The following is a 144,179-nucleotide window of genomic DNA, read 5'->3' on the forward strand; positions in this document are numbered from 1 at the left end:
CACTATTTTTTAGAGTTTTTTTGTTTTTTGTTTTTACTTTTTTATATACATTTATAAATAAATATTTAGAGCATATTTAATTATATAAATATTTTCTAAGCTTTTAATTGATTAATTAATATTTTTATGTGGATAAATCAGAATAATTATTACATTTTTACATTAAATTACTCTAGTAGAACTAATAATTGGAACTTAATTTGTAAGTGTTAATAATTTAATTATAACAATATTGTATATTTACATCTTTACAAAAATATAATATAGAAAATTTAATCTTTTTAATAATTTTATTTTAGATTTTAATTTAAAAAATAAAAAATAAAGTAGGTCAGCATACCAAGGAGCAAGTTGGCTTGCCAATTTGGCAGGTTAGACAGGTCAAACCAAAATGAATTAACGGGTTGAAATTTCCAACCTTACTCGTCTCGTTTTGGCAGGCTAATCCGCAAGCCACAACCCATTTTGACACCTGTAAGACCCATTAAAAATCTGTTTTATTATTTTGTCTACCCTAAAGTAGAAGGGCTTCCCCTTGTATTTGGGCCTAGGGCTGGCCCAAGTAATATAACCAAACCCTAAGCTGGCCTAACACCCTTACTCTCATTATTCCACAGAACCAGTCGTCATCCCCTTACCCTCGCAAGACGCTCTGCTAGGGTTCACTTCCCCATCTCGAACAAGTCCGTTCAAGCTCAGTTTCTGGTTTTCTGCCCCATGTAAGTAATTCCCAATCTCATACTTTTACTGCGTTAGAACTTTTTTCCCGTATTCCTTCGTTTAGGGTTCCATAATAACATTGTTCCGTTATTCCGCCAGTTCTGCAAGTCCATCACTCGAGCTGCTGTGCTCCGAGGTCCCGTGTCGAAGTTCTATTAGCCCTTTTCCAGGTACGGGGAGTTAGGGTTTCGGGTTATGTTGTTTGTGACTTCTTATTGAGCTTGCATGTTGTATGTATGGATAAATCATTGTTTTGGTGCGTGGAGTGCTTGGTATGTTGGGTTGTATTTGGAAAACACATTTGTTACAGGTGAATCAGGGTGAGAGCTGTTAATCTCGCCCAGGCGAGTCGGGCTCGCCTAAGCGAGTCTGACGAAGGCTCGCCCAAACCCTTTTTCGTGAGAGGTCGCCCAAGCGACCCGCTCAATTTTTGAGTGAGCGAACATCTCGCCCAGGCGAGAGGGGTCTCGCCTAAGTGAGATCCCACGTTGTTCTCTTGATGCTTTTTCGAGCCCTCGCCTAGGCGAAGGGGGCTCGCTTGAGCGAGCACGTCTCGCCTGAGCGAGACCCTTCAGCCTGAGCAAGGTGCTGGGCGAGGCAATGCGAGATGAAATTGTTTTCTTGGCTTTGTATGGAAAATGCCTGCTTGATTTTAAGTATTGTGCTGAACATGCAAGATGAATGAGTATGAATGAGTGGTGCAAGTCATGAATTGTGAATAATGGGTTGATATGAGTTTAACATGATATTTTAATGAAATGGTTGATATCAAAGAGGCATGACAATGAGATGAGTTGGATATCCTTTATGCGTGAATGGTTTAAGACGAGTTGAAATGGGTTGGGCCTGGAACATGAAAGGCGTTGGCTTCAAAGGTTGGTACGATTAATGTATATCTATGTATGGTGAATATTCTTTGGCTGTATGAATATGGTTGATCCGTGTCAGTGCATAATTCCTTGGGGTCTCTAGGTGAGACTTTCAGGGTCGCGCTTCAGTGGTCGGGACGTAATTCCATGACCCCTGTTAGTGGGTGTCCATGGTGGTGCCTCATCTGTATAACTAGGTAAGGATTCAAGGTAAGGATTGCATCCTGACACTCTAAAGAGTCAGTTAGTCTCACTTAGAGCGGACTAACCCCTGTGGTGAGAGTAGCAGAAGGCTTGAAATTCATTAAGGGCTAACCTTGTGGTGAGGGCAATTGATTCATCGAAACACTTGTAACACATAGCTCGGGGTGAGCAGCTCGGGGGTGAGCAGAGGTATCCACCACAGGTGCAAGCGTCCACTGAATCCAACCAAGTTATATGTATCCGGATGAGTCGAGTCATCGTAGTGTATTGTTTGGAAGGTCGTAACATGCTTGTGTGATGTATGTATGATGGACTGTGAATATGCATCTGACTTCATTGATGAACTGTGAATATGCATCTGACTTCATTGATGAACTGATTTTATGCTCTAGCTTACCCTACTTTTGTTGTTGTGTGTTCCTGCTGTGTGGTACTCTCTTTTGCGATGATCATCAACTTGTTGGTGTGAGCAGAGACGAGGAACACCTGTGGACAACAGGGATGTGGTAATTCCGCTGCATAGTCTGCGTGGATTGGGCTTTTGTTTCTTTTGGGCTTCTCTTTAGGGCTATGGCCCATGTATTCGTTGTACTTGGATTTGTATACTTTTAGTCAAACTGTTATCCTGTTTCTGTTGGCATCATGGTGTGCCTAGTTTTGTAGGGGTGGTGTTAAGAACCCCAAGACTGCGTTGTTATACTATTTTATGTGTGACGTTTTTTTTAATTACATGTATTAATTAAATGGGACGTTACAATACCTCTTACCTCACGTAACTCACAACATTACCTTGACTCAAAGGAAAAAAGATTAAGTTACTCTATTTTAAATTTTAATATCTGGAATGTATAAAGTGTTCTTCAAGAATTTCTTATATGAAGGATGAGATTAAAGATACAGAAAAGAAAAAAAATTATTTTTTAAAAGATAAATATTTTTATAAAATAAAACTCAATCAATAAAAATTTTATTTATATTTTAACATAATAAATAATCAAGTATCACATTCAAAAATTTCTATTGATCTTTTTTATTTTCTTGGTCCTTACAGAAGTAGTAGAATAGTACTAACATATATATTTATCGATCAGTAATGAAAATAATCACTGAAATTATTAGAAATTGAAAAAGTTGTTTAAAAATGTAATAATTTTTAGGATTATTATGACACAAATTTAGATAATTATTTACAAAATTAATTTTAAAGAGTATAGTGACAGTGATTTATATTTTTGGTGACGAAAAGACCCTTTTACCCTTAAATGAAATTGTGAAATGAAAATGATTGTTGCGGTAAAGTATAAGTAATGGCAGAGAAAGGGAAATTGCAGAAAAAGAGAGAAGAGCATGGAAAATGACGACGTTGAAATGCTCGGTTCTGAAAGCAACGAAGCTGTATGCAATGATTTCATTCCATTTGCTTTTGTGTCATCTCTGCATCAATTTCCCTTTCCATTAACATTGCTTCACGCATCAATGCCGATTGCATTGCAGGGCTTGGAGCTGGATGACATGAAGAAGCGCTTGAAGGAAATGGAAGACGAAGCTTCTGCTTTGCGGGAGATGCAGGCCAAGGTCGAGAAGGAAATGGGATCTGTACAAGGTACCTCCTTTCGTTTTTTTTTTTTTTTGCTACTTTTTTTTTAATTCTGTAGATTTTTATTTGTTTTAAATATTCAACTTTTTTTTTTATGTTATTTGTGAAATTATATGTATTTGATATAAGTTGGGTAGAATTGGCTGTGTTCTATGTGGGAATTAGCTCTAGTTTGTTTATTTGTTTGTTTTGCATTGTTGATATAGATCATAATATTTCCAATTAGTTGATTTTAGTTAACTACCTTGAAAAATTAGGATTCAGTGTGTTGCTTAGTGATGTGTAGTGCGACATCCAATTGATTCCTTTGTGGAAGACCGAAGAGTTCACTTTACAGGTTGAGAAAAGCTCTCTAACTTGGTAATGAATGGCAAGATGTTTTGTTACACTCGAGATAATTGTGTTATAGACTGATGCTAGCTAAAAATTTGTCAAGTTTTGTTTTCAAATATGGATTATTTCTGGGTTAATGCATGGATTATTTGATTTCGGGCGATACTTGGTGATGCTTGAGGTGCACTAGTGCTCAAAGCTTCTGCATTTTCCATTAAGGGAATGCATAGCAGAATGCAATTCATCTTGTGAATGAGAGGCCTAAGTGACAGCCGAGAGTCTCCCCACGTGTCTCTTTTTTTTGACTCTTTTTCTTAACCTGAAAAGAAAATTTTGTGGATGTTATTTGTTTTGATTTTACCTTTGTCTTTTTCGTTCTGATTTATCTTCTTCTCCTTGCACATGGTGTGACCACTGTATTTTCTTAGTGTGCAAGACATTTCATTACAATCGATTCTTGGACTCTTGTTTCTGTTATTGATTCTTATCTCCAAATAGCTCCTGCTACTGCTGCTTCGAGTCAGAACAATAAAGAGGAAGTAGATTCTCGATCAGTCTTTGTCGGCAATGTGAGCTGTCTCTTCTTTTGTTTACGTTAAAATTTTATGTTTTGCTTATTTAATTCATTAATTGCCGTGTTTACTAATATGGGCCCGTCTATACTACTGAGATTAACTTATTTATTTTGTCTGTAGTTATTAATTCATAACAAGCCAATGTGTATAAATGTGTTGGCTGCTTTTGGAAACCAAATGGATTGTGATTCCAAGAGTCACATGACTTTATGTTGTGTTTAAATTAATTGTTGAGGGTCTTGATTTAATCTCGTTACTCTTAATCCTGAGGCTCTATACAGTCTAGACTCTAGCAGTCCATCATTATACATAACTAGGAAACCGATTGAACCTTAATGTTATGAAAAACATATTTCATGGTTTGATATTACACACATGTTACATGTGTGTATGTTATTTCATGGTTTGATATTACACACATGTTTACATGTGTATGTGTCTGCATGTGAAAGTGACAATGTTGGAATAATTGAATGTGATAGAATAGAACTCCAACATCCATAAGTGGTCTCTCTTTTTTCTGACAGTGAGAATATATTCCCAGCAGCAAGATCAAAATGTCTTTTATCCTAACAGCCATATTGGACAACATTTGGCATGTTTCTTGCCGTTGTTTACGATTTTTTTTTTAAGGTTTTGCTTTAGTTCAGCATACTGTTTTTTAAGTTAGAGCTTTTGTTGTTTGTGTCTGCATCAGTCATAAACGAGTGATTTTGAGTAATCCTTGACATGCGGAATTGAAGCAATGCGATGTAGAGGAGATTTTTACTTGTAGACAAAGATAAGGAGGGAAAAATTAAAGCAAGGGCACTGGAAAGTTGTTGATTAGATATAGATATATGTCCATTAAAAGACGGAAGAATAATCGGTATTACTGTTTGATTATTTTGATAAGAGTTGACTAATTTTAGGCTTCTTTTTTGCAATGATTTTCCATTCAAATCAATGGTAATCATCTGGATGCGTACCATGACAGTATCCATGTTAGTTTAATAACTCAACCAGATTGCAGATCTAGGATAACAAGATTATGTTGGATGAGTAGACAATTGATGCCATAAAGCCTCTCTTATAGAAATTATGATTTTGGAACCTTACAAATTTTGTTGTATCATGACTTATTCTCAACGTCAACATTAATTACAATTTTTACTGGATATGGCTCCTCTTAAATGTAATATTTTAGTTTTCCCGTGTCTCTTGTTCGAAGCTCTTGAAGGGCATCGGACCAAACCTTAGCAAAAAGTCTTCTCTTTCACCCATTATGCTATGATATGTTACCTATAGCTTCTTACTCAAATCCATACCTGCCCTACCCACCTGACCTTTTTCGTTTGGCATGCCTTTCCATCACTGTTGCTAAGCAACTTCAAGCCCCGAAATATTTCTCACCTTTAACCAGTCCTGTTGGAGGAATAAATGTTCATCCCACTTTACTGTGTAACCTTATTTGAAATTAACATTGGGAGGGCTATTTTTTTTTTTCATACACAAATAAAATGATATTGATAGCTTTTCTGAGTCCATTGTTTTACTCCATCTGATCAAATGTCCATTGCCATTTATGTGGTCTTTTATGCGTTTTTCTTTGTCCAATTCAGCTGACCTTTATTCCTCGTGTATCTGAGCAAAGTTGTTCACTTTTGTTGCTCGTGTATAATGCAAATGCCTCACTGCTAATTGAAAGACTAATGCATAATCTTCACCTACTTAAGTCTTGGAAATTTTGAATTTGTAAATTGCTACTAATTTGAACTTTTAGATGGTGAGAACTTTTTTCGGTGTTGAATGTGTTTTTGATATTTCAAAGTTTTATTGTGTTTTCAAATGGTGGCGCCCTAATTGACATATGCCCGACTCCAATCGCAGGTTATGCATTCATCTGCAAGTTTTCTGGTTTAGTAGTGCTGCAATTGGAAGTATGTAATAAAAATATATAATATTTAGCTGGAGAGAAAATCATGTGAGAAATTTACAAAATTAAGATTTGAAAACAAATTATGCAACAAAAAAAGGGAGGGATTGACAAAATTTAAGAAGCTAAAGCATTAATTGTTGTGGAAAGTAATATTCAAGGAGTTGTACTATGATGGACATACCGATTTGGCTCCTCTAAGATGAGGAGATGCACTTTAGATGATAAATTGCCTTGTACCTGTTGATTAAAAAACCAATGGTTTATAATTATGATAAAATTAAATACATTTTTAACAAAATCTTACATTAATTATAATCTCAATCTGTGATTTTTTTAATTAGTCATTATTATTATACTGTATCTTCAATGTCGAATCCCCCTCACTTTAGAGGAGTCAAATCCAAAACATCATATTTTGATAGTGAAGAGGAAGGTAGGAAAAAGAAAAGGAAAATACATGTAAGCTGATTATAATTTAGGGTGAATGAAAATACAGGCCCATTAGCATAGAAACTTTCAGAGTTTTGGTGATGGGATGGACAGAAGAATGGATTAGATTGCAGATCGAGAACGTGGATTCCTACTGGTGGGAAGAGGAATTTGTAGTTAAAGGACAGTTCGTGGTATCTCCCATTTTGATTGCAAAGCCAACGGATGCTTTTGGCGGTGCCTAGTGCTCAAAAGTATAATAGGTATTTTTTTCCCATGGTGAGGGGTCCTTGACATTCTCTGTTTTCTTCCTTGGGATCAAGAGGGAATTTTTAATCAATTTTATTTTTTACTGATATAACTAATTCACCACAAAACTTGAAAGAAAAAAAGGGTGGAAGGGGTATAGAAGCGAAAAAGGGTTCATGAAACATACGCATTCATTTTGCAGTTCCGTGAATTAAAATCAAAATTTGGATGTTTCGTAGTTTATAAATTGCATACTATCCTGGGATATTATGAAGAAAGGAGTTGGAGTGGATGGCTGACATCAAATTACAAACCATTTAAATAGGCAATGGGTTTATTATATTGCATGGTTTTGTTATAATTAATTTCTAGAACTTTCCATATTAGCATAATGTTTTTGTTGCAATTGACAAAACTTTCCATGGACAACCAATAGCAAATTGATTGGCTTTCCGTGTGACTTTGTCATCAATTAATCTCTCAGGATTGATATTTTCCGCAGGTGGACTATTCATGTACTCCAGAAGAAGTGCAGCAGCATTTCCAGTCATGTGGAACCGTAAACCGAGTCACCATCCGAACTGATAAGTTTGGCCAACCAAAGGGATATGCTTACGTAGAGTTTCTTGAAGTGCAGGCTGTTCAAGAAGCTCTTTCGCTGAATGAATCTGAACTACACGGGCGTCAATTGAAGGTTAGAACAATATAGTCTTGTTTAAATAATATCTGCATTTTCGTTTTTAACCTCCATTTTGCTGTGGACGTTTTGCAGGTTACTGCTAAGAGGACCAATATACCAGGGATGAAGCAATATCGTCCTCGCCGGCCTAATCCTTACCAGGGGTTTCGAGGCAGAGCCCCGTATGCACCTCCTTTTGCTTATGCTCCTTTTGGATATGGGTATGTTGTGTTCATTTCTTTCCTTTCTTTCCATGGCCATTTCATCTTATACCTCAAAAACATATAACCACGCCACAAATGTTTAGCAATCTAAGTTTTCTATTTTTGCCCTAAATAGTAGACGTGTGACACTCATCTTTTTATTGCAGAAAAGTTCCAAGGTTTAGAATGGGAATGCGCTATAGTCCCTACTATTAATTATGCTGAATCAGAACTTTTGTCTAATGGATGGAAGGACATAACCTACTCCTTCTAGTGTCATGGCTGATGCAGGCCATTCAGCATGAGGGAACGAACGGTACGGCCACCGATTTAGCAGCAAACCTTGTAAGCTTACGATGTAGTATTCTGCAATTTTTTATATTTGACATATATATTCAAAGGTTCTTTGTAAAAGTATCTGTTAAAAAATGTTAATGTATGGGATTTTCAGTTGGTTTTTTTCTTCTCTCAAATTTGTACGTATAGGTGCATCTCTCCATTGTTAATGTAGGCCTCAGTTTTCTTCTCGAAAATCCAAGCAATGGTTGTTCCTAGTTATTATTGTTGTTCTAGACTAGCCTGTGTCGTGATTGTCAAAAGTCAAAACCTATGATAATTCATAGTCGGCTATGGGAAAACGTTGCTATGATAATCCATAGCAATAGCCAGAGACTTTATTTGGTCCACACACTACTTGCATTTTTGTGTACGAGATTATTTTAGTTAATTCGGTTTTCCTAGTAATTAAGAAAATTGGTTAATTTATTTAGTAAGTCTTTTTCAAAAATACCTTAAAAGTTATCGAATTTGTTTTATTCCTTTTACCTAATTTTCCATGTTAATATGTGGAGAGAAATAGCGATGAAAATTATTTTAGTACTTTGTGGCTAATCATGTTTTCTAATATCTTCTCATGAGAGGAAATTCATCTTAATAGCTTAAAACATTTATTGATTATGGATTAAGTTATAAAATAATTACGACCAATTTGATATGAAAAAATACAAGAAACCATTTTGAAAAGGTCATATAAAAAGACATAAATAAATTTTTGAAAAGATTTCAGTAGAAAGTTCCACTGATTCTTCACGCAAGAGAAAGACTGTCCATGCAATTTCTCTGCACATAGTATCAGAAGAAGCTGCAAGGTTTACACTTTAGATTGTTGTAAATGCCTTCTTAAATGTAGTCAACTAACAATTTGAGTGCATCAGACATACCATGCTTATTATAGGTGTTCATTCAATTATATCCTTCACATGTACGCATAACACTGCAGTGAGCAACTTTGTCACGAAAAAGCATTGAAAAATGTGGAAGAACCGAGTCAGGAATACGATGTGTAGAGGCATAGGCCAATTCCGATTATGGTAGTTATTTTTTTATAGCAGAGGGTAAAACCAAATAACCAGGTATCTGTATAAAGTGTAAATTTTATTATTGATTTTTCTTGCATGAATACACTAACACACTGATGAGTTGTTGAATGAGAAACTGGTTGGGAAACAGAAAGAGACGTAGCATGTAACTCCACCCATCAGAGTGTTCTGCCCAAGGTCCTGCTTATTTCTCAGAGGAAGACCATCAATCTTTCACCCTTGGGTTATCAAAATCAAAATAATATAGCAAAAGCTACCTCACCCCAATCTTCACATTGAGAAGGGTACAGGGCAATGCTTATCAGAAACATAATTGCAGAGAAAGAGGACCCACCAAAACCATCCAAAACAATGACATCCCTGTAGCCTTTTACACCTTGCGAGATTCACTTCACCTTACCAACATCATCATGACCGATACCTCGCCATAATGGTCTCCCAGGCCCCCAACACCACCACCTTTATTCTCATTTACCATAAACAAACAAAAACACCAACCCTCCTCCACCACCGCTTCATTCCTCAACCACCCTTACCTTACTTTACCCAAACATATCAATAATTCATAAAAAAGAAAACCCACTTTCGATTCCTTTTCTTAAAATTACACAAAACAAACCCATCAACCTAACTTCTCATATATTAAATATATCTATATCACATTAATCATATCCCTTTTTTAATCTTATTCTTCTTCGTTATTCATAATTTACTATTTATACAACATTCCACTTCCTCTATAGTCTTTAGTACCACAATTTACACGTAACACTAAACGACAAAAGCAGGCTCAGAATTTAGAAACACACCCCGTCCGATCCCACTCCGTTATCCATTATCCATTATCCATCCCCTGCTTCCGCACCCATCCCCCAATATCTACACCATCACACGCCACGTGGCACTCTCACACGAGGGTCTTGCATGTCAGACTCTGAGGGTCCCACATCGCTGGCACCAGGTACCTCCTCCCATTCACACCATGCGCATTGTAGCTCGCCCCGGTTACCTTATCCACCAGGACCTTACCCGGATATCCCGGGTACGACCCGCTCCCGAAAACCCCCGGGCACGCCGAAACAGCCTCCAACGGCGCCGTCGGGGGACCCTGGAAGTAACCGTTATTGAAAGGGTTCGTGACAGTCCCGGCAAGAAGGGTCGCCAAGTTAATAATCATTCCGTCAACTCCGACGTCGCCGTTAGGCGCAACCAATGGCGGCGTTTGGGGTCCGTAAATCGGCTGATGGAAGGGCCACGCGCATTGCCCGGGGCACTGCGTTTCGGAGTTTCCAACCCATATATAAGCGGTGCGGGCAGCGTTTTTCACGTTTCGGGTAGAGCCGTGGGTCCCACAGCGACTCATGCAGAAACCCTCGACGGCGACGTCTTTCGCCGTTAACACGACCGTTATCGAGTTAAGTTGATTAAACTTCGAGGCGAGCGCGAGAAGGTGTTGCCCCTTGAGGCTCTTCCCGAGCGTGTAAGCCGGGTGCAGAATCTGGTTGCCTACGACCAGCGCAGAGGATCCCCCCTTGTAGTTCTCCGTAGTTTTCCACCACGTGGCAGTGGAAGGAGGCGCCGCGTTGGGCGCGCTGCTGAGCGAGTTTATGAAGTCGACGATTATGGAGCGTTGGATCGGTGTGAAAGTGCCGTACCAGATGAGGTTGACGGTGATGCGGCCCTTGAGCAGCTGACCGTTGTGGTACTTGAGCACAAGTGGCTGCTCCTGTACAAGCTCCCCTACAGTTAGCAAGGGAAGGAGGAGCAGCGCGAGCACCGCAGAGAAGGTGAGGGCAGTTTTGTAATTAGAGGCCATGTTGTGGATTAGAATTTAGAAGGAAAGTGTGATTTGAAGAGAGAGTTTGAAATAAGTTGACGATGGAGAGACGTATTTATATACCTGGTGAGCGGGGACAGCTGTGACCACCGAGGTGTCAACATCCTCATCCTCCACGTGTCAATTTTTCATTCGCTGCTTCTTTCACAGCCTGTCCAAGTTTCATCTTCATCATGTTTTTTACCATTCTACCACCGTTTCACGCTTCTACCCATGTAAATATAACTTTTCCTTATTTTTTCAAATATTATTAAAATTATTTATCGCAACACTGATTTGACTACTCTAATTTTTTATTTGGCAATCCCTAGAAGGCTTTAGCATGCGTTTCAGCACATATTTGAAGCTGGCTATTTGGGCCCCATGTGGAATTTGACTGGCAATGTGGGCCGTAGGATTTGAATGGACGGTGAGATTGGAGTGTTATAATTGGAGTGGGTTAACGTGTGTGATGCAATCTGCATCGAGTTTGATGAGATTGACGTCAGATGCAGAGTTCCAGGAAGAAAGAGTGTTTCAGTGGATTTAATATATCCGCGCATGCAACTCTGTTCACGGTGCTTCACATATTTTATTACACAAATCCGTGTATGTAAAACTAGCATTTATGTTGTGGCCAACTAATCTCTGTGCTGCCAAAATTAAAATTAATCTAAACATAAAGCTCATTAAAAATTGATGAATCCTTTTAATTTGTAAGCTCTACTTACTAAATGGTAGAAACTGAATTAATTAGATAAATTTTATTTGGGATTATAGTAAATTAAATAAAAAATATTTTTTTTATTCCTTTAAAAAATTTTATTGTTTGAATAGATGGATCTCATTCAGCCATTGAAATATTGAACTTTATATATATATATATATATATATATATATATATATATATATATATATATATATATTATATTTAAAAAAAATGTAAAGAAAATGTTAAACGAGTATTTTGAAAAATTAAATTTGAGACATTTATTTTGAAAAGTTAGTTGAATTAATTACAATCAATTAAATATTAAAGGATGATTTCATAAGATTGTTGAAAAATAATGAATAAATCATTAGTTATTTATAGGGAAACGAATGAATTATCCATACTTTTATAACTTCGTGATAAATGAATTTACTTGGGGTGAAAACTTGATGAATCTATTTAGCTTTGTAAGCTCTATTTAGCGGTGAAAACGAATTAATGAGATTAATATATTTTAGATTATAATGAAATGGATAAAAAAAATATTATTTTAAAAGTTTAATTAAATGTTCCGTCCATCTTGATCTAAAAAGATTTAACCATTCGTTAACATTTTTATGATATATTTCGGTGAAATAAAAGTATATTGTTAAAATAGTTTTCGAAAAATAAACTTTGTAAAACAAATTTAAAATATATTTCTAAAATTTTTTAAAAACTTTTAAATTTAAGAAACATTTAACTATAAAAAAGTTAGTCAAATTAATTTTGATACGTTAAAAATTGACAAAAAAATATTATTGGATCTTGAGAAAAGATAGACAAATATTGACAATTTAAAAGAAATTGATAGATTTAATTTATGTTTTTTTTAATGGAGGAATTATCTATAGATTGAGTAGGTAATGATTGATAAATTAGATAGGTTTGCAAACCATACTTTCTCAAGTAAGAATATAGGTTCTCATGTTTCCTCTTTGAGTATTACGTTTGCAAGTGGTTCATCATTTGTTAGGTCTTCCATTCAGAAAAATATTGTAATTTTAAACTATTATTTCTAAAAATATTTCTAAAATACAATTTTTTGTAACAAGAGTAATTCAATAACTTAAGAAAATAATAAAAAAATCAATACAACAATTTTTTTAATGTTATAAACAATTTTGAAAAAGCCAATTTAACAAACAAGTTTTTCTTTTTAATTTCTAAAACAGTTTATAGTATAAGATTACCAAAATATTTTTTTCTTAGTTCTTTTAAAAATTGATTTGCAAAATACTATTTAGGAACTTAAAAGTAAAAATAAATCTAATAGGTTCTTTATATATCTATATTCTATTATTAATTAGAAATTATTTATGTCATTTTACATATATATATATATATATATATATATATATATATATATATATATATATATATTGAACTTTGTATTGTTTCTTATTATGTAGCCTTCAAAATCATCTCACGTTACTTCTCTCCTTTCTCTTTCTTTCTTAACCTAAGCAATAATGAAGAAAGATGAAAAGTTGAGATAATAATAGGTTGTGAAGGTGAGTGATGTTGACTTTGAAAGGGTATGAGCTTAGGAATTTAGGGTTACGAAACTCATTAGATGATACTAAATAGGTCAGCTTATTCAATGATATTCATACCTGCCAACTTTTACCACTAAACTAGGACCATAAAATTATGCATAGGAGCATTTCACGTGATACACTCAGAATCTTAAATTCCAGACTTGTATATTGAAACTTTGGAATAAGAATAATAGTTATATTAATTAAATGATTTTTTATTGATTATTATTTTTATTTAATTTAATTTATCTCATGAATGTATTTTTAATTAAGTTAAAAAAAAATTGTTTTATTGTGTAGTTTTAAGCACAACACCACGAACTTGAATAATAAGAAAAATGAATTTTTAAACCTTTATTATTTTTACTAAATATTATGTCTCCATATAACTTGTTTGATTGTTATTTTAGTATTGAATTAGTATCGAAACTATGTTATTTTTTTAAAGATGATAAGGTGATAGAGATCTATTTTTATTATTATTTAAGTTCGTGATGCTGTGATTTGAGACTACAAAATCAAGTCGTTACATCATTTCATATGATTACAAAGTTAAATAATAAAGTTTCAATAGAAGAATATAAAACATTTGGTTACTCAATTAAACGAAAATTTGTTAAAAGTATGGGTGGATCGGATTGGATAAGTCGGCCCACCAACTCTATTGAATGATATGAGTCAGGTCAAAACTTTTGAACTCGTTGGTACATAGTGGTTCAACCGACCTAGCTCGCCAACCTGTAAGGTCACGGGCGAGAGAAGGTGGGCTAACCTGCTTGCTTGTAACACATTTGAAAGGTCTTTTAAAATAAGTTTTGGAAGAATATTGTATACAATCTCTTAATCTTGAACATAACATACAATGGATTGAAAAATATTTTTGGATTGAAACACATTTGAATACAAAGGCATTCTAAACACAACCTGGATTGAAACACATTTGAATGCAAAGGCATCTAAAAGTTTCACGAGTTAAAACACATCCAAGTACAAAGACGTCTAAAAGTGCATGAGGTTGAAATATATATGAGTACAAAAGTGTCTAAAAGTGCATTAGGTTGAAATATATGGGAGTACAAAGGTGTCTAAAAGTTGTTCGGGTTGAAATATACCTGAATACTAAGCGTCTAAAAGCGTCCCGTGTAATATCTTGGTTGGATATTACTAATTTTAAATAATATAAAATAAAAGAAATAATAAATTCACATTTATTTAAATGTCTTTCCCAAAAACGCAGGAAATTAAAATCCTTCTTAATCGTCATTCATAATAAATATAATTTATTTTCAAGTGTTTACATTTCCAAAACTGGGAAATCAAAATCTGAGTTACAAAGTAAATCAAGAAAACAATAAAATCAAATCCTCAAGCATCCCCGCTCCGGCTCTATGCCTCACCAACACCGCCTACAAGTAACAACCCTTGTCTGCTCAACAAAACCTGGCAAGAGCACAACCATTACCTTTACTTGACCATGGACCTAGGATATACATGCTTCCACAAACCTGGCCGCTTGTGGTCTTGCCTCTACAAACCTCTTCGTTCGTAGTCCAACTCTACGGACCTCCCTATCCGTAGTCCAACACACGTGATCCAACAGCTACGAACCTTCCCGCTCGCAGCATTCCTCAAGGGTGAACACGGAACATACGAACCTCCCCCTCCTATGCTCACACGAGAGCATCATAATATGAATCTCCTCGCTCATATTATCACGTGTTCACCACCAACCATGAACCTACTTGCTCATGACATAATTAAGGATCTCCTGGTCCAAACCCAACATCACAAACACGCAAAACACAAGCCAACAGAACACATTACTCTCTACGCTATCGCCTGGCGCTACCTAAGTGCTGCCAAGAGACATTCCAGCGCACACCGCTTGGTGGAGTCCTCTCGCCGCTAGGCGTCACACACAAATAAAGACATTGTCTTAGTGGCTATCACCTAGCAGTTCACTTCTCACCGTCAGGCGCCACATGCTACAGGAACTTCCCTGGTACTCCTATCGCCTGGCGGCCACCACTATGCCATCAAACGCTATACCAGTAATGACCTGTTGTTGCTTTAGCACCCCAAAATAGGTTACATTCAATCCTACTCTTACAATTATGCATGTCCACAATCAAGATTATGTATATATATATATATATGTATATATGTATATATGTATATATATACATGTATATATATACATGTATATATATACATGTATATATATGTATACATATATATATATGTATATATGTATATATGTATACATATATATACATGTATATATATACATGTATATATATATATATATATATATATATATATATATATATATATATATATATATATATATATATTTCCATAAATCACATGTCTCAAATGTACAGTCTTAACTTAGATAACTTTAACATACTTGTACACAAATATCACATATTAAGCATGTATTTCACCAACCATCACTCATATTCATGGAACCACTTTAAATAGTAGACACTCATGCTCCTTAAAAACATCACAGTCCAATCCAACACACACATTATTTTCCCCTTCTCATTTTCCCAACCTTTTGGATGCTTACAATTCACATACACCACATAAGATACAATCAAAGCTACATAATTATTTCGCATGCCCCCACAATTCCATTACATTTAAAGTATGATTATCATCTTCTCATACTTGCCCAAAACCCTTCATGATCATGTCACATTCGATCATAGTGATATCATCAATAATGGCCTTTTTCACACACTTATACCATCATACATTCGAGCTAACATATATAGATTTATATATTCAACATGGCTCATCAAGCATTACCAAAAACATACTCATGAATCACACATCTATATACATTCACCAATCAAGGTCATACCAGCACTTAAGCACACTTAATCATCAATTAATGATCACTCTTAGGAAATTCAAACAACCAATCATGAGTGACATATATCTCTAGCTCTAGACATCCAATTCAAATCTCCACCTTTCAAAGTGAAGAACATTATGTTATAAATCACCTGTCAAAATTTCATCTAAATCGGACGGTTAACGAATCGGAAAATGCAATTTTATGAAAACTGCGCAAACTAGAAAAATGTAGTCGCCTAGTGACTAGATCCTACCGCCCAACGAAATAAGACCAGAGATCTGGCGCCTAGCGGTAGGAAACCACCGCTCGATAGTCCCTGCTGTGCGAAAAATATGAAAAAAAAAATGTAATTGCACAGTGTTCGTGTCACTTGGCGGAGTTACCCTTGCCGCCAGAAGGTTCATCACAAAAAACCCAGAAATGGGTCCAGCTCTCATGCATCGCTTGGTGGGTCTTTAAAGCCGTCAAGCAATTTTTGAAAAATTTCCAGAAACTTGAAAATAGTGCACGAAAATGAATGAAAAAGGAACCCCACATACATCAAGCCATAATGAAACACTATAGTAAATTTAAAACAATCAACACAACTCCCCTAATTTGGTCTCCTTGCTCAAATAGGAAGTTCTTGAGTTAGCTTTTTGATCCACAAACCTCCCTTTTGCTCACCCGTAATTCAGTCCTCCTCTTACTCACTAAGGCATTGTGATTTACTTTCAAATTCTCTCCTCCCAATATGCATCAATGATAGCCCCAACAAAACCACTATTTCACCCTTAATTGGCCTCTTAACCATGCCTTGATTAACCTTAATGACATTAAAATTAGTTTAATGGTTACTCAATAATTGTTCTATGGTGGTTTTCCACCCCCTTTGGCAAAAAGAACCTTATTCATGTAAGTTAAGGTTCAAACACATAACCATTCAATCACAAAGCAAGGGCACGACCAATTCATATTTCATTATAATTCCTGTAAATCTAGGATTATATTATCACTTATCATGGTGAAGTATTTTATTAAAAGTAGTAAACAATTAATTAACACTCAATTGACATACACAAGGCTCAAACACAAGTTCTCTCCACATTCTTAACTATTCTCAATCACTTGAGCTAGTACTTTTTCACGTCACAAACCCCAACATTAAATGCCATAAAGGTTTCCACTTTCCACATTTATTAAATAATCATTTATTTAATTATTTAAATTTCTCGAGTCTTACACCCCGAGTTCAAATATATTTGAGAACAAAGACCTAAAAGCACCCCAAGTTGAAATATATTTGAATATTATATATATATATATATATATATATATATATATATATATATATATATATATATATATATATATATATATATATATATATATATATATATATATATATATATATATATATATAAGCACAAAGGATTGAAATATATTTGAGAACCACTTTAAAAACATTTAACCATAATGTATAAGCTCAAATGAAAAATCTGCCGAGAAACATTTAAGAGAATTTACACGTAAGGCATAATTATTAACTCGGAGGCCACACATCTACAAGTTATGCATTTGATATCTAATTATAAAAAGAAATGTGTACTTTTTTCCTTATAGTTCAAATTATTTTACCTTAGATGGATTTTTTTTCTTAATAAGATGTTAACGAACCATATGTTTGGGCATTTATCCATAATGCATATTTATTAATCTCAAATTCAACATATTTGAAAGCTATTTGAATTAAATTCATTTATAAAGTTCAATGAATGATAAAACTTGATCATCCATCATTTCGGTACACCTACACATGATGAATGATAAAACTCGTTCATCCATCAATTTTGTCCACGTCCACCTTACTTATGACTTTCGAGTTATGAGAGCTTATGCACATACTCTTAATATATTATAAAATATTTCTAAGATATTTGTAGTTAATATCTTATAATATAATAAGTTATTATCAAATTTTATTATATCTCCAAGATATTATACAAGATATTATAGTTAATTTTTTTTAATCTTTCATGTAAAGACATGTAACCAACGATGATGAAGAATATCAATCACTTACTTGAAAAAAAAATCAAACAGTATAAATTCAATATATATATATATATATATATATATAATAAAAAATTAGAATAAAAACACAATTAAATATATCAAAACTTAATGAGTAACTTAAAACTTGATTAATTTTTTCTTTATCTTTAAAGGCTTGAAAATGTGGAAGAATATGTTGGGAGGGCATGTCACAAGCAAATAAATGGAGCTTTTGAAAATGTAGTGGTAGCATTGAAGGAAACAAACAAAAATTCCATTACATCTGTACTGCATGCATGAATAAGAAAATTTAATGCATCCGAAGAGATGATGACGACACCAAGGGAAGGAAATAAAGTATCAATGTGTATCACACACATTAGGAAATACCTACTCCTATATATGTATCATTAATGCATTCTTATTTATTTGTGTACTACCAAACAATTAATTTCCAAAAGATATACATTAATATACAATTAAACGATTTTAAGTTAATTTTTAAATTTAAATAAATTAAAAAAGTCTCCAAAAATGTTATAAAAAAAATTAAGTAAAAAACATATTACATGAATTATTGAATCTTATCTAAGTTCATAAATTTAATTATTTATTAGTATTATATTTCTTAAATATATGTCAATATATTTTGGTTAACATTAATGATTCCGTAGAAGAAATTTGATAGGCATAATATCATGTGTTTGAACTATTATTAGGTCAATATATTAACAATGTCTCACGGATCCAGATTAAAGACATTGTTACCCTATATTTTATGAGAGACACAGACAATCATATTTAATCTTTTATTAGAGACAGAAGAGGGTGATATTTAAGGAAAGTATGCAGTACAATATTATAATAAATAAAATGTTTTTCATGAATATATATATATAGGTTTAATAGTATTTTGATTTTATATATTTATATGTAATTTTAACATGGATACAAGCTTGGTTTTGAAATTAATAATTAACTTTACACATGGAAACACGATTTTAAGAGGGTTTGTTTGAGGTGTTTAGTTTTTGAGATCTTGACAGAAGAGTAAACTCGATTTTAAAGCAAAGAGGAGGAAAGGTAAGGAAGGGGATTTGAATTTGAAGTGAGGGGTTTCTCACTTTTTGTTGTGAAAAGAGAGAAAAGGAACAGTGGGAAGTTTGGCGCAGAAAAAGGGGAAAGAAGAGTGAGAGAGAAGGAAAAGAAGAGTCACGTGTTGCGTGAGTGGACAAAAGGAACACACGGAAACGGCGCTTCATTTTAATGTTGTTTTGTAATGGATGAGATGTGGATAAGACAAACAGCCACGTGTCATTGACATCCTAGTCTTAGTACTAATTCACCCGCAAAATGTCTGCTCCAACTGGACAGGTTCATTTAACAAAAAAATAAGTGCATGAATGGAACAGTTACCACCTCCAACTCCTCCTATTTATGTTATATCTCCTTCACTCTTCTCAACTCATTTCAATTTCCATTTCTTATTTATCATAATCAATACCTTTACGCATACTTTGAAACTAGACATGGAAACAACACCCTCACGCTCCTCTCAATAAATAAACAGTAGAGGGTGTTTTCCGATGAGTACATCTGTCAAGAAAAAAAGTAATTTTTTTTAAATAAATATAAAAGTTATTAGAAATTTTTTATCGATTTTTAAATATTCAAATCTAGGTCTTAAGATTTTATGATATTCGGAAATAAACCATACAAATAAGGTAAATTAGTCTATGTAAATTCTTGCGATTCATACCGTGTTACGAAAAATGATTATAAAATAGAAAATTATATTTTAACTTCTAGTTTTTTATTTTTGTACGTGATTTAGTTGAAATCATTCATCAATTTATTATTATTATTATTTTTTAAAAATTTATAGTTTATATTAAATTACTTTAGACATTAATAGATGAAAATTGAAAAATAGAAATGATAATATTATTGTACTTGTAAAATTTCCCCTTCACTGACAGAGCTTCGTTTCCATTTTTATGATCACCTCACGTTTTGTTTACTTTTGTCGTGGTTTTGGAATTGTGTTGTGAAGCTTTTGGATTTGAATGTGGTTTTCCTTGTCTGGTCACATTTAAAAAAAATTAATTTTAATAGTAAAAAGCATAAATTTGAAATCAGTGGTACTTGCATAATTTGAAGGTATGACACTGACAATGAATAGAAATAAAACGAAAAAAAATTTAGTTAGCAATAGTGGTGCACTGTGTGCCACATGTTGTACGTCATGGTTTGGTTTGGCCACTTAACATCAAGACCGACACCACCCGTTGAATGGCTAAGTATGAAGCCCAATCAACCAAGAACTCGTCCAATTAATCATTCATCTAAGATATGTTTCAATAATGAAATTTTCATTCTGATACAGTTTGAGCTTTTTAAGTTCAATTTTAATTATTTCACAGTGATGCTAACTTTACTCTCTGGAGAAGAAAACAAGATAGGGTGCGATGCGACAGAGGCCATCCATCCCCATAAAGCTCCGCAACTACTTATGATCCGCTTAAATCTTCATTAATCTTAGATTTATTTAATCGCTGGGCGTGGTTTGATGAGGCGGTGGATTGCGGCGTGGCGTGCAATGTGAGATGGGTGTAGGTGATTGTGAGTCACAGCCTAGGGCTGGTGCATTAATGAAAGGGGTCTACAATACGTGTGCATGCCCTATGATTGGAAGAGAGTGAGAGGCTCCAACATTTAATAAAAATGAAACCCACCAACACCAAATTGAGCACACCTATTGTGACCTTAGGATCTTATTATTACAATAATGCAAGGAATGGGCACCTCCAGCTGTCTTACAATTGGAGCAATTTTGAAGTACAATTTTATGGCCTTCTTCTACGTCTGGTCATACATTCACATTTAAATTGTGACCAATTCAGACTTTGGGGGGACCATGGCATCAAAAAAGGGTCAACCCAGTTAAAAAAATCTTTTGGGGTCACCTACCCAATACCCCTCCAACCTTCCAATTCTTTATTTTTCACCCACTTTTTTCAGAATATTAGACCAACTTCTTTAGGTGTGTTGCTAGTAAGGCCAAAAAACAACTTGCCAAAACAACTTATCTTCTTCATCATTTTCAGATCTTCTTTCCACCTTTTCTACTTTCCCATCCTTTCTTTTTCCTTCTTCGAAGAGCACCGAATCGTGCTTCACAAAGAAAAAAAAAGTTTGTTTCTTTTCAATCCAACGTAGTTGAGGTCAGAAAAATTTTGTTTTGAACCCTAATATTTGGAAATCACATTAAGCCTAATCTAATTCACGTTGCTGTGGAAATTAGGAACCCCTTTTGGATGATGAATTTATAGAAGGGATTAAGTATGTTTTTCGTACAAAATTTTTGAGGCAAAATTAGAATTTGTGTCTATTTGAAACTTTGATATAATTTGGTTTTCAAACTTTCAAAATGAATGTATATAATTTTTTTAATCCAATTACGTTAAATCTTCTTTGATGTATTAAATGCATTTTATGTTAGTATTTGAGTTTTTTTATCCAATTACGTTAAATCTATTTTGATGTATTAGATGTGTTTTATGTTAGTATTTAAATTGTTTATACGGTTTAATATATTTTTGTCTTATTGTCGGTTGCAAAACAAGTTTAATATGTCAAAAGGATTTAACGTAATTAAATTAAAAAGATTATATTTATTTATTTTTAAAATTCAATATTAAAATATATTAAAATTTTGAAAAAAATAAATTATAATTTTAGGTCAACGAATAAAAATATATTTAATTCTTTAAAAAAAAATTTAATTAAAAGATGTCAAAACAATTGAATTACATAAACTAGTTGAAGCTCAACAAAGTCATACAAGATTTTTTTTAATATGTATATATGTAATTCTGAGGTAAAGGTCTCTATTTTACTACAATGTTAACAAATTAAGCATTGTGTTTTTTTAAATATACACAATAATTTTATAACGAGATTAAAAGAATAAAAAAATGTAATTAATTTTTGAGTGGTCATCAAAATTATTGAAACACTCGTTGCACAGATGGAAGAGTTAACGTACACGGGGAGTTCTGGAAAGTTTATTCAGACATGGCTTTATATGTTATATTCTCCTTTTTAAAATTCTTTTATATATCTTCTTAAGAAATTAGTTTATTTCCTTTCAATACTGGAATGGTTTCTTTCTCTCCATCATCGTTTTCTTTCGTTTCACTTTTTTCTAGAAAAGTGGTTATTTTATAATAAGTAAATTAATTATATTCTACTTTGATGTTTAAAATTACTTTACACCTCAACTAAATATATTTAAGTCGAATACAAACCATAATTCAAGAGAATAAAGTTCTCTTAATGTCTATTCTTATTAAACTAATTAAAATAATACTTAAAAATTAAAGAGCTAAATTTCTTATTACTTAAACTAATAAGTATGAAATGAAATAAATTTTACCTATACTACTAATTAACTAATTGACAACTAGGATACGTGTGTTTGTTTGATATTTAATATACTTAGTACTCTTGAAGGTTAATTATAAAATTTGATTAGGGTTTTAAAACTAATAAATCAAGAGGTATTATCTTGTTATTTAATTAATGGGGTCGTCTAGGATGATGCTCACTCTCTGCACATTCATTAAAAAGCATTCTATTCTAATTTCAATTCTGTTATTGTCATCCAATTGATTTAATTTAAAATAAAAGTCAATAATATCCAAAAACAAATTATTTTAATTGGATTATATTTATTTTCATTATATATATATATATATATATATATATATATATATATATATATATATATATATATATATATATATATATATAGATCAAATATGCATTTAAATTACAAATTATCTGTATATTCTCTTAAATAAATACATAATAGATAACAATTTTTCTAGTTGATAAATTTGATTTTTTATAGTTCATAGAACTTCGAGAAACATCAATATGTAGCTACTTATTGAATACTCTTTAATGCACAAGAAGTTCGATTCAAATTGCATCGAATCTATTCTCAGGAGAGAATTTAAAACTTGATAAAGGAAATGGTCCTTCTTTCACTTTGATGCTTTGATGTTTGTTTAATCATCGTTTTTAGTTCAGTTGTCACGGTTTATATTGATTGCCTTTGCCACCCATATTTTCACAATTTCTTTATTTTTATTTTGCTTTTGATATATTCTTTTTAATGATTTGTTTTATCTATAACAAAATATATAATGGGATTCCTCTAACGAGTCAATAAAATTATTTTTAAATTTATACTTAAATATGACTGTTTTTTATATAAATTATATAATATATTTGAATCAATGAAATTTTATTTTTTAAATATGTTAGAAATGTATAAGTCATGAGAGAAAGAAGAAAGGATGCGTAGAAAAAGTGCACAAGAAAAGTTTGGGTAAAAACCAACTCAAGAGAGTTTGCTTCTAGATTTATTAGAATCTTTGTTTAATATATAGAGTAAAAAACAAAATAAAATAGAATATTTGATAATAATAAAAGAGAATCAAATATATGATATCTCTATCAATATAAATAAAAGCAGGAGATATATAATATCTTTATCACCCCTCCTCAAGGTGGGCATGAAGATTGTAAAGACCCAACTTTGAAGTAGCAACCCGGAAAGCAAAAGGATGTAAGGACTTAGTAAACATATAAGCAAGTTGACTTCTAGAAGGAACATGGAGAAGGTGAATAAGACCATCAACAAGTTTTTGTCGAATAATGTGGCAATCAATTTCTATGTGCTTGGTTCTCTCATGAAAAGTTGGATTCTTGGCAATGTAAATAGCATAATTGTTGTCACAAAAGGCAGTGTAGGGAGTGGGAACAGAAAAATGCAAATCCTGAAAAAGGTATTGAATCCATTGTAGTTCACATGCCAGGGATGCCAAGGCGCGACACTCAGCCTCAAAAGACGACCGTGAAATAGTGGTTTGTTTCTTAGACTTCCAAGCAACCAAAGAGGTGCCTAAGAAAACACAATATCCAGAAACAGAGCGTCGGGTAGTGGCACATGTGGCCCAATCAGAATCAGAAAATGCCTGAATTTTAAAAGAGGTGTTGGATTTATACAAAAGCCATATCCAGGAGCATTTTTCAAGTACCGAATGATCCGTAAAGCCTGCTGCATAAGTGGTTCACGCGGAGAAGAAACAAATTGGATAAGTTGTTGGACAGCAAAACTAATATCAGGCTTGGTGTTAGTCAAGTAAAGTAATCGTCCAATCAGACGTCGAAAGGAAGAAGGATCTGGTAGAAGAGCTCCCTCGTCGGCATGAAGTTTGATAGAAGGATCAGATGGTGTTGGTGCAGGTTTACATTCAAGTATCCCTGTCTCTGGAATGAGGTCCAAACAATATTTCCTTTTATTCAAAACTAATCCATCAAGAGAACGAAAAACTTTAAGGCCCAAAAAATACTTGATAGGGCCAAGATCTTTAATATGAAATCTAGAATGAAGATGAGCTTTTACAACATTAATTTCAACAATGTTATTGCCAGTGAGAACCACATCATCGACATAAACCAATAAAGCAGTAATATCAAAAGCAGATTTCTTCACAAAGAGAGAGTGATCAGCAGAGCTTTGTGTGTAACCAAGAAGAAGTAGCTCTGAAGTTAATTTTTGATTCCAATTACGACTAGCTTGTTTCAAACCATATAGAGACTTGTTAAGCTTACAAACAAGATTTGGCTGGGGAAGTGAAAGACTAGGTGGAGGCTTCATATAGATATCTTCATGTAAGTCTCCATGGAGGAAAGCATTGTCAACATCCAATTGATGAATAAACCAATCACTACCAGAGGCCAAGGCTAAAAGGATGCGGACAATAGTAAAGTTTAACAACAGGAGAGAAAGTTTCAAAATAATCAATCCCCTCAGTTTGAGTAAAACCCTTAGCCACCAATCGTGCTTTAAACCTATCGACTATGCCATCTGGTTTATGTTTGAGTTTGTAAACCCAGCGACAACCAATTGGCTTGATGTCAGCAGGAGGAGGAACTAAAGTCCAAGTCTGGTTTCTGTTAAGAGAATGTAACTCAACATCCATAGCCTATTCCCAACAGTCATGTTGAGCAGCTTCTTTAAAGGAGAAATGTTCAGCTTCGGCAGAAATATTATGACAAAAAGCAGTATGGTCAGAAGAACAATTATCATAAGAAACAAAAGAATGCATTGGATAAGGTGTGGAAAAAGTAGAGCATGAAGTGGAAGCAACACCACGATAATATTGATCTAAGTATCGAGGCCTGTTTTTCACTCTATGAGATGTTCTAAGACCAAGATCAGTAACTTCAGCATTATTAGAAACAATACTAGTAACAAGATCCATAGTAAGGTCAGTGGCATGTGAAACAGGTAAAGCTGGAAAATCATACATGCTAATATCACAATTATGAGAATCATCAATTGAAGCAATAGAGTTATCAGAAGGCAAAGAGAATGAGTAAGGAAAAATATTTTCATGAAAGATAACATTTCTAGTCACAAAAATAGACTTGGAGTAAAGATCATACAAAACATATCCCTTTGTTCCAAATTTATAACCAAGGAAAACACATTTTAAGCTTTGAGAATCCAATTTAGTTCTTCCAGTATTTGCAGAACTAGCGTAAGCTAGACAACCAAAAACTTTTAGATTAGAAAAATCGGGTTTAGTAGAATAGACCAATTCATAAGGAGATTGATTACTGAGAAAAGGAGTGAGTAACCTATTAATTAGATGAACAACCAATTTAAGGGAATAGGATCAGAAAATGTTGGGTATTTTTGCTTGAAAAAGAAGAGCACGACACACATTAAGAAGATGTTGATACTTCCTCTCAACAATCTCGTTTTGTTGAGGAGTTGCAACACAAGAAGTTTCATGAAAAATACCCTTGCTATTATAAAAATCATTAAGAAGATACTTTTTGCCATAAAGTCTTGAAGAAGAGATCTGACTTCTGTTTTATTTTTAAGAAAAAGAATCCAAGTAAATCTGCTATAATCATAAACTATAGTAAAAAAATACTTGTATCCATCAATGGAAGAGACAGAAATCGGGCCCTAAATATCAACTTGGATAAGTTCAAAAAATTGAAGAGATTTACTCGTGCTGGAAGAATATTTCAGACGTTTTTGTTTCGCAAAAGCACAAGCATCACACGCAATAATAGAAGGAGAAAAAATATCAGAATGATCAGAAACAAGAAGCTGTAAAATTTTATCAGATGGATGACCAAGTTTCATATGCCACAAGTTACAAGGACTAGCATTATTAATGAGAGTAGAATGTGGTAAAGAAATATTTGTGTTAGATATACTCAAGTTACGTTTGTCTTGAGAACTATCTAAGAGATAAAACATGCCTTGATGTTTCCTAGCTGTTCCAATTGTCTGGAAGGTATCTGTCTGCACAATAAGACAAGTATTTTGGGAGAAAACCATAAGACAATTAGTAGAATTAAGCAATTTTGGAATAGAGATGAGTTGAGCAGAAAATTCAGGGACAAAAAGAGTGTTGTGAAGGATAAGATTGCCCAAGACAATGGTACTCGAGAATTTAGCCATGACAAAGTTTTGGTTGGGTAATTGTATAGAAGTAGGAGAAATAAGTTTGAGATTTTGAAATAAAGATTTAAAAGGACAAATATGGTCAGTAGCATCACTATCTAAAATCCAAGAAGAAAAGGGAAAAACAAAACCTGTGGGTTTGGTAGTACATTGATGAACAACAATAGCTGTGGAAGAAGAATCATGGGAGACTGCTGAATCAAGGCGAGAAGAGCTTCATACTGCTCTCTAGAGAAACCAAACTTAGCTTTAGCTTTGTCATCCTTCCCGGCACGAAGATCAACAATAGAGGAGACGATATCAACCATACTAGCATGAGCAGAGGGCTTCAAAGGAGGAGGTTGGACTTTAGTGTGTAGGTTAGAGCCTCGAGGCATACCATGTTTAATCCAACAAGAATTAGAGGTATGATTGGTTCGGTGACAATGGTCACAATATCTAGGATTGCAGCCACTAGACCGAGGAAAGCAGCCTTATCCACGATTGCTAGAGAAACCACCGTGAAAATTTTTACCATGAGTATTGGCCATGGTAGGAAATCAACAACAAAGGAAAAAAAATGCGGAAGGCGATTTAAATCTGATATCATGTTAGAAGTGGGCTTTAAGCCTAACTCAACCCCACAAAACCAGTTTGTAAGGTGAGGTTTGCACCTCACTTATATACTATGAAATTGCATTATCTCTAGTCGATGTGGGACTTCCAACACACCCCCTCACGCCGAGGTATATTCATCTCGTGCGTGGGACAAGAAATTAGTGGGTGATCCGTTAGCGACCCGATATCGGGTGGAACAGAATGTCCAAGAAAGTTCGTTAGGATAGGCTTTAACTTGACTCTGATACCATGTTAGAAATGTATAAGCCATGAGAGAAAGAAGAAAGGATGCGTACAAAAAATGCACAAGAAAAGTTTGGGTAAAAACCAACTCAAGAGAGTTTTGCTTCCAGATTTATTAGAACATTTGTTCAATATATAGAGTACAATGTCTCATCATATAAAGGGAAAAGTAAAAAACAAAATAAAATAGAATATTTGATAATAATAAAAGAGAATCAAATATATGATATCTCTATCAATATAAATAAAAGCATGAGATATATAATATCTTTATCAAAATATCTCTTAAATTTTAAAAAATATCATTTTTATATACTTTTAATAATAATATTTAGTAATGACTAAGATTATTATTTTTTAAATTAAAATAAATAGGAAACACACCTAACAACAACTCATGTGTTTGCACAAATTTAGATTAAAGTTTTATTAATCACAAAGTATCCGATAATTTCAAAATAAGATGGCGTAAGAACATTTTTCAATAAAAACAAAACAAAATATTAATTTTTTAAGCTTTTAAGATACTAAAAGTTTTCGATATTACATTTTAACTAACTCTTACGTTTTTTAAAAACTATTATTAATAAATTTATTCATCCCAATCAATTAATTAAAATCAGCAAACACATAAAATCAATTCACTGGAATGAAAATAAGACATAATGCATTGTAATTATCTAAGATAAGAGAATCCATTGTCTAATACACACTTGTTAAATTCTATATAATTATGTTGACCTAATTTTTATTAAAATTTATATATAATTAAGATCTTAAATATTTAGTGGAATGAAAAAAAGGAGATAATACATTATAATTATATGAATTGATGGGGAACCCATTATGTGATATATATATATATATATATATATATATATATATATATATATATATAAAGAGAGAGAGATATATTAAATTATAACATTGTAATTTTTATTAAATATTACATCTTTACTAATTTTGTAAAGAATACAATTCCAACTACTAAATTATAATTTTATATTTTTATATGTTATTTATGTGAAAAAATATTCTAATATATTACTGAGTTTTGAAAGGTAAAAAGACAATTTAATTGAGAGATAGTTTTAAAGATATAAATTGATACATGTGGTATAAATAAAGATAAAGTATGAATATTTTACTATTTAATTTAAAATAATTATAAATAAAAAATTTAGCTAGTCAAATTTTATTTTGTAAAATAATGTCTTTCTTTAAAAGTAGATTTTTTTTTCTTCAAGATTTTGAGTTAATTATTATCTTTATTAAGATTCGAGTTTGTTCTAAGAGTGCTAACTAAGAATAGAAGATAATGTATGTATCATCTTTAAGTTTTTTTTTATCCTTTTCTTAGGATCATTACTTAAAGGGTCGCATGCACAAGAGTAGGTGCTTGAATGTGAGTTTTGGTGGACAAAGATGATTATCTACTATTTTAAGGTTGTAGTGATATATTTCAGTTGATTTGATGATCGAGATTTTCTAAATAGGTTTGAACTTTTTGTGTTAAAAGTATGATATGTTGGATTTCAGCTTGGAGTAGTCACATTTTCCAAATAATGGAAGCTAAATGATCTACTTAATGACTTTGATGGTGACAATTTTATTAGAATGATGTTTTGTTGTGATGCATAATTGAGCCAGAAGTCCTTTGCTTATATGTGAGTCTAAGTTCTTTATTCATCTATTACATTTTGAGTAAGTAGTTTTTCAACATGTTGAGTCTAACACTCTTCAGTTGTGTGATTGAGTCTAATGATTTTCAACTGCATGTTGAGTCTGACGCTTTTAAGTTGCTTGATTGAGTCTAATAATTTTTAATTATATGTTAAGTATGAGGTTCTTCAGCTACATGTTGAGCTTGACATTCTTAAATTGCATGATGAGTTGAGAGATTTTTCTTGACTTGTTGAACTATGGTTCTTCCTTATCTCTTTAATAAAAATCTTTATTTTATTTGTAAGTCTTAAAGTAAGATATTTTTAATTGTTGTATTTTAGGAGGAATGATGTTGTGAAGTGAGATGAGAATGTGTTTGAAGATCGTTGGGAGGTATTTTGTTTGTCTACTTGCTTATGCAAGAGGTTGCATTTGATTCACTAAGTGAGAGCATCATTCGGGTCACTCTAGTAATGTTTCATCTAATACCCTTGCTTAGTGAAAGTGTATGTGCTTAATTAAATGTATTGCCTAAGTTACTTCAATGAGTGCTTCGTCTAATATCCTCACTCATCGAAAGAAAACACGTTGAGGCGAATATATCTTTTGAGTCAATCAATTAGTGATTTGTATGATAACCTTGCTTAACGAAATCATATGAGCTTAAGCAAAGGCATCTTCTAAGTGTTGTAAAATCTGTTTATTGCAAAATATGCAGTTGCAATTTGGCCATTATTGCTAGAGTATGTTTTATTTTAATCGTTATTGATAAAACAATTTCACTTTGGTCATTATAACAAATATGACCGTGTTGAGCTGTTACAAGATATTCATCATGAGCCATGGGATTTTAACTCATCACTAGCCCTCATCCACAACTATAAAGAGGTGGTCTAGTGCTCTTCAAAAGGCACACAATTCAGCTCACATCTCTTCCTATCTTGGGTTCCTTGTGCTTTCTTCTCCCTTTATATCTTCATTCTATTATCTTGTGTTATTCATACTCTTTTAAAGAGAGCTTATCTTGCTAGTTTATGATATTCTCAGGATATATCCAAGATGTTCTTGTTGTACCTTGGAGGTTTGCACTACAATGCGGATAAATTCTTAAGGGCAGTGTTTCAACATGCCTCAAGAATTTATGTATTTGTGTTATCATTTACTACACTAAGTCACTCCAATAAGTGCTTTGTTTGATATTATCGCTCAATAAAAGTAGTTATGCATAAGTGGAAGTATCATCTGAGTTACTCGAATGATGTGTTTAATACCCTCTCCGTAAAAGAAGACATACTTAAGTGAAAGTATTCTCTCAATCACTCTAGTGAGATTTTTTATCTAATACCATTGCTTAACAAAAACAAACTTGCTTAAGCAAAAGTATCATTTGAATCACTCTAACAAGTGAATATTCAAGTGTATTTTTTTTATATCCTATCTAAATATATTTGTTGTGTATATGTTTGCGTATATACATAAATTATTGAATTGTATGCTTGAATGATTTCTTATTTTAATTCAAGTAAATTGTGATGTGTGTGTTTTGTATGCAATGGAGATGTAAATGACATGTTTGTATGTGAAGTGTATTTTGAAGTCACAAGTTTGTAAATTGTGATAAAGTGAGTGATGATTTGACGTGTTCAGAGAACATATGATTTAAAACATTAAAACTATGACAAACAAAAATGTGTTGTATTTGTTACTTTATGTAATTAAGATTACCTTACTTTTTTTCTCTTCTTCTCTTCCCCTAGGTTTAAATTAATGTAATTTGTATATAAAATTAATAGTTTTATATAAAAAATAAATTTTATTAATCTAATCATTAAATTATAAGTTTATATTATTATAACTATTTATTAACTTTTTAAATCAGAAGAACAACAATAAAATATTAAATATTTCATATACATATATATTGTGAAGAAATATATATTATGTAAAATTCTGTATAAAAGTAGTTCAAATACTTTATTGACATAATTTTTATAAAATAATATGTGTAAAAGAAATTTTTAATTTAATTGTGATTTTTTTTTTGTAAAAAAATCATCCGAGATTGAATAATATAATGTGATAAAAAATTATACCAGTAATTTAATTATATATATTATTTGTATCGTATTTTCAAATATATATTTATTTGTGACGCTATATCTATCACTTTTTCTTCTTTACATCTATTAATTTTATGTTAGTCCTTTTATTCTTTAAAAAAAGTCTTATATGTACTGTACAGTGACCTTGACATCCATAAAAAAAAACAAATGAGGCCACGAAAATTGAATATGAACAGAAAGACGCTGAAACAATAGTGGTAATACCCAATAATTCAGATCTTATAATGCTAAGATGACCGACATCACACTTTTAGCATCACATTTTTGACCTTCACAGTACTCTTAAAAGCTGCTCCCAAAAACATCTACATAACATAAGGATCAGGGATATAAAGAAAATCCGTACTTAGGAATATTCATGAATAAAATTTATAAAGGCTAGAAAATAAATATTTTAAATGGATATATGTAGATAATGAGTATGAATATTTTTTATACTCATATATTAACGGGATGAGTACATCTATCATAGTATCCGTAATCGTGGATATTCGTACTCGTTATACTTTAATTTAAATTTAAAAAAAAATAAAAGCATGATTAAAATATTAACGTATTGATTTTGAATGAGTTATTTTTTTATCAATTAGTTTTTTAAAAAAATTATTTCTTTGTAAACTGTCATTTAACACTATTTAAATGAGTTATTTGAACTTTATTTGAAATTTATGAATGTTATGTATTGTATTTTATTTGAATTTATGATTAAAATATGTTGTTTAATTTTTTTATTATTTTTGTTATAAATACCCGCGAGTACCCGTGCCATATACGGATACCCGATGGATATAAGTACGGATACATGATGAATATTTATCCAACTAATAAGTATGGAGAAACTACTACCTGTATTTACCTACCCATAAACATCCCTAAAACCAATTATCATATTTTTTAACCCATAATATAACAAATAAATGAGAATACACAATTTTATGCTTCCATTAAAATGACCTAAACAAATAGAAGTAGTTTAGTGTTTAAGAGGAAATTAATTGTTCACTTATTTGTGTTAATTCAATTTTTAAATTTGAGATAGAAAGATAAGAATGCTGTAAGTAAACAGGCAAATAATGATCAATTACCAAATGATTCAAAATGATGAATGTCAGAGAAAATAGCTCACCAGCATAACATGTATGATATATTTAACAAAACGCTTTATTTAAATCCACAACAAAATTATTGAATAATAATTAATTTTAATAAAAAAAAATTAACCACTTACTTAGATATCAATTTATAAATTAAAATTTAAAAATAATTAATAATTATTAACGACTAAAATAATTTTCAAAAATTATAATTAATCTATAAATTGATAACTAAAATAATTTTTATTATAAATTGATTTATTCATTTAATCATTAATATTAGTTATGAAAATTTGGTTACTAAATAATGCACTGATTTCTAAATATATTTTGATTAATAAAATTGGTCATTAATATATTGTCAACAAAGTATAATTATTTGATTATATATAAAATTATAACTAAAAATGATTTTCTTTTTTGATACTTTTTTATTTCATTTATTAGTTTCTTTTTTTTTTCGGTTAATAAATATATTTAACAAACTTCATCGATTCATAAAAAAAAACATAGTTAAAAAAATGATCAAATACATTTTTTAATAAAATTGATTATGCACGAAATATATAAACATTAATAAAATCTATAATAAAAAGAGATTTGTTCATTGTTAATAAGTTTAATTCAAGAAATATTCTTTTATTTTTGAACAAGTTTCTAAAACCCCCACGTCTCATCCAATGACTATATTAGATGATTGAATGGTACAACATACCCTAGAGCTTCATAATTGAAAGGAAATTGAATACCAAAGACCCATCAACAAGGAAGAAACTATAATTGAAAATATAAATTGAAAATAAAATGAAGATTTTACGAAAAAGTAGTGAAATGACAACTTAAACAACAATTAGACTCATCCCTTATCCATTTACTTCCTCATACACTTTATCATTTAAGAACATGTTGTTCCATGGGATATTATCTATAAAAATAATTTTAGTAATTTTTTTTAAAAGTATATTATTTTAAGATTGATTTTCCTTTTATTTATAAAACTTTTAAACTAAATTTTATTTAAGAAGATTGAAGTTCAACATCACTTGTATCTATCTATTAATTTGACTTAGTCACATGCTGTCTTTGTCTGTGACCTGCCCTCAAGGCAAAGAGATTATCACTGGCCACACTGTTTTTATAGCTACTGGATTTATTGAGGGGACAAAGAACACAGATTAATATTAATTTAATTACATGATGTAATTAAATTTCTATTAGTTAATCTAAAAAAATTAATCATTCAAAAGTAAGATTTTTCTGCCTTTGTTACTTTGAAGACCATGTCTTGAAGCTTATTAACAAACGTGAAATTAATTTGAGCATTAGAATAGCAACTTTGGAGGGTTCAAACCTAAATCAATTATTTATGACCACTGATTGAACTTATAATTTGTTTCTTCTTCTTCTTTCTAGGGTTAGGAAAAGGATTAACATCAAAGTCTTTTAATTTGGTCGATTAAAGTCAGAGGCAAACAACCAATGGGGCCATTCATTGTATCTGAAAAAGAAAAATTATTGGCACACATTTTGTTGGAGTCTCCATAGATGAACACTGTTCAACAATAGAATCAACGCAGGCTTCAATATCATATCTCAGTTGAAAGCATCATATCATCTGTTTATAAAATAATTAAATAATTTAAATTCTACAATATTGATCATAATCAAGTTTGCGAATTAATTAATACCAGTGATTTCAACTTATAAAAAGATAATAATGTATTCTGAAAGTGTGTGGAAAAACAAGTGGATTCATTCAGTATTTTTTTCTTAATTTTTTTTATATGATCTAAAACAAACCAATTTCATTGAAAATAGATCAATAAGATTTAATTCCATACTAATATATAAAATTTTGTGTTTAGAAAAAAGAAAAAATATATAAATTTGCTTGAAATTTGAAGGGAAATCTATACCTAAAATATATAAGAAACACTTTTTTTTTTTTAATGTGATTAGCTTGTATAAACTAATGATAGCAAAAACTATAGTAATACGTTCAGTTATACCATACAAACTTTCAGTTTGATATTTATCAAATTTTTAAATAACAAATTCGTTATGAATAAATAATTGTAAAAAATTTATTGGTTTTGTTTAGATTGAGTTTTATTGAACTAAAAATATTTATGTTAATTTAATTGATTTAGTTTGAATACTGAGATTTATGATGTTAATCCAAATTGATAAACACCGTATGAGAAGAAAAAAAAAGATCATGTAAAAAAAGAGAAAATAATTGATAGATATAATAAATCGTATATTATTCATTTCTTCACACTTCCAAATTTTCGCTTTGTACTATTTTATTCTCACTGTATTATTCATTTCTTCTATCTCTCCCTGTCTATCCGAGATACACCTTTATGCGTTGAGAAAAATAATATTGAAAAATACTTAATACATTGAAATTTAAAAGAGTTGAACTTTGGTAAGTATTAAATTGAGATAATTTGAATTGCTTGAATTAAAAAAAAAAAAAAACTAACATGAACTTAATCTATATTTGTGTATTTTTCATTTTTAACTTCTCTAATTTTCTCTTCTTTTCTATACCTGTTGTGGCTCTTATTTTTGTTCACAACCAACAGACATATATAGCATATAATTATTAGTCCAAATGCACTTTCTAACATACATGCATGCAAAACATAATTAATTATATCACTGGACTAGCTTTCATCAGTTAAAGACATTATTAAATTAATAATTTTGTTGGCTGATCACCAAACTTAATTAATGCAATGAACCAAATTTTGTTGGAACCATTAAAAAAGTTCGACTTGATTTAGTTTACTCAAATTATAATATAATCCATCTAAATAATTCTATATTTGAATTTAATTTCGAGGAAACACCTATAAAATTTATTTCAATTTTGTTATTAATTGAAATAATGTAAGCCTTATCTTTTGATGCTTGCCACTAATCTACAGAACAAAACAACATTAGGTGTTGTTAGTTGATGGATTACATCCATACAGTTCATGGAAGTATACGAAATATAAATTTAAAATACAGACATGTATGTATTTTTCAACTTAAAAAAATTAAAAATACACAGAAAAGACAGACATACAGTACACACGGAAGTGGAAGAGAAAGGTGAATTTAAAATAACATAAAAATAAACTCACAATGGGTTGTATAATAAAATATATTTTACAAAGGAAAAAACATTATCTGATACAAATTTTAACAAACATATATAATCAACATAAATATTCAGCAAACTTACGACTAACAATAAGGTAATTGGTTTTAATGGGTTGGTTAATTTCTTTATTTTTTTAATAATTGATTTTCATAAAAGACTCATAGTCAATTTAATTACCTAGAAAAGTATTTGATTTTACAGAGAAAAATCTAAGAAACTACTTTACTTTTGGTATCGTTTTATGTTTTTTCTTTTATTATTTTTGAATTAAAATATCAACATGATATTATAACACAATTTTAAAATATTTTGAATTTTATCTTGTACGTCACCTTAGATTTTTGTTATCTAGCTAAAGAGAAAATAGCAACGTATATACCAACAAACAATAATTGAGCTTAGGAATAGAAATCATATATATGGGCCGAGCCTAGTCGTGCAATATGTATCAATAAAGCCTAGAAAAAGAACGGGCTTGGGTCCACTCATGCAAATGATTACCTGATATTTTCATGTCAAACTTATTTTAAACTTTAAAACATTTAGCTAAATTATAATTATAACTTATTATTTTTAATAAAATTTTTTAGTTTATCTAATATTTTGAAAATTTTAGCCCTTAATTTTAGAAAATCAATTATAAATTTTTCATACACTTTTTTATTTTTATATTTAATTAATTAAACTATTATTTTGACAGAGATGAAATCGATATATTGGATTTAAGGTTCAATTCAATCATATCAAAATAAAATATATATTAAAAACTAAGATCGTGCCAACATTAATTTTTTTTTTCTAAAATTTCAAATATTAAAGCAAACAAGAGACTAAAATTGCACTTAAAAATTACAGAAAACCAAAATTTCGATTGTCCAAAAGACTATTATTAAAGCTTACAATATAGTGTTACATTCCACTCTAAAATTCAAATACAGTGAAAAAAAATATACTCAAGTTTTCAGAAATAAGATACAAGTAAAAATCAACTAATTCATTCCTATCTAAAACATTATTTATAAGGAAAATAATTTTTTGACTACTAAATTTTGACAACTTTCTCTTACAACCTTAGGTGTCATCTTCTAAGTGATTTTTTCATTTTTTTCATTTTTTCATTCTCAATATTTTAAAATTACTTAAAAAATGACATCTTATATGGTAAGAGGAAGTTGTCAAAATTTAGTAGTAAAAATATTATTTTCTTATTTAAAAATATCCTGTATTAAATTTGATCACTATGTTTATTCCAAAATATTAATTAGGTCTTCATCTTCTCCTTACTCTTGGTGATTGCCAAGAACATAAGTCTATACGAAACAATTATTCCCATTAAGATAGCAAGATCAACCCATTTGGAGTGACCCATTTCCACTTGCCATATCTTTGTGAGTATTTCCTTGTCACTTATGAAGGTTCCTCCATCTTCACCACTTTCCAACTTCAGACCAATGAACTCATTCTTGAACAATCCTTGGAAGGCATATTTGTGGAAGGAAACATAGTACATAGGGTATTTCCAAAATGGTTTGGGGAGATCATTTGGCAGACGAAAAAATCCACCAGTTAAAATCATCACTCCCATAACTCCACCAGAGACTGTGATGCCAGTGTTGGGATTTGGGAAGATACTTGAAACAACCATCATCAGACTCTCAACCCACAAAATGCATGCAAATAGTACACTAGAAAAGTAGATGCATTGCTCAAGTCCTGTGTGAAGTCCAGAAAGGTAATAAGTGATCACACCAGGTATCAGTGACATCAGTACTATGTATGGAATAGGTGATAGTGTGTGGCTAATGACAAAAGCAGCAACACCATAGTGCCCGTTCAATCTCTCACGTTGAAATACCTGAATCAGAAACATAAACATCTTAGGAACAAAACATTTTTTCTTTTTCCATGAATTTTAAGCCTGAATTCTGATACTAGGAGTAACAATATATCTAACAACCAATACATTCACCGGGATAGATTTAACTCATAACTTAATCTTACAAAATCAGTTTAGAAGTTTAGAAGGTGAGAGTTTTACATCCACTTATATATCATAAGTTTGTCTTATCTGAGATTTCTAATAGGGTGGTCGAGACCAAACATGTTGATTAATTCCATTTTGAATGACGTTTTTTACCTTCATTTGTTCAACAAACGGAGGGAATCCACCAAGAAGGGTTATGAAAGTCAGGACTGAAGCAACAAAAGAGACAAGTGATCCTCTAGCCTGAAATATGCATGAAGAAAGAAAATTATAATTATTATGAGTTAACAGTTGTGTTATGTTTTAAATGGCATAATCAGAAGCACTTAATCTATTTTACCTGAATGGATGAACTACTTGAACCAACGTCAAAGAATATAGTTCCCAAACTAATACCTGCTACAGTAAACATAGCTAGACGCAACCAATAATTGGTTACATCACGAAACAAGTGCACTGAAGATCTTCTCAAAAGAACGTGACACTGAGTGAGAAATGCAGTTTGTGTTCTGCTGCTCCCCATGAAACCATATTCCTAAATTCATCAAAAAGTGAGTCCTTCATCGTGTATAAAATCCTTGTTCTATACTAATAGTACCACATGTTATATTATACTTACACTTTCACCTATTGCTGCTACTTCTTTCTGAACTTGGTTACAAATTTCAGAAGATTTGTAAAACTGCACAAGGGTATCCACTGCTTCTTCTTCGGGTACTACTATGTGGAGACCTTCTTTATCATCCTGAAAATAATGAAGATATATAAATCAGCAAGGTTTTGTTGCCAGCTCTAAAGCATTGACATGTTGATGTTCTCACCAGAATGAAATCCTTGTTTATGATCCTCAAGAAATGATCAGAAGGGTTGTGAAGAGATGGGCAAGGAAAGCCATTAGAAGCAAAAAACTACATTCAATCAAGAATACAATTAATTACAAGCTATACTCTCAAATGAATTAGTTCATATATACAATGTTCATGACTAATCCAGCTACAAACCTCAGTTGCAGCAGAAGTGGTGCCAAAATACACTGTTTCACCTGAAGACAGAAGACAAAGATGATCAAACAGCTCAAAAACTTCACTACTAGGTTGATGGATGGATGCAACAATTGTTCTTCTGATGCCATCTCTTATCTTTAGGCTTGCAATTCTGGTCATGACATAGTAGGAAGCTGCACTGTCAAGGCCACTGGATGGTTCATCAAGAAGGAGAAGTTTGGGGCTTGTAAGAATCTGAATACAAATGGCTAGTCTCCTCTTTTGTCCCTCACTAAGACCTTTAGAACCCTTCCCTTTAATCCTTGTGTCAGTGGCCTCTTGTAGACCCATTTGTCTGATTGTAAAGTCTACTCTCTCTTTCTTCTCTCTGTTGGACATTGAGTCTGGAAATTGGAGATGAGCTGAATAGGACACTGCTTCTCCAACTGTTAATGTTGATAACACAGCATCATCATGTGTCACATATGCCTGGTTTCACAAGGTAATAATATGAAAAAGAGATTAATGAGGTTTCATTTTCTTCAAACAAAAGCCTCTTAGGGATTTCACTTACTGATGTTCCATATGCCAGTGCATGTTTATGGCCATTGATTAGAATTTTCCCTGTTTGCTTTGAGCTTGAAACCAGTCTTCCTGCAGATTTTTCAGAAGGATTAATCCAAACACCTCGTCCACAATTTTTCTATACCAAAATGAACTTTAGAAAATAGATTTAAACATTAATCTAAAACACACATGTCAATAAACATAATGCATTTGAATTAGAAGAATGATATTACTGAATTACCAGCTAAAGCATCAAGAAGTGTGGATTTGCCAGAACCAGAAGGACCCATGACTGCCAAGAGTTGCCCTGGCTTGGCATAACCAGTAAGACCCTTAAGAATTGGTTTCCTACCTTTCCTTCCATTAGGAACTGTGACCTGCAAATCCTCCCATGTCAGGAACATTCCCTCTTCCTTTCTCTCATTACTTTTCTTTCTTTCTTCCTCAACAGTGGCAACAAACTCCTGCTTCGACTGCATAATCAAAGCAGTAGGACTACTATCGGGTGATCCATAATTAGTGACATTACATTGAACTGGTTCATGCAGAACAAAATTCATGATCTCTTTCAATCAATACGATGATGTTTGATTTTGTTTGTGACAGAAGGTAGGTGGTGGAGGGATCTGGCTTACTTACATTATCGTATAAAAACTGCTGTCACACTAAATCAAACCATATTTAAGTGCACATCAACGTGTCACACAAGGCATGACTAAAATTGAAGCCACAATAACATCGTTGATATATTACACTTCACCTCTTTCAATTCTTTAATAAACATTACATTAACGTTATAAATTGTTTAAGAAAAATATTACATAGCTTTTTCTTTTAAAAGATTTTAAATCTTAACCCAATATGGAATTGTGTGCAATATCAAGAAACTAAGAGGGAGGAGATGGTTATTCTATACTCCTTCAAGTTATTTAATTAGTTTCTAGTTGTCAAGGGATGTTTTGAAGGATATGGTATCCTAAACAAACGTGTTAACAACATTCTTTTGATTTATTAGATCACTGTCAAGATAAATTTAACATTGAAGATTTTGAAAATAAAGATAAGAATGCTAATAATAATTTAATATTGGAGATCAAGATTATTAAAAGTATCAAAATAAAGACTAATAGAGGTTATTAAGAAATTATTAATAATTAAGATTTATTTTTAATAAATGTTATACTTGCATTTTGTAATAAAAAATGGAAACATGTAAATATATACTTAAATCAAAATTACTGATGATCAATTTCACTTCAATAATTTTTGTTTGAGAACCGTATCCCTTCTTTTTCCTTTTTGTACTTTATTTATTTATTTATTTATTTATTTATTTATTCCAATTATTTACTTTAGACACTTTATTATTTTCATTTCAATTATTTTATTTTAACTTTTTATTGTAATATCAAATAAATTATATTTAGAGTAACATTGTCCGCTTTTCTTTTACATGTTCTTAAATAAATTGTATTAGAGTAATGTTTTTATTTTCGAATTATAAATAGTTAATTTATAAAAATTTAATGCGTAAATTTGTAACGAAGAATTTACTATGAAAGATGAAATATCTTTACTGAAATTAATTCGCTAAAGAAAATATTTGTCCTTTACCATAAAACTTCATGTTAAAAGACCTACATCAATAAATTTGAATCAACACCCATCTGGGGGAGCCATATTAATCGCTCATATTTAAATAATCTTATTTCTCAATTACTAAAGTTAGTCTTTCTTTTCAAAATATCATTCAATAATAATTAATGAAAATGTTAAATGTGTATAATTAGAACATATAAATGAACATAGTAAATTATATTTTTTAGAAATTTATTTGAAACAAATTTGCCAGATACTTTCGAAAAATGTCTGAGAGTTAGACTGACTCGTCTCGGCCTTCGGTCTAGGCTAGTTTGTCTCGACCTTTGGTCCAAGTTAGCTCAACTAGACTTTTAACAATGTTGACTCAACTAGACATTCGGTCAGGGTCGACTTGGCTTGACCTTCGGTCAAGACCAACTAGGCTTAGACTGAAGCAACTCGAGATTCGACACAAGCCAACTCGGCTCAACATTCAGCTCGACCTTGGAGGCCAACCCGACTCGACCTTTAGTTCGGGTTGACTCAGCTTAACCTTTAGCCAGATAGACTCGACTCGACATTTGGTCAAAACCAACTCGACTTGACATTCAACCCTAGTTTATTTGTCTCCACCTTCAACCCTGACTAACTCGACTTGACCTTTGGTTTATACCAGATTAGTTCGACCTTCGATTTAGCCAAATTGGCACAAACCGACATGACTGAATCTTCACTGTGGGTGACTTGAGTCAACTTTTGGCTAAGGTCTGTTGATCTTGACTTTTGACTTTGATCGAAGATTGATTCAAGTCAGTTCAGACTTGTGGTAGATGCCAAAATAATTTAGTCTGAATTGAAGGTTGATATGAGTCAAATTTTCAGACTTCCTGACCAATACAAAATTTCACAATCTATGAAATTTCAATTTCCTTTTTTTTTTAATTTTATTATTTTAATTATTTGAAATACATTTTTTAAATTTCTTAATTTTAATTTTCTTGTCCAAACACAACATAAAGAAAATTACACTTACTAACGAATGTATGGAATACTTCAAGACCAATCATTTTCAAATTTTAAATTGACATATATGATTTCACATTTCCTTCTCTATCAGATTTTATTACTTATATTACAATCTATCTCTCTCTTTCTTTCTTTGGGTAGGTGTTACTTAACAATCTGGGTGTGTTAATATAACTTTCATATTAACTGGTTATCTCTAAAAGAGACTGCTGATGACTGTGAGCATCATAGTTCTCCATTTCACTTGTCTAGAGTTCATTGATGTTTGCTTGAGGACCATTAGTGCCAACATGAACATGTTCCAATTTCTCCTTGCATTTAGTGATGACAAAGAACAGAACTTTATTCAGAACAATCATACCAAACATGATAGCAAGATCAATCCACTTTGAATGACCCATTTGCACTTGCCATGTCTCAGACAAAATATCTCTACCACCAACACTTCTGGCACCTCCATCCTCATCTGAAAAGAACATTAATCCCTCAAATTCATTCTTTAATAATCCTTGCAAAGCATAGTTGAGGAAGGAAACATGGTAGAAAGGGTATTTCCATAGTGGTTTGGGAAGATCATTTGGCAGCCTGTAGAATCCACTTGTCAAAATCATCAGTCCTTCAACCCCACCAGCAGTGATCACACCCATCACAAAATTTGAAAAAATGCTCCCAACAACCATCATCAGGCTCTCAACCCACATCACAGTAGCAAATAGAACAGAAGCAAAGTATACAAAGTTGTCTAGTCCTTTGTGCAGTCCAGAAAGATAATTAACAATAGCTCCGGGAATGAAAGATACCAATAGTGTGTAAGGAACAGCAGAAAATGTGCTCCCTACCAGAAAAGCTGTTATACCATAATGTCCGTTCAATCTCTCTCTCTTGAACACCTGACAAGGTAAAATGGAACAATCTGTGCTATCAAAAATTGTTTACTCCAAAGTCAATTTGCAGCGAAATTTCAAAGTTATGGATCAACTACTTTACCTTCATTTCCTCGATTAACGGCGAGAATCCACCGATAAGTATCATGAAGCACAGAACTGAAATGAAAAAACAAAATAGCGATCCTCTTTCCTGAACCATGCACAAAGAATATTATTACATACCCACATCAGGTTTCTACATCCACTATATTTTCATCAAACTTTGAATAAATCGATTCATAAAAACAAGTAATCACCTTAGGGTTAAATAAATGATATTTTATATTCTTTATGAGCGAAAACAAGAATTTTCTCTCTAAATAGTTTTACCTGAATTGATCTCATACTTGCACCAACGTGATAGAAGATAGAGCCCAGGCTTACAGATACTGCTATAAAAACAGTTAGAAGTAACCAGTAATGGGTTATATCACGATAGATTTGCTTCGAAGATCTTTTCAGAAGAACAAGACACTGAGTAAGGAATGCAGCGTGAATCTTCTTCCTTCCAACTACACCAGAATCCTAGGCGCATGCATCCAAAATTAACTAAATGATAAGTCTAATCACAACTTATCGAGATTCCAAAATAAGATTTGACATATTTTTCGAATAGATTGAATATGAAACTTACATTTTCACTTATTTTTGCTATTTGATTCTGAACTTGATTTCTATATTCAGACGATTTATAAGAACTGACAAGGATATTAGTTGCTTCTTCAGTGGTAATTCCTTCGTCAGCATCCTGAAAACAACTCAACAAAGTCAAATTTTTATATGCCTTGTTGTATATTATTACTGTATGTAAGAAACAACAAAACAACAGTATCTAAGTGCGTAAAGTATCCAAGTAAAAACTAGGGACAGACTCAAAGTTTGGCAAAAAATGTACCTGATTGAAATCTTTGTTTATGATCCTTAGGTAGTGATCTGAAGGATTGTAGAGAGGTGGGCAGGGAAAACCATTTGAAGAAAAAAACTGCACAAAAAGAAAAGTGTGACTATATATACAAAGCTCAAGTGAATATATAAGTGGCACTGCAAGGGATTTTAGTTTGTAAACCTGATTTGCATCAGAGGCTGGTCCAAAATACACAGTCTCTCCTGAAGAGAGAAGACAAAGATGATGAAAAAGTTGGAAAACCTCACTGCTGGGCTGGTGGATGGAAGTAACGATAGTCCTTTGAATTCCATCCTTCAGATTGAGACTAGCAATGCCAGTCATAACATAATAAGAAGCAGCACTATCAAGGCCACTGGTTGGTTCATCGAGGAAGAGGAGTGTAGGATGTGTTAGAATCTCAACGCAAATGCTGAGTCTGCGCTTCTGTCCCCCACTGAGACCTTTACAACTCCACCCTCCAACCCTTGTGTTGATGGCATCTTGCAGACCCATTTCTCTCAGTGTAGCATCTACTCTTTCCTTCTTCTCAGCTTTAGACATGCTGTTTGGAAATTGGAGCTCTGCTGAGTAGTACAACGTTTCCCCAGCTGTTATGTCAGGTTTTACAGAGGGGGTTTCACTGGGGAGAACAACACCAATGAGATCTGAGCCTAACCACATAAGATACTGACACCACTCTCAACCCAAAACCTTAAGGCAATGGGTTTATGGGCCTTGATCCTTATATGGTGCTCTACTTTCTCAATTCTGGTCAATGTGGGACTTAGACTCACACTTGGATTCCTAACAATCTCCCCCTCAAGGGTGAGTCCCTTCAACCACATTGGTACACTCCCCCTCCAACGGAAGCATTCCCAACCACGAGTACCCCTTCTCGTACCGCCGTTCATCTTAACGAGACACGCTTACCTGGAACCCTTGCCAGGAAGACTTTCGATACAGGGACCATACTGTACTCGTCTGAGCCGGTTTCAACCATCGGCTCTGATACCACTTGTTAGGTTTTACAGAGGGGGTTTCACTGGGGAGAACAACACCAATGAGATCTGAGCCTAACCACATAAGACACTGACACCAATGATGCATATGGTGCTTGATTTAGTCCCACATCGCTTAGAATAGTGAGATGTGGTTCTCTATTTTACTATATAAGAGACTCTATGTAAAGCTTTAAGATACACCAAAAATACAAATACTTCCTAGTGTAGTCGTGGACGTAGGCATACACATTGTAGCTGAACCACGTTAAATTCTCTGTGTCTATTTTTCTCTCCTTTATTCTTTCCTTTATTGCCTTGTTCCTAACAATTGGTATCAAGAGCCATTTTTCTTAGTATGCTCTGTGGTTGCAGCATATTTTTCTCTCCTTTATTCTTTCCTTTATTGCCTTGTTCCTAACAATTGGTATCAAGAGCCATTTTTCTTAGTATGCTCTGTGGTTGCAGCATTGTCTGATCTTCCACATCAGAAAAGATTTGGTTTCTATTTTTTCTTCTTGGGGATCTGAGTTTAGAGAAGTAGTGGGAGCTTTGGTCAAAGGCAGCAGGAGCTTTGGTCAAAAGCCGCAGCAGGAGCTTTGGTCAGAAGTAGCAGGAGCTTTCGTCAAAGCAGCAAGAGCAATGGCATTGGAAGAAGGGAAGGTGAGGATTGAGAAGTTTGATGGCAATGACTTCGGGTTCTGGAAGATGCAGATAGAGGACTACCTGTATCAGAAGAAGTTGTATCTACCCTTAACAGGGCAGAAGCCAACTGACATGGAGCAGGCGGAATGGGATTTGTTAGATCGGCAGACACTCGGTGTGATCCGGTTGACATTAGCCAAGAATGTTGCGTTCAACATCATGAACGAGAACACAACCGTAGATTTGATGAAGGCATTGTCAAATATGTATGAGAAGCCATCTGCAGCCAATAAAGTGTATTTGATTCGCAGACTAGTCAACCTAAAAATGGGTGAAGGTAACTCGATTACTAATCATATTAGTGAATTCAATACAATTATTGCGCAGTTGACATCAGTGCAGATAACATTTGATGATGAGGTGAAAGCATTAATTTTATTATCATCTCTTCCGGAAAGTTGGAGTGCAACTGTTACTACAGTTAGTAATTCTGCAAGTAATAGTAAGTTGAAGCTTGATAACATCCGTGACTTGATCTTAAGCGAAGATGTTCGCAGGAAAAGTTCAGGGGAATCTTCCAGTTCTAGTTCCGGTTCAGCATTGAGTACTGAAACTAGAGGAAGAAGTAGCCAGAAAGGTCGTAATCAAGGCCGAGGCAGATCAAAGTCTAGAGAGAAATCAAAACCAAAATTCCGGAATGATATCACTTGTTGGAATTGTCAGAAAAGGGGTCACTTTACAAATCAATGTAGGGCTCCAAGGAAGAACAACAAGAGGCAAGATAGTGATCAATCAGCAAATGCAGCAACTGATGAAATTGAAGATGCACTATTATGTAGTCTAGATAGTTCTATTGATTCATGGATTATGGACTCAGGTGCGTCATTTCATACTACACCTTCTTTAGAACTATTATCTAACTATGTTCTAGGAAAGTTTGGGAAGGTCTACCTTGCAGATGGAAAATCTCTTGATATTATAGGAAGAGGTGATATCAATATCAGAACCTCTAATGGAAGTGTGTGGACTTTGAAGAATGTCAGACATATTCCAGCCTTAAAGAGAAACTTAATATCTATAGGGCAGTTGGATGATGAGGGGCATTACACCACCTTTGGAGATGGACACTGGAAAGTAATGAAAGGTAATCTTGTTGTTGCTCGTGGAAAGAAGCCGGGATCTCTTTACATGATTGCAGATGAGGATATGATATCAGTTGCCGAAGTTGGCAACAGTTCCTCTTTGTGGCATCAGAGACTTGGGCATATGAGTGAGAAAGGAATGAAGCTCATGGTCTCAAAAGGTAAAATACCTAACTTGAAGCATGTTGACGTTGGACCTTGCGAACATTGTATCTTTGGAAAGCAGAAAAAGGTTAGCTTCTCCAAAACAAGTAAGTCGTCTAAAGTTGAAAGACTAGCACTAGTGCATACAGATGTTTGGGGGCTAGCTCCAATGAAATCTCTTGGAGGTTCACAGTATTACGTAACCTTCATTGATGACTCTACAAGAAAGGTATGGGTTTATTTTCTTAAAAATAAATCTGATGTGTTTTCTGTGTTTAAAAGGTGGAAACAGGAGGTTGAGACTCAAACAGGTTTAAAGATTAAATGTTTGAAGTCTGATAATGGTGGAGAATATGACAGTAATCAATTCAAGGAGTTTTGTTCAGAGAATGGGATCAGAATGATCAAGACGGTTCCAGGAACACCAGAACAAAACGGTGTGGCAGAAAGAATGAACAGAACCTTGAATGAGAGAGCAAGATGTATGAGAATCCAGTCAGGATTACCCAAGGTATTTTGGGCAGATGCAATAAGCACAGCAGCCTATCTCATAAACAGAGGACCATCAGTTTCTTTAGGCTATCAGTTACCTGAAGAAGTATGGTCTGGAAATGAGGTAAACCTTTCACATCTGAAAGTTTTTGGTTGTGCTTCATATATTTTGTTGAACTCTAATAGTAGAGATAAATTGGACCCTAAGGCAAAGCGATGCTATTTCATTGGCTATGGATCTGACATGTATGGCTATAGGTTTTGGGATGACCAAAACAAGAAAATTATCAGAAGTAGAAATGTTACTTTTAATGAAAACATGTTCTATAAGGACAGGACTGCAGAATTTGCAGATGCAAATAAAAAGCCAGAGCAGGTATCATTAGAAGAAGTTTCAGAAAGTGATGTAGCCAACAAAAGGCAGAATACAAAAGTAGAGCCTGAGTCAGAGCCCGAGTCAGAGTTTGGGTCAGAACCTGAACAGATAGTAGAGTCAGTAACTCCTGAATTACCGACTAGAAGGTCTAGCAGAACCATTGTAGCACCACAAAGGTACTCCCCTTCATTACATTACTTGTTGTTGACTGATGCTGGTGAGCCAGAGCATTTTGCTGAGGCTATGCAGGGAGGTGAATCTATTAAGTGGGAGCTAGCAATGGAAGATGAGATAAAGTCTCTTCAGAAGAATAAGACATGGTCTTTAACCAAGCTTCCAGAAGGAAAGAAGGTTTTGCAAAACAGGTGGGTCTATCGGTTAAAAGAAGAACCAGATGGCAGCAAACGATATAAGGCCAGACTCGTAGTGAAAGGGTTCCAACAGAGACAAGGAATTGACTTCACAGAAATTTTCTCTCCTGTTGTCAAGATGACTACCATCAGAGTTATCTTGAGTATAGTAGCTGCAGAAAATCTTCATCTGGAGTAGTTAGATGTGAAAACTGCATTCCTACATGGAGATCTTGAGGAAGAAATCTTTATGGCACAACCAAAAGGTTTTGAAGTACAAGGCAAAGAGAATCTTGTATGCAAGCTTCATAAAAGTTTGTATGGGTTGAAACAAGCACCGCGACAATGGTATAAGAAGTTTAATGAGTTTATGAGAAACTCAGGATTTCACAGATGTGAAGAAGATCATTGTTGTTACGTGAAGAAATATGTTGATAGTTATATCATTCTTGCCTTGTATGTTGATGACATGTTGATTGCTGGTGCTAATATGGCAGAAATTGACAGGTTGAAGAAACAATTGTCAGAAAATTTTGAAATGAAGGATCTTGGTCCAGCCAAGCAAATTCTTGGTATGAGAATTTCCAGGGATAGATCTAAAGGTATTCTAAATTTATCTCAGGAAAAATATATAGAAAAGTTGCTTAGCAGGTTCAATGTTGGAAATGCTAAAACCAGGAATACACCTTTGGGAACTCACTTAAAGTTCTCAAAAAGGCAATCTTCTCAGACAGAGGAAGAAGAAAATCACATGTCTAAAGTGCCATATGCATCTGCAATAGGGAGCTTGATGTATGCTATGGTTTGCACCAGACCTGATATAGCACATGCAGTGGGAGTTGTGAGCAGGTTTCTATCCAATCCCGGAAAGGAGCATTGGGAAGGAGTGAAGTGGATATTGAGATATTTGAAGGACACTTCAAAGATGCATTTGTCCTTTAAAAGAAGTAATCTCACTTTACAGGGGTTTTCTGATGCAGATTTGGGAGGTGATTTGGATGGTAGAAAGAGCACAACAAGTTATATTTTTACGTTGGGTGGCACAGCTATCAGTTGGAAGTCCAAACTTCAAGGAAGAGTATCCCTTTCAACCACTGAAGCTGAATATATCACTATCTCAGAAACAGCAAAAGAGATGATATGGTTGAAGAATCTTCTAAAAGAATTAGGAAAAGGGCAAGATGAACCTTCATTGTTCAGTGACAGTCAAAGTGCCATTTGTCTTGCTAAAAATCCAATTCTTCACTCCAGATGCAAACACATTGAATTGAAGTATCATTTTATCAGAAACTTGATAAATGATGGAGATTTGATTTTGTTGAAGATTCCAGGTGCAGAGAATCCAGCTGATATGTTGACCAAGACTGTCACAACAACTAAGTTGAGGCTTTGCATTGCCTCAACTGGCCTTCGAGAAAATTGATGATGAAGGCACTACACTAGGTGGTAATGTAAATCAAACCCCAAGTGGGAGAATTGTTAGAATTATGGTGCTTGATTTAGTCCCACATCGCTTAGAATAGTGAGATGTGGTTCTCTATTTTACTATATAAGAGACTCTATGTAAAGCTTTAAGATACACCAAAAATACAAATACTTCCTAGTGTAGTCGTGGACGTAGGCATACACATTATAGCCGAACCACGTTAAATTCTCTGTGTCTATTTTTCTCTCCTTTATTCTTTCCTTTATTGCCTTGTTCCTAACATGTTAAACATGACAGCATCGCATCGTCTTGTGTCACATAACCCTGCTTTCACATTTTTCACACTCATTATTTTTTTCCACCAAAAACTTGGTAGCTATTTTCAGGATGAGTATAGCTCTTACAGATGTTCCGTACGCCAGTTCTTGCTTGAGGCCATTGATTAGAATCTTCCCCATTTGCTTTATGTTCGATCCCAATCTTCCTGCATCGTTGTTTCAATCATATCATCACAACTGTTATATATATATATAGTAACTACTAACTAGCACTTACGCAGGAAAAAGAAAAAACTTCTACTTTTACTGAACTACAAAAAAGAACTTATGATACCTGCTAAAGCATCAAGAAGTGTTGATTTGCCAGAACCAGAAGGACCCATTACTGCCAAGAGTTGCCCTGGCTTGGCATAACCAGTTAGACCCTTAAGAATTGATTTCCTACCTTTCCTTCCACTTGGAACTGTGACCTCCAAATCCTCCCATGTCAGGAACATTACCTCTTCCTTTCTCGCATTACTTATCTTTCTTTCTTCCTCAACATTGGCAACAAACTCCTGCTTCGACTGCATAATCAAAGGAGTGGGACTACTATTGGTTGATCCATAGTTAGTGGCATTACATTGAACTGGTTCATGCAGAACAAAATTCATTATCTCTTTCAATCAATACGATGATGTTTGATTTTGTTTGTGACAGAAGGTAGGTGGTGGAGGGATCTGGCTTACTTACATTATCGTATAAAAACTGCTGTCACACTAAGTCAAACCATATTTAAGTGCACATCAACGTGTCACACAAGGCATGTCTAAAATTGAAGCCACAATATAACACTTCACCTCTTTCAATTGTTTAATAAACACTACGTTAACGTTATAAATTGTTTAAGAAATATTACATAGTTTTTTCTAGTAAGAGATTTTAAATCTTAACAGAATATTGAATTGTATGCAATATCAAGAAACTAAAAGGGAGAAGATGATTATTCCATAAACTCGTTCAAGTTATTTAATTAGTTTCTAGTTGTCAAGGAATATTTTTAAGGTTATATATGTTATACTAAACAAACATGCTAACAACAACATTATTTTTATTTATTAGATCACTGTCAAGATAAAATAATTAAACATCGAAGATTTTGAAAATAAAGATAAGAATGTTATTAATAATTTAATATTGGAGATCCAAGATCAAAAAGTATAAAATAAAGAACAATAGAAGTTATATATTAAGATATTATAAATAATTAAGATTTATGTTTTAAAAATGTTATACTTGCATTTTGTAATAAAGGATGGAAACTTGTAAATATATGCTTAAATCAAAATTGATGGTGATCAATACACAAATTACAGAAAATTTTCATGTGTTTCAGTTGATAATTATTTTGTTAGAACCATATCCATTTATTCTTCTTCCTTTTTATACTTTATTTATTCAATTATTTACTTTAGACACTTTATTATTTTCATTTCAATTCTTTCATTTTAATTTTTTTATCATAATCTCAAATAAATTATATTTAAGGTAACATTGTATTATTTTCCTTTACATGATTTGAAATAATTGTATTTTGTGAGAACCTGTAAAATAGTCTACCATTAGTGGTGGATTTTAAAAGATGACACAACATTATTTTAATGATAAAAGGTTAAGGTTATAAATAAATTTTCTATTAATAAAAATTTATTTTATAAAAACCATTATCTTTTTAGATTTTTTTTCTAAACTTCTCCTCTACCTTCTCTCTAATTTTTTTTACCATGATCTCATCCTTATCCTTTTGAAGATCAAAGATCAAGAACCCTATGATTGTTCCTAGTGAAGAACTTTATATCCTCTCGATCTAATTGAAAGAACAAAGTAAGTTCACTTTTAATCTCGAAACTTGGACCAAAATTTAGGGAGATCAAAGTATATTTTTTATATATAAATTATTTTTTTTACATTAACAAAAAAAATTATTTCCTCACATCATTTTCTCTATTCAAAACAAGTACATATGATTATAATCCAAAAAAATATGATAGTAATATATGTGAAAGTGTAACATAAATTTTATTATTAACAATCATATATTAAAAAAAGCAAAAGTTACCTTTAGTCATAATGTTTCTTAATGTTCTTTCAATGACTTAAAATCTTGAATAATTGAATCTGAACTGAAGTTTATTGCAATATAGATTATCCTAGTGTTTGCTATAAAAACTTTTAAAACCTATAAAAAAACACTAAAAGAAGTTAAAACATGTTGATGACAATCAACCCAATGCCAATTAGAGTTTAATAAAAATCAACCCAATTAAATGTAACATTGAATACATTTGAGTCAGGTCATCCACTTTGTTTTTTACTAAAAAGATTGTACGGTAAGCAATATGCAACATCTTTTAATGGAGAATACCGAATACTCTAACCATGAAAGAAATAAGCTAAACCATGTGTATTGAAATCTTATTAGATAACCATCTTTAGTAAACAATAAATAATTTTTTAAACGCATTTGATATGGACCCTATTTTAGATAAGTTCTTCGTACCTCATCAATTTGATTTGGTCGGTATTGCCAAATTTGAGGATGTTTCCCGGATCACATTCTAAAACATTTTCAAATTCATTATATTTAACTCTAGGAACTTTAGAGAGTTGTTTTTCATTTTTTGGATTATTGTGAAGTTTCTCAAGTTTATATGACGTTGGATGAATTTTTTTCATCTTCATCACAAGCATTCCTCTGGAAAAAAGAATAAATTCTTCTACTCTTTATCATAATTTTTCTAATATAAATTTGTCACCTCTCACCTATTTAGGAAAAGATAAAATTATGAATACTCCAAATTAAATCTCAAAACCAAGACTCAACATTTTAAGAAAATTAACACATTCTAAATGATTAGTTTTTCTTATACAACTTCAAAAGATAAAATAGCTCTATCTACACAAATAGAGTTTGATCAACAATTAGAGCATGATTTTATGATCATAAAGATATGTCTAGAGTGTAGAAAAGCCACATAGAAGAGGAAAACATATTGTTTCGAAAAAAAAAAGAGTAAAAAATGAACTTACTCAAAAGAAAGAATTGTCCGGTACAAAATGTTCCTTAACTCCTTAGTCTTGTTGTGGTGCCGTTTGATTTTGAAAATGATGAGAGATTGATGGTAAAAATTAGAATAGAAAGAAGAACAAAAAAAGATATGGAGGTACCGAAGAGAAAGAAATCAAATAAAGAAGCAAAATAAATTACAACAGAGAGGGAAAACATGGTTTTTAAATTTAAATAAAACTTTTTAAAACTAAATTATATAAATTATATAAATAATATATAAATATATTTTTAATATATATATATATATATATATATATATATATATATATATATATATATATATATATATATATATATATAAAGAAAAAAAATGTTGGGAGAGCCGTGGACTCCTCCTTGTCATACACTAAACCCTAAAGCCGTGGACTCCCCCTTATCATACTTAAGTTTCACCCGTGATGTGACTCAAATTTACTCAAAGTGAATCTTAATTGCAATGTGACCATGGTGACATGTTTAGACTTTTAATAGATATTTTCTTTTTCTAGTTATGTCATCCTGTGAGAAATAAAGCTCTAAGGAAAAATTTAGAGAAAAAAGACAGTTTAACCAAGGTAAGAAAAATTAGTTTTAAATTTTAAAAATATATTACTATAAGATGAGTTGTGTGATCTGTGTGTGATGCTAGAATGTTATTATCTGTTGTGTAAAAAATGCTTTGAAATGATATTTCTTGATGACTAAAATTGGAATATATATGTTATATGTAGTAAGAATGAAATTTTGTGATTTGATTTAATTGAGTGAAAATTTGTGTAATATGTGGATGTGTGATAAAATAGTTGTGTAAGATTGGACATCTAGAATGTTAAGTTAGAAACTAAAAATGTATTTATAAACTATTATGTGATTGTTTTGATTTGATTTTTTGTTCAATTGATTTCATTGTCTATGCAGTAGGTTTGAATTGGTTAGGATTGTCCAGTTTGATCTATCTAATGATTATTTTGAACTAAAAGTAATGTATTTTAAACTAAAAAGGAACTAATGTTACATAGATAATTAAGTTGGATATCTTTATTATTTCTTCTTCTTCTTTGGTGGTCACTTTTAACTTATTTTTCTTTTTTCCAAAGTGATTTCATACCAATTGTAAAATAATTTTATATAGTCTTTTCTTATTCTTGTGCTAAATTAAAGTAATGCAACAAATTATGTAAAAAATGAGTGAAGTAATTTTTATTAGTATCTATTTATTTTATCTTCGTGTTGCTAAGAATTATAAAATTAAATTGAATGCAATAAATATATTCTATTAAATAATTTTTTTATATTTTTAATTAATATACTTTTAAAAAGTGGTATTTATTGTCTATATATCTAAGTTTCATATAAAAACATTTTGCATTAAATAATAATACCTTTTTTTATATCATATTATATTAGTTATTGTTACATTGAACAAATTTGGTGTCCACCAAACATATTGTTTTTATCATTGATTTAAAATTATTTTTGCAATCAATTTTGAAGAACATACGGTTTTAAAATTGGTATCCACTACTAACAATTCTCATATTACAAGGAATTTTTTTTACAAATTTGTTAAAAAAATTTGCAAGAAAAGAATTTTTCCTGCTATTTGTTCTAAGAATTTTAATTGGTAGGTAATTCCTTCGTGGATAATTATTTCGTACAAAATTATAAAATTCACAAGTATTTCCTACAAAATTTGTTGCGAAAAGTGTTTTATACAAAATATTTTGCAAAAAAATTGACAGTAATTTCCTGTAAATTTTTTTCATAACAAAATTTATAAGTATTGCCTACGAAAAAAATTTCAAAACAAAATTAATAAGAAATGTGAGTTTTTTTAGTAGTGATCGAACCGATTTATAACTATCAAAACTATTTATTCTAGAAAACATATATTTATATTTCCATTTGAATTTAAATCTATAAAAATCCAAAGTAATTCTCCTAAAAGCTAATATATATGGTTTTAGTCTTTTAAACTTGTGATAAATATTAGAATTTGTCATTCTCTTAAATTTTTTTGAGGTTTGGATTATTCACTAGTTTGACACATTCTAACTTAAATATTAACTCAAAATACAGTTTAATAAGTAAAAAAGAAATTAATGTCATTTGGTTAAAATGACTATTTATCTATTTATCAAAGTTCGCACCATTAACTAATTTCAATTGTGTTTAAATGTAAAAATTAAAAACAAATTTAATCTTAAAATCTATGATGAATTGAATTATTTTAATAATAAACAAGATTTAATTAGAGATTATTCAATCTAATTATTATAAATAATCATATGAAATCATTAATGTAGATCTACCTTATCTCTAGAGTAAGATTTGTGTTTATTTTAAAGAAAAAAATTATTTAACAACATTTTGACAATTTTTACATAAGTAAGATATATTTAACAGAAATTAACTTTCGTATTTCTAAATAAAAAGATAAAGTAAAAGGTAACTGGAGTGGTATCAAGTGGATGTAAAAGAACTTCTATTATCAAATTACCATTGTATTAAATTTTAAATAATATGAGAAATGTACGCCAAATTCAAAAGTCATAGCTATGTATATAGTTAATTATATAAAAAAATTGAGTGATGCATGTAGTCTCAATTATTTTATCTGAGGAGGCAATTAACGATCAGAGTACAAAACGACTTGTATAGACGTCAAACACCTCGGAAGACGATAGTTGTGGCTCCTGCAAATCCAAGTCCAAACTTCATTCATACCATGGTTAAGGATTCAAATATAAAGCTTATGATGCCACACTATAATAATATATGTAAAACACACAAAACATTAATTACTTGTCTCAGTTCCATGCCAAGAAGTCTATTGAACAGCGATGCAATTGGACCATTTAATGGCACTATGCCTGTTTTTGTCCCTCGAATGCTGGAACGCATGGCACTCAGCAATCGACCATAACTCAGACCAGGTTCGTTTTGCACCGTTTGGATGAAACTATAGGTCAGTACACCAGTAGCTTCAGTGCCACTTAAAGCCTACATCAATCAACCCACATCAATACTCCTCAAATTTGTTCAAGTGAATGTAAAAAAAAAAAAAAAACTTAAGTATTACTTACAGAGGTATCTATGGAGGTTTGACTATCTTCGCAAGCTGAAATAGAAACAGCTAGCCCTCCACTTGTACCTTTATTAGCTCTGGGAAATCTTTGATCTTCCCATGAGTAATACCCTTCCCTGCATCACACACAGATCATTCAATTCAGAAATTGTTGTTGAGAAAAGAAGCATTCTCAAACTCACCTGTTCATCTTGCAGACGAAAGACAAATCAAGAACAGTCCCACTGTGGCATGCATCGACAATGGCATGAAGTTTAGCTCCACGAGGTAAGGGCCTAACGATTGCAGTGTTGATCTCATCGTCCAGTATCTTCCCTTGCTCTTCGTAATCAACGGGGCATATTGCTTCGTCAAGCCCGTCGATTTCGTTCCCATCCATGCTGATTTCCTGAGTGCCATGTCCAGAGAAGTGGAACACCAACGAATCCCCTGACTGGGTATTCTCAAGCAACCACCTCATAGCCATTAGAATGTTGTATCTGGTAGGAATCCTTAGCTGGTTTCTCTCCTCCTTATCATCTGTCACAACTCGAAAATTAATCTTTTGAAAAAGTGTTGGAAATCTAAGTATGACTCTAAATGTATAGAAAGAGATAAGAAAGTGTATGAAAGAGACCTGTGAGCATGAGAATGGAGTCACTAGGAAAGCCATAGTGCTTAATGAGAAAGTATTTCATGCATTTTGCATCATTGATGGAGCCTTTTAGCTTGTAACTCTTGCCATGGTAGCGAATTCCACACACCACAGCTCTCTTTGAGCCATGTGCATGAAAAGATGGTCTGAGTGACTGAGGCTGGGGATAGAGGCCAAAACTATTTGCCCCATAATAGCCACCAGAATTGGTGTTAACTGAAGCAGTACTCCTAATGGTATTTAAGAAGCCTCTGAAACGACCAGTGAAACTATGAAAGGAATTGTAGGCTTGAGTCCATGGAGGTGTGGAGGGTCTAAGGTGGGTGATGCCATGGCACACTCCACACTGAAAGACATTAACCTCTGGTGGCACCACAAGTAGAACTCCACAGTGGATGCATCTTTCTTGTCTACTTGCCATGGTGAGGCCTGGGAAACAATGAAGAGTATTAGAAACTATGTACAATTGCTTTTTCAAATGTTTCTATCATGAAATTCAGCTTCTGCTATCTATTTATGCAGAATAAGAATAGGATTCTGATGCCTTTTCCTAGTGGACACTGAATACATTGACATGCTTTTGTTTTTTTATTTGTCGAATTCAGATTACCGTTAATCAAGAATCGGGGAATAAGGAACAGATGAAATGCATCTTATCTCATTCAGTTGAATAAACCTTCCCATAAATATCTGTAAGAAAATAAATTATTGGTAAATGTTAAAGTTATTGTATAATTTAAAAGCATTTTTTATTAGACAACAACGAAATTTGTAAGTATATTAAAGTTAGTGTATAAATTAAAAGTTCAGAGAGTTTCAAACCTCTGTTCCAGCAGTTTAATATCTTTGTAATGTCGTAGCAGTTTAAAATTCCCACCAAGTCTGCGTGGTTTAAGCCGTGAAGTTTCCGCAGATTTTCCATATTGTGCCGTATAAATAAAGAAAAATGTGGATTATTAAATGGGTTTGCAATATTAATTCTAAAATTTTAAAACTAATAAATAAATATAATGCATGAGTTGGTGTATGTATATGTAGTGCATTATGAAACTTAAAATCAATCATGAAACTGAACATTTATTAGATTGTGATAAATTTTGAAATAAATAATTAACTAAACGAATTTTAATTTAATAATTTTGTTAATATATTTAGTTGATAAATATTATTTACTGTATTTATTTGCATAAAGTTTTTCAATTATCATCAAAGATAAAAATTATTATTTCAACCTTATAAACATTGAAAAGGAAAACACTGCTATAAGAAAAAATCTAGTTAAAATAAATTGAAGTGTCATCAACATTACTTCCTAAAATCATAACAAATATCAATTAAGAAATAATTATAGTCTACATGAACGGATAAATAATATTAACATTGTCAAATAGAAAATTATATATTTATATTTTTTTTATTAACAAACTCTAACTCATATTAACCTAATAGTAATTTCGTTGACATAAACTAAAAATTCTAGATGATATCAATTAACACTAACACAAAAAAACGTTATAACGTCATCCCTATAATGTCTGCCTAAAAAAAAGTCTAAAGTTAAAAATGATCAGTGACATTTTTGTAAATAACGTGACTTTTTTAACGTCTGCCCGCACTAGGTCAGACGTCACTTAACGTCTACTTAAAAAAACTTCGACGTCATTCAAAAAAGGACGTCGGACCCCCTCATCCTAGATGTTCAACATCTGACCCCGCACCACCGACGTTAAGTTTTGCTTATCTTTGTGCGAGACGCAGAAAACCTAAGTTGTTCACTGTTTTCGCGAGCATTTCCCGTCGAGACCTCATTTCTGACCTCCTCCAGGTGAGTTTCGAACATTTTTCACCATCAAACTTGTTGGAATTCAATTATGGATTGATTTTACGCGTTTTGAATCGATTATTTTGCGTTTTCATCCCCATTTGCAGCGTTTTGAGATTTGTCCCACTTATTCTTCATCCCACTTATTCTTCGTCCCCATTTGGCCAGTAGTGTGCGGAGACCCTAGACTCCCTCTCAAAGTTCGTCTTTCAATTAGAAGAGGTTAGTTTTTCATTGTATGTATATAATTGTTCGTTGTATGTATATAATTGCTTGTAATTTTTATAATTGCCATTATAGTTTTAATGTTAGACTATTTTTTTTGTTAATTTTTTTGGCCTATTTTTTTTATTTAAAATTTTATAATAATATTTGTAAAATTATGAAATAAAATTATATTTCTTATTAGATATATGGATGTTTAAATAATTCTAATTGCATTTGATTTTTGAATATTATTGTTACAGTGTTATTTTATATATGTAGATTTATTATACTTATAGTATACACGGAGCGAAACTTAGTTCCCGTTTGAGATTTAGTACAAATGATTAAATTTTTAGTCGTTTATATTAAATCTTGAATTGTCCGATTGGGCAGTTTGAAAAAATTATTTTTTATAATTTGCTACAATGTGTCCGATTGAGGCTAATTTGTGTTGTTCCATGCATACTTGATTGTGATCATGACTGATCACTTTCATTTCGTGTATATTATAGACCAATACGAAATACTGTCGAAATTTTATGAAATTTATGATGTTTGACTTCTTAATATATATCGATTGAAAACAATCTTAATAGTATTATTTAAAATTAATAAATGATGTTAATTGAAAAAAAAAATCATATTATCTAGACAACAAAAATCATCTATATTGACAAAATTACCCTAATTAATGTTGGTTGAAAAATGATATATTTGTATAAAAAAATAAAACTGCAAGAATAAAAAAATATACAATTAACTTTAATTTAAAAAAGAAATATTATCATTGATATCACGAAATAACTCGATGTTAAGACAAAAATATTTCAATCGGAATTGAGTCTACAAAATCTTAATTAAAGTTGAATAGAAAAAAATTTAAAAAAAATATATGATTTAAAGAGAAGATGGAGCACAAAATTTTAAATCTTTTTAATGTAAAATTTAAATTTATCTAATTTTAAAAAATTACTTCTTCTAAATTCTTAAAACTTCAAATCCTTTAAAATTTTCTATCCAAAGTATTTATATTTACAATAATACATTCAATATTTTATAGAAATAAATTGTCTTCTTAAAATTCAAAATCATGTGATATCTCAAATTATGGTAACAGTTTTGACGTAATGAATGGAAAAAATTGGTATGCTACTAAAATGTTTCAGAACATATACCATTGATATTTAATTTATAAAATAATCCAAAATTACTACTAAAAAAAATCATATTTCCTGCCAATTTTGTTTTGAATTTTTTTTTGTAGGAAATACTTATAAATTTTGTTATGAAAAAAAATTGCAAGAAATTGCTGCCAATTTCTTTTGCAAAATATTTTGTCTAAAACACTTTTCGCAACAAATTTTGTAGGAAATACTTGCGAATTTTATAATTTTGTAGGAAATAATTACCCACGAAGAAATTATCCGCTAATTAAAATTCTTAGAAAAATGGCAGGAAAAAGTCTTTTCTTACAAATTTTTTCAACAAATTTGTAAGAAAATTTTCATGTAATATGAGAATTCTTAGTAGTGAGTTGATTACAATAGGTCACTACAATTACTGAAAGTAAAATGTTGATTTTCCTCAATACCACAACCATTAATTGTTGCTAAGCTTCAAGTTATTCAAAACAAATATTCAAGTTAACTAATCTCACAAGGACAACATTGTCGTAGAAACATCAAATTTCTCTGATGATGATAGAAGAGGATCCTGCAACATGTATTCACTTTCATCAATCAAGAAAATAAAAAACTATATATTTAGTAAAATTTATTAGTAATCATAAAATCACTAATCATGCTATTTATATAAGGAATGTGACTCGTAAAATACTATAGTTTATGACAAAATTTAAAATATCTTAGGAGTATGATTTTAGTATATCTCTTCATTTATTTGACTAATTTTATATAAGAGTTTCATTTATTGAAAGATCAGCTCCAATCAAAATTACACAAACCGGACTCAGATAGTCTACTCAAGCCTAATATATTAGCTGAAAAGCAAAGAAAACATTAGAAAAAGGATATTCATCCTTCGTTCTTATTTATACCATTTAATTATCTAATTCATCAAATTTAAAATAAAATGATTTTCATTAATCTACCTTAAATCTGTAAGTTTTTTTAAACTACTATAATAATTAATATTCACAATCGAAAATTTTCAAATTTAAGAAAATTATGATAAATAACATATTTCAGTTTTACTACAATAAAAAAATAAAATATTATTATAACAATTTTAGTTATTTTAGTTTGTTTAAGTTTAGTATAGAATTAACATAATTGAATATATGTATGACCTTTATAAGTATTATATATTTATTAAAAAATTAACATTAATAATTAATTAACTTTAAGTAATTATTAAAGATTTTAAATTTACAAAATAAAGATATAAAAGACTCTCTTAGATATAGTTACTCTTTTTTTAATAAACATATGTGACATGACATATATTATAGACAAAAAAGTATATTTAACTACCTTAATTTTCAGTAATTTATATAAAATTAACGAAATTAATTTTTTTAATAATACTACGATTAATTTTTTGTTATATATATATATATATATATATATATATATATATATATATATATATATATTATTTATCTAAGAATTAGGAAACAAACATGAGATAGAATTTGAAGGCAGAATGAATGGTGGTGAAATCCAAACCTGTGCAATTTTACGATTGAAGATATGTGGCAATATGCGGTTATTGCATTTACTTCGGCTAATCTTCTTAATCTCTTGATGCATATTTTGTAGGAGACCCCCATAAGTTATTCCAGGGTATTCTCTTATTGCTTTTGTGAAAAGATAAGTCAGAACACCATTCATTCCCTTTCCACCAAAAACCTACGTAGGTTCCTCAAAACCCACACCATCACGTCAACAACTATAAACAAATCAAACTACATTTCATTGCCAAAAACAAAAATCCAAAACATTATTCGTTCTTACAGAGCTATCACAAGCTGTCTGATTATCTTCACAAGCACTCAGACAAATCGCCAATCCACCACTCGAATGTTTTCTTATAGGTTCTTTTGAAGGGGGCTTGTTATCCTCCCAAATGCCACTACAATCAAAATTCAATTTTTTTTCATGTAAGTAGAACATTCATTCAGAATAAAAACCTAACTTAATCCCACAAAACCGACTTATAGATGAGATTTGCGCTCATTTATATACTATGAAATTGTTTTATCTTTACTGGATATGAAATTCCAACAAAACTAGGAAAATGGCACTTACCTTTCTTGATTATAAACAAAGAGAAGATCAAGAATTGTGCCGCTATGACATGCATCAACAATGGCATGAAGTGTGACACCTTTCTTTAGTGGCCAAACTATGGTGGAGTTGATTTCATTGTCAATGATCATTCCTTCTATCAAATAGTCAACAGGGCAAAGAGTCTCATCAAACCCATCAATTTCATCTTCTTTGAAATCTGGCTGCTGAGAACCGTGTCCCGAGAAGTAAAACACTAATGAGTCTCCTGCTTCACAGTCCTTCACAAGCCACCTTAAAGACTCCATTATGTTGTGTTTCGTTGGTATCAAATTGCCATTTTGTTCATCTTCTGCAATATTCATCATTCAGTTTTCAAATAAGAAGATTTTTTGGCACAACAATTGGAGTTTTGCACATGTTACTCAAAATAGGTACTAGATCTATATAAACATTAACATCACTTTCGATCTAAATTGTAAAGTATCAAATTACTGTATTTACGTGCTTTCAGACTTACTTTGTGAACGGACTAAGTGACTGATCCATCAAATGAACAGAAACAGATAACAAATTTCTAGAGATACCTGTGAGGATTCGTATGCACTCATTTGGAAAGTCAAAATTCTTGATCAGCAGTTCCTTCATGTTACTAATATCATTGATGATTCCTCTGAGTCTGAATTTCCTTCTGTAAGAAATTCCACAGAGAACCGCTCGTTTATTATACCTGCTAGTGCTAGAAAACGCTGAGGAAGAGGCCACTGAATGAGATAATGACCCACTAAGCAAATTTTCATTTTTGTTTGAACCTCCTAGATTACCAAGTTTCAACAATTTGGATCCAAATTTTTTCACTGGACAGCATATTCCACATTCTTTCTTTGAACTGTGCGGTCCCAAAGTTGAATTGCCAAAGTGTGAGTTTGTTCTCGAGCGCAATAAGCAGTGACACTCTTCTTTGAAACATCTACAAGTAACCTTTGCTTCCTCATTTGACTGAGAACTAGAGATATTTTTGGACCCATTCATAGATACACCCTTTCTGTACCTTCTGCATTTAGATGCAGCTTCCATCATTAACTGTAGTTTTATGATGCAGACTCATATACTTCAGCTCTCACCATATATGTTCATGCACTTACCAAGACGTTAAGTAAACTTTTTTTCTATGTTGAAATTTGAAAATTGTGTTCTGCATAATTGACAATGAAGGGCCCCAGAAGCGTGCATTCGTTTACTTTCTCTTTTGAGAAAGAGAAACAAACATAGAATCTAATCCCAGTGTTGGAAAAAGGTTGAAAGATGCTTATTTATGCGACGTAGAAGAACCCCACAGCAGTGAGTTGTTAAGGAAAATCAGAAAATGTGTTAAGAATTGTCTATCAAATTTGCGTCTTCAAAGAAAGATATGGTTCTGATGCTTATTCTCACTATGATAGCGGTAAGAACCAGATGCTCTCAACTTCATAGACTAATAATACACTCACTTGCATAAGAAAATGAGTAAGCATTTCATTAATATATTCGTAATAAATTAACATAAAAGATAACTAGTAATTAATTTAATACGTATTAAAAGTTGTTCTATTTCTTTTTTTCGTATAAAGGAGTAGAAAGAATATTATAAAATTTTCTAATTAAATTATTTGTTATCAGCTTGCAATTCACGTTTTACATTCACTCCCCCTCCAGAGCTTGGTATGGCAAAGATTTAAGAATTTTTTTTTTTTTTATGTATATGAAATCACTGATATTAAAAAAAAAAGTGCAAAAATTTACACAATTATTTCCTATGAAAACTACGTTTAACCTGGTTTTTAATTATTTGGCATTATTTTACTTCCTTGTTATAACTAGAGATGGCAAATAAACCCGTGCCCGTGGGTATCACCCGAACCCGTCCCCGTTTTGACGGAGAATCCCCGCTTTGACTGGGTATGGGTATGGGTATGGGTAATACCCGAAATTTTCAACTGGGGATGGGGATGGGGATGGGGATATATATATACCCGCCCAAATACCCGTTCCCGCTTAAATTACTAAACTATTTATAATTTATTAAATAATCTAAAAAATATATATAAATAAATAATATATTTATACATAAAATATAATATAATATAATATAATATAATATAATATAGTATATATACATATAAATAAAATATACTTATATATATATATATATATATATATATATTTACACATATACATGTAATGTAATATAATATAATATAATATACATATAATATATATATATATAATAATATAATATAATATATATAATATATACGTATAAAACAAATTAATCATTTAACTAGTGAGATCTTTTATAAACAAATTTATAACATTACAAATTTATAAAAATTTAAAAGAAATATATATATATATATATATATATATATATATATATATATATATATATATATATATATATATATATATATATATATATAAAAGCATAAAATATCTACGCATATACATATAATATATATACATAATAATATAATATATATTATTATATTTATATTATTATATAATATAATATAATATATACTTAAAATAAATATATATCTATAAATATATATATATATATATATATATATATATATATATATATATAAACATAAGATATCCACACATATAATATATATACATAGTAATAATAATATAATATAATATATATAAATAATTATATATATATATATATAAACATAAGATATCCACACATATAATATATATATACATAGTAATATAATATATAATATAATATAATATAATATATATATATATATATATATATATATATAACATATTTTTCATTCTCTTTGTTTTTTGTTATATAACATATTGGCAATTGCTTCAGTTTTAGATCCAAGGTACAAGATGGACATGTTAGAATATTATTTTTATAAATTGTATGGTAATGATTTTGATCTGAAACTTAGTAGGATTCGTCAAATGTGCTATGATTTGGTTTTGGAATATCAATCAAAAAAGAATGAAACTTCTTCTTATAGAGCTACATCATTGGAGTTGGGAAAGGATGTTGATAATGATGCGAATGAATTTTTAGAGTTTATGGCAAAAAAGAAAAAATCTAGAACTACAGTTATGAAAACAGAGTTGGATTATTACTTGGAAGAAGATAATTTGCCGGTTACACAAGAATTTGATATCCTATCATGGTGGAAAACAAATGGGTTAAAGTTTCCAACCCTTCAAGCAATTGCAAGGGATGTTTTAGCTATTCCAATAACAATTGTAGCTTCTGAATCTGCTTTTAGTACTGGTGGTCAGATATTAACTTCTCACCGTAGTCGACTTCATCATATTACTATAGAGGCTTTGATGTGTACAAGAAGTTGGATATGGAACTCAAACCATCTAGGTAAGTTACTCAAATTTATTAATATTTTTTGTTAGTATTTTTTGTGAATTCTCATCTAATATTCTACATTTGGTGTTTGTAGGTGTTAAAAAATTAAAAGGAAAAGATGTTCTCATGAGTGAAAATGAATCTGATGAAGAAGGTACATTATATTCTAGTAATTAAAATTTTCAATTTCAATTATTATATCATATCTAATTTTTCATTTTTTTTCTATGTGTAGGTGGATCGAATGCAAATGAAACCACTGATCATTTGTAAAATTAATAAATATTTTGGTTATTATAAAATTTTAGTAATGTGTAATTTTTTAGCTTTTATATAATTATTTGAATTTTATTTAGTTGTTATTTGATACTTTAATTTGAGATGTATACTATTATAATATTTTTCTTAATATTTGACATCATGAAAATCAAAAAGAGTATGTTATTTTAATATTGAATATTTTGATAGTATCATGATTCCGTTTGTGTGATTTTTAAATTTTTTTTATAAAAAATATTTAATTGATATATGGAACAATAAAAAAATGGGTATGGGTATGGGTATAAGAAAATACCCGTTACCCGGTGGGGATGGGGATGGGTCAAAAGTTGTATACCCGTTGGGTTTGGGGATGGGGATGGGAATGAATTTTTATTATTTTGGATGATAATAGATGGAACCAAAAATTTCTTAATCCATTTTGATCTATTACTCTTTTTTATGAAAAATCTAATTCAGAACCATCCATTTAATAAAAATATAATACAATCCCTCCATTAATAAATTCTTTTACGGATGAACGCAAAATTCAGTCATAAAAATAATAAATTAAAAAAAAACTAAACACTTTTTTAAAAATAAAAATAAATTTTGTCAAACAAATTTAAAAAAAAATATATTTTTGAACAACTTAAGTATGTTTAATTTTAATCTTAAAATATTCATATGGGGATCTATTGAATTTTTAAAAATAATAAATGGAACATTAACTATCCATAAAATTGAATGAATTGATTTGACCTAATTTATTTTTAACTTTGTAATGGATGAATTGGATGCAATTACTTTCGGATAGATCTGTGCATGAAGAGGGCAAATGAATCTTTTACCTTGAAGACGTGATAGTATATTTAGTTTTAAGAAATTAAAAAAACAGAGTATTGTCTCCAGGACTTTCAGTTTTTAATCTGATAACTACACAACTCATTTTTTATTTAAAAATATAAATAATGTGTTCGAATTTTAGTTTTTATATTATTAAAATAAAGAACAAACTCAAATGATGAATTAAGAAAAGATTAGTAGGTAAGCATGGTAAGTATTAGAGTTATACTTACTTCTAATACATTTTTTTTTTCAATTTTTAAACTCGTTATTATGCATAGTTTTAACAATTGGACAAGTAGAGTAGAAGCTAAAACTACTTAGATATAACTTTTACTTCCTGCACCTTCACAATTTCGTTGGGCACTCGTCCAAATTATCAAAATGACATTGTAAAAGTTGATTTCTGAATTACATATTTCGAAATAAACTTCCCAAAGTTTAAAACAATGTATTTTGAATTTTGTTTTTTCAAAAACACAATTCTGAAACAAACTTTCTAAAATACCTTTCGAAATAAATTTTTTGAAACATTTCACGTGAAATGTGTTTCATAAATCATGAAAGCAGTGACACAGGAGGTAGTAGTGACATTAGTGATACGATGCAGTGCTGGAGTGTAGTTTAGTCTTATTCTTTGCGTATAAGGGGTGCAGTAAGTAATTGTAGGGATGTAGGAAGCAGCAATTGATATAGTATGATGATCGATATAGCAAGGGTACACATTATACTTCATTGGTCATGTTAAAAAGCACAGCTATTAAGAAGCGATAATCAAATCAAGAAAGTATTTTTCTTCTTTCTCTATTGCATAAATAAAATCAATTTTCAACTTGCTTGCACCAATTTTTATTCTTTGTAGTAATTTTGTTTAATTGAACCAAAAACTTTACAAATTTTCTCATGTTCCTTTCTATCAGCAATAATTTCCCATACTTGAATCATATTCATGACTAACAATTATTTGCTCAAAGTAAGGTAGTCAAAATCTTCACTATGCTCAAGGTTTAAGGAATAACACATTTTGTCTTTAAGGCTCAAAGACTCGAAGGGTTTGTACAAGAAATCTACTTGAAAAACATTGGCTCAATTATATAACAGGAAAAAGAAAGATGGCCTTGATCATTTGTAGCATGCAAGTAAATGATTAGCAAATGAACTCAAGCAAAATCAATTATGAGTCCATAGTGATAGCATTCACACAAATCAAATCTGGGGCACAACCTCTCACAGGGTACTTTAGGTTCCACAATTGTCAACAATTGCCAAAATCATTGATCACAATTAAAATCAAGCATCACTACATCAAAATGAGAACAACCACAAGCTCATGCTTACAAGCAAATTCAACATCATTTCATAACAAGCACAAAAGATGATCATAAAAGTACCAAGTCATCGCAAAAGATTACTTCACCAACCAAGCTACAGAATTCAACAACTATCAAATGAAAGTTAAAACTGAAATTTAAATTGAAATCTAAAAGCATAATTGAAAATCAGGACTATTAACAAAACAAGTCCTGCAAAAGAGAGTCATCTATCAGCAACATGTGCATCTCATGAGACGCTATCCTCGCTCTTGGCGGAGGAATCATCATCGGACCCCTCCTCTTCATCATTACCGGGCTCCTTCTCTTTATCAGACTCCTCATCATCATCAGCATCTGTAGTAGAGGAAGCCATTTCTCCTCCTCTAGAAGGGTTGGCTTGGTCCCTAGGCCATGCTACTCTAGCCTCGACTTCCTCAGAAGATAAAAGATGTAGCTCAAGCATGGCTAAAGACACATCTCAGATCATCTTCGTGTCTACCACTCCCAGCCGGTGGAGGGCATTTAGCTTGAGGTCCAAGGATTGCATCTGCACTACATCATCTACCATGCTTCAGGGGGAGGGGGAGCTGGTTGCTAGCTAGGATTGAGTGGTGGTGGTGATGGTGGTGCAGCAGGTCCCCCTCCTTCGACTGGCAAGCAATGCTGGAGTTGATGGGCCAAAAACACTATGCACCCAAATTTGGCACTGAGTGCTGAAGTTGTAGAGGTGTATTTTTCTCACCGAGGCTAAGCGCAAGAAATCAAGGCTAAGCGTTGAAGCTGTAGTGGTCATTTTTTTCTCGCTGAGGTTGAGTGCCAGAAATCAAGGCTAAGCGTTGAAGCTACAATAGTCATTTTTTCTCGCTGGGGTTGAGCGGTATAGGGAAAGACTGAGCGTCAAAGCTGCAGTAGTTATAATTTCTATGTTTTTTCTCTCAACCTTTGAACCTAGGCATTCAACACTCATGCAAACATGCATTCAAACAAAAACCAATGCTAAGACTAACCTAAAACACACCTAAAGACCACATTGACAACATCAAAGACTTGATGCACACATAACTTAAAACATATGCAAGTTGTTGCAGCCTTCTGACAATGGAATGTTGCTTCCGATAATAGAGATGTGCAAATTATGTATGGAAGTGCATAAGCTTATGGAAGTGTGACGACTATGTCAAACACAAAGGGCAAGGACACTTTCATATTTGCATTTTTAATTTTAATGATTTTTGAATTAAGGATATTTAGGTCATTTACTTTGTGTTATTGGGGTACAAGAAGAAAATATGGGGGTGCAAGAAGAAATAGTTTTCTTAAAAAGGACTTGGATACTTTGATAAACTTTTTTTTGATAAAGTTCGACAAATTTTAATTTTAAACACATACCAAACCTTTTTCTTCTCTTTTCAAATTACATCAAACATTTTTTTTATCCATTAACGTGTCGTCACGTGTGCACTAAAAAAAGTTTGTCAATAAAACTTTGTTAAAAAATAATTTTCCTTTTAAAAATATATGCAAAAGTTTTAATTTTGGCCCCCTGACAAAGTCTCTTTGGCATTAGCAACTTTTTGTATGTTTTTATTTGTTGAAATCTAAAAATCCAAATTCGTTTTAACCAAATAGAATTAGTTTTATATGCTTTAAAATAAATTTTGGACATCTTTACATTGTTATCAACATCGTCTAGTATTTGATTATTTTCTTAAAATATTAATTAAATTTTTTTTTTGCATTTTTTCTTTGGTATTTGTATGATCATTTGCCTTATCTAATATCTCTAAAATAAAAATGAGTACTTGATACATTTCTTTTTTCCTAATAATTCTAAAATACAAAAAAAAAAAAATCAAAAACTAAAAAATCAACACTCAAACTTTGTTCCTTTTGAGAACTACATAACATTTGATTTTTCATTCTGAATGAAAATATGTAGAAGCAAGGTTAGTCCTTGTGAGTTCTCTATAAAAGAAATTGAAAATCATTTTCCAAATAGTTTTTCATTTAGAATTATGTAAATAACGTAGGAACAAGATCAATCTTTATCAGACTCAAATTTTAAAAAGTATTTTGTTTATTTCACATAATCTTCTTTTTTTAGGAAAAACAAATTAGATAAAACCACATTTTTTTTGCATATTTAATTAAAGGTATAATCTTTGAATGGGCATCTAGAGTGATAATATATTTCCATACGCAAAATCGACTTTTGGACCCAAGATTCTATTTCGCAAACCACATCTTATTTTTATGGTTTTTCCATAATTTTTCAAAATAAACTACGGTGACAAATCCAAAACCTCGACTTTTGATTTTTTTTTTCCTTCTCAATTTGCTATCGCATCCCATCCCAATTTCGATTGTGACATTAAACAAGTAGTTAATGTTCATCACGATATCCATTTATGATATTGACATTACGTACCGTAAAACGTGGTATTAAATTTAAATTAGAGTTTAAAAAATTTTAAATTAAATTTCATCCATGGAAAGCAATATTATTAAAATTTTGTAATTTGGCTTCTCTAGTTAATGCATATATTTAGGTAAGACGTTAAGATTTAAAACTTCTTAAACATTTCTATTCACTTATTTCTATGCATAGCTTCTTTGGTATGGAACACCCCTTTATTATAGCTTGAAAAAACAACTTAAACTAACTCTAATAACATGTTTTGCTTATATATAATCATTTTCTTACACCACAACTTCATACAAAAATAAAAAATACTATAAAACCACCATTCTCTTTTTTTTTCCTATCTATCTTATCTTCAATTTGCTTAAGAACAAGTATTCTTCGATATGGCATTTCTTAAACTTCAATACTTGTTTTTGGCTCTTTTGATTTTCTTTTTCCTTTCAAAACTTACTTTTGCAAAGCAATCAAAGATAAATGGTTTGAAAATGAATGTTATTGATCGATGTTGGAGAAAAAATTCTGAATGGAGGATGCACCGATATCAATTAGCCACATGTTCTGTGGGTTATGCGGGCAAGATGATAAACAACATTGGTAATGACCTTATTCATTATAAAGTTACCGACGCTAGTGATGATCCTATAAATCCCAAGCCCAACACCTTGAGGTATGGAACTTCTATTATTCAAGGTAAAGTGTGGATCACATTCCAAAAAGACATGCAAATTAAACTAGAGAAACCCCTTCTCATCAGTAGTTTTACCACCATTGATGGTCGAGGTGTTAACGTCCATATCGCTAATAATGCATGCTTAATGATATTTAAGGTAATTAATACTTGTTACAAACTAAGCTTTTAAGAATAATAAACGTTAAGAAAATTATTTTCATGATTTAACAATATGTATGCAACTTTGCTTATTTGATTATAGGCCACTAACATAATTATCCATGGCATTCGAATTCATCATTGTAAACCTCAAGCCCCTGGGATCGTAATGGGGCCTGAAGGAAAGGTGATTCCTTTAGGCCATGTAGATGGGGATGCAATAAGATTGATTACAGCTTCAAGGATTTGGATTGACCATAATACACTTTATGATTGTCAAGATGGTTTGCTTGATGTAACACGAGGTTCTACTGATGTGACTATCTCTAATAATTGGTTCAAAAATCAAGATAAGGTTATGCTTCTTGGACATGATGATGGATATGTGAGAGACAAGAATATGAAGGTTACAGTGGTGTACAATCATTTTGGACCTAATTGCAATCAACGCATGCCAAGGTAAATTAGCATTGTTATACTAGGTAGTTAAAAATACACAAAGTAATAAGCAATTATATTTACTCTTATTAACAAACAATTAACCTTTCAGGATTCGTCATGGATATGCACATGTAGCCAACAATTTTTATCAAGGATGGCTTCAATATGCCATTGGTGGAAGCATGGAACCTAGTCTCAAAAGTGAAGCTAACCTCTTTGTAGCACCAATGATAGGAAATAAGGAGGTAATAGATTTTAAAAATTTTATGTGAAATATTTCATATCCATATTACCAATCACTTATATATATATATATATATATATATATATATATATATATATATATATATATATATATAAAGATTTTATTAAGTGTTATGCTAATTATTTATTATGTGTAGGTAACATGGAGAAAGAGTAGTGATAAAAGTGGAGGTACATGGAACTTTCATTCAATAAGGGATATTTTTGAAAATGGAGCTTCATTCAATATAACAAAAGGAGGAGGTGTACAAAAACCGAATTATACTAAAGAACAAAATTTTAAAGTTCTTGATGCCAAATTCGTGAGATCATTGACACGTTCATCTGGTGTGTTATGATACAATAAAAATGTTGTGTATTGATTAGCCAAAATGTAAGAGAGATCACATGTTAAATTCTTTATCATTTTTATTATTTAAATCGTGTAAGTGAGGAGAATTTAATTTTTCTTCAATTGTATTTTTAATTAAAACTCTAAACATTGTAAATTTATTATATAAGTTTAATTGATATATTGAACAATATGATAAAAATCTTGAAAGATGTTTCAAACTCAAATTTTTTTTATCAAAGTTGTTTAGTGATTTAGAATATATATATTTTCTTTGGTATTTTAGGGAATAGTTGATATTATGACATTGCAAGGTGTATAATATATAAGATTGCAATTGACTAGTTTTATATGATAAGTTTCATAGTTAAATATTAATTTTACATAAATAAATTAAGGGTATTTGTCAGCTTGGTTGGATAAAATTTGAGAAAACTCTTTAAACTCATAAAAAGATAAATAAGATTGGGTTGGATTAGGTTAGGCCAAGATTTTGAAAAAAAAGTTATAATTTTTAAATATAAACCAAATTAAAAATAAAAACAATGTTTATAAAAATTAATTCAAAACTTTTAAGGAAGTGAATAAGTCAAGTAAATAGAAGTCAAATACTCGTTTCAACTTCATGATTAGCAATCAAATAAAACTAATATTTACTTATGTAACAATGCACTATCATGAGTTGTCACACATAAATTTTGAATTTTCAAGTATCAATTGTAAGTGAAACCATATGTTTGTTTCTAGATAACAAAGAGTTTAACTTCATCTTTTCATCATTAAATACAAGTAAGCAATATCTTTCACGAAAGGAGATTTTAGAAAAAGGTTGAGCTTCTTGTATAGGCCTCATGAACTTTTCATTTCTCCACAAATCTAAAGGGGATTTAATCAATTATGATCATCTCAACAAGTGCATCAAGCTTTTTTTTCTTGGTTGAATTTAACAATTTTCAAATGCATGACATTGAGTCATCCTCACATCCTTTCCAATACCTTAACAACATCCCTATTAGGCTTTATATAACAATTATTCAAATGTTTAATCAAGTTAGTGTACTTTTATTATTAGCCTTATATGACTTGTTATATTGCCTGAAAATTGCATTGTTTTGTTGTGATGAACCAAAACTTTTGAAGTCATCTTTGTAGGTATTCTATTGAGTCCTTAGTATGGTTTAGATAACTATGGTCATGTAAGAACCTCTGACATTAATTATGACCAAATTTCAAGTGATGTAGATTGAATAAGACCATTATAGGATTTTATCGGTGACATAGGACTCGAGATATTCATACTTCTCACGAAAATGGTAGACCCAATACAACTATTTTTTTCTATTCACGTGGACATGGAAAGAGTTACAAATTACTAAAACATTTTCATAATATTCATCATGATGTTTCATGTAATAATAATTAGTAATGATAATAATAGTAATAAAAAAAAGAATGATTAAAATCAATATTGTCACCATCCATGATGTCCACCCAATCAAGTGTAGAAAAACACAATACAATCATGCAACACACATTTCGCATGGAGAAGAAAGGAGATCAAATGAAGGTAAAATTGTCTTTTCGATTTTCTTATTGAGGTGCAGAAAAAGAAAAGAAAATATGGAGGTACATGAAGAAACTCCCTGTAGCAACATGGAAATTAATGCATATTAATTTCAATTTTATTTTAATTTTAACCACGATCCATTTATAAAATGAGTGTCTGTGCAATATTTAATAACAGTTCTCAGAATTGAACAATAAAGCCATTGAGAATCAAATTAATGAAATGCGCTATTAGGTTACAACTAATACTAAGACATAAGATAAAACGGAGAGAATAACTAGTGAAAACATTTTCTCCCTTCATTCATAACAAAAACAACCCTAAATAAGGTTGCAATGGGTCAGGTTTGTTCTGGATTACAAAACTATTTGTTTGTTATTTTGAACTTTCAAACCATAACTAATAGAATTGAACGTAGTCACTTGAACTAAAATTAAACGAAATCCTTCATCCAATGTGGTTTCTTGTGCTCTTTTGTGGGCCTTGTGGTGATATTGGGTTGTGTTGTATCATTGCCTACCCTTGAAGATTGCACCTTGTCTTCAAAGTGGGGGAATGGAGGGAATTTGGGCTAAAGTGGTTGTCATAGGGGAAGTTGGTATTAGGCTAGGGTTTGGTGTGCGGGGTTGGTTAATGTTTTGTATGGTTGTGGGGTTGAATGGCTTAAGGGGGTTAGGTGAGTTATTAAATTGTGGGATCGTTAGAGTGGGTTGAGGTGGCATGTGTTCATTGGAGAGTGTGGGAGGTGGAATTAATGTGGAAGGTGGGAAAGTAGATATTGGGCTAGGGTGGGATGCGTATGGGTTTTGAATGTTCTAGAGAGTTGTAGAATGGAGGGGCTCGAGGGGGTTAAGTGAGCTTGTAAAGTGTGGGACAACTGGATGGGGTTAAGGTGGCACGTTTTCATTGGAAGGTGTGGGCGGTGGAGTTAAAGTTATAGATGGGAAATTGGGTTGCACATCTAAACTGTTAGATACGCGTGAGTTAAAGGGGAGGTTTTTAGAACTTGGAACTTGAGATTATGGTTTCATAAGGACGATTCCCTCTAAAAGGTATTAGCATCGAAACATGAAACACCAGGTGAACGTGTGAGCTAAGGGGTAGGCGAAGCTCTTATGCGACCATGCTTATCCGACAGATGATTTGGTAGGGACTTGAGTAGTGGGATGCGAGTTTGGTGCAAGGTCGGCGATGGACCGAGTGTTGACGGTAAGGTTGGTGGCAGAGCCAAACCCATTCATGGACTTCGAAACTTCTATCAATGCGGTGGAGGTTAGCTTGATCGGACATGTTGGCGAGTCTAATGGAGGTTGTTTTGAGGTTGTGAAGGACAAGAGTATGTTGATGCAGAAGGTCTGAAATTGTGGTGCCATCGTGCAGTGTATATAGCATGTCGAGGGTGGTGGGTGGAGGTCAGCCATATAGTGCTTGGAAGGGTGAGGTGCCAATGGCGGAGTGGTAAGATGTGTTGTATCACAGTTCTACCAGGTGCAAGTATTGGTACCAGTTATGCAGGTGCTCGTCGGTGAAGCATCTCAGGTAAGCTTGTAAGCCTCTATTCAACACTTTTGTTTGATTGTCGATTTTGGGGTGATATGAGGAACTGAACTAGAGTTGTTCCTTGTGCTTTAAACAGGGTGTGCCAGAATATGCTGATAAAGAGTGGGTCTCGATCAGAGACGATGGACTTGGGAATTCCAAGAAGGCGACAAATCTCAATGGAGAACCCCTAGGCCAGATTTGGGGTTGTGAAACTTGTAGGCAAGGCAATGAAATGTCCATACTTTGTTAAGCGATCACATATAACCCAAATAATAGTGTTGCCTATTGATGTTGGTAAGTGTGTGATAAAGTCCATGGAGAGATCTTCCCAAACTTGAGCAAGAGCGGGTAGAGGTTGAATTAATCCTTGTGGTTTGTGTAACAGGTATTTATTGCTTTGGCAAATGGAGCATTGTTGAATGAAGGTTTTGACATCCTAAGTCCATCCAGGACAGTAAAACGAAGTTGCAACTCTAGAAAAGGTGGGTTTCAATCTTGAGTGACCTATCGTAGGTGATGCGTGGAGTTCATAGAAGATGCGCTGTCAGAAATCTTGTGTGGCTGGAAGGAATATGTGATTTCGAGAAATAAGATTCCCTGTCGTATTGAGAAGAGACTAAGAAATTGATGGTCTTTGGTGCATGATAAAATGAGGGCTTTTCCTTCACAGGTGGAATAGAAGTGTTGGAGTTCTTGAAGGAGGTTTGGAACGGGAGAGGATATGGCCAATAGTAGTGAAAGGGTTAGGGCCTCTTGGCGAGATAGTGCATCTGCAATAATATTTTATTTCTCAGGTTTGTATAAGATTTTGAAATCATAACCTTGTAGTTTACTTGTCCATTTCTGTTGTTCTGGTGTTTGTATGGTTTAGGAAAGAAGTGTGTTTAGGTTTTTCAAATCTGTGAAAAATTTGAAATGGTTACCAAACAAGTACTGACGTCATTTCTTGACTAATTATGTGATTGCATAGATTTCCCTTACATACATTGATGCAACACAGAGATAAAGGAACATCTTTTTGTTGAAGAAGGAAAAGGGGTGGTCATGTTGATTGAGGATGGCACCAATGGCAACAATTGATGCATTTCTTTCTACTATGAATGGTACAACAAAGTTGGGAAGATGTAGTGTAGGTAATTCTGACATGTAGTTTGAGTTATGTAAAGGTTTGTTGGGTTGTTGAGGGCTATGTAAACTTGTGATCATGTAATACATCCATGAGAGGAGCGACGTGTGTGACGTAATGGCGAACAAACTTTCGATAAAAGACGGTGAGGCTGAGGAAACCACGTAACTCCATGTGTGAACGTGGTGTAGGCCAATCGTTGATGGCCTTCAATTTGTCTAAATCAGGGGCTACTCCATAAGATGAGATGAGGTGGCCCAGGTAACTCATGTTGAGATCAGGGGCTACTAGGGGTTCACGACCTTCAAAAAATTGAACTAAAGGTTAGATGGTCTAATTAGTGATGGTGGGGGCAGAAAGAGAATGTTGTAAAGGTTTGTTGTCATGGTCGAGGAGTAGTATGCTTGGAATGGGGTGGGAATATAAAGAATGGAGGTGGAAGATGAGTCAGGAGGGATTAAGGATGATACCTGCTCAAGAAAGGCCAATAGGGAGGACTGTAGGGATTCTTGTTTGGCTTCTATAACGTCTTGACATTATTCTTGTGACTTCATCTGAATTTGGATGGCAAAAAGGCGGTCTTGAATGGCATGCTATTTCTTTAGATTGGGGTTTGGAAGGCATAAAGAAAGTAATGAAAACAGCTACAACTAACACTAAGATGTAAGAGAAAAGAAAGAAAATAACAGCTACAACTAACACTAAGATGTAAGAGAAAAGAAAGAAAATAACTAGTAAAAACGTTTTCTCCCTTCATTCATAACAAAAACAATCCTAAATAAGGTTGCAATGGGCCAAATGTGTCCTGAATTACAAAACTATTTGTTTGTTATTTTGAACTTTCAAACCATAATTAACATAATTGAACGTAATCACTTGAACTAAATTAAACAAAATCCTTCATCCAATAAGGTTTTTTATGCTCTCTTGTGGGCCTTGTAGAGGTATTGGGACGTTTGTATCATGCGCCAACATATCTATATCATACAAAAATGGTATTCGTTGCCCATTGACAATCAAACTTATGAAATGCACCGTGAAACGTTTAACTTTAGAGGCATTAACATTTATTAAATATATCAGAAGTTGATGGTAACTTTTAAAAAATATGAAATACATTATTTTGATAATCACATTGGTTGAGGAACCGGGGTAAATTATTTATTTAACGACAGCACCCCAAGTAGGTTTTCCTGTTACAAAAACTACTGAGAATGAGAAACCTTACTTCGTTCTTTTCCTTCATGAGAAAATGCAACACCTAAAAGGAAAAGTAAATAAGCTGCTGCACCATTCGCTTTAAATGTACAGGGGGCAACTACACCATTCTCATTAATGTAGATCCAAAATTGTAAGCATAATCAAAAAGGGTTGAATGAGATTTCTTGCAAGATATGCACCAAATGAGAAAAATGAAGACGCCTCATCAATAGTGACTAATCTATTCTATTTCCTTCACCCCGAAGGTGGCTTATTAACATTATACTGAAGGGGTGAGGCCAAGGGGAAAAAAGCACACCAAGTCTTAACTCATCAGTTTTCTAAGTCTTTTCTCAGCTAGATTAGCATCCTTGTTTTGTGGTTCAAGAACAAGAGCATGCTTGAAATCTGCATAACAAGAAAGAAAAATGAGACAGTAAGAGAAACAGCGTTAAATATATGAAAGTACTGGGAAGACAATGAACCATACACCAATGGAAGAATCCAACCATAAGATTTTAATAGAATTAAAATAGGTGGAAGCCAAATACATTTACAAAATAATCAAGACTTGCCTTCAAGTGCCTCTTCATAACGTAGTAGTGATTCTTTAGCAGCTCCACGTCTCAGATATGCTTTCACATTCTGCATGGACATAGATGCATTATTCTTAACAAAACATATTCATTTTGTAAACATTTGCAAAAATTCAGCTGGCTTCATAATGTAAAGGAATGATAGAAAATACAGGAATTAAACAATTGAACATTGCCAAATCAATCATTATCAAGGTACACAAAAACAACCACCTGTGGTGAGTTTCTATGCAAAAGACAGATATCTGTTAGGTAAGATGGTGTGAACAGCACTTTAAAAATAAATATTAGAGGGTATGATACTTGGTATGACTCCATTCCAAGGATTGGAGATTATTAAAGTTTAAAAATTATAATAAATGAAATAATATTTCGGAAAAAAAAAATCATAGCCTTTATCACATTCACATGCCCATTTTCTCACCATTTTATCAAGCAATATTGCCTTACTGCAGTCTTCTGCAGCGTGCTGAAAGCTGCACAATTTCACAGGATAAATACCAAATTCGACAGAAACGGTGCAAAATATCACTGTACCAATTGACAAACATGATAAACCTCATACCATCCTAACTTTAAGTGAGCAGCTGCTCGATTGCAATAGTACGTTGAATTCGTCCCATTCAATTTGATTGCCTCGGTGTAGTAACTGAGTGCCTTACTCCACTGCTTTTCTTTGAATGCTGCATTTCCCTGAAAATTATGTCTTTAGAGTGCCTTATATAAAATTGTCCATACAAGTTTTATACCACAATCTCCTCTTAAAGCAAATGAATCTAAGCATGATTTTGTTATATGATGCCAAGATAAAATTTGAGTTGCTCATCACAGGTTGGGATGAACAATAGTTATATATCGATTTCTTATGTGAAAAAAGATTCGTGGATAATAATTGCTATTGATAGCCATCACACAATTTTTTTGTATAGTCACCCAAATACCGATCTCTATGGTCTTTTAGGACAGAGATTAAAGAAAGCAGTGTGAGAAAACACAGATGAAAAGATTAATTACTTTTATTTGGTAGAAGAAAAAGATTGACCTTTAGGGAAAAAATCAAAATTTTCTTTCCTTCCATTTTCTCTTCAATCACATTTCAAAATCTTCTCTCTCATTTTCTTTCCTGAAAGAATATAAAAGATTGTTCTCTCAAAAGACTGATTATCAGAAATTTTCAATCATCACCACTTCCGAGAGTTATCCTGTGTCAATAATCTTCTGAATCTTTTCCACAATACACTATTGGCAGATTCAATACATAAACAACTCAGAACTACTATGTACCATGGTCTTCAAATTTTAACTTTCAACATACATATGTTTCCAAACGACCTTTTCAAACTAATCTGAACTAGTTCTTTTAGCTATCAAAGAAGAAAATCGTTAAGATGAGAAAATAATTACAAAAGAATGAACCAATAAACTATAATTGAAAAATAACAAAACAGCAGCAGAGCAATGCAAGTACAGGTGAGGAACATGTACCAAGAAAATACCACACATCACAAAAATATCAATTCAAAAAGCTTTATGCATCATCAGAACTACTACTAAGTGCCATTGCCTTCTATTTTAACATTAAACATATATATGCTTCCAAACGACCTTTTCAAACTGATATGAATTATCTTTTTTAGCTATCAAAGAAGAAAATTATTGACAAGAAAATAATTACAAAAGATAAAATCAATAAACCATAATTGAAAAATAATGAAACAGCATCAGAACAATACAAGTACAGGCGAGGGACATGTACCAAGAAAACACCACACATTACGAACATTTCAAAGCCAAAGAGCTTTATGCTGATCATTTGAATTCTTTAATGTACCATAGTCCAAATAAAAGACCTGACCTTAAGATCTGTTTTGGACTTCATACTCCATTTCATACTCCAAATGGTCTAAATACCTTTAGAACAATAGTTTTTACAGATTCGGTTTTGATCTTGTAGAGCTGTTAGATCCAGTTCTATAAGTGAATGGGCTGCTGGAGAAACTCAAGGCTAGCTGACAAATGGTCCAAACCAAAAGCCAAAAATATATAAGGCAGGACAAATTAGTTAGGCATAACATTCAAGTTCAAATTCGACAGAACTGATCTTTAAATTAAACCAAGCAAAGCTAGTGAGTTTTCACTAAGGCAAGTACACCAATACTGTCAATGGTATTGTGTCCAACTCTTCTTGCTTACTACTTCAGAAAATAAAATATAAGTTGATACTATAGACCCATTAAGTTAGCATTTGCTAACTACTAGAAATAGATACAAAATCAATAACTTTTGTTCACATCTTATCCGTTAGAGATCCCATATCAACTAAAGACATGATCAAATTATAATATATAAGTGAGTGTGGATCTCACCTTATAAGTTTTTTTGTAAGTTAGGTCTAAAACTTATTGTTCAAATTGTAAGTAAACTCGCACAACCCTGCTAGTCCGAAGAATGCCACAAGTTGATGCAAATGCCAGATCGGGGGAGGTATGGATCACTGAAGATAGCAATGATGCTCATTGAAATGCAGAATCATGTGCCGCATTGGTCCTTCCCATATTGTGAAGCTATTATTCAACAGCCTATTGTAGGCTAAAAAGGACCCAACCTGACCCAAAAACTAAAGCGCAACACCTGACCCTTTTGTTCCACATGGTTCCCATCACAAAATAAAAAATGAACAAGATTTACTAACACCTCCTGACTTTGATGTTGCTGACAAAAAACAATCATTGTTGTCCCCAACAACCATCGAAACACTTACAGAAAACTTCACCATTGTTGGCATCGCAACACTCATGAGCCACGACCATTGTCGTCATTGTTGCCTTCATAGTTGTTGGCACTTGCTCTCTTTCTAAGATGATATCAAAGTCTGTACTAACAAGATTTATTAGTCTATTGGTTCACCTGCTGTCAAACCACCTACAAATATTTAATCCCACACTTGAGATGTTCAATTTTTGGTATGTGAGAGTGCTTTGGAAATCTCACCTCAATTAGAAAAATGATAAAATGATATTATATAAGTAAATACGAATCTCACCTTATAAACCGATTTTATAAGGTTGAGTTGAACCTAAAACTCACTTGCTAAGATTATCAAAAGACTCAAGCATTTCAATCTTAAAAACAAACAACATGTTTGGCAGCATCGAACTTCAAATCGTGAGATTAACCAAATAAATAAACCAACAAACTTTTTGAGAAATAATATCTGACCCAAAGTAATTGCTTAGTGAAATCTGACCTTCTCTTTTAAAAGTTCAGAAGTTTCCCTGTTGGCACTAATATCAGGTAATGACAACAAATCAGAACCAACACTAACTCGTTCTCGAAGAGTTGAATAAATATCCAAGACTGTATCCAAAAGAAATTTATCAGCTCCATGGAAAGAGACGAATGAAACAGACACACAACAACCATCATGATATCCTAATGGAATTGTAACCTGCACATAATGTAAAAGCTTATACATAAGTCAGAAAATTACAGTATAATGAATAAGAAATGACAAAAAAATATTACCACTGAACCTAAAAGTTGTCAGATTACCTGACAACATCCAGATACACTAGCAATGCTCGATAATGCAAATGTTCTGTCGTGGAACTCAGAAGAAAAACCTTTCATTGTATTAAGCTTTAATTGGTTGTCTGATACAGTAGGGATAACTAGTATTCCATCATCCTGGGGAACAATCAAAACCAGGAGATAATAGGGCAGTATTCAAGCATACAGTGCAAATGTAAAAATTCATTGAGCTACTTCATTATAAGAATTAAAGTACATTACTTGCTCAACTATTTTCAAGTCAGACACAAATATAATCCAACAATTTAAAATAATTTAAATGAAAATTCACCGCCTTAGAAAATCTATAAAAGAAACAAGAGTATGGAAAATACTATTACCTTTAATAGACTTTGAAAAGCTCCTCGCATTTCAGTCCTGACTTTATACAATGCTTTTATATTATCATATACAGTATTAATGGCTGCAATAACATGATCAGACACACCACGACCTAACTTGAATTTGAGTGATTTAACCCATTCTTCATGATTGGTCTTAAATTCATACCTGAGAAGGAGTCAAAACATGTAAAATAGATTTAAAGCCGGTTAAACTATAGGAAAGAGAAAGACATTGAGCTGAAACTGTATATTTCTCAAACTGCATAGAAGTTTTATTTCTATTGAGAAAATAGAACTAATACAAAGAGGAGATTTAATATCCTACACTTGTTCTTCTCCATCCCTCACACTAGTGTAGGAGGTAAACACATTCTTGTTTGCACAAATGTGTCTGGCCTCCGGGACTACCATCCATATGCTCACATTAGTAACAATATTTGCTTCAAAAACGGCCACAGCAATTGTATCTTCCCCTTAAGTTAAATTTGCATGAAGAGGATTGTCCTTCTTGACTCTATGCTTGCACTAAGGTACACAATGACCAAGCTTTCCACAGAATAACAACAAGTTCCCTTCTTCTTGAAAGTGGGGTTAGATACACTAGGATGACAAAACTTAAGTTTATTTTACTTCTTGTGATTAGAATTTTTATCGAGCTAATTTGTCTTCTACCAAATTTTCCTTGCGAGATAATAACTTGGCCCTTGCAGTAGCACATTCCTTTCTATTGGTGTTTTCAATAATGATGAGTGATAAGATTTGTCAAGGACATGTGTATGTGTTTCAGTTGTTGCTTGTAATTGGTTCAAGACTGATGAAGTTTTTCTATAAGCAATTCCAAAACGAATTCATTAGGTAATTTGTTATATTCGTCGATCTGTATTTTGATGTCTTTATCTTTGATCATCTGCCAAAAATAGTAATTTCATATAATAGATTTGTCTGACCACAGTAATAAGAGAATTCCAAATAGCTTTTGCTTCCTTGTAGGAACAATTCTAATACGTCTTTATTAGCAGAACAGTATGAATTTGGGATTCTTACAAACAAAACCAGGATTGGTTCTCGTGTTATTGATAATTCTAGAAGGTAGAATTCAATACATTTTCTAGGATTGCAAACTCTCTCCTCTCAAGATTCACTAATCCTATCACCAGTCTCTACTAGAAAGAATAACATACCCCGCAACAGGGGAGTCCCCCATTATATATAGTCTTCCTAACAGAAGACTAACCCCTTAACAACCCCCAACCGCTCACTAATTATTTCTCTTATATTTTTTTCTTATGTAAACCTTCCATCCTCTAACAAGTTCACATTGAACAGATCATTTTACAGTGTGCTAAGCAAAACATGATGACATACCTTATTTGTAAGTTACCAATCCTTAGTGTAACTAACATCGGGTTTTGATGTGGTAATAGTGAAAGCAACACCATACATGTCTAACAAAGTAGAGACACATTACTACCTTTGTCAGGAGTTTTGAAAGCGAAGAAAAGGTTTTGCAAAGTTTGTTTGCGTGGCACTTCTTGGACGCAGAGTTGGTTTAGATGTCCATATTGCCAGCCACAAGTCCATAACATTGTAATAAAATATGATTAAAAACACCAACAAGACATCCTCCTTAGATGTTGTTGAGCACTGTCCTTTAAAGTCTTATCCACAATATGTTACACAAGCTCTAGGGTAAAACAGGATCTCCCCGTGTGGTATGTTGAGGCTCAAAACTAGCAAGAGCACAAGTGAAAAAACCCAACACTAGAGAAGAAGAGTAAGTGAAAGTGTGATTTGGAAGAGGTGACTCCCAAATTTGTAAAGTACTTGAACGTGACCATCAAGTTCACACGTTCCCAACTAATATGAAAGGAGTGACATTACATAAATCACGAAGTAACATTACAAGATACATTACAAGATACAAGTAACATCCATGGGAACATGGATGTTAAGACACGATGGTTATGAGGAAATTGTGAGAGGTAAGTATCTCTAGAACATGGGAACTAATCGGTCATATAGTAAAAAACCAAAAAACCTGGATAAGTATATATATTAATGAAGGTAAAAAGAAAATGTTAAACAAAACAAATGGTAAAAAGGACAAGAACCTCCTTATAGCACACGCATGGGAGAAATTGGCAAACATGCTCGAAAAGCCCAAGGGGCCGCAATCTCATGCCTCAACTTCTTGCACACTAATTCCACAACTCTTACTTTGCACTTTGAAATCTAAGGGAAGGAGGCACAATCTCATCCCTCAACTTCTTGCACACTAATTCCACAATTCTTACTTTGCACTTTGAAGGTACAGGAGTGTGTAGGTATATAAACCCTCCGAAATAGAGTTAAGTAGGCGATTTAGGACTTAAGCATTTTGGAATACACAAAAACTATAACAGAACTTGCATGAGTTATGGAATGAACGATAAAATTACATCGAGCATTATGATAGTAAAAAATTCAAAGTTTCACCTCAGATAAAAACATCAATGTACAATATATTAGTGGATACATGATATATTGGAATACAAGCAATTGCAACTTGAGAAAATTCATACTAATGATAACAACTAATATATGATGACCAAGTCCTCACCAATGGCCAATTAAAAATTGAAAATAAAAAATATGTTGAGTTTCCTTCTTTGGTGAAAAATAAAAATTAAGGAAATTAATAAATAGTAAATAAGAAAAAATGGAAATATGGGAGAGTTTGAAGGAAAGCTATAGTACAGAAATGAAGAAAAGCTCCCCTTAATATAAGGCTCACTCATTAGTACCTAGGCTATAAAAGCCAAATCCTTTTATTGGTTTCATATATATTTGTACAAACTAAAACAGAGAGATTTGAAAGAGAACCTCACTTGTGTGGGAGAAAAGATATTCTTTTCTTGTCTCATTGTGATAACACAAAGCATGGGGGAAAATTAATCCAGGGATAATAAATTATCCACTGCCTTTGTATAAAGAAGTTTTATTTTGTTATCTTTCCCAACATTAAATTGTTTAAGAAAATATTCTTGGCATGGCCTATACATAGTATGTTGTCCAAAAGGCATATATACACAACGATATTCATATTAGCAAGAGAATAGGAATTTAGGATCCTTAAAACAACCAAGTGAATGAAATCCTAGCTAAAAAAGTAGGATGTTCTAACAGCTTTTTGAGATGACAACTTTTCAATTATATTTTCAACATTGAAATTTCTCGAGTTTCTAAACAAAGAACCATTAAAATTGAATGAAGAACTATACACAATTTACATAATCTCTTGAGTTTCGATCGTCCTTTTTTCAGTGTACTCCCAATTACTGCTACCTAGATTGGCGAGTTTCATTATACCATGTCTTCTTTTAGAGAATCATCCAATGCTTGCTCATACAACTCCCTTCTCTTTTGTAATAAATTTTTAATAGAAAAGCATACAGCACAAGGTGAGATACTATAATAAATCAAACGAAAAATTTCAAAACTTATAAAGGAATACCCTTGTAATAAAAGCATAACAGAAGAGAGAGTTTTCAGTATAGATGTTTCATTTTGCTGGTGTGTTGATTGCTCATGAAGCCTTAGACTGGGCACCTTAGATTCAATGTACTGACAGAGATTCAAATGCTTTGGATCCTGATCTGAAAAACCAAGTAGACGAAAACACGTCATAACATGATTTCCACAATTTTCTCTTCTTTTGTGATTCAGTCTAGTGATAAACTTTGTTCTTATGGAAAACTAATATTTTAATAATCAATTTACTAATTACTAATATGAAAGGAGGAACAAGTGGTCTTCAAAGATCAAGAAACTTACACCCAGACATATTCTCAATAGCTTTACCAATAACATGTATTGTCCTCTGTGTAGGAATTGTGGATAACTGAAAAAGATCATCAGCAAATATGATTCGCCTGGACCTTTTGGTCTCCACTGAACTCAATTGAAGTAAAACTTGTCCAACACGATGTAGGATAGATGGATCACAAGCAAACCATCCTGCAAATCAATTAAACATTAGAGTAATAAAAAATCTAAGTAAAATAGCATAGACTAATGTATTAAAAAATGAAATCACATTCACCTCATCATGTGGTGATTTCTTACTAAATTAATCATATTTTCATCCGGATGCAAATCAAGACCATTAACATGTTTAATTGTTCTTTATATTGTACAACTTTACAAAGCACTACTAACTATATATTGTCTGATTCTTTAATCTAATTGCTCTATGCTATTTCCTTAAAGTTAGCCACAAGAGGAAAATGAAACAAAATTTTAAGTGTTAATACATATAACTTATGGTCAAGTATTGATTTAAATCATGGCAACAAAAAAAACTTATGAATCTTACCAATAGTGTCTAAGCTTTGTGCATTTGGAAGAACTCCAATGGTGGATACAGCCCCATGGGATGGTCGAAAACCAAAAATACCACAGAATGCTGCTGGAATCCTCACACATCCTACAGTATCAGTACCTGCCAAGATACGATAGTCTTCCATGTTAAATATATAGTTATTTAAAATCATGTAATAATTTTTCAAGGCCTCAATACAATTGCATGTGCGAATTAAGTCTATCCAGGATAAAATAAAAAAGATCATGCTTAGCATGCCATACAGCAATAATATAATGAAAACATCACAATAAACAAACTAAGACTTGGAATCACAAAACTTATGCAACTATTAGGCTATGGATCATGGTTGGAGATCCCACATCAACTAAAGATAAGGTCAAATTATAATTTATAAGTGGGGTGTAATCCTCATCTTATTAGCCAATTTTGTGAAGATGAGTTAGGCTTAAACTCACTTTCTAACATGGTATCAAGGCCTATCTTAGTGAGGTTAGTTGCGCTTATCATACCACCCGCTATCGGACAAACCATGAATATCTAATCCCACACAAGAGATGTCTATGCCTCAGTGTGAGAGGATGTGTTAGAGATCTCACATCGGCTAGAGATAAAGTTAGGTTATAGTTTGTAAGTGAGGTATAATTCTCCTCATACAATTACAACTCAATTTTGTGAGGATAAGTTATACTTAAACTCACATCCTAATAATCACCATAAAAAATAACTTTATTTTCATAACATCATCAAGCCCCTACTCAACTCACTAGTGGAATAAGAACTATAATAGGTTTAAGGAACAAGACTAGAATGAGGACACTCCTTAAATAATGTGTGTGGTTAGCATTGTTTTTTCATGAGAAAACTACAGCATAAAAAAAAGAAATTACTGTAAACCTCTATAAACCTAATTAAATAAACCAGCATTAAGAAGAAGAAATAATGAATATATAAATTGAATCATCCCATAGTTCTCTCATTAACCAAATGAAGAAACAATGGTAATCTTCGCAAGTTCAAATTAAAAATGCATGAATTCCAAACATTTGAAACATTGTGTGATATAAGTTTATCTTTTACAAAACTAGCACTTAGTACGATAGAAACATAGGGAAGAAACTAATTTTATTTAATATAACAAGTTAACAGAATAATAGTGAATTCAAAGAAATACACCCAAAAAAAAAACTCAAGCTCTTATAGTTTTAGTATTTGAGTTCAACAAATAGAAAACTAAGAATAGAGGAAGATGTAAATAAATTATAGGATTCAAGCAGCATACATGAAATGGATGAATGCTTTATATGTTATGTGACAAAACAATAGAACTACTTTAGCTCAAAGGAAAAATTTACCACAGCTGCAAAACTGGTGATATTGAATGCAGTAGAATGTTTGAAAGTAAAAAGTAAAAAAAAAAAAAAAAAAAGAACATGGTTATCAAACTTGTGAGTTAACTTGCAAACCCATATGAGTTTGAGTCTAGAGATGGCTGCTAGTTAAATCGCATGACTCAGTTTCAAGGTAGACTAGTGCTGACTCATGAGTTTACTATTGAGCCAATGAGTCCATTTGAGTAAAATAGTCTTTATCAATACAACACCAGGGAACATCATTTAGTTGCGAATTTGGAGCTCCAAAAGGAACTGTGATAAAAGAATTCTTCCCTCTTTTTTCTTTGCTTTGATTTTTCCCTCCTCTGCACCTTGACTCTCCTCTGTGACTTACCAAATGCATTATGTTATACTCCTAATTGCGTGCAATTTTGAGTGCTCAAGTTGGGACTGCATTTTGAGCCTCTAGATCATTCCTTCTCCTCTGCAATGTGGTCACTATGTCTCGAAGAGGTAAGCTCTTCATGCTCCCCATTTTTGTTCTCTGTTTTTTTTGGTATCGCGCAGCGGAATGTTTAACGTTTGGAAAAAAATAAAGAGGGGGTGAATTGGTTTTTAATATTAAAATTAATACTTTAAAATTTTTCTGAAAATTTACTGATTAATTTAATATTAGTTCCTTTAAATGCAACAGTAGATACAATAAAGAAATAGGGAAGAAGATTTAACAAAAAATTTTATACTGGTTCAGATCAAAAGATCCTACGTCCAGTTGTTAATCTCTTTTAAACAAAGAGATTAGTTCAATCACTAAAAATATCAGATTACAGATAACAAAAGAATAGGGAAAAGAAAACACCTCTCTTGAAGACACAAGAGATGAATAACCTTTCTCTAAATCACACAGAGAACTTCACCTAGCTTTCCTAGCAAAAGCAGCAGCACTCAATCTTCTAGAAACCCTCTTAGGAAAAGTTATCGCTCTACGCACACTAGGTTTCTCAAAGCACGGTTAAGAACACTCAGAGAACTTTCTTTGCAGTCACAGCACTAGAACTCTAGCTTCTCAAAAAGGTGACTTCGAAGTACCATGCAGTTTCCTTAAATAGGGGTTTAAAAAATTAGGTCAAAAACTGAGAAGTCATGTTCAAACTGCAAGAGATAATCGATTATCACTAGTGATGATCGATTATTCCAGTGCATTTTCTAAAAACAAAATTTTGAGCAAATAATCGATTATCTGAGCTAATAATCGATTATTCCAGTGTGTTTCTGAAAAATGAACTCAGCTTAGGATAATCAATTATCCTCACATTGGTTTTTACAGAAATATAAGAATTACGATCTTGTTGTTGATTCTAAACTATTCTAAGTACTTTCAAAACAATTTGCAAGACAACTTTAAACATAAAAAACTTGTCTTCATATTATCTTCCAGATGGCTTTTAAGTTTCTTTATCATCATCAAAATCTTGCTTCAACATTTAACTTGTCTTTTGTTTTTGCCAACAATCTCCCCCTTTTTGATGATGATCAAAACAATGTTTAAAGTATCAGAAATCTTACAAGTAGATTTGTTAGTATCACTGTTTATTTAAACTTTTTTTCCCCTGTTTTGATCATTTGAAAAAATTTTAAGAGAAAAACTCCCCCTCAATTAGACAAGTATAAAGAAATAAGTTGCACTTTTATTTAAGATCAAACAATTTACAATATAAGGTAAAACAATAGCAAATATACAATCACCTAAAATTCTAGACTCATGTCATCTTCTTCATCATTACGATCAAACCTATTTTCTAGATTAGATATCCTAGAATCAAATCCTCTAATTAATCTAGTGACCTCTTCATGTCGGGCAGTTGAGAGAAGAAAAAAATTCTTCAAGTCTCTGGTTTAAGTATAATATATTATCCTCTAAAGAAGAGGATGAGTCACCAACCCCACTAGAAGAACCAATATTGGTGTTAACAGGATGGACAGGAGCAGTGGGGGGATTTTCTTCCTCTTCGTTTTCAGAAGGTGGCATGTCATCCTTGTGAATATAAGTGTTCCCAAAAGGAATAAACTTCATTGGTTTCAATGAGTTTTCTGCAATTTTGTTGGCAAATCAGTGGTTTGATGAGATTGTTCATGAGATATGTTGACGCCCTTGTACTCACAGATGCGAGAGATAAGCAGAGAATAAGGGAGTGAATATTGAGGAAGCCTTTTTGCTTTGAGCATTGTGTTAAGGATATGATACTTGGCCAGTGGATAGGAATATAATTGAGCAAGGCGTAGATTATCATGAGATCAGCTTCATTGCACTGGCCATGATCTGTTCCACGGGGACATAAAATCCAGACAATGAGATAATGAAGAAGGGGCTTATCTATTTTTAGAGGACCTGCTAGCAATTGTCTGCCTATTTCTTGATCAGGTTTTCTTAGGAAAGACCTATAGGCAAAAATTTTGTTAAACCTTTCAATACCTGCAGTTAGGATTGGAGAGGTACCATCATGAATTGGAAATTGAGCAACATTTTCCTAGATATCATCATCCAAAATGATATCTACTCCTTTCACCTTGGTAAATCCCACTCCTTCTCTAACTTGTAATTGTATAGAAGGCGTGTACTAAGTCAGGATAGTAGGTACATTGCATTTCTGTAAACAATTTCACCCCTTGTTCAACAAGTAAGACAGGAATTGTAAATTGACGATTGACAAACCATTGGTATTTGATGAATTTGGGAGTGATGAGAGGCTTGTCTTTCCATAGAGTGATAAATTTGGATCTCCTTTCTTCATCTGAGATCCATCCTTCAATGGATGTAGTGCGGGATGCAATTGGAGGTTAAGTGGCACGAGATGTAGTTCTTCTGTGGGTAGGAATCTTCCTTCGAGATGCTTCAGCCATCAGCAATGTTGAGGAGAAGGGAGGCTTGAAGGTTTTTGAGAAACTATAGGCTTCTTAAGTTTTTGAGGTGTGAAAAGGGGTTAACAGTGACCAAAATGGCTTGAATTTATAGGGGAAGTTCTTCAACGCCCAGATAATCGATCATCTGAAAGTGATAATCGATTACTTGCTAAATGTTGAAGCAAGATTTAACACAAACAAAATCTTGCTTCAACATTTAGCAAGTAAAATTGATAGAAAGAGTACTCGTGGTACTTGTCATCTTTAAGGATGTTCCTTAGTCTCTTGGCACTCTAAGAAACAAGTGTGTGTAGCTTTATCCACCACTAAGGCTGAATACATTGTTGCTGGCAATTGTTGTGCCCAAATCCTATGGATGAAACAACAATTAGAGGATTACAATATCTATCTAAATCATATACCTCTAAAGTGTGATAATACGAGTGCCATAAACTTAACCAAAAATCCCATAATGCACTCTAGAACAAAGCACGTAGAATTTAGACATCACTTTTTGAGGGATCATCTAAATAAAGGAAATTGTGTGATAGAATATGTAGATACCAAGCATCAATTAGCTAATATATTTACCAAACCTTTAGCTAAAGATAGGTTTTATGAACTAAGAAGAGACTTGAGCATACTAGAGGTATCTTAAAATTGCAAAAACTAAATTTCTCTCAAAATTCGAAAATCAGCGCGTCAATAATCTATTATCATGTACAGTAATCGATTATCAACCTTCTTTAAAAAAATTCCAAAACTTTCTGGAATAATCGATTATTGTACACAATAATCGATTATCACAACATCTGAACCAAAATGTCAAAACCTTCTGGAATAATCGATTATCACTTAAGATTCGATTATCAGTCTCTCAGGATCCAAGTTTTGAAACAATAATCGATTATCACTTTCAGATAATCGATTATCACAGGTTGTTGGACCAAAATATTTCAAAAACTACCCGTTGTAACGGCTAGATTGGCATTAAAATTCGTGTATCTGGCCATTGAAGAACTTCCCCTATAAATTCAAGCCATTTTGGTCACTGTTAACCCCTTTTCACACCTCAAAAACTTAAGAACCCTATAGTTTCTCAAAAACCTTCAAGCCTCCCTTCTCCTCAACATTGTTGATGGTTGAAGCATCTCGCAGGAATATTCCTACCCGCAGAAGAACTGCATCTTGTGCCACTCAACCTCCAACTGCATCCCGCACTGCCTCCATTGAAGGATGGATCTCAGATGAAGAAAGGAGATCCGAATTTATCACTATATGGAAAGACAAGCCTCTCATCACTCCCAAATTCATCAAATTCCAATGGTTTGTCAACCGTCGATTTACAATTCCAGTCTTGCTAAACAACGAGTGAAATTCTTTACAGAAATGCAAGGTACCTATTATCCTGACTTAGTATGCGCCTTCTATTACAATTACAAGTTCAGAGATGGAGTGGGATTTACCAAGGTGAAAGGAGTAGATATCAATCTAGATGATGATATCTGGGTAAATGTTGCTCAATTTCCAATTCATGATGGCACCTCGCCAATCATAACTGCAGGTATTGAAGGGTTTAACAGAATTTTTGCCTATAGGTCTTTCCTAAGAAAACCTGATCAAGAAATAGGCAGACAATTGCTAGCAGGTCCTCTAAAAATAGATAAGCTCCTTCTTCATTATCTTATTGTCTGGATTTTATGTCTCCGTGCAACAAATCATGCCCAGTGCAGTGAAGTTGATCTCATGATAATCTACACCTTGCTCAATCATATTCCTATCCATTGGCCAAGTATCATATCCTTAACACAATGCTCAAAGCAAAAAGGCTCCCTCAATATCCACTCCCTTATTCTCTGCTTATCTCTCGCATCTCTGAGTACAAGGGCGTCAACATATCTCATGAACAATCTCATCAAACCACTGATGCCAACAAAATTGCAGAAAACTCATTGAAACAAATGAAGTTTATTCCTTTTGGGAACACTTATATTCACAAGGATGACATGCCACCTTCTGAAAATGAAGAGGAAGAAAATCCTCCCACTGCTCTTGTCCACCTGTTAACACCAATATTGGTTCTTCTATTGGGTTGGTGGCTCATCCTCTTCTTTATAGGATAATATATTAAACTTAAACCAGAGACTTAAAGAATTTTTTTTTTCTCTCAAATGCATGACATGAGGAGGTCACTGGATTAATTAGAGGACTTGATTCTAGGATCTCTAATCTAGAAAATAGGTTTAACAGTAATGATGAAGAAGATGACATGAGTCTAGAATTTTAGGTGATTGTATCTTTGTTATTGTTTTGCATTATATTGTAAATTGTTTGCTTTTAAATAAAAGTGCAATTTATTTCTCTATACTTGTCTAATTGAGGGGGAGTTTTTCTCTTAAAATTTTTTCAAATGATCAAAACAGGGGAAAAAAAGTTTAAATAAACAGTGATACTAACAAATCTACTCGTAAGATACTTTAAATATATTGTTTTGATCATCATCAAAAAGGGGGAGATTGTTGGCAAAAACAAAAGACAAGTTAAATGTTGAAACAAAATTTTGATGATGATAAAGAAACGTAAAAGCCACCTGGAAGACAATATGAAGACAAGTGTTTTATGTTTAAAGTTATCTTGTAAACTGTTTTGAAAGTACTTAGAATAGTTTAGAATCAACAGCAAAATCGTAATTCTTATATTTCTGTAAAAACCAATGTGAGGATAATCGATTATCCTAAGCTGAGTTCATTTTTCAAAAACACATGGAATAATCGATTATTAGCTCAGATAATCGATTATTTGCTCAAAATTTTGTTTTTAGAAAATGCACTGGAATAATCGATCATCACTAGTGATGATCGATTATCCCTTGCAGTTTGAACATGACTTCTCAGTTTTTGACCTAATTTTTGAAACCTCTATTTAAGGAAACTGTAGTGCTACTTCGAAGTCACCTTTTTTAGAAGCTAGAGTGCTAGTGTTGTGACTGCAAAGAAAATTCTCTGAGTGTTCTTAAAAGAGCTTTGAAAAACCTAGTGTGAGTAGAGCTATAACTTTTCCTAAGAGGGTTTCTAGGAGATTGAGTGTTGTTGCTGTTGTTAGGAAAGTTAGGTGAAGTTCTCCATGTGATTCAGAGAAAGGTTGTTCATCTCTTGTGTCTTCAAGAGAGGTGGTGTTTTCTTTTCCTTATTCTTTTGTTATCTGATTGTAATCTGATATTTTTAGTGATTGAGTTAATCTCTTTGTTTAAAGAGATTAACAACTGGATGTAGGATCTTTTGATCTGAACCAATATAAATACGTGTATTAAATCTTCTTCCCTATCTCTTTATTGTATCTACTGTTGCATTTAAAGGAACTAATATTAAATTAATTGGTAAATTTTTAGAAAAATTTTAAAGTATTAATTTTAATATTAAAAACCAATTCATCCCCTCTTGGTTTTTGTCCAAACGCTAAACATTCCACTGCGCGATACCAACAATTTGTTTGGCCTCCTATGTTGGAGATATTTCTTCCTTTCATGTTTTGTTCTTATATGTATTTGGGGAATTCTCGTCCCACGCTTTCAATGCCACAAAACATCTATGTTGGGACAAGGTTGTTGTTTGGACTTTAGAGTTTTATTTGCTATTTTTTTTTTCTGTTACTATCCAGTTGCTGAAATTTTAACATCTATATAGGTATTACATTTTTTCCTCATGAAGAAGACTCTTACGAGAGTCTATCGAGTTCCCACAAGTGTAAGTAGACTCACGAGTTTAAAACCTTGAAAAGAGAATAAACTCTATGTAGCAAAGATGAGAATGTTGACTAGGAGGAGTGGACATACCACCAGACAAGATAAGGTTTGGTACAAATGCATTGGAGAAAATGTCAAGGTAGCACCTAACATAGAAAAGACGATAGAAACTACCTTAGCTAGTTTGGAGTTTGGACACATGTGGACAAGCTGTAGAAGCCCCATTAAGGAAAGTAAATCAGACTTCAGGTAGCCTAATCGCTAGAGCTAGAAAAACTCATAAAAAGCTAGGAAAAAAACTGTTAAGAATATTTTAGAGGGTCGATAAAGAAAGTTTTTTATCAACATGAGTTATGATAGAATATTGTGGTGTTGCATACACACCTAATGGCTAAAGGCTTGGTTGGTTTTTTTATAACTTAATAGGATACATTCATAAGACACTATTGCATCAGAATCACCAAAGCAAGACAAAGAGAGGATTGCTAGATTGAAAATGACATACTCACAAATGACTAAAAAATTTAAAAGTACTATTACGCATAAAAATAGAATTTCAAGTTATTATGGGTAACAACATAAACTTACCAACGGCAAAGTCCACAAGCCCTGCAGCAACTGCCACTGCTGAACCACAAGAAGACCCTCCTGGTGTACATGATGGCATTCGAGGATTAGTTGGAGTTCCATAATACTTGTTCTCACCAGAAATCCTGACATAACAATGGCTTAAGTACATCAAATTGTTTCGGTTGACTACACGAAGCTAAAGGACTTCTAAAGGACTCATCACCCAAAAGAGAATTCATCCACAACAGTCTTGCCAACACAAGTGGCCCCACTCTTGAGCAGAGCAGTCACCACAACCGCAGTCTTCTCCGCTGCCTTGTGTGTACTCTTCCACGTAGGATTTCCAAACCCCGTCACATAGCCTTTAACATCAAATCTGCCAACCCCAACAAATCCAAACAGCCCAAAAAATCACTTAAATCATTAACCACAATATCACAACAAATGATATTATCTTACACTCCTTAAATACTCTATCTATTATTGACTGAAATTTTATCAGAAATTACAAAATTCGGTAATAGATACTTCATATCAAATAAGTTTCACTCGAAATTATGTAAATTTCAACAAATTTTAGAAAGTATTCGCCAAATATCATATGCCAAACCTCAAACATTTAAGCAAATACTTTCTTTGACCCTAAACCTCATTCGGCGGATAATCAAACTGAAGCAAAACTCAAAAAAAAAAAAAAAAAAAAAAAATTGGGGGAGGTTGAAAAAGACGAACGTTTCGTTTATGGCAAACGTTAGAGCAGAGAGCGATTGTTTGGCAGCAGGAGGAGGAAGCTGAGGAAAGGGAAGTATCTCAAAGCGCTCAACAAAAGCACCAAAGTCTTTTTTGAGTGTTTTATTCCGCCGTGTTCTACGCCGTGTCTCCACCAGAACCGCTATTCCGGCAACTCCTACTCCGATTATCAACCAGAATTTGGGGTTGGAGGCATGTTCCCTGATTAGCTTCAGTGATTGGGACATGATCAAGCAGAGAAATGGAGTGTTCAAAGGTGATTACAATAGTGGGTTTTGGGTGGGTTTTAGTGTAGAAGGCTTTTGAGCATAGCAAAGAAAAGGAAAAAATTAAATAGAACTCTTCGGGAATATATAGGATCACCGGATTGTTCTTTTCTGTAATTTATGGGCTTTATTTAATTTTATTTATATTTATTTGAATTCTCAATTATAAATTTGAACACCATTCATTTTTTACTTTAGTCCTGTTTTTTACAGCTTTACTTTTACTTTTATATAACGGAATTTTGTTTGGTTAAACTACTTTTTTTTCTTATATTTATATGATTGATTTAATTTAATCCGTATGCTAGTACAAAATTCAATTACGTCTTTTAATTTTTTAAATTAGTTTCATTTTATTTCTAATGTCTGATTTGTATACGTCATTTAATTTTTTAAATTGGTTTCATTTTATTTCTTATGTCTGGTCTTGTTATCACGTTGAATGTGTCAACGAGGAACAAATTGATACTAGTTTAAAAATTTTAATAGTATCAAGACCAGGATAGATTATATAAATGTAGGTATTAAACAAGTATTTAACAAGAGAAAATTTCTACTTTTGTGCCTACATGTCAGAATTTTCCATCTAAAGTTCATACTATTCTTATCATTATATGAGTTGATATTAAAAGTAAACAATTATATTTAACTAATTTGTCATAAAATAAATAATTTTAATTTATAAATTAATTTTAAATTATAATATATTGCAGTATATCATGAAGATATAATTGTGTTGATTTCGAATTTATTGATTATGATAAATTAGTATGGATAACTTATTTTATCATTTATAAAATATATTAAAATAGTTTACATCAGAATATTTAAACTGTCTTTTAGTTTGAGTATTTACAGTTTTCATATTTTAAAATTTTTAAGATTTGAAATACTTATTTAGAATTTGGTTTGATATAGTTAATTTTGCTATTTATTTATTCTAACTGATATGTGTTTTTAAACGATATTATTGAATTTAATTGATTGTTTCTTATACACATATGTTTAATTGAGAAGAATAACAGTAAAAAAAAATAAGAAAATGTATTAATTATCGTTATATCCCTCTTCTAACCCGATAACCATAATCTGATTTTTACAGTAATTTGCAAAATAATTATATATATATATATATATATATATATATATATATATATATATATATATATATATTATAATACATGAATCAACTATAATAATTTTATGATTAAATATGTTTTAATCTTTAAATTTATGTGAAATTGAAATTTTATTCAAAATTTTAGTATATTTAGGTTCTTAAACTTAAAAATAATAAATATTTTTTTAAACTAATAATGTTAACATTATTTTTCGTGTTAAACGATGTTTTGGGATCACATTTGAATTAGAACATGTCAAATAATATAAATAATACAAACATTAATCTACGTTGTTTAACAAGTTAAAATTTTCAATAGTTAGATTAGAATAATTATATCTATTCATTTTTAAAATTTGAAAACCAAATTATATCGAAATTTAAAACAAATAAACTTTAATTTTATGTCCAAAGAACTACAAACATATTTAAGTTATAATCTTATTTGAAATTGTTGTTGATTTTATACATATGACGATGATTTTGTAAAAAATAAAAAAAGAAAGTTTTTTTTCAAATAATGATTGTATCACCAATAATTCATATATCAAATGCCTTATCAAGAAGAAAAAAAAAGTAATTATACTCATATTGAAAAATTGGAGTTTTTCACTAATGTATAATCAACTTGTATTTGAAAACTTTTAGTATTTATAGATGTAAAAAATTATAAGGAATTAATTAAATATTTTTTAAATGGTCACGTATTGTTTATCACTTGGGATGTAACTATTGAAAAACATTGTAAGTTTAGTTAGAAACAATAAGTGCACTATATGTACATAACAAGAAAACGATGCATTTAACATATATTACTTTGGTCCAAAATATAATATAGGTTAAATTACGTTTTTTTTCCTTATTTTTTATCAAAATATTGATTTAAACCCTTTATTTGTTTTATTTCAATTTGGTCTATATTTTGAGAAATTTGATGCAATCAAGTCATTATGGTTAGTGATGCAGTAACAGTGTTAAAGGGTGCCACGTGTCAATTTCTACATTTTATGAATTTTTTTGAAAGTTCTTTTGAATTTTTTTTGTTTTTGAATTTTTTGAAAAAATAAAAAATTTGTCATGTGTCAAGCTGATATCATGTCACGTGGCAGTGATAGAGTGATGTGGCAATGACAATGTCACGTGTCACTATTATGCCAGGTGTCATTTCTTCATTTTCAATTTGGTTCCTGTATTTTAATTTTTGACTCAATTTATTTCTAATTTTTGTAAAAATTGTATAATTTCGTCCTTATCTAAATTGAAACCAAAATTAATTTTTATATAAATGTTATATAAATATTTTTATTAAATTTGATATTTTTATTCAAATTGATATTTTTATTATATATTTTTAACAAAACTAAGTTTATTTAAATTTGTGTTTCACATTTAACTTTACTTAAAATTGTTTTCAAATTTTAAATTTATTTGTTTTCGATTATTACATAAACTAGTCAAAATTAGGTTAAAATACCTTTTTGTCCCAATTTTTGTTAAGTTTTGTCAAATCATTCATAATTTTGTTTTTGTACTCAAATAGGTCATAATTTTGTTCAATTTTATTCAATAGGTCTTTTTTTGCTAATATCGTTTAAATTATTAACGGCCATAAATAGTGACTGCCATGTGTCATTTCATGGTTTTTTTGAATTTTTTTAAATGTTCACGTATCAATCCAGCAACGTGTCACGTGTTAGAGTCAATGTTTTATATTGAATTTGATTTCTATATTTGTTATTTTTGTTCAATTTAGTCTTAATTTTGGTTTAAATTGACCAATTTTGTTCCTATCGGAGATGAGACCAAATTTAATTTATATAAAAATTATAATAATGTGAATTTTAATATATTATATAAAAATATTTATTTAAAAATGTGAATTTTAATATAAAAATTAAATTTGGTTTCAATTTGGAGAGAAAAAAAATTGGTTTATGTTAACAAATACTGGGACTAAATTGAATAAAAATCACGAATACGATGAACAAATTGAATATAAAACATTGACTCTGACACGTGACACGCTACTAGATTGACATGTGGACCTTTAAAAAAATTAAAAAAAAAATCATGAAGGGACACGTGGCAGTTATTGTTCATGACCGTTAAAGATTTAAACTGTGTTAGAAAAAAAACCTAATTGAACAAAATTGACGAAAATTAGAACCTATTTGAGCACAAAAACAAAATTATGACTGATTTGACAAAACTTGATGAAAATTGGGACAAAAAAGTATTTTATTTCCAACATGAGGTTTTCTTATGTAGGCATCTTGAAGCTTGAAGATTGGAGCTTAATGTGAAGACAATTTGACATAGAATAGGTGTCTTGCATTTGATTGCAGTCTTAGTCTGTTAAATGAGTTTTTAATATATTAAATTACTAGCTAATATAGTTCTGTTATTAACATATTCAATCAGTTGAATTAACTTTCAATCAATTGATTTCACTTAAGTCAAGTGAAATCAATAGATTGAACAAATAAATCAACATGTTGAATATGCTAAAAGACAACCTATAAAGTTTGGTTTTTAAGAGAGACTTGTAACAATTGACAATTTTAAGTGCAAAATTAGTGTGAACTTTTGGAGAACTCTCTCTGTCACTGGACTATACAAATCTGCGACTATTTGTGTATTGATCTTTGATTTCTTAGAGCATTTTTCCTTGGTGTAGAGACTATATTTCGTTGGCTAGGGAGAGTTATCTAGGTTTGATGTTTCTCAAGTTTTTGGGTGTTGCTTGGTGGGATTACAGGTCTGCAATTGTGAGTCTTGTTGTGCTTTGTTGAGATTCTTGCGAGATTCAAGAGTCTTGGTGTTGTTTTGTATATTTCAAAAGTGTAATCTTAGTAGATTATGTAAATATTTTGAAATAGTGCAAAGTAAGGCTAAGGTTGTCTTGACTAACTAGATGTAACTCAGTTTTAAGTGAACCAATATAAAATTATGTGTACAAATGTTTGATCTCTCTCTCTCTCTCTTTGTTTGTTTTTTGATAAAAAGTTTCAAGAAATCTGTTTATAACAATCTTTGTATGGTATTTGTGTGATTCTATATAATTTGAAGTTGAAACTTTGTTTATATTACTAATTCGAATCAATCTTGATGAGTTGCTAGAACTGTTTCTGAGTTCATCATCAATTTTATTTTTCTGCATAGTTTCCCAATATTTCAATTGGTTGTTTCTATGTTTTAATTTGTTGAAAAATACGGATATGTCTAGTTGACTATCTGTTTAGTGAAATCAACCTGTTAATTCTGTTTTCAATTGATTAAAAATGCATGTTTAAGTAGTAATTGTACATTGAGTTTTTGGTCATTCTGATTTAATTAAAAGTGTTTTTATAAGTTTAAAGGAACTAACATTTTCAAGAAGGCCAATTCAATCCCCCCTTCTTGGCTAGTTACTTATTTCATTACATACAATTATAACATATAATATAAGATAAGATATTATTTTATAAACATTGAATTCATTATATACAATAACTTAAAGAACTTTGCACGACATGGTGTTCTTGTGGTAAATTTTGTTGTCTCAAACATCCAAATTTTGGCTAGGCGAGAGAGATATCACTTGAGTTTAATTATCCTTGTCCATTTGCATGATACATGGATTTGATATACTTAAGTGACTTGTTTGTGTCATGATCCTTATACAACCTTTATTTAATCATCATTAGAGTCAAACCATCTAGTTAGAATTTGATTAGTTCCAACTAGCTAAGAACATATTTACAAGTATTAGGAACATCCTCATCATAATTCATAGTCAAAATTTTGAAATCATTATTAGGGAAGTTTGTATCATGTACTGACCAGTGAATCATAATATGTATAATTTCATAACATGAAACCATTGTAAACATTATCAATGATAGAATCACTCGCATATAACATGACATAACATGCAAGCTTTTGCTTTGTTTATATATAGCTAGCACCTATAAGTTGTTATATAAATGGGTCAATGTTATTGCTCCTCAAACATATCCACTGTATAGCCTAAGGTCATTGAATAATTGATAAGTGTGATAATTACCTATTGTTTACACTTCTTAGAACCTCTTAATTGTCTTTTATTCATGTATTTTTGTGTTAATCTCATGAAAGAATTTAGGATTTTGTTATTTATTTCAAAAACATGTTTACTTTGATGTTTGTGGACTTTTGTAGAAAAGAATGGAAGATTGGAGAAAAATTCACTAGTTGCTGCCTGGAGCCATTAGCCCAGCTAGCTGGATGTACTCGCCCAGCTAACCAGACTCACTAGCCCAGCGAACCAGACTCACTAGCCCAGCGAGGAAGGCTCTCTAGCCCAGCGAGAATGAATGTTGGCCCAGCGAGTTTATCTTTTTGCTCAAACATTAAAAGTGTCGAGACTCGAACAGAAAGACGGTTTTTGGTGGGAGGAACACTGCTGGAACTCAAAACGAAGGCAGAGACATTTCTGGAGCTTAAAGGATCAATCTTTCTTCATCCATTCTACCATTTCAACTCCATTTGTGCTCTAGATGTATAGGAGTAGCTAAACTCCATCTCATTGGGGTTGGATGTAATGTACCTAAACTCGTTATAGTTTCATCTATGCAATAGAATCTCTTTCACTGTTTTTGTGTTCTATCTAAATTATTTTCGTGCATGATGGAATATCTATGCGTTTTGGGTGGTATCTAGTCATTGGAAAGTGTTTTGGAACCCTAGACATGGATAGAACAACCTAAAGATTTGGTTCTAGACATAGACCAAAGCTTTTGGTCATTCTAGACATCGTTTTTAATGTGTCTTTTGTGTTTAAACCTCTAAGGGATTAGTAATTTTTACATAAAAGTTCAAAACATACCCCTAAGGGATTAGGGATTGAATACCTTTGATGTCAATGCTTGAGTAGATGAGAGATTTATATTGTGAGGTGCTTGCTTAGAGTTTTGGTCATGAATTCCAACCCCAATGAGTCTTTGCCTTGGTATTTTATCACTTTAAAGTTTAGAAATCCTTATGTTTTCACTTGTTTCGAATTAATCAATGGTTACATTCAACGCTTAAATTAGTAAGTACACCTAGTTAACTAAACAAACGCAATTTCCGTGGGAAAACGATACTTGGACTTACCATTTTTATTACTTGCACGACTTGGTACACTTGCCAAAGTCATAACAAGTTTTTGGCGCCGTTGCCGGGGAATTGTTTGTTGTTTAGGCAAATTGTGTGCTATTTACCGATTTAGGCTTATTCATTTCATTCATTAATTTATTGCCTTTTACACTTTTGATTGTATATAGTCCAATTGTATATACTTACCCTTTTGCGTAACTTCTCTTTTCTAGTGTTTCTTGTTTTGCATGAGAAGTAGAACTAGAGCTGATAATTTGCTCTTTGATCCTGAAATTGAAAGAACGGCTCGAAGAAACAATAGTAGAAGAAGAAGGCAAAGCAGGGAAGCTAGAGAAGCAACTGTTATTTCTGATCCAACTCTCATTTCTTCATCTGATCAAGAAGAGGAAGACATGGCAGAAAATCCGCATGATGATGCTAGAGGTGAAAGAAGACGCACGTTGGAAGATTATGCTGCATTCACAGGGACCATTAATTTCAACAGTATTGCTCGACCAACGGTGAATGCTACAAATATGGAGATGAAGCCAGCTCTAATCCACTTGGTGCAAAGTAATCAGTTTAATGGATTGGCTAATGAGAATCCATACACGCATTTGGCCACCTTCTTAGAGATATGTAATACAGTAAAAATCCATCAAGTGCCTGATGAAGCCATTCGCTTGAGTTTATTCCCTTTCTCGTTGGCGGGAAATGCCAAGGTTTGGCTAAATTCTTTCCCCGAAAACAGTCTCACTAGCTGGGAGGATGTGGTTTCCAAATTCTTGGGCAAGTATTTCCCTCAATCCAAGATTAACAAAGGCAAACAAGAAATCTCTGCTTTCCAGCAAGACGTGGATGAGTCCTTGGGGCAAGCATGGGACAGGTTCAAGGGATTGCTCAGAAAAACTCCCATTCATGGGTTTGATGAGCCCACACAACTTACACTTTTCTTGGCAGGGCTGAAATCTCACTCAAAGTTAATGTTGGATGCATCAGCGGGAGGAAGTATTAAGTGGAAGACACCTACTGAAGCACGAGAATTGATTGAAAATATGGCCTCCAATGACAATGAAGTGCACAATGAGAGAGCTCAATCTCAACAGAAGGGTGTTCTACAACTTCAGTCTCATGACGCTCTACTGGCACAAAACAAAATCATGACACAACAGCTTGAAGCTCTCATGAAGAAGCTCTCTCAACTTCCGCAAGATCTCCGAAATGTTTCTCAAGCTCAACACCAACAACAGTTGCAAAATTGTGAGTTGTGTGGTGGGGATCATCCCAATGGGAAGTGTGCCATGCAAAACACATCTCAAGAAGAGGTTAATTACATGGGTAATACAAGTCGCCAAGGTAATTACAACCAAGGTTGGAGGCCTCACCCAAACATGGGACAAGCAGGACCCTCGAATAGACCACCACCTCAACAATTTCAGCAACATCCCTCTTTGGCAGATAGAACTTCAAAGATTGAGGACACACTCAATCAATTTATGCAAGTGTCAATATCCAACCACAAGAGCACCGAAGCTGCTATCCGTAACTTGGAGGTGCAAATGGGGCAAATAGCTAAGAGGATGGAGGAGAAATCCGATACAAATTTTGCGGCTAACACTGAAGTTAACCCAAAAGAGCATGTTAAAGCTATTACTACAAGGAGTGGAAAGGTGTTAGAAGAGAGAAAAGTAAATAGAGATGATGAAAAAGGAGAAGAGAGTGGAGAGTTACATGAGAGAAAAGAAGAGAGCATTGAAGAAGATGATGAGAATGTTGAAGGAGGACATAAAGAAATGGGTGAGAGAGAGAAGAATAAAGGAAAAAGTGTTGAAAAGCCCCTACCTTACCCTAAAATCCATTCTAGAAAAGAGAAGGAGAAGCAATTTGGGCGATTTTTAGACATATTCAAGAGGCTTGAGATTAATATCCCCTTCTCTGAGGCCCTCCAACAAATGCCTTCATATGCTCGATTCATGAAGGAGTTGCTCACAAAGAAAAGAAAGTACATTGAAGAAGAGACCATCGAAGTCCAGGGAAATTGTAGTGCCATCATCCAAAAGTTGCTTCCACCAAAGTTTAAAGATCCCGGTAGTTTCACTATTCCTTGCACTATTGGCGAGTTGGCTATTGGGAAAGCACTAATCGATCTGGGAGCAAGCATAAACTTGATGCCTCTTTCTGTGATGAGGAGGATTGGAGATTTGGAATTGAAGCCCACAAGAATGACACTCCAGTTAGCAGATAGGTCTATCAAATGCCCCTATGGAGTCATTGAGGACGTGCTAGTGAAGGTGGACAAATTCACTTTCCCAGTGGATTTTGTCATTCTAGACATGGAAGAAGACACTGAAGTTCCGCTTATATTGGGCAGGCCATTCATGAAAACTGCAAGGGTGCTCATTGATGTGGATAATGGTCATCTCAAGGTGCGTGTGGAAGATGAGACTGTCACCTTCAATGTTTTGGAAGCTATGCAACACCCTGGTGATAATAACAACTGCTTTAGAGTGGATGTTCTAGAAGAAGTGATTGAGACTACCAAGAGCCAATTGCATGTGAAGTCCCCACTTGAGAGGGTTTTGATTGAGGCATGTGATGAGTTGACCCTTGATGAGGAAGCGGAAGTGGAGGAAGTGACCAGACAACTAGAAAAGCTCAAGGAGATATTTCCTAATGATGTGAAAGTGGAAAAATTGGAGAAGGAAAAATTTGATGATCAAAACAAGATTGAGCTTAAATTGTTGCCTGATCACCTCAAGTATGTGTTCCTGGAAGGGGAAGCAAGGAAGCCTGTGATAATTAGTAGCTCTCTATCTAAAGCTGAAGAAGAGAAACTGATTGAAGTTCTTAAGGCAAATCAAGGAGCTATAGGGTGGCACATTTCTGATTTGAAGGGGTTAAGCCCAACTTATTGTATGCACAAGATTATGTTAGAGAAAGATTACAAGCCCATAGCACAACCACAAAGAAGATTGAATCCCACTATGAAGGAGGTGGTGAGAAAGGAGGTGCTAAAACTCCTTGAAGCTGGAATGATATACCCGATCTCTGATAGTGCATGGGTTAGTCCTGTGCATGTGGTGCCAAAGAAAGAAGGTATGACAGTCATTCAGAACGAGAAAAATGAGTTGATTCCAACTAGGACGGTCACCGGGTGGAGGATGTGTATTGACTACAGGAAACTTAATCAAGCCACTCGAAAGGATCATTTCCCCCTTCCCTTCATGGATCAGATGTTGGAACGTTTAGCAGGACAAGCGTACTATTGCTTCTTAGATGGTTATTCTGGATATAATCAGATTGTGGTAAATCCGGAAGATCAAGAAAAGACTGCGTTCACTTGTCCATTCGGTGTGTTTGCTTATAGAAGAATGCCGTTTGGTCTGTGCAATGCTCCTGCTACATTTCAAAGATGCATGTTAGCCATCTTTGATGACTTGGTTGAGAAGTGCATTGAAGTATTTATGGACGACTTCTCTGTGTTTGGCAAATCCTTTGATCTCTGCTTGAAGAACTTAGATATGGTGATGAAGAGGTGCATAGACACAAACCTTGTGCTCAATTGGGAGAAATGCCATTTTATGGTGCGTGAAGGAATTGTGTTGGGACATAAAATTTCATCTCGGGGGATAGCAGTGGATAATGCCAAGGTTGATGTAATTGAGAAATTGCCGCCTCCTACTAATGTGAAGGGGGTTAGAAGTTTTCTTGGGCACGCCGGGTTTTATAGAAGATTTATAAAAGATTTCTCCAAGATTGCCAAACCCTTGTGCAACCTCCTTGTTAAAGACACTCCGTTTGAATTTGATGAAGAGTGTTTGAAAGCTTTCAATATATTGAAGAACAAATTGATTTCTTCCCCTGTGATCATTGCTCCAAATTGGAAACAAGACTTTGAGATAATGTGTGATGCCAGCGACTATGCTATAGGAGCTGTTCTTGGCCAGAGGCGAGAAAAATTGTTTCATGCCATTTATTATGCAAGCAAGGTCTTGAATGGAGCTCAATTGAATTATGCCACAACTGAAAAGGAGTTTCTGGCTATTGTGTATGCGCTTGAGAAGTTTAGACCTTATCTCATTGGGTCTAAAGTTACCATTTACACTGACCACGCTGCCATTAAATATTTGTTGACCAAACCTGACTCCAAACCTCGGTTGATTAGATGGGTTCTCTTGCTTCAAGAGTTTGATTTGGAGATTAGGGATAAGAAGGGGAGTGAAAATGTTATTGCTGATCATCTCTCTCGGTTAGTGAATGAGGAAGTGACATGCAAAGAGAAGGAGATCCAAGAAGCTTTTTCAGATGAAAAGCTTATGCTAATTCAGGAGAGGCCATGGTTCGCTGACATGGCTAATTTCAAAGCTGCTGGAGTTCTCCCCGATGATTTTACATGGCAGCAAAAGAAGAAATTCTTGCATGATGCAAAGCAGTTCATTTGGGATGATCCCTTCTTGTTTAAGCTTGGTGCTGATAATCTCTTGAGGAGGTGTGTTACTGCAGAGGAAGCTGCAGGGATCCTGTGGCATTGCCACAACTCGCCATATGGTGGTCACTTCAATGGTGATAGGACAGCTGCTAAAGTGCTTCAATCCGGGTTCTATTGGCCCACCTTGTTTAAGGATGCTCATGCTCATGCTAAGAGCTGTGATAAATGCCAAAGGATTGGAAGCATCTCGAGAAGGCATGAAATGCCACTGCAAGCTATCTTAGAAGTGGAGGTCTTTGATTGTTGGGGAATTGATTTCGTTGGTCCCCTCCCTTCTTCATTCAACAATGAGTATATTCTAGTGGCAGTTGATTACGTCAGTAAGTGGGTGGAGGCAACAGCTTGTCAGAAAAATGATGCCAAGACTGTCATCAAGTTTCTAAAGAGACAAATCTTCTCTCGGTTTGGAGTCCCCAGGGTTCTCATCAGTGATGGAGGATCCCATTTCTGCAATGCCCAATTGGCCAAAGTCTTGAAACACTATGAAGTGAAGCACAAGGTTGCTTCACCTTATCATCCACAGACTAATGGTCAAGCCGAGGTGTCTAATCGGGAGATTAAGAGGATTTTAGAGAAGACCGTGGCTTCATCTAGAAAAGACTGGTCCTTAAAACTTGATGATGCCCTCTGGGCATATAGGACTGCCATGAAGACTCCTCTTGGATTATCACCTTACCAGTTGGTCTATGGCAAATCATGTCACTTGCCTGTGGAAATGGAGCACAAGGCATACTGGGCCTTGAAGTTTTTGAATTTTGAGCCCTCTTTATCTACTGAGAAGAGGAGGATCCAATTGCTGGAGCTTGAAGAGATGAGGTTAAATGCGTATGAGAACTCTAAAAGCTACAAGGAGAGAGTTAAAATGTATCATGATAGAAAGCTACTTAAGAAAGAATTTCAACCCGGCCAACAAGTGTTGTTGTTCAATTCAAGGCTCAAATTATTTCCGGGTAAGTTGAAGTCTAAATGGTCTGGACCCTTCACCATCAAGGAAGTCAAACCCTATGGAGCAATAGAGCTGATGGATCCCTCCTCGGAAGATCCACAAAGGAGTTGGGTTGTGAACGGACAGCGACTTAAGCACTATTTGGGGGGTGAGGTTGAACGCCTCACCACTGTCATTCATCTAGATGACGCATGAGCCTACAGGCGTCGAGCTAATGACGTTAAACAAGCGCTGACTGGGAGGCAACCCAGTGTTTTGAGTTTTTCTTAGTTAGTAGATTCAATTTCACCAATTTTTGGGTGCATCAGGTCTGTCACTGCTCGCCCAGCGAGTGACCACTAGCTTCGCGAGTCTGGTTTTTCACAGAAAAACAGTTCCAAAATTATGCAAACTCGCCCAGCTAGCCCCCACTCGCCCAGCGAGCATGACCCCTGCACCAACAAAATCTTTTGTCCAATAAAATCGCTGGGCGAGTACTACTCGCCCAGCCCTTTTTGAACGAATTTTTGCCCCTGGAGCTACTCGCTGGGCGCATAAACTCGCCCAGCGACTCTCTTTCACTAAAAAAAAAAAAAAAAAAAATTGAAATTCGAATTTTTGGGGGGAAAACCTGACCACTCGCCCAGCGAGCGGTGCCACTCGCCCAGCGACTGCGCAGCATTTAATGCTGTCAGCGGGTAGTTTGGTCAAGCCTGCTTTTTAAATTTCCGAAGCAGCTCGCCCAGCGAGTGGTATCAGTCGCCCAGCGAGCAACTACGGTTATTCCCCATTATTACTTTTCATTTTTAATCTTTTTTTCCCCCTTCTTTTTACCCTAGCCGTTCCCCTTCCCTCTTCCTCGCTCACTTGCGCCTCCACCTTCACCTAAGCTCACACTTTGCACTTTTGCTTCCATCTTTCACGTTTTCTCTTTGTCTCTTCCATCAAGTAAGTGATTTTTGCTTCCATTCTCATTTTGTTGTTGTTTTGCTGCTGTTTTGATGTTTAAGATTAGTGTTAGGGTTCTGTTTTGGTTGATTTCATGTTCATGCTTCTTGAATTTGTGTGTATTAGATATTTGGTCCATTTTGTGTGCCTTTTTCGTCAGTTGTAGTTGGTTTAGCTTTGCGTTCGCCTAGCGGGTGCGTGCTTGTATGTTTTGGGTTGTTTTGATTCATAGTGAGTCGTCCAGCGAGCATTCCCTGTACAACGAGATCCTCTCGCCCAGCGGGCCTGCTCGCCCAGCGAGTGACGATCCTTGTCACTGTTTTCCAGTTTTTAGACCTCTCGTCCAGCGAGCCTATTCGCCCAGCGAGCGAATCCACCTGGTTTTGCTGTTTCTCTGGTTTTGCTTGCTCACCCCTGTAATCTTGTGTTTTTATTCAGCAACCTTGTTTGTTCTTATTGTGTTGTTTTGTTTTACTTCTAGTTGTAATCCTAGTTTTGTGTAGTGTAATGCTTTGTGTTCTTCTTTTTGCAGATGGCTCCTCCTAAGACTTCCCATGTTGCTAAAAAGAAGAGAATTACCCGAGGCTCTTCTTCTCAGAATCCCCAACCAGACTTCATGGAATCAGACATGGTGCAGAATTTTGATCAACATAAATTCTCTTCGGAGACGGCTGCCAACCGCTTTGCCGAGATAATGCCCAGGAGCTTGATACCAGAGAGGAAGGTCAAATTAAATCCTGGGGAGTATGATGAGTTTCGTTTGGAGCTTGAGAGGCGAAACTGGCATAAGGTGTTAGCAGACCTTCCTAATGAAATTGATGAAGTGTTGGTAAAAGAGTTCTATGCAAACGCATACCAGCAGGTGAGGGATGGTCCCCGTCAATGTAGGGTGCGGGGGAAGCTGATAAAATATGACAGGAAGACAATCAATACCTTTTTGAGGACGACATCACCTCCTGCGGGCCACGTAACTCCATTTAGTGAATTCTCAAGTGCTCACAAGGATCATGATGCAATTGCCTCAGCTTTGTGCACCCCGGGTCATACTTACATGTTGGGCGTCAATGGCAATCCCATCCGCATTCTCCGGAAGCATCTAACCTCATTGGCACAAATGTGGAGTGCCTTCTCCTACACCAACCTAAGCCCCAACACTCATACTTCAGATCTTAACTTAATGAGATCTTATCTCATTTATGGGCTTGTAACAGGTATGGACATGGACGTGGGGGCCCACATTTCTCAGGATATCGCCTACACTGCGGACATGGAGAATGTAAAGTTGGGTTTTCCTGCACTTATCACAGCTCTTTGTAGGGAAAAGGGAATCATTGCTGACACTCCTGTACTCCTCTCCCTCCAGCCACCCATAGACAAAAAGTTCATAAGGAAGAATTGCATTAGTAGGGTGGAACTCAATGAACCTGCACCACCACCCCGAGTACCCCGTCCACCCCGAGCTTCCTCTTCCTCTCAGTCCACACATGATCCTTCCTCCACTTTCGAGGCATCCTTCCAAGCAGCCATGACCAAAATGTTTGCAAGACAGGAGGACATGTGGCTGGGTCATCAAGCACTTCGGCAAGGCCAAGTCAACATCATAGATAGCATGCACCATTTGTCTCTAGGTGTTCCAGATTTTCCAGATGATCTTATCATGACAGGAGCACAGTTTGAGGCACGCATTCCTTGGCCTGTGGGCAGGCCTGAGTCTCAGTGGGGGGGAGGTACTATTGCTGCTGATGATGATCCTGATGCAGAAGAAGGAGGTCAGGAGGACCCTGATGCTGAAGAAGAAGAGCAGGGAGGACCCTGATGCAGTCTGGAGTACTTTGATTGGTGTTTTTGTTGGTTTTGTTTTTTTTTTTTAGTGTTTTAGTTTGTGTTATTAGCCAGCTGTTTATTTAGTTTTTGCTTTCAGTACCTTGTTTTAGGGTGAAACACTTGCTTGATAGTTGAACTAATTCTCTTTTTCTCATAATTTTGTTGGCCAGCCTTGTTTTGGATGCCTTATTTTGTTGTTGGCATTGGGAGCTTTGATGTCTTTTCATGTTATCCTTGCATGATCTTGAGCATTTTGCTTGCAAATCCAAGAGTGAGAATGTGGACGTGGTTGCAATTTGATTAATTCCTTAACCTTGTGTGATTATGACCAGGGGATTGAATGGTGAGAATTGTGAGAATGTGTTTGGGAGTGTATGTGAGAAAGCTGTTGTTGCTATGGATTTGAGTTTTGCATGATTCTTGTAAATGCACATACACACTTGATTAGATATGAGAAAGGCACTTCTTTGTTTTTTTATGTTACATAGCTACTTGGCCAAATAGCCACCCTTGATGCTTGACTTTGATCTTTTGTAAACCTTTTGAGCTTTGTTATTTTTGTGACCCCTAAGCCTATAAAGAGAAATACATCTTTACCCACACCCTAGAAGAAGAGAACAAATAGTATGTTATGAGGGTATAAGTTGGGATTAAGTTTGGGGGAAGATTGTGTGAAAAAGTAAGGGGTGAATTGGTTAAGAATGCCTCTTAGTAATGTTTGAATATCTCTATAAAAGAAAAAAGAGAGAAAAAGAAAAAGAAAAAGAAAATGAATGAACAAAAGAAAAAGGCAAGCAAAGAGGTTGCTACAGATAAAAATGAGGTTAGAAGGATATGGGAGCCTATTTTTTTATATGAAGGTAGAGGATGTTGATGAATGATTTATGCATATTTTTGTTCTCTTCTTCTCATTTGGTGTCTTTGAATCCAAGAAAAACCATGTTTCTTCTAGCCAAGCCAAGCTACAACCCTTAAAGACCTTTTGATCTAAATCAAGTTGTGTGAAGTGTTTTTGAGAAGAAGTGCAAAGGTTGATGAAGTAGTTTTCTGACATGCTGAGTTCGAGTTGTTTAAACACTTGTTAGTTGAGTGAAACACTACCATGGAGAAAGCTGTGATGATTCTCTTTCCTGTGTGCCATATATCATTCTGGTTTAAGGATTTGTGTTGATAAAAGCACCATTCCATGTTCACTCTTTGAAATGCAAAAGAATTTTCTCTATTTTGTGATAAGGATAGTGTGAGTTGATATCATATGCTTCTCTTTTTGTTGATCAGGCTAGCCTTGCTTCTCTTTGCTGTTTTGATAGTTTTTCTTTCCATGAGGACATGAAAAAATTCAAGTTTGGGAGAGTTGATAAGTGTGATAATTACCTATTGTTTACACTTCTTAGAACCTCTTAATTGTCTTTTATTCATGTATTTTTGTGTTAATCTCATGAAAGAATTTAGGATTTTGTTATTTATTTCAAAAACATGTTTACTTTGATGTTTGTGGACTTTTGTAGAAAAGAATGGAAGATTGGAGAAAAATTCACTAGTTGCTGCCTGGAGCCATTAGCCCAGCTAGCTGGATGTACTCGCCCAGCTAACCAGACTCACTAGCCCAGCGAACCAGACTCACTAGCCCAGCGAGGAAGGCTCTCTAGCCCAGCGAGAATGAATGTTGGCCCAGCGAGTTTATCTTTTTGCTCAAACATTAAAAGTGTCGAGACTCGAACAGAAAGACAGTTTTTGGTGGGAGGAACACTGCTGGAACTCAAAACGAAGGCAGAGACATTTCTGGAGCTTAAAGGATCAATCTTTCTTCATCCATTCTACCATTTCAACTCCATTTGTGCTCTAGATGTATAGGAGTAGCTAAACTCCATCTCATTGGGGTTGGATGTAATGTACCTAAACTCGTTATAGTTTCATCTATGCAATAGAATCTCTTTCACTGTTTTTGTGTTCTATCTAAATTATTTTCGTGCATGATGGAATATCTATGCGTTTTGGGTGGTATCTAGTCATTGGAAAGTGTTTTGGAACCCTAGACATGGATAGAACAACCTAAAGATTTGGTTCTAGACATAGACCAAAGCTTTTGGTCATTCTAGACATCGTTTTTAATGTGTCTTTTGTGTTTAAACCTCTAAGGGATTAGTAATTTTTACATAAAAGTTCAAAACATACCCCTAAGGGATTAGGGATTGAATACCTTTGATGTCAATGCTTGAGTAGATGAGAGATTTATATTGTGAGGTGCTTGCTTAGAGTTTTGGTCATGAATTCCAACCCCAATGAGTCTTTGCCTTGGTATTTTATCACTTTAAAGTTTAGAAATCCTTATGTTTTCACTTGTTTCGAATTAATCAATGGTTACATTCAACGCTTAAATTAGTAAGTACACCTAGTTAACTAAACAAACGCAATTTCCGTGGGAAAACGATACTTGGACTTACCATTTTTATTACTTGCACGACTTGGTACACTTGCCAAAGTCATAACAATAATCTCACTTATGCAACACTAATTGATGTGACACTTTTATCAACAAAAATATTCATCCTTCAAGATGCACTAAAGATGTCTAGTAGTGACACTTGACCCTATTCTAACAAAAATATTCTTTTAGGACAGAGGAATACAATTGTCATAGACTAGCTAAACATAATATTTAAACATTTTCAACTTGGTGATTAGTGGGCCTAGAGTAGAATGACCCACTATCAATGCCCTCATATGGTAGTTTGATGTTATCCTCAAGGGCTTGGTTAAGGGCATAGTTAATTGGGCTAAAAGGTGGGTTAGTAATGAGAAAATGGGAGTTATGTGGCTAAATTGAATGTTTCAATAAAACGACATGGAAGCTTTATGAAATTCAAAAAAGAATTATGGAAGATAAAGATTCACCTAGTCCCCCAAGAAGTGATCTAGGAGAGACAAGTGGGTTCATCCTTGACATTAGTGGCTGACTTCTGAGTACTTGTGTATTTCCAACAATTGGTGGTGGCAAAACATTGGAGGACTCCACTTGGTCCTTTATGAACCCTTTAAGTATGCATGTGATGATTGTAGATCCTTTTTTAGCTTTATCATCTATGAGGCATTAGTGATTTGATTTAAGATGTTTCCTTTGATGACCTCAGGGGTTATATAAGTCATGCCTAATATCAGATGCAAGTCAAGTCTATTAGTGAGCTTCTCTACTCTACCTCAATGAAAAAACTACCTCTTTCGCATCACTATTAAATGAATATGAATTCATGTGATACAGATTTGCCTCATACCCTATCAAAGTAAACTATAAGCAAATATACAGAGAACAAAAACAGAACTTGCACAAAATTCAAATTATAGAGGAATTTTCAAGTAACTTGACAAGTAAATTTAGAACAAAAATGAAATGGTGTTATGTGGTTAAATAATTTGCAAAAGACAAACCCAATGTTGATAGCAATTTCCATCTTATCCTAGTAATCACCACTTAGATCTTTAGACTAGTTTGTGCAAGTTTGTCAATGCATTGAGGCACCTAAGGAGATAAAGAATTTAATAGAAAAAAAGAAAAGCAAGAAGATATTTTAATTGTATAAATAACGATGCAACCTAACCCTTTCTGTAGTTTATTCCCCATACTCATTCAAATGTCTAATGGTAGCATCCAAATACATTTTTCCATGCTTAGATAGTCGATAAAATATGATACTGCAGAATAAGCAAGAAAATAATGAATGCAAAATTTACAAAGAGAAATTGAAAGTGTCTATAATAACACAATATATGTGTATATTCAAAACAAACTTTCTCTGGAAGCATAGAGTTGTTGTGATTACATAGTATGCTCATAGAATATATACTTCAATCATGAACCAATCAAATTGTTCCCTTTCAAGCCCCTATCATATGGAAAAGGAAAAAAGGAAAAAAAAAACACTATATGAAATAACAATTTCATTTGCAAAATACTTATAGTTATAGATACAACTCAAGTCTTTACATAGGAAATTTGGAATAAAACCAATGCTAAAGGAGAAGCCCAAATAACAAAGAAGAAAGAAATGTAAAAAATGTTCAATACCAAATCCACATTTTCTTTCAAAACAACATGTATGACTTCTTCAAAAAAATATGTAATGGAGATATCTTTAAAAAAAACATTCAAATCTAGTCTTTGCATTTGTTTGTAACAAATGCCTTAAAAAACCACAATTACATTAAAGAAAAACAATTAAAACGTAAGAAAATAATAAATAAATTTGTTAATAATAGTAATAATTAAAGTAAGACAAACATCTTAGATAGATTAAGAGTCATATCATTGGTTGTTGTGAGATGATGAACCAACTCTGCTTGTAGAGCCAACTACACCAGATGTTACTTCAACTCCTCCCATTGTGTTACCATTAAATTCTAAAATAAATTGAAACAAAATATCATTAATATACACAACATAATTACTAAAGAATTTCAAAGAAAAAATAAACCAAATTCTTTTACATGTGAAAATCTTCTCAGAAAGCTTAAACTCTTCATGATAAATGCCTCAACCATCAAATTGAACTATATTGGTCCTATACCAATTTTGAGCACAAATAAGTGTCTCAACCAGAAAATTTTTAGAAACATAACAAAATCTTTGACATGTTTCCAATCTCTAGCAATTGGAGGACCTTCATCACCAAAAAACTCATGTAGTTAGAGTCTTCATTGTCAAGCTTTTCAAATACAACTTAAAACTTTGTTGTTGCATCTAACATCAAATATGTGGAATTCCACCTTGTGCAAACATCAAGACACAATAGTTTTTGCAATCAAATTTTAAAAATTCTACACACTCTCTCAAACTTAGTCAATCTTTGTGGTGAATACCTTACAAATGTGACAACATACCTAATGCTTGTAATCATGGTTATCAAACTCACGAGTTAACTCATTAACTCGGACGAGTTTACGTTCCTAGACATGGCTTTCGAGTCAACTTAGAAGCAAACTCGTTTTCGAATTAAAATCGGTAGAATCTAATGTGAAACCGGTAGAATCGTTCTAAATCGCGAGTTTGCAGCAATTTCGCGAGTTCAAAAGGGAAACAATTTGAAGCCAAAACGAAGTAAGTTAGAGGGGAAACATGTGCCCTCACGTCACTCTCTATGGCCATTCTGCTAGCCATCGACCATCATCTCGCTGTCGTTCTTGGTCGAGTCGTTATCGCATTGTTGTTTGTAACCATCATGCTCGCTGTCGACCACCATTTCATCGTTATCATCGGTCGCATCTCGCTCGCAAGTTGGGTACTCTGTACTGTGTGTAAGTGAAGATTATTTCACTTCTTCTGTTAAGCCATGCAACACCACTATTTGCTTATTTACTTTTTTATTTTTAGAATCGTTCACTCTACACATTGTAGCAATCATGTTTGCTTATTTATTTTTTAAAAAGAGGCTTTCACTTTAGACCTTGCATAATTTATTTATTTTTATGTTTATGTGTTTATTTTTTAATTTTGTTCTGAAAAAATAAACTAGACCATTATATATTATTAGATGATTATATAGACACCTTGAACATTTAAGTATATGTTTTATAACATTTGTATAAGCTTATTTATTTAAAGTACATTTAAGTTATATAATTTTGTGGATGAATTAGAATATTATTTATATAAAAAAAAATTATGTTAAAGTAAACTCTTACGAGTTTACAAGTCGAGTTTACTGGACTCTCATGAGTTTACGTAAACTCTTGAGTTTGACAACCTTGCTTGTAATTGAATTGTACAACTCTTTTAAGACATCACCCACAACTAAGTTTAGTATATAAGCACAACACCTCATATGGAAAATTGTCATCCATTACTAATCAACCTATATTCTTCAATCTTTGTTTTAAATATGTAACAAAATCATTAGATGATGCATTATCAATAGTGAGTGTGGACACATTCCTAACTCATTATTCCCTTAAAACTTCTTCAACTTTCCTTTCTATTGTTTTCCCTTTATGATTAAGTATGACTTAAAAAATAATTATCTTATTTTGATACCTCCAATCATTATTTATGAAATGTGTAATGAGTGTTAGGTAGCTTAACTTTTGAATTGATGTCCAACAATCAATAGTGAGTGCTACTCTAACACAATTTGACTTAAAAAAGGCCTTCAACCTAACTTTTTCATCCATATATAGCTAAAAACAATCTCTAGCTATTGTTAACCTTGATGGAACAACGAATAAAAGCTGTAATTGTCTACATAAGTTCTTAAAACCTTCACCCTCCACCATTCTAAATGGTTGTTCATCTAGAATAACAATCATAGCAAATTCCTTTCGACAAGCTTCAAATTTATACGTTTGGGGGGTTGTAAAAAGATTGTTAGTAACACCACTTTTAAAGGTGAGTTGTTTGGTTGGGGTCATTAATGACAACAAATGGAAATTTATGGCACAACTTTTTAAGGTGATTAAGAAGGGTAGATGTTCCATGTGTCTTTGGATCACATCTAAATCACTTACCATAATGATTGCATGTTGCAATTGAATATGAGGATTCAAGAGATCTTGTGAAGTGATCCCAAACAACATAAGTTGTTTACTTACCTCTAGCATTTGGTTTTCTTTTTCTTGTAGTTTTGGAAAGAGGAACATTATGGTCCCCTCCTACAGGTTCATATTCAGTTGTATTGTTTGGCAGGTCAGATTGTTGTGAACTTGGAGGAATTTCTTGACTATATCTCTCCATCACAACTTTGATGAAGAAATCAGAGTCAATAATTGTCAACCATATATGTTTAATTTATTTTGTAGATTTATATCTATAAATTTAATTGTTTGACCTTTCTAATATTGTACAACAATATTGATAGAGAATAAAGAGTTGGTGAGAAGAAATCGATTTTGTAGTATATATATTTTCTTAAAAAAAGTTTTAATACATATTCTTGTAATAACACTTGGCCTTATTCCAACTAAAATATTCTTTTAGGACAAGGGATACAATTATCATAATCTTTAAACCATTTCAACTTGGTGCTTAATGGGCCTGGAGTAAAGTAGCACACCATCACATAATGTTTCAAAAAATATATACCAAAATTAATTTGAAATGTGGTTCAAAATTTTATGTACAAAATGTTATTTATTGTTTTTTCCACGCAGACTTTAGTTTGAAATAGGAAATACTCTTTATTCTTCCATATACAAAGATAAGAAAAATAAATTAGAAACACAATTTCTATATTCACTATGAAAATCTTAAGTTGAGCACCATACCATATAACATAGAGGCAAGGTTTCCAGTTAGTTAATGTGTTGAGGTCGATAAGTCAGACAAGTCTAGGTGATTGTGGTAATAAAAAAATGAGGAGAATATAGTTTTCCTTCTACCTGATGAGCGAATTTTTGAGCATGAAAATTTTTCTTATTGAGGAAAATGTAAAACCCTAGAAAATGGTGTTTTAAAATTGATAGTGGTTTAAAATAATGAGACTCGATTATTTTAATATTAAAAGATTTTAGTATAAATAATTTTGTTATAAACGAGTTTTATTATTTTAAAACACACATGTCTCTAAAAATCACTTTTCTAGAGTTCTTTGACTTCTCTCTAGAAGTTCTCACCTTCTGTTCATTTGTTTGAAGACCGAAGACCGCTAAGGTGATCCTTTTAGCGAGCTCTTCCTTTCTATTCGACAATTTTTTCAACCGTGTAAGTTGAACTTCTACTCGTTTTCTTGTGGGTCTTCTTTGTTCTGGCTTGCATGTGACCCTGCTTTGGTTGCATGTGATGTTTTAATCATTAATATGAGTCTTTGTTGGTCAACGATCATAACAGTAGGTCCTGATCTTTTTTGTATTGTTCCTAGGTATAGATAGAACGTCCTATGGAGCAAAAGGTGTTTTGGTGTTCTTTGAGTCTGTTGATCTGATTGGGCCAGTTAAGCCGCTTTGTTAGGTAAGGAAAACTAGTATTGTTTTACTTTGTAGTGTTTTCTAAATTAATGAATGCATGTTAGTGAATTTGATCTATGACGAGTATGGTTGCTTTTGCTTGTAATGTTTGAATTATGCTTGTCGTAGCTGAATCTACAGGTTGTGGAAATATCCAATGGTTAATTATGGAACTTGCTGTTTGAATTATGCTTCTCGTAGTTGAATCCACAGGTTACCTATGGAACACGATGTGAATTTTGCATCCTGGAGCCAAATCCACGGGTTGTGGGAAAATCCATAGGTTACTTATGGAACCTTCTGTTTGTTTCTTCACCTTTAACATGAACTCTCGACTCCCCTCTATCATGTGTGACATTGTGTTTTTCTTTGTATTTATGAAGTTTTACTAGTTGTTCTTGAATATTGATATTATAGAGTGCTTATTACACGAAATTATGAAATATGATATGTGAATATGATGAATGATTTATGTATGATTGGTTGGTACGAGGAACTTGATGTGAGATAGTTAAAGTTGAATTGCATCTTTGTTTTGAAGTCTTAGATTCTAAGGAAGTGGGATGGGATGATTTGAAGAGAATGAAAGTGGATCTTAATGGAATGAAGTTGATTTGAATTGTTTGTTGTATAAGGGTTGTGCTTCTAAGGAAGAAGTGCAGTCCTCACTAGTAGGTTGTTATGCATTGGCTAGGGATATATGTTGGTCAGAAGCTATCCTATACTCTACTAGGTATACAAAGTCATATAGAGTGTCGTAGCCTAGGTGGTGAGAGTTGAAGGAGGTTCTTATGGTGGGATTAGGGATGAAACTACTAATTTGGCGATGTCATAAGTAACTTACCTTGTCCAGAAGAAATTGATTCATGTTGGTTAGGCCAAGTGGAGCTAGGACCTTTGCTGCAATCCACTTTTATACAGGTGTAGAGCTTCTTATGTCTGAGTCAATACATAGATCCGGATAACTGAGTTTAGAGAGTCTATAATTGTATGTTTGATATTTCTTTTTATGAATGTATGAAATATAATATTTTATGATGTAATAAGTTTAACTGTTATATGATTATTTCCTTTATAAACTAGCTTACCCTTGCACTCTGTGTCTTTTGTTGTTCGTCTTTTTTTTACGATGATCACCTATTTGGTGAGAGTAGATGAGGTTGCAGGTTTAAAGGCACCTTTGAAGGATGAAGAACCATCAATTAGGTTAGTGAAAGATTTCTGGGAGTTGTAGGAAGTGGTTAATGTGTATATAGAGCTTGGTTGATTTTAGTTAGTTTGTACAAATGATATATTTTTATAGTCCTATCTTTTATAAGACTGTATTAATATATTTTATACAACAAATAATTTATTTTGAACACTATGATGAAACATCTTAGTTTATTAATTTTAAGCTGCTGAAATTGAGATGTTACATTTATGATATCGATCTCAATGCCTTACTAGAACAAGATCTATTTTTTTTAACCTTTATGTTAATTGGCTTGTAGTGTATTTCTGGACTAAAGAATTAAGACTTTATAAACCACTCATTCCAAAGTCTCCTACGATGATACCAAAATTAAGTGTGTATTTGTTTCGGGTGTGTGAGGAATGGATTTATGAGTGTCGATTACATTTGTTTCAGTGGATTTGGATTTGCAAGGATTTAGAGGCGAGGAATTGTGAGGGTGAAGGTAGGAAGCATCTGTGCATGAACAAGAGATGTGGGAGGATGTCCTATTCATGGACACCTCAAAGACCAAAATAACATGCCTTTAATTTGAAATGAGGTTATGAATTGCACAACACACGTACCTGAGGACTCTTTGCGTGCATGAATTGTGAGATTCCCTACATAAACTCTGGAGATTCAACATGAACAGTGGAGATTCATCTGCTTCGCTTACGCCTTCATCTGTGTTTTTGACCATTGTGGAGAGATGGGTAGCTCGTTTATTAAAACGCCATCAATGTGAAGGTTGGATGCATTTATTTGGCACACAAAAGACTGATATTTGAGTTGAAAGCTAAAGTTCGTAAAAGGAAAAGTCCTAGAGTACAGTGCTCTTGAGGTGAGAAATTTTGCATCTTGCAGGGTTGAAATCATTTACAATTTTTCTCTTCAAATCCCTACATCTATTCCTTGAAACAAATAACACTGCGATCACCTCTCTGTCTTCTCAAATTCATCCTCTCATTCACCTTCAAATCCTCTCTCTAAAGGGTTTTTTCTTTCTACACCTCTATTGTAACTAACTCCACACCGTAATAACATAAAAACATTAAAATATTTCCCTTGGATCGTATCACCATTGTGTCATTGCTATCATGGTTGTCACTGTTACATCAACCCTGAATAAGAGGAAAAAAGAGAGAATGCATTGCAGAAAAAAATTCATTTTGAAAACTCGTTCCAAAATGCATTTTATGTATTTTAAAAAACTTTAATATATATCACATATGTTTCCGTTTTGAAAAATTTATTCCTAACATTCTGTTTCGAAAAAATTATTTCAGAAATTCTTTTCTGAAAATCTTATTCTAAAATCATGTTTCAAAAACTTTAAAATATTTATTTGAAAAATTTCTATAATAGATAATTCAGAAGTCACTTTCGTAAAAGGCAATAATTATTATAAAAATTATAAAATAAAAGTTAGTATACAACAGGAAATAGTCATTGTTACTTAAATTCGCAACAACAATTTTAAATAATAATGTAAATACTCAATCAAGCTAGGTCATTTCAACCATATCATACAATCGGTTCATAAAATAAATGTATAAATCCCAGTTGAAATTATAAACTGCTGCTATCATCTTCTTCACACTGCTCCACGACACAATAATAATAATAATAATAATGCATATTAAAAGAAAATCATGGTGTGAATCTACACAACGAAGAAATCAAGAAATACTAAACGCCACGACCTAAATTCGAGAATGTAAATTTTATATTTTTACATATGAAGGGAAGGGGCAAAACCTATTCCAAATTAATAATGGATTTTCATGGGTATGGAATTGCATGTTGATTTGTAGAATAATATATATATAAAAATATATACCCTGATTTTAGAGAGTGTGTATGTTCCATTTTTCAACCCTTGAAACGAACTACAATGCAGGAAATATCATCCTTACTGTCTCTGTTCAATGCCTCAGTGGCTAGTTGTTTCGCTGCTTTTTGTGGATCCTTTATTCTTCTTGCAATATCAACAGCTTCTTGATTTCCCATTACCTGGAATAAGTGCAAATTTTAAGTACATGGAATAATTATTTGCCAAAACAATGTCTTTTTTCCTTTCCCCAATTCCCTGATGCATCATTTACTTTCATTTTTCTATTGTCTTAGACTTCTATGTTAGCACTTCCAAGAAAACAAAATGTATAATGTAAAAGCTTTACGCATAAATTACCTACAAGAGAAATTTATTTTAATGTTTGTTAAAAATATATGTAACTTAAACTTTACAACACTCATCCCAAGTTCCCAACCACTGAACCTGCTGAAAATGCTAATGGAACTTTCATGTATGGCATAAAAAAAGCAGTTGCAAGTATTAGCAGCAAACACTTTTTAGTGATTCTTCATATATTTGACTCAATAATAGTGCTTTATGGAAGTGTATGTTATTAGCCTTTCAATGTATTTTGAAGACTCAGCAAATAAATAACACAAAAAACTCAGCAAAGAATCTAGACTCGAAATATTGATAGCGGTAATGAAATGAAACCCTAGATGCAGTGCCAATGGTGCACTTGTCTACATATAGGATGCCACTATTAGCAATTGCAATAATGTTGTTAGTCAGAAATTGGGACAAACTTTTGGATCTGGGAAAAGTTGAAATAAAAATGAATTAAATTGTTGGAGAACAGAGGCAAAAGAAATAAAAAATTCAAGGTGAGTTAAGGAATGGAAAATGCAGTTTTGCCTTAGTGGAAAAATAGAGAAAATGAGAATAACATCAACCTTCCATAGACCATCACTAGCAAGTATCAAAAGTTCAACATCTGGGGTGATATCAGCGTACTGAATGTCAGGATCAGATCGCAAGTGTGTTTTGAGGTTTTTGTCTCCGAAGGCTCGAGAAACTGCTAGCTGCCCATTCACTCTTGCAACATCACCTGATATAACCACAAAAAAGAAGAAAATTAGAAAGTAGAAAGCATTCAACAAAAAGGAATCCTAGTATTTTCAATCATATATATGGTTCCGTTGATCAATTGAATTTGGGGTAAAATTTGACAATGTTATACTAAACGATATCATATAGAATGCAAACTTTATTACTACTTGTTATCTTAACTTTTGAATGTAATTAAATGATTCTTAATTCATTTCAAAAGTATAACATTGTTTTTTTTTTCTTTTCAAATTAGTGTTACAGATCTAATTTATTTGATAAACTTTTAATTTGCAGTAACTGTGATGATGGTGATAAAGTTATCCAATAAAATATTATTCATGTAATTTGCACTTTACAGTGATGTTAAATCATTCCTCCTCATATGGTTTCTCCTCAGTGTGTAATACTTATCCTAAAGTGTAGGAAACTATGGTTAATAGAGAGTACTAGTTTTCATATGGTTTCACTCTTTCAAACAAGGTAACTAGTTTTTCAAACAAACTTGAGAAAATTGTTCTCATAACAAGTTTTTAACAAATTTCAGAAACCCTATCAATTATAAGTTGTTGGAGATCCTAAATCAACTAAAGATATGTTTAAATTATAGTATATAAGTGGGTATAAGTGTCACCTTACAAACTGATTTTGTAAAACAAATTTAGATTTAAAATCCGTTTTCTAAGATGGTATTAAAGCATGATTTCGATGACCGGTGGCTTATGGGCCACCACACTTATGCTGCACATCTCTATTCTACAATTATAAGTTTTATGAAAAAACTTGAGGAACTCATTCCCAAATAGCATAAACCTGAGTATCCCACTCAAAAATTTCAATAGAAGGAATGATAAAGACTATCTCACTCACATGTGACTCTCACATCTCTTCTATTAAATTTTCCTCACTTCACACAATCTTCCTCTTAATATTGTTCTCTCTTTCCAGTAGCTCCCATTTACATTGGTGGAAATGACTTAAAAATGTGATTTAGTAAACTTAAATTATCCCACCTCTCCTCCTAACCACTCATAATGATGGTGGAATCCATCAAGAGTGAACTTATATTGGTATTAACCTGCATTGGAGATCCCACACCGACTAAAGATAAGATTAAATTATAGTATATAAGTAGGTACAAATCTCACCTTATAAGCCAATTTTGTAGGGTTGAAATAGGTTCAAAATTCACTTCTTAACATGGTATCAAAGACATGTTAGAATCTATCATAGCAAACTTTGTTACTTGCTATTATCCTGCTATCAAACCACTCATAGATATCTAATCCCACACCTGAGATGTATATGCTTCGACTTGAAGATAGTGTGTTAGAAATTCTACATCGACTAGAGATAAGACCAAATTACATTATATAAGTGGGTGCAATCCTCACCTTACAAGCCGGTTTTATGGGGTTGAGTTAGGTTTAAAGCCCACTTCTAACATGGTATCAGAGCCAAGTTAGAGCCTATCCTACCGAGCTTTCTTGGAGAATCTGTTCCACCCGATATCGGGCCGCAGACCACCCACTAATTTCTTGTCCCACGCACGAGATGAATATACCTCAGCGTGAGAGGGTGTGTTGGAAGTCCCACGTCGACTAGAGATAAGGCCAATTCACAATATATATGTGGGTGCAATCCTCACTTTACAAGCCGATTTTGTGGGGTTGAGTTAGGCTTAAAGTCCACTTCTAACAAACTTCACCTAACAAGTCAATTTTGTAAGGTTGAGTTAGGCTTAAAGTCCACTTCTTAACACCACCTACTTGTATTTGTTCAAAAATTTAAATTGTTCTCCCAACAAAAAATACATAAATAGAGACATTAGGCTGCATTCTTTCTTCTACGTATGCATTACAATCCACACACCGGGGTTGGAAATAAATCAATCTTGATTCAGCGGACTCAAAACTCCGTTTGACTTTCTATGAACCTTTTCTTTCAAAATTCAAGCTTGTGAATGACTCAACAACTTGTTAGCTAGATTCTATTTGAAATTCTGAACATTTTACGTATTATTTCATAGAAAATAGATTAATATGAAATTAATTAAAACTTAATTATAAATATATATATATATATATATATTACAAACTAATCTTAATTTCTAACTTAATCTCATAAATTCGGTTTGTAAAGTAAAGATTGCCTATTAAATATAAGTTTTATCAAGTCATAATTCTGGTTGATACAAGACTAAATCTCCAACTTTTTAAGCCTAGAATTTGGACAACTCCCAAAATGGTCGTAACTAAGGCAGGTTATGAGTGTTCACTGTTAAGGTAACTTTCCAACAAGACAAAACCCTGATTGGACCGTATCACATTATTTGATCAAGGGTTTAAGGTGAGTATAGAGCTTGGCCATAGCTGCTTGTGATATTATTTGGATAAAACAATAACTACAAAAATCAAAATTCAGGGAACATTCAATAAATGAAGTTGTGTTGTGATAAGCAAGCAGCTCTGCACATGGCATCTAACTCACTTTTCCAAGAAGGACTAAACATATACATATAAATGAATTGTCATTAAGTCGAGAAAATTATCTCTCAAAATAAATATCACTGCTGAATAAATTACAGAAATCTATCTTGAATTTATTCTCAAGTGTAGTGAAGTTAGCAACTTAACAAGTATTAGCCACAACCATCTGATAATCATTCTACTTTACAGATATCTCATAAGATCCAGTCATCCTAAAAATTGGAATGGTAGCCATACATAAAGCAATATGGATAATATCTTACATTTAAATTCAGGTTACTTACAATGACTGCAGCTTACTTTGATTTAGTTTAACCTATCCTTCACTTGTTTTAAACTTTCATAATTTCCTTCAACCCATCATTTACTTTTCTAATGAGTAAAATCATGCATATAGAACAGTCAAACCTCTCTCTTGCACACGCACACACACACACATACAGATATAGTCTCCATCTCTGTCAGTTAAATGTTGTAATTTGAAAATGAAAATTAGATTGAGACTTTTAAAATCTCATTTTATAGGAAAAAAATCAGCATTGAACACCAAAGGCAAAAGCTCATAGAACTTGGAGAGGGTTAATTGATGAACCTGGCATGTTTGAGACAAAGCCACCTCTTGTCTCAATGCTGCCCCTCTCAGTATTGGGCTCATGATCAGTTGTCATCTGTGCAGCCTCCCCTCCCCTTGACACAACAGCTCGTGAATCCCCTACATTGGCTACCCATAGTTTTTGATTATTTATGAGAATTGCAGTCACTGCAGTTGATCCTCCTCGTCCCAAATCTGGACTATGAGAAAGAATTTCCTGATCTGTTGTTACATAGGCATTAGAAATGGACATGAATGGATCATTCCAGAAGTCCTCCTGGATAAAGAATCACAAATTCACAATCATAAATATATTTTAGATAGTAAGAAAAAGTATAATAAGCCAAATTTACCAGTACTTGACCTTTCAAATTTATCTTGCTAGGACAGAGATCTTACCAACCTCTTCAACACTTTAAAACTAAAATGACTTATCATTTCATATGGTTGATAGCATTACAGTGATTGACAAAAAGTATAGGAACTTGAGAAAAAGAAAATCAGAATACAATAAGCAATATAAAATAGAAATGAAGAAAAACCCTTTTCCAGATAAATCAGATGAAATTATGGTAATAAATGCATAACAGCTCTTTAGTTTGATTCAACAACTCACTTCCTTCAAGATATTAGGAAACAGATGCTTCTGTAAATAGGCCGGTACACTGTCTCCCAGGTGTCCGTCATATATAGCAAAAAGGCCAAGCTCTCGCCCATTGAACTGGACAAATTTTGCCACATGGTAGTCCTCCATGGGATGGTTTGCTTTCCCTTTGACTAGGCTATAGCCATATTTGACTGAGGACTGACTGCTCTTGCCCTTGCCAGAGTTAGAAGAAGATCGTCCTCCAACCACCTTAAGATAGAGAAATTGAAATGCAACAACAGAAGAGTTTATAGATTTTGTTTAACATATTTCAATAATGTATATTAACGGAAATGAAAGAAAAACTTTAAATCTGTGATTACCAAACGGGAATATTAACAATGTCAGAAACAAAATGAAGAAACATACTAACAATGATCTCATATTTCCATCTAGTTATGGTGTTTTGTATTTAATCAATGCCCTGATGCTGCAAGAAATCCATCATTGGCATGATTTGTGAATTATTCATCCCAAAGTCAACCATATTCTCTCTCATGATGCAAGTAACACTTCTGCCCACTCTGGCACCAATATTTTCAGGCAGTGAAGGAAGAAGCCAGGGACCAACCCTCTTTGAGCCTCATGGCATGTCCTTCAAATCTACTAAAATTATTTTTTCCAAAAGAAAAACCCATAAAGGACTATTTCTTCCTTCAAACAGATAGTCAACACAAGCTGCTCAAGTTTACCTATTGCTGTTTGTCTTCACACTCTTGAGTAGCCTTCTGTCAGTATATGCCAACTTATTTTCAAATTAACAGGTAGCCATTGTAAGCAAACATAAAGTCATTTTTAGGCTTTCACTTAATAGCTTAAGCTTTTAAGAGAGTTAGTTAGTTGACATGGCACCATCTCTGATCTGATGATCTGATTCCATCGCTGTATCTGCTACCAAGTTTGAAATATCAGAAACTTCCATTGTCTGATATCATTTGTATCCTAATGGTTGCTCCCGCCCATCTTAGACTTGTTTGGGTCTTATTCCTGCATTAGTGTTGTATTTTTACGATTGTTTAGCTTACCTCTCTTTTTCATCGAATTAACTCCTTACATGGGTTTATCTGCTTTTGCCTTCTTTGGCCCATGCATCATGCCAACCATCCACTTCTCTTCTGAACATTATTCAAAAATCATTTTGCAGTACCTCTGTGAGAATGCTTGGAAAGAGAAATTTCCAATCATAAGGAAAGGAGTTCTTCCAACCAGGGGTCAGATTGAATTTCCAAGGTTTGTATTCAATGCCAGTTAAGAAAGTGAAGATCATCAGAGGTGAAGAATGGATCACCAAGGCAGAAACATAATTTGAAGTGCCAAGAAGTGAAGATTATATAGCCTAAGTAAGGAAGGATCAACAATCCATTGGTTTAATCTTGAGAGAAACATAACAGAAGATGATCTCATATGGAATTAGTGCTTCTATGACCAAGGGTTCATGAGTTTTTGTGCAACCTTTACGGTATATACAACAAAACCATATGATTGCAGGTACATGAATCAAACAATACGAATGTCTACTGTTTAAAACCAAATTATGAGAAAGAGCGTTTACATTATAGGCTTTTTCAATATTTTCTCTTGGGAGTTTTCCTTGATCAACCACTACCCTGTTATTGATCTATCCTCCATCTAATCAATTCTTTCAACAGGGAATTTAATTTTTCTCTTCCACGTATGGACAAACAATGTCAAGAAAGATTATGTCAAATGTTCCTCGATAGGTGGTATTCCTATATAAATATCCATTATTACCTATTTTATCTAGTAAGTACATTCATCTACCAAAATATTCTATTTCCGCAAAAACTTGTGCTCTAGCTGGATGGCACTTCACCACCCAGCATACAATACTGTTGGAAGTATCACATTGACTACTGATATAACCAAATTAAAGTATATAAATGGAAGATACTTCGTACATAGCAAACTGGTTTTGTTGATTGAGTTAAACTAAAATTCAAATTCTAAGATCAGAGTTCATCTGGTCAACTCACTTGCTATTATGACATATTATTAAACAACCCGCAGGTGTTCAATTCTACAAACTTCAAACTTGAAATATCCAATTATCGTAGAGGGAAGTGAGATGGAGAACCTACATCAATTAATTAAAGAAAAAACTCTCACCTCACAAGTAAGTTTCGTAGTGTTGAATTAGACCCAAACCAAATTTCTAAGACGTACCATATAACACAGTTGGTCTTGTAGCTATTTAGTCAATCTCCCTTTAAGCCCGATGAGCTCCATTGTTCACAAATACCAGTCTCATTTATCAATTCCATCCATTCAATCCAAAGTCCATGATTTACATCTTTTTCTCAGTCACTTTGCAATAAATAGAAGATACTAAAACCACAGCCTTTTACCCTAGTATGATTGCCAATTTTCACATCCAAGCCAACGCTAGCACATGTCCTTCCGAATCTGCATTCCATATACTCTTCCTTTAACTTAATCGGAAGCCATGTGATTCCAAAGGTTCTCTCCACAGTTTTAATTTTCTTTGTTAACTCTCACTTGGACTACATTTCAGAAGGCAAGCATTGAGTGACCAGCTCCTAGATATACTTATTAATTACATCCTAAAACAAGGTAAGAAAATTCTTGTAGTGCAATCCTATTATAGGAAAATTCTCCATGGCCCCACTGTTCTTTATGATTAAATGTCAGTATGAGATAAAGCATGCTCATTCATTCTGTAGTCTTCAAGTCAAAAACATTCTTGCACGGACGAGCTTGTTAGAGATATGAAAAAAACATAGTTACGTCTCTATCAAAAGCTTATGCTTTCAGAAGAGCTGGTTATTGACAACTGTTTAAACAGAAATAATCAATTCACAGAACCTTTTTCATCAAGATTAAGAAAATAAAATTTGGAAAAGTCCCAAGTCCATTCATTAGCACAGCACCAGAGCTTAACTCTGAACTCTCAATCAGTCATTCACCACATGACATCCTCACATCCTCGTATGGAGATTGATTATGTCCAAAGGAAAAAGAAAAAATAGTACAAAGGGACAGAATTTCTCACCTGGCTGACAGAGCTGAAGCAACAAAGACTGTCCATATAATCCAGCCCCACCTCAACCTTTCCGTCTATCAGTCAACATCTAACTCTTATCACAAAAACTGCAAAGAAAAAAAAAAAAAAAACTCAACGTGAGTGAAAGTCCAAAACTAAAAAAATTCCAAAAGAAGGTCGATCGATAAAGCAAACAATTCAATCATCCCAGAAAAGAAAAACAAAAAGAAAAGGATAAAAAAAAAGGAAAATTCCCAACACCCAGATAATGAATTGGTAATCCAAAAACTCCCTTACCGATCCAAAAATCAAAACTTTTCCCTGGAAAAAGATCTGGAAGGCAATTGGGTCGTCTCTAGTTAATTGTTAAAGGAAGGAGCGAGAGAGAGAGAGAGAGAGAGAGAGAGAGAGAGAGAGAAATTAAAGGGAAGAAGGAGAAGAAGAAGTGAAATTTTATTGATTGATATAATAAGAATAGGGGATGGTTGGAAGAGGAGTAGACTTAGATAACCGTCTAGTATTGGTTTTGTTGAGAAAGTCTTTGCGCAGTTTTGTTAGCAACAACGGAATGAGAATGGGGGCCAAAAGGCATAGGTTGCCCTTATTGACTTTTGCAGTTTCTCTGTGCCTTGTTTTATTGCTGACACTGTTTCTTTGTTTGTTTCTTTCTATGATTTATTACAGCTGTTTTTGTTTTGAGGATTCACTTCACTTCACAATAATAACGTGATTACATTACATTACATAGTTCCTTCCTTCCTACAAACCCAACATCGAACCAGCTTGTTGTATTGTTTTGTATTCTACTGCATTGCCATTCATTGGTTGAGTTTCTCACCCATCTGTGGGGTCCACTCCAAGGTCGGCCAAATTTTCAACCTTCCATCTTCTCTTTCTTGCTTCCTCACTCTTCTCCCCAAAAGGGTCAAAAGGAAAAACAAACCAAATTACAATACCATTGTACAATACTCCTTTGTGTACTCAAGTGCTGTAAAATTATTACTACAAAGACTTGGATTCTGTACAGCAAACAAAAGCTTCTATTTTTCTGAAGATTAATAATATGGTAGATGGACCACAATATTTGGAATTCTTTTATTTTAGGTTTTTTTATGGGAGAAATAGGAAAGATTCGATATTACTTTTCATATTTGTCCCACTTGCTATCAGGTGAATTATATATTTCAAATTTCTACTCATATACAGGGATGGCAACGGGGCGGGGCGGGTACGGATTTCGCTATTCCATATACATCCTCGTAAAAAAAATTCATTCTCATCCCCATACCCAAACTCAACGGGTATTAAACTTTTGACCCATCCCCATCCCCACCGGATAACGGGTATAATCTCGTACCCATACCCATACTCATCTTCTTACTACTTCAATATTTATTTTAATTAATTTTTATAAAATAATAAAATTTGTATGATAAAGGAAACATAATATTATCAAATATTCAATATTATAATGATGATTGTTTCTTCCATATCAAATACTTTAAAATAAATTATAATTGTTTACATTTTATATAATAATACCAAATAAAATTTCATGAGAACTAAAATAATTATTAAATTTGCAAATATTAATGAAACATAATTGATAAAATTTAAAAATATTTTTTTAAAAATATAAAAGAAAAACAAATATTCAAATTAAAATATATTTTAAATGTTTGTTTACTTCAATCTTTTAAATTCTAATAAATCTTTTTTTATACACTAATAAAAGTTATAATACATCATTTGATCAAAATGATACAAAGAACAAAATTGATATTTTAAATGTTTGTTTACTTCAATCTTTTAAATTCTAATAAATATCTTTTTTATACACTAATAAAAGTTATAATACATCATTTGATCAAAATGATACAAAGAACAAATAATAATCATAATATAAGTTTAAAATAAATTATAATTGTTTACATTTTAGATTATAATACAAAATAAAATTTCATGAGAACCAACACATTTATTAAATTTACAAACATTAATGAAACCTAGTTGATAATATTTAAAAATATTTTTTAAAAAGTATAAGCGAAAAACAAATATTCAAATTAAAATATATTTTAAATGTTTATTTACTTCAATCTTTTAAATTCTAATGAATATCTTTTTTATATACTAATAAAGTTATAATACATCATTTGATCAAAATGATACAAAGAACAAATAATAATCATAATAAAAGTTTAAAATAAATTATAATTATTTACATTTTAGATTATAATACCAAATAAAATTTCATGAGAACCAACACATTTATTAAATTTGCAAACATTAATGAAACATAGTTGATGAAATTTAAAAATACTTTTAAAAAAATATAAAAGGAAACAAATATTCAAATTAAAATATATTTTAAATGTTTGTTTACTTCAATATTTTAAATTCTAATGAATCTCTTTTTTATACACTAATAAAAGTTATAATACATTACTTAATCAAAAGGATACAAAGAAAAAATAATAATTATAATAATAAAATTTTAACATAGATCTTGTATCTTTTGAACTTCAATTATGTTGGATGGTGATAAAAAAATATTAATGACAATTACATTAAATTTTTATATTGTAGTAAATAAAAGTTATTTATATAATTATAGTGAAAAAATTACAGTATGATTGATAATGAGTTAAAAAATAAAAAATAATTAAATAAAATATATCGAAATAGTATTATACATAATGAAAATAAACAAGAAATAAAAATATTAAAAAATTAACAAATGTTTACAAACAATTTGAGAGATATTGAAAGAAATCGCACAAAAGAAAATAAATGTATAATTAAGGGTATGATAAGTTGAAAAATATCTTAGAGATCTAAGAAAACTTTTCAAATATTAACATATATACTCAGTAGTTGAGAAATAACAAAAAATGTTTTAGTGAAATAAAAAAGTTATTCAAATGAAACAAAAACTAATAATAAGAATAATAAGTAAATGATTTTTTTTATATTACCTAGTAAACGAAATGTTTGTGCTATTAAATACTTAAATTGAGAGTATTAAACATTTTCATGTGAAAGAAAAATATACATTAAATAAAAATATTAAAATATAATAGAAATATTCAAATGTGAGACATAAAATTTTTTAATTAACATACATATTTTGAACATAATTACATAAAGATTATGATAAGATGAAAAATATAATTGAAATGCAAATGAGTTTCATGACAAACCAAATAATTAGAATAAATAAAAAATAATATATATATATATATATATATATATGTGTGTGTGTGTGTGTGTGTGGTTATTTAATTAATAAGTAATATTTTAATAATTTAAATGGGGACGGGTAATATGGCGGGGATATGTACATCCCCATACCCATCCCCATAACCAATTGAAAAAGTCAGGGATTCCCCATACCCATACCCATACCCAGTCAATGCGGGGATTCCCCGTCAAAACGGGGACGGGTTCGGGCAATACCCACAGGGACGGATTTATTTGTCATCTCTACTCATATATTTTAAATTATTTATTTTTTATTTATGTGAAACAAGGAAGTTTAAATTTTTAACATTTTCAGTATTTTCTGAGTTTAATTTTTATGTATTATTAGTTTAAAAGGCATCCTATTTTAAAATAATTACTAATAAATTATATATTTTTCAAGTATACACTTCGATAAAATATAATATTATCATCATATTTAAATTGAATTTGGGTGTTGACCAGAATTGACACATCCATTGACACATCCATTGTTAAAGTAGACTTTAACAAAGAAAGCCATACTAGAATGTAGAATGGTTTTATACTATCACCTGTATGCGATAACTATATTGATTTTTAATAGCTATCGTGTAATTAGGACAATGTAAAATTGTTCAACAGGACTATTAAACATAAAATGTTTATACATTGTTAATCAATCAGAAATCAATTTAAAATAGCTTTTAATTAATTATCATAAAAGTTAATAACTTATTTTACATATGAAATTGAATGAAAGTACGAAATGGTTTACTGTACAAATACATTTTAAAAAAATCCATGATATAAAATGGATTTAGTTAGAGATAACAGTGCAGACCGATCCATTCTGTTTTGGTTGTGTCCTGCATTTGGTCCACAAAAAATGGGTCGTGCCAACCTGTCCTACATAAGAAATATGAATTAGTCTCTTTGGCATGCATTTGCATAACATTTGGTCAGTTAGTTTGTAAGCTGGCCCACGATCCACATAACAATTTTATAAACTTTATTTTTATTTATTTAAATTAGTATAAATAATATATTCTATTAGTCCATTTCTTAAAACAAGTTATATTAATAATTTTTAAGTACAAGCCTATTGAAAATATAAATGACTTTGTTGTACTAAACGCAAACAAGGGAGCTACTTTGGATGGCTACTTTGGAGTGAACTAGAGAAGGAACATGAATGAGCAAGTTTCATAGAAGAAACACACACGACGTGTTGTGTTGGTGTGGTTGAATTTTAGGAATTTAAGTCAATGGGGACTATGTGGGTTAGCCCGTCATTGGTCTACGCGGATTGCGGGTTATGCGAGACGGACCTAAGTGGGCCAATGAACTAAAATACTCAGTCTACCTTGCACTTTATTTAATGGGCTTGTGGACTGAACCACATGATCCAGCCCACAATATCATACCTAAATTTAGCATATAATTTTAATTTATTATTAAACTCAAAACTAAAACGTTATTTAACAAGTCTAATTTCCAAATCTTCTAATAATATATATATATATATATATATATATATGGCAAATGACACATTGACTACTCTTTCTCTTATCACTACTTTCATACTACTTGACGTGGCATTCTAGGTGAAATATTTTTTTGAATTTTGCTTTTCTATTTTTCAGCCATGGGTGGGGTATTATTTCACCTGTTTTCTCAAACTTGGGGTAATAAATCAATTTGAAATTCAATTCAAATTGAATTGTAAATTACATTACTACCCTAGGTTTGAGAGAATAAGGGAGACAATACACCACCCATGTACTATGCTTTTCTTCCGCCATTAGTTCGTGTCTCGATCTCAATCTCTAATATTTTATTCAACTTTTTTTTCTACCATTGTTATTTCTAGCAACTAGGTTTGAAATAGGTGTTGGTATTTCTTCTACCCATTTCGCTTTTACTTTGTTGGACAATTTTTTGGGGTTTCCTCAACCTAGTTAGGTTTTATGGAATCTTTAAAGTAGTTGATTTATTGGTTTTGCACTTAGATGAGAAATGCATCTTCAAGTCACCCATCCAGAACCTTGGCACAGACTTAAAACCCATGTCTTCAAGAAACAAATTTTGGATGGAAACTAGCATGGGGACTTTGCATTTATGAAAAAACCCAATATGCTTGGACATCATAGTGTTATTAACTAATTAAGAATAATTAGCTATTTAAAAATTCTCTCCTCCCACACTTCATTCTTCACCTAGAGTGATTATGAGAGGCCCTTAAAGGCTATTTAAGGTGTTGGAAAGCTCTCATTTTTTCTCCTTAGGCTTTAATCTTCATCAATGGTGATTTTGCCCCCTTTTGGGTTGAGAAGGAAGATGGGTCACGAATTGGAGATGAAAATGTGAAGAAGAAAATTGGAGAATGGAGTAGAGGCAAAGAACCTTGGGGAATGATGTGAATCTCTCTATGGTTTCAATTTCTTTCTTATCTCTTCAATTTGTATGACGTAGGTCCTCTATTAGGGAGAGCAAAACCCATTATTGAGATTAGATGTAATAAATTGATTTATTGTGTACTATGTGATGTTAATACATATGCTTCCATTTCTATGTTAGTATTTGATTTCTATGTTTAATGCTTTCTTTGGTTTGACTATCCATAACTTGGTATATGGTTCATTAGGTGTTGGAAAATGTCTTCTGAACCTAGAATTGAAATTAAGTGCCTAATGAAGCTTGTATCTAGGGATAGAACATGATTCATTAGTAATTTTAAAAATCTTGAACTAAATGCATGGTTGCTTGTTGAAGATTCAAGGAATTGGAACTTCATGAGTCATCATAGGCTCAACATCACTAGGAATAGGATTTTATTATTCTTGTGAGTTGATTTTAACATGGAATTATAATTGATATATTTGTGAATGCATAACAACGAAGTGGATGAAATCTAATCTTGACAATTGTAAATACTCTATGTTAAATTTTTGTTGCACACCAACTATTTGATAAAATACCGGAAAAGGGTTTCTTAGTATTTTTTTGTGAACTTTGTTGTCTAATTGAGTTATGAATTGCAAGAGTTGTCATGTGTTGCACAAGTTTCTGTGAAGAGAATAATATTTATTATTTGTTACGTTCAACCGGTGCACTTGTCGTTTTTATGCTTACAATAAGCTATGATTTTCACGAGAGTTGTAGCCAATACCCCTTGAATAGGGTTAAAATGTGAAATTTTTACTTGCTCGCAAAAGGTCCTATTGCATTTTGTTGTTGCAAAAGTCGCTATTCTCCTCCTTCACCAACGCAAACCTCACTTTTTCTTCCATAATGTCTTTCATTGATGTTTGTTTCTCTTTTCTCTCTTGTTCTTTTTTGTTGTGGTTCGTCCATAACTCGAACATAATGATGCGTTTTGGTGCAGCCATTAAAGTTCAGGTACGTTATAGTATTGCCATTGTAATCGTGACAAGTTTTGGACCTTCCAAAATGCATTATATTCTCTCGTTGTTGCATTCCTACCATTGTTGCGATTTTGAGCTTTTGAGTCTACGTTAAACGCTTTCATGTTGCTTTCTTGTGACTATTGGTTTTAAAATTTTTATATAATTTTTTGTTTTTATTATTTGAAATATTTTTTTTAACATGTTTAATATATTTTTAGTTTAATAACTCTATTGCTTCCTAATTTTCTCCAAAAATGTCAAGTTGGTCCTTCAATTTTTTTTAATCTCAATTTGGTCATGATTTTTTAAAAATTAATGCAATTTAGTCCTTTTAGTTAAATTTCTTGAATTTCATGAATTTTTGCTAACAATATTTTGTATTGATCTTTATGTGTATATTTAATTGTGGTTGATAACCACTTTCATTTTGTATAACCTGAAGACCAATGTAAAATGATAACAAAAAATTTGTGAAATTTAAGAAATGTTGTTTAAAATTTATATGTATCAATGAACTAACAAAAAAGTGAATCTTCTCGAATGTGATAGGGTTACACCTTGAATATAAAAGTGATATGATCATTCATTTAGAGAGTACTAATATTGTTCATACAATTTTAGTACATATACATATTGATCGAGATGGGATTAATTCATCACACATCAGTGTTGAGTATGAGAGAGAAGTAGAAAATTTTATACAATTTGTGCAAGATAACGAGGGTAGAAATGGCAATGAAGTCAAAATTAGATGTCATTGTGTCAACTGTTTGAATGAGAGAAAATTGTATGCAACCAAAATTAGGAAACACCTTCTCTATGATGGTTTCCTTCAAAGTTATACAATTTGGGCATGACAGGCAAATTAATAGACTTCCCAACTGTCTCCCAAACTGCAGATGTTGTCGATTTTGTAACATCCCGTCAGGATATTACTGATTTATAAATAAATAAATAAATTAAATTAAAACCACGTGTATTTAATAATACCTCATTTTCTCAAAATGTGGGAAAATTTAAAAACTTTATTAAACCATCGAATAAAGTCTATGAATACCAAAACCATAATGTTATAAAATTACCCATCAGGGTTTACAACTGTTTTCAAAGGCAATAAAGAAAACATAAGCATTTCCCCAAGTCTAACCCCTATCCGCGGCTAAGCGTCACCTGAGCCACCTGCATCAACAGAATCTGCTCCCGTGTACCGCGTACACGATCATCGCCACACACACGCAGATAGGGTGAGCTTAACAATTAAATCACATATATAAAGTTACAAAAACATAATCATATAAACACAAGAGATCGTACAAAACATCTCACATTGCCCTATTCTTTAATTCCTACCATCTGACCCCCAATCAGATTATTCGTGTTCTACAACGTCTAAGGATTACTTTAAGGTGACTTGTTGCCATACCTATCGGCCACAACCGATAGAGCACGTGCGGGAAAACATGCTACGGATCATACACCGTAACGCCAGGTAGAGTTCCCGTATACGAACATAGTCCGTATCGTCCCAAGACTACCAAACTCGTCAGCCAACAATTGAGGAGGGCAATCTCTCTGGAGCCATCCGTATTGGCCACGACCATCACACTCACACCGGCAACACTTACCAACTCGAGCCACAACTCAAGGGTTCCTCGTGTTCATCCGCCATCCCGAGTCACAACTCAAGAGATGCTATTCCGAGCCACAACTCAAGGAATACCACGTGCTTAACCCCTATCCCGAGCCACAACTCATGGGATACGTTCTGAGCCACAACTCAAGGAACACCAGCAATCTCACCCTTAAAGCATCACTAGACACACTGTAGATCACAAATTCATAATCAAAACCCAAAGCTGCAGCAGTATAAATCGCCTGGCGGGGGACACGTGCCGCCAGGCGCCAAGCGCCCCATGAATCACAAAGTCTGCAACTACCGCCTGGCGGGACCGTTCCCACCGCCAGGCGGATGCTGTTCCAGAGACCACGATTTTCGTCGCCATCGCCTGGCGGGACCCCCCTGCCGCCAGGCGCTTCCTGCACCAGAACCCCACTGTTGCCTCTCTACCGCCTGGCGGACCTAACTCTGTCGTCAGGCGCCGTATCAGTACTTATGCAGTACTGGTTTTGGTCAAATACTCTTCGCATCTTGCACTCGCACCCATCCTCAATCCATTATACTCCTAGTTCAGTGTATGGTACTGTTTACTTATATGAACATTTACCACTCTCCCTCTCTACAACAACTCCCCATAAAATAATTACACGCCAAGGAACTCACCCATGGTTGGGTGTCATTCATGTTTTCCCCAAATCCATACTGACACGCATGTTATTAAGGCTATGACAGTACTAGAATATCCCGTGATCTAACATACTTCCCAAGCTTCTAATTACCATTCTCTCAACCAATTTATACACCCCCAAGTTCGCTTATAAAGTAAGAGGGAAAATATCATTACCGTAGTGGAATCTCTATACTCTATCCCCTCACAGATACACTAGAAATTGATTTACTAAGGGACCAAACACCAATTATCCTAAAACACACTCCTAGACCAAAACAACCACTAGTATCCACGTCACTGTACTGGCGCCTGGCGGCTAGTCCCGTGCCGCCAGGCAGTGCATCAGACTTCTGGTAAAATTTCCAGAATTCCCACACCTACGCAGTCCCACTCTCCATTGCTTTTCATTCCAGATTAATCTCCATCATTTCTCGCGCAATCTCCCTTATGTATTATGTTCCTCGCAGCCTACACCCACATCCATTAAAATTATTCAAAGCATTCCAATCACTGACCACTCTCACGATATCAAACCCCAATTGTTCAACCCTAAACACTTGGTCACTGTTCCATTGAATTTCCATGTCAATTACACTCGAAATCAAAACATTTCTACACCAGATCCACTCATAAGACCCACCCCTTGATTTCCCTCCGAACAATTCACGCCAAACGCTCAGGAAAAACTTAAAACGAGTATCCAACCCGCGCCGCCTGGCGGTCACAACCAATCCCGCCAAGCGGTTCATCCAGAAACACCTAGAATAGCCCAGACTTTGAGTCGCCTGGCGGTACAGGGATTCACCGCCAGGCGCTGCACCCAGAAACACAGCAAAATGCACAAAAATGGATGAGTCGCCTGGCGGCTATGTATAGCCCGCTAGGCGGTTTCTGGAAAATTTCCAGAATTCAACAGAAACTCAGAATGAACACAGTGCATGCATAACTTAAATATTATTTTCACACAATTCACACCAAAACAACAATATAATCGCGGTAAACTCCCCTAACCTGGTTCTCCTTTTAAGCTTTAACCCTTGAAACTTTGGATAGTTCTCCTTCGCACACTAGCCCTCCTTGGTTCCTCTCTTTTCAGCCTCTCAATCTCTCCCAAACCTCACCAAATTCTAGAATTTTCGTGATCTCTCTGTAAGTCAAATTTCCAGATTGCCAAACCCTTCTCTCTACCTCACTATAGCCTTTTAAAGGTGCCCTAAAAACTAAGTCAATGTTTTAAAACGAAAATTACTTATTGAATGGAGTTTATTATCATTTACTAAACCATTATGGCTCCTTTCCAGCCACCTCTCACCATACCACTAGGGTTTCTTCCCAACCCTTTCATATTCAACCCAAATCCAAAACACCAAAAAAATAAAGCTTAATGTAAGTTCTCCAAGACTTGAACTCACAACCCTGCAATTCCCCAAATCAATATCAAGCCATCATGCCAATTTATATTTCATGCAAACAATCATAATTCAACTGTCATACTATTTCACCACATGATTATCACATATTAAAATAACAACGAATAACAAAGCAAAAGGCATACATAGGACTCAAACCCAAGTCCTCTCACACAATCAAAGTGCTCTCAACCACATGAGCTAGCACTTTTTCACATCATACCAATCATAATTAAATGTCATAATTATTTCTCCTCCCATATTTATTAATTAATTAAATTCTACGGGTCTTACAGATTTCACCATGGAAGAGCGATTGGAGGAAGACCAATCAGAGGATATGATTCACGATGTTGGTGCAAAAGCTTTTGTCTAGCATATGTGTACGAGATGGTGTCTACTTAGGCGGAAACTTCATTGTATGTCGGCTTAACTAAGTTCATACGATTGTAAACGATGTTAAAGCTAATGAATTTGAAGGCGACCCATGGGTGGACCAATAAGAGTTTTACAAAATAGCTCATTTTGTTGAATGAAATGTTGCAGATGGAAATACACTATCTACTCATAACTATAAGGCGAAGAAAATTCGTTTTCTGATGGGAATGAAGTATAAAAAGATACATGCATGTTGATTACATATTATACATGAAATAATTTGAAGGATTGAAATAATGTTCAAAGGGTGGGTTATCACAGTACAAGCAGAAAGACAACAATCAAAATTGTCAAGAGATAGAAAAGGATGCCCCTATGAAAGTGGTTTGATACCTTCTAATCATACCCAAACTTAAGTGTTTGTTTATGAACCTAAAAGACGCTAAAAACCTTAGATGACATACATATGAGAGAAGATGTGACAAAGTGCTTTGTCATTCAACTGATTCAATGCAATGGAAAAATATTAATCAGGAATTCTCTTAAACCAGTCAAAAATGTAGGAATCTAGGCTTAGTTTAGCTATAGATGGAATGAATTCATTTTGTAATTTAAGTATCAACCACAATTATTAGGTTTTTATATTATTTATTTACAACTTATCTCTTGGGTTGTACATAAAAAGAAAGTACATGACGTTGTCTATGATGAAATGTGGTCCTAGACAACATGGAAATGACACAGGTGTTTGTGTAGGTCCACTATTTAAATATTTGAAGTTGTTGTGTGTTGATGGGGTTGAAACATTTGATGCTTTTGCTTCTAAAGTTTTCATGATGCATGCATTATTATTTGTACCATTAATGACTTCTCAGCTTACGACAATTTGTTAGGGTACAATGTTAAGGGTAGCATGTCTTATATGTGAAGAAAACATTGTAGCTCATCAATTGAAACATGGAATGAAAACAATGTATCTTCGTCATTAGATATTTTTTACAATTTAATCATCCTTACCGGAGGTTAAAAAATAATTTAATGGACATCTAAAGAATGATGATGCACCAATGACATTGACTACCTTCAAATTTATGAAAAAGTTAATAAAGTACATCATGTCTTTGGGAAGACGTCAAAGAAGTCACCCGTGACAAGGCCTTGCAAGAAAAAATCAATATTTATTTATCTTCCATATTGGTTGAAGTTAAAGGTTAAATACTACATAAATGTTATGTATGTAAATAAGAATGTGTGTGATACCTTGATTGATACATTTCTTAACATTTAAGGAAAGACAAAAGATAGGTTAAATTTTCGCTTGAATTTACTTGAAATGAAGATCAAAGAAGACTTGACACTAAGGTAGGTTGGTAAGCGTACTTTTTTGTCCCCTGCATGATACACTATGTCTAAAGAGAAGATAAGTTTTTGATAATGTCCAAAGAGTGTCAAGGTACCACAAGGATAGTCTTTAAATATTAATAACTTAGTTTCGTTGCAGGACTTGAAACATGTTGGACTGAAGTCTCACAATTGCCACATCTTAATGCAACAATTGTTACTTGTGGCTATTCATAAATTTTTACCCAAAAACGTTAAAAAAACTAGAACTAATTTGTGTTCATTCTTCTCTTTAATTTGTATTAAAGTTGTTGATCATTTAAAGCTAGATGAACTTCATTGTTATTGTCTTGTGTCAATTAGAGATGTTTCTCCCTCCATCTTTTCATGATATCATGGTATATTTACTTTTTCATTTGATAAAAGAAATTTAGTTTTGTGGACCGGTATACTTAAGATAGATGTATCATATTGAGTGTTATATGAAAATTTTGAAAAGTGTACGTGAAAAATCAATATCGTATATAGCTTCAATGATTGAAAGTATAATGCTGAAGAAATTATTAAGTTTCCTTCAGAGTACATGGAAAAATCAAATTCGATAGGGGTTCTACCCAAATCATGGTTGAACAAACATTTTATAAGTAAGTGCACCCAAGGTATACATGTGGTAATAAAATCTCGAGAAAAAGTGTTACAAGCACATCTATACATACTGAACAACATAAATAAGGTGATCCCTTACTTATCTACATAAAAATCCATTGTAAATGAAAACAACCCAAGACAACCAAAAAAATGGTTGTTAATGAAGCATAAAAAAACATTCATGCCTTTGTTTAAAATTGAGGTGTAGAAAGATTCAAAAACTTTTGAGACTTTGATGTTGTTGGCAATGTCCTATGTTGTAAAAGTTATGAAATTGATAATTGCACATTCTATATGAAGTCTTTGGATGAAAAAAGTATAGTACAAAATAGTGGAGTTAATCTTGAAGTCGAGTCACTATAATTTTCCACATCCAAATATCAAAATCCAATATTTGGATCAATGACGTACTATGGTGTAATAAAAGATATTTGTGAGGTTCATTATACAAAGTTTTATACTATAGTGCTCAAGTGTAGGTGGATTGACAACAAGAATGGTGTTAGAATGGATGAATCAAGAATGATTCAAGTTGATTTTCGAATGGTGGGTATTAACATGAGCCTTTTGTCATGGCACATCAATCATATCAAGTTTTTTATGTAAAGATCCTATGTCTGAATATTGATCTCTTGTTCTTTATTAAAAAAAAAATTGAAGTTAATGAAGAGAATCTGAATATTTTTAATATTGTTGACACTCGACTATTAAAAACAATGATTAATTTTGATGAAGACCCTCTTGTTGACGATGTACATGAAACACATAAAGATCACAATGAGAGAATATAAATTGTTGTATCAATTTATGTGTTTGTTAAATGATATGTTATTTTCCATATTTTTTTGTTAATGTTTTGTACTTTTTTCTTTTAACGGAGATATGGTTGACAATAAAAATATATTAAGAGAAAATGGGACTTCTAAGAGACTTACTAGAAAAGCCACTAGATTGAGAACTATCTTACACATCTAAGGTCGCACAAGAAGTGTCGGAAAGAATAATAAGATGTAACTTCTCTTTAAACATATTATGATTTTATGAGTTAGGTGTTAAATTTATTTTTTGAGTGTTGTAAGAATTTTTGAATCTTCAAAGTAGTTTTAAAGTTGAAGGTCTTTAAAACATACTTGTCGTTGCAATTGGACGACCGAACACCCTGAACGTGTACCGAATACCCTGAACGTGTACGTGCTGCTGTCGGAGGAAATCAACATTCACCAATACTTAAGGAGGCTCTTCCCGCCAATCTTTTGGCATACATAGTGCCGAGACTATAAAAAAACTGATAGAACAAATAACTCATAGGGTCACAAAGAAGACCATTTAGAGGCCAATGTGACAGTCTTAAAGCACTTTGTCTATTATAAAATTGTTATGTATTTTGTTATGATTTCTTGATGTATCTGGATGTTTATGTATGTGTTTCTATCAAGGGTTCGTAATTATGTAGATATAAATCAAAACATAAAAGAAACATTTAAAACTCCAAACTATAGTCTATATATATATATATATATATATATATATATATATATATATATATATATATATATATATATATATATATATATATATATATATATATATATATATATATATATATCATGCTATTGTTGTTAGAATTAACTCACTAACATTTATCAGATTATCTGCTATGATACTCTTATGATGTTAACGTGAAAATAAGAAATATCACAGAAGAGAGGACTAATATAAGGTGAAGTGAAGATATGTTTTTATTTTTAATTTTTTTTTTCATATTTTACTTGTGAACCGTCTGTTAGTTATGATAATAAAAATAATAATATTATTCATATAATTATACAAGTAAATATAAATAATTTTTATAATTATTTTAATTTAAAAAATATCAATTTTAAGAAGCAGTCAATAAAAATGGCAAAGTAACTATTTTAATTTAGAAGAACAATCATTCAAAAGACTAGCACATATTTTATTTTTTAATGTGATATTATATTAATAGGTAATGATAATATAATGTTATTAAGTTAATATATAAAATAAAATTATATTTGCTAAAAATAAAGTGAAATATATAAGAAAAGATGAAAGAATAATTATTGATATATAGAGAAAAAAATTTGTAAAAGTAACGTTTAATTTTCAAAAATTTAATAAATAATTATATTTTAAAAGGTAAAATTAGTATTTTGAAATGTGGATACAAAAGAGAGAATTCTCTTTATATATTGTTATAAATAAAAATAAAAAAACAGATGTGTATATCAAAATGGAAAAACTTTATCTTTGTATTTATAACAAAATACCAATTTTACCCTTTAAAATATAATTATTTATTAAATTTTTGAAAATTGACTGTTACCTCTACCAACTTTTTTCTCTATTTATCAACAATTATTCTCTCATATTTTCTTATATATTTTACTTTATTTTTAATAATATAATTTTATTTTATATATTAACTTAATAATACTATATTATCATCACCTATTAATATAATATCACGCATATTCAAAGAGCGCATACACTCAGACGCGACAACCTGTGTGTATGCTAATAATAATATAAAAATATAAATAATAAAAAAATAGATAAGATTAAAAAAAATTCAAATCAAGAAAGAAACCATTAAATTTAAAAAATTCACTAAAATGATAAAATTGATGGAATATGATAAATGTAAAAGAGGATATGGGTATAATAATCGTTTTAAAACTTAAAGTTCTAAATATATTTAAAAACAGTTCATGTGTATTACAATATTAAGATTGGGGTATTCATATAAAAAAATGAATGGAGGGTCGAATATTCATTCCTTTGAATCTTAAGTATACAAAATTAAA

The 144,179-nt window shown here is 32.7% G+C and overlaps 8 protein-coding genes and 1 non-coding gene across 26 annotated transcripts; 2 read left to right on the forward strand and 7 right to left on the reverse strand.

Annotated features, from left to right (window-relative positions):
* Nucleotides 1-3,101: 3,101 nt before the first annotated feature.
* On the forward strand, nucleotides 3,102-8,309 carry LOC114177529 (polyadenylate-binding protein 2-like). Of its 2 annotated transcripts, none has more exons than XM_028062911.1 (6): nucleotides 3,102-3,188; nucleotides 3,288-3,396; nucleotides 4,222-4,292; nucleotides 7,397-7,588; nucleotides 7,667-7,794; nucleotides 7,944-8,309. In XM_028062911.1, the coding sequence occupies exons 1-6, from the start codon at nucleotides 3,141-3,143 to the stop codon at nucleotides 7,990-7,992; spliced, it is 597 nt and encodes a 198-aa protein (XP_027918712.1). In that variant the 5' UTR covers nucleotides 3,102-3,140; the 3' UTR covers nucleotides 7,993-8,309. The 2 variants fall into 2 exon arrangements, with proteins under 2 accessions (XP_027918712.1, XP_027918713.1); XM_028062912.1 differs by having other exon boundaries at nucleotides 7,949-8,309.
* An 884-nt stretch (nucleotides 8,310-9,193) lies between these two features.
* Nucleotides 9,194-11,037, reverse strand: LOC114177528 (protein EXORDIUM-like 2). Its single transcript, XM_028062910.1, has one exon. The coding sequence runs from the start codon at nucleotides 10,969-10,971 to the stop codon at nucleotides 10,063-10,065; it is 909 nt and encodes a 302-aa protein (XP_027918711.1). The 5' UTR covers nucleotides 10,972-11,037; the 3' UTR covers nucleotides 9,194-10,062.
* Nucleotides 11,038-36,608: 25,571 nt separating this feature from the next.
* On the reverse strand, nucleotides 36,609-50,062 carry LOC114175031 (ABC transporter G family member 2-like). Its single transcript, XM_028059789.1, has 17 exons — nucleotides 49,747-50,062; nucleotides 49,539-49,618; nucleotides 49,416-49,458; nucleotides 43,742-44,169; nucleotides 43,571-43,657; nucleotides 43,310-43,423; nucleotides 43,006-43,200; nucleotides 42,737-42,826; nucleotides 42,111-42,639; nucleotides 39,384-39,707; nucleotides 39,150-39,229; nucleotides 38,594-39,064; nucleotides 38,414-38,500; nucleotides 38,212-38,337; nucleotides 37,933-38,127; nucleotides 37,746-37,835; nucleotides 36,609-37,463 (listed from the first exon to the last, which is right to left on the reverse strand). Exons 1-17 carry the CDS (start codon nucleotides 49,982-49,984, stop codon nucleotides 36,870-36,872), a joined length of 3,771 nt encoding a protein of 1,256 aa, XP_027915590.1. The 5' UTR covers nucleotides 49,985-50,062; the 3' UTR covers nucleotides 36,609-36,869.
* Nucleotides 50,063-54,981: 4,919 nt separating this feature from the next.
* LOC114176721 (metacaspase-3-like) lies at nucleotides 54,982-56,701 on the reverse strand. The gene is made up of 5 exons (XM_028061850.1): nucleotides 56,205-56,701; nucleotides 55,771-56,107; nucleotides 55,587-55,704; nucleotides 55,306-55,503; nucleotides 54,982-55,196 (listed from the first exon to the last, which is right to left on the reverse strand). The coding sequence occupies exons 1-5, from the start codon at nucleotides 56,641-56,643 to the stop codon at nucleotides 55,137-55,139; spliced, it is 1,152 nt and encodes a 383-aa protein (XP_027917651.1). The 5' UTR covers nucleotides 56,644-56,701; the 3' UTR covers nucleotides 54,982-55,136.
* A 3,128-nt stretch (nucleotides 56,702-59,829) lies between these two features.
* On the reverse strand, nucleotides 59,830-62,728 carry LOC114177481 (metacaspase-1-like). 2 transcript variants are annotated; one of them, XM_028062850.1, is made up of 5 exons: nucleotides 62,087-62,722; nucleotides 61,521-61,851; nucleotides 61,227-61,344; nucleotides 60,939-61,121; nucleotides 59,830-59,964 (listed from the first exon to the last, which is right to left on the reverse strand). In XM_028062850.1, the coding sequence occupies exons 1-5, from the start codon at nucleotides 62,577-62,579 to the stop codon at nucleotides 59,905-59,907; spliced, it is 1,185 nt and encodes a 394-aa protein (XP_027918651.1). In that variant the 5' UTR covers nucleotides 62,580-62,722; the 3' UTR covers nucleotides 59,830-59,904. The 2 variants fall into 2 exon arrangements, with proteins under 2 accessions (XP_027918651.1, XP_027918652.1); XM_028062851.1 differs by lacking the exon at nucleotides 59,830-59,964 and having other exon boundaries at nucleotides 60,939-61,161; nucleotides 62,087-62,728.
* Nucleotides 62,729-70,106: 7,378 nt separating this feature from the next.
* On the forward strand, nucleotides 70,107-71,595 carry LOC114175032 (pectate lyase 1-like). Its single transcript, XM_028059790.1, has 4 exons — nucleotides 70,107-70,550; nucleotides 70,656-71,011; nucleotides 71,103-71,238; nucleotides 71,395-71,595. The coding sequence occupies exons 1-4, from the start codon at nucleotides 70,107-70,109 to the stop codon at nucleotides 71,593-71,595; spliced, it is 1,137 nt and encodes a 378-aa protein (XP_027915591.1).
* Nucleotides 71,596-76,916: 5,321 nt separating this feature from the next.
* On the reverse strand, nucleotides 76,917-95,526 carry LOC114177700 (outer envelope protein 64, mitochondrial-like). Of its 16 annotated transcripts, XR_003603173.1 has the most exons (14): nucleotides 95,173-95,526; nucleotides 94,664-94,816; nucleotides 94,459-94,583; nucleotides 85,888-86,013; nucleotides 85,347-85,529; nucleotides 85,027-85,168; nucleotides 81,531-81,699; nucleotides 81,172-81,306; nucleotides 80,867-81,067; nucleotides 80,381-80,491; nucleotides 79,475-80,256; nucleotides 78,185-78,312; nucleotides 78,044-78,095; nucleotides 77,602-77,668 (listed from the first exon to the last, which is right to left on the reverse strand). XR_003603173.1 is itself a non-coding variant. In XM_028063175.1 (13 exons), the coding sequence occupies exons 1-13, from the start codon at nucleotides 95,415-95,417 to the stop codon at nucleotides 77,349-77,351; spliced, it is 1,812 nt and encodes a 603-aa protein (XP_027918976.1). In that variant the 5' UTR covers nucleotides 95,418-95,525; the 3' UTR covers nucleotides 76,917-77,348. The 16 variants fall into 16 exon arrangements, 2 of the variants coding, with proteins under 2 accessions (XP_027918976.1, XP_027918977.1); XR_003603171.1 differs by lacking the exons at nucleotides 79,475-80,256; nucleotides 80,381-80,491 and adding an exon at nucleotides 76,917-77,431 and having other exon boundaries at nucleotides 77,599-77,668; nucleotides 78,185-78,302; XM_028063175.1 differs by lacking the exons at nucleotides 79,475-80,256; nucleotides 80,381-80,491 and adding an exon at nucleotides 76,917-77,431 and having other exon boundaries at nucleotides 77,599-77,668; nucleotides 95,173-95,525.
* Nucleotides 95,527-102,491: 6,965 nt separating this feature from the next.
* LOC114180045 lies at nucleotides 102,492-102,598 on the reverse strand. Its single transcript, XR_003603621.1, has one exon. It is a non-coding gene; the product is annotated as a small nucleolar RNA R71 (small nucleolar RNA).
* Nucleotides 102,599-120,619: 18,021 nt separating this feature from the next.
* LOC114179260 (probable protein phosphatase 2C 9) lies at nucleotides 120,620-129,258 on the reverse strand. Its single transcript, XM_028065527.1, has 6 exons — nucleotides 128,953-129,258; nucleotides 128,665-128,762; nucleotides 125,604-125,843; nucleotides 124,988-125,264; nucleotides 121,753-121,907; nucleotides 120,620-121,017 (listed from the first exon to the last, which is right to left on the reverse strand). Exons 2-6 carry the CDS (start codon nucleotides 128,698-128,700, stop codon nucleotides 120,877-120,879), a joined length of 849 nt encoding a protein of 282 aa, XP_027921328.1. The 5' UTR covers nucleotides 128,701-128,762; nucleotides 128,953-129,258; the 3' UTR covers nucleotides 120,620-120,876.
* Between the last annotated feature and the right edge of the window lie 14,921 nt (nucleotides 129,259-144,179).

Source organism: Vigna unguiculata, chromosome 3, assembly GCF_004118075.2.
Source record: "Vigna unguiculata cultivar IT97K-499-35 chromosome 3, ASM411807v1, whole genome shotgun sequence".
Classification (NCBI taxonomy): Eukaryota; Viridiplantae; Streptophyta; class Magnoliopsida; order Fabales; family Fabaceae; genus Vigna; species Vigna unguiculata.

What these genes read in the sequence shown, in the direction of transcription:
- LOC114177529 (XM_028062911.1), top strand. Translation starts at nt 3,141, where the DNA reads ATGGAAAATGACGACGTTGAAATGCTCGGTTCTGAAAGCAACGAAGCT. An exon ending in GGAAATGGGATCTGTACAAG is followed by an intron (nt 3,397 to 4,221) that starts GTACCTCCTTTC and finishes ATCTCCAAATAG; the next exon opens with CTCCTGCTACTGCTGCTTCG. An exon ending in TACACGGGCGTCAATTGAAG is followed by an intron (nt 7,589 to 7,666) that starts GTTAGAACAATA and finishes GACGTTTTGCAG; the next exon opens with GTTACTGCTAAGAGGACCAA.
- LOC114177528 (XM_028062910.1), bottom strand. Translation starts at nt 10,971, where the DNA reads ATGGCCTCTAATTACAAAACTGCCCTCACCTTCTCTGCGGTGCTCGCG.
- LOC114175031 (XM_028059789.1), bottom strand. Translation starts at nt 49,984, where the DNA reads ATGCAGTCGAAGCAGGAGTTTGTTGCCAATGTTGAGGAAGAAAGAAAG. An exon ending in AACTGGCGTACGGAACATCT is followed by an intron (nt 49,459 to 49,538) that starts GTAAGAGCTATA and finishes ATGTGAAAGCAG; the next exon opens with GGTTATGTGACACAAGACGA. An exon ending in CAAGTAGTTCATCCATTCAG is followed by an intron (nt 37,836 to 37,932) that starts GTAAAATAGATT and finishes TGCATATTTCAG; the next exon opens with GCTAGAGGATCACTTGTCTC.
- LOC114176721 (XM_028061850.1), bottom strand. Translation starts at nt 56,643, where the DNA reads ATGGCAAGTAGACAAGAAAGATGCATCCACTGTGGAGTTCTACTTGTG. An exon ending in TTCGTCTGCAAGATGAACAG is followed by an intron (nt 55,705 to 55,770) that starts GTGAGTTTGAGA and finishes TGTGTGATGCAG; the next exon opens with GGAAGGGTATTACTCATGGG. An exon ending in TTGGCATGGAACTGAGACAA is followed by an intron (nt 55,197 to 55,305) that starts GTAATTAATGTT and finishes TTGGATTTGCAG; the next exon opens with GAGCCACAACTATCGTCTTC.
- LOC114177481 (XM_028062850.1), bottom strand. Translation starts at nt 62,579, where the DNA reads ATGATGGAAGCTGCATCTAAATGCAGAAGGTACAGAAAGGGTGTATCT. An exon ending in GTGCATACGAATCCTCACAG is followed by an intron (nt 61,852 to 62,086) that starts GTATCTCTAGAA and finishes TGAATATTGCAG; the next exon opens with AAGATGAACAAAATGGCAAT. An exon ending in TTTGTTTATAATCAAGAAAG is followed by an intron (nt 61,345 to 61,520) that starts GTAAGTGCCATT and finishes TTTTGATTGTAG; the next exon opens with TGGCATTTGGGAGGATAACA.
- LOC114175032 (XM_028059790.1), top strand. Translation starts at nt 70,107, where the DNA reads ATGGCATTTCTTAAACTTCAATACTTGTTTTTGGCTCTTTTGATTTTC. An exon ending in CATGCTTAATGATATTTAAG is followed by an intron (nt 70,551 to 70,655) that starts GTAATTAATACT and finishes ATTTGATTATAG; the next exon opens with GCCACTAACATAATTATCCA. An exon ending in TGCAATCAACGCATGCCAAG is followed by an intron (nt 71,012 to 71,102) that starts GTAAATTAGCAT and finishes TTAACCTTTCAG; the next exon opens with GATTCGTCATGGATATGCAC.
- LOC114177700 (XM_028063175.1), bottom strand. Translation starts at nt 95,417, where the DNA reads ATGTCCCAATCACTGAAGCTAATCAGGGAACATGCCTCCAACCCCAAA. An exon ending in CTGAACTTTTAAAAGAGAAG is followed by an intron (nt 78,313 to 80,866) that starts GTCAGATTTCAC and finishes CATAATTTTCAG; the next exon opens with GGAAATGCAGCATTCAAAGA. An exon ending in CAATATTGCTTGATAAAATG is followed by an intron (nt 77,669 to 78,043) that starts GTGAGAAAATGG and finishes ATGTCCATGCAG; the next exon opens with AATGTGAAAGCATATCTGAG.
- LOC114179260 (XM_028065527.1), bottom strand. Translation starts at nt 128,700, where the DNA reads ATGGACAGTCTTTGTTGCTTCAGCTCTGTCAGCCAG. An exon ending in TTCCTAATATCTTGAAGGAA is followed by an intron (nt 125,265 to 125,603) that starts GTGAGTTGTTGA and finishes TTCTTTATCCAG; the next exon opens with GAGGACTTCTGGAATGATCC. An exon ending in CTTTGTCTCAAACATGCCAG is followed by an intron (nt 121,908 to 124,987) that starts GTTCATCAATTA and finishes TGGTTATATCAG; the next exon opens with GTGATGTTGCAAGAGTGAAT.